The sequence below is a fragment of the Eubalaena glacialis genome, chromosome 8, assembly GCF_028564815.1.
Source record: "Eubalaena glacialis isolate mEubGla1 chromosome 8, mEubGla1.1.hap2.+ XY, whole genome shotgun sequence".
Lineage (NCBI taxonomy): Eukaryota > Metazoa > Chordata > Mammalia > Artiodactyla > Balaenidae > Eubalaena > Eubalaena glacialis.
In genome coordinates, this window is record NC_083723.1 from 122,560,193 (window position 1) to 122,668,293 (window position 108,101).

Consider the following 108,101-nt stretch of genomic DNA (forward strand, 5'->3'; position numbering starts at 1 on the left):
AATCTCCCTGCAGTGAGAGGTGGGATTTAGACTCTTAATGTTCTGGTATCTTAGAGATCCTGAAGCTAATGCACTCAGACCTAACTGCCCCTCAGGGTAATGTGGGCGGCTGTCCTGCACCCACTCCCGGGACGCTCCAGCACCATCACTGAGCCGGTTTCTGGCCCTGGGTTTGCGAGGTTGGACCCCTCATCTCCTCGGGCCCCGTTGCTCGTTCATCCTCACACAGGAGGCCAACGCACCACCTCACCTGGTCTCCGAGGTGGACAGACTAGCCTGACTACAGGCTTATCACATGACATGCGCTTGATGAAAAGCAGGTCTGCTGTGGGAATGAGACTTCATGCTATCAGCGCTATGAGAGAGGGGTGGAGGGGGGAGAGAGAGAGAGAGATGGAGAGATGCCTACACCAAGAGGGACATCGCAGTGTCAGAGTACTTAGACGGTACATGCACTTGGACCTTGGACTGTGTGACCTACAGTCAGTGCCCCTCACGTGAGCTGCATCCCCAAAACCTACACATATTTCTAACAGGCAACTTTTCTCCTAAAATCCATCCCATTCTCTTTACTCTCTCATTACCACGGTTCTTCACTTGCGACCTTGCCACTTTTGCTGTGACTTCTGTTTATAGAGCCGTCCCGGTACATGGAAGGGAATATTCTGGAACACTCATGCAGGAGGCTTTCCCTCTGCTCTGCTGAGCAATCACGAAGGTGACGCCTGTGAGCTAGTGTTTAAGGCAAACAAAAACGACCTGATGCTGAAGTTCATGTACAAAAAACTAAACAAGTAGCCAGTTTTGATCCACCCACCTTCACAGTCTCCGACTAGCTGGTGGATGTGCCCATCTACACACACACACACACACTCATTTTCATACACTCATACACACTCATTCACATACACTCACCTATTCAAACTGACACGTTGTCACACTCACACACATTCACACTCACACACGCTCAGGTGCTGAGGTCCTACTGTAGCTTCTTTCCCAGGCCGCCCCCTGGGAGCGTTTTACCTGGCTCCCGGGTACACAAGAGCACTGATGGGGGGGTGGCCCTTGGCCGGCCCGAGGAAGCCAGCACCGTGCTGGGAAGCCCACATGAACACGGCAACTTGCAGAAGAACTGCAGGCAACCTCTAGCGTCTGGGGTGGCCTGCACCCAACACCCAGCAGGGAGCCGCGGAGCACAGCCCTGCAGCCACAGGACAAGATTCTGCCAGCCCCAGTGAGTTCAGAGCGGATCCGTGCCAGCTGAGCCTCGGATGGGAACGCAGCTGGGCTGACACCCTGACTGAAGAACTGGGGCCCCTGAGCAGGAGGCCCAGACTCCAGACTCCCAGAGACTGTCAGAAAACTGCCTTGTTTTAAACCGTTTGGTGTACGGTTATCCATCACGTAGCAGAAGATAACGAATGCACCTGCATAGCCAGCTTCGTCTTCTTTTAGTATATTTACTCTCATTCTGATAATTTTTAAAAGTCATAGAAAATATGCGAAAGGCAAAGGTGTAAAGAAGAAAATAAAAACACCCTACAATAGCTCACATTATTAAGTGCTAGTAAATGTGCCCGGCACCACAGCAAACTTTACCTAATTTAATCCTCCAACCAACCCCCGCTGAGGGAACTGAGGCTCAGAGAGAGTGAAAGCCTTGCCTGCAGTCACACAGCTAGTAGAAGTGGTGGATTCAGAACAAAAACCAACCTCTGCCGGGTTTCCAGCCAGAACGTCTCACCTGCTATACCAGGGCTCTCGGCTTTTTTATGTTTGAGGCACACTTTCAGACAGAATTTGGGCACCCAGTTGAAGGGATTTTAAGATCTGAAACAACGTTACACAAGTCTGGGGGAAAACCCATAATCCCAATGACATTTTACCAAAGTCTCCAAGAGTCCATAAAAGCATTCAGCTGTAACGCGACTTACTTGGTGACCTTGTCTTTCTGTGTTGCTGTTGAAATATAATGATTCCTAGCTGAGCCCACATTCTAATTCAGACCCTGTATTCTCTAGGAGTGTGTCTTTGGCGCTGGCCTGACCTTCGTCCGCAGCATTTACTTGTCACTCGCCCCAGCTCTTTTCCATCACCAACCCAGTGCCCCGCTCCCTTTCCCCTACTGACCAGTTGATCCAACTTTCCACACAGAAGGTTGCTGCCTATTGCGGTGCCTTCTCTCAGGTTAGGAGCTCTCAGCCATCCCTAACCTCCCCCTCGCTGCTCTGCGAATTGCTCCCCCTCAAGATGCTCTCTCCCTTCCCCAAAGAAGGAGCCACAGAATCCTAAGATGAATGTGCCCTAAGCCACTCCCACTTGCCCAGGCCTTGGGCATCCGCTGACTGACTCAGCCCTCCCACCCCCTCCGGGCTCCTGGGGGCCCTTCCTACCTCCATCAGCATCAATAAAAGCTCCTGTCTCCGGTGGGGGAAAAAAAAGAACAACGCTGGTTACCACTCGCTGAGCACTTACTATGTGCTGCTCACAATCACGACGCTCTGTAAGGACGGAGGTTGGAAAGATCAGAGAATAGTCCTGCCCTGGATGAGTTTTATAAAATAAGATTCAATGTGTTTTTCAGTAACGTTAGCTAATTTTAGACCCAGAATTCGCCAGGCCCTGTGCTCCATCATGTCATTATTATGCACCATTTCATTTCGTCCGGTGAAGTGTCACTCCATCCTCATCGTGCTGAGAGGAAATGGACGCTTAGAACGGTGAGTCACCTGCTCAGCCGTGTGAGCGAAAGGGCCGCGCTGGTGCCAGACAAGCTCCCCCCAGGGTCCTCTCTTCCCAGTCATACCGGAGGTACATTGAATCACATCCATGTAGGAGTGCAGAGTCCTCTTGTCACAGCCCTGCCAGGGGTCTCCTCTTCCTTCACAGGCCCCCCTCCAGGGAATGTGTTCCTTCTCTTCCTTTTCTTGCTCGATGCTGCTGGAGCCCAGTGCATCAGAACTCATCTTTCCAAGTCTAGAGGGAAGGCTGCCTCACCAGCATGGGTCTCCCATGTTTGCCTGGAAATGGCTCCATGTGGTCCAGGAAGAGTTGCATCCCTAGCTGCAGGCGTTGGCCCCGGGGCCTCAGTTATCACTTCTGCCCTTGTGGCATCATGGCTGGTTTGGTCTGGAGGATGGTTCTGGAAAGCAGGCTGATGAAGATGACCTTGAAGGGCCACTGCTGCCACCTTCTTTGCCTTTAGCAGTCAGGAGTGCAATGATGCTCGGCATAGTGGCATCACCGGGGATGGTTACCACCTGGATGTTGGGCAAGGTGGGGTGTTAATAACCTTGACCCCAGCTGGAAACTTGCAAGTGTCAGACTCTGACACCCCCTTGGAGACCTGCACTGAACTGGGCTCCCTTTGAGCAGGGGTCTTAGGCCCTTCCACTGCTGATTCACCTGGAGGGATGGGGAGGGGCAAGTCTCCGTCTTCTGAGAATCCGTGGTTAAGAAGAGAAGGAGTGGATGTTTTCATGGATCTGTGCGTTTATCTTCTGCTGAACACCACGAGAATGGGCTCTCCGGACCACAGCTCCTGCTCCCACTGCTGACGGAGCAAGCTCTGGGCTCCAGCCTCCTTCAGCCTGTGCGGAAAAGCCAGGGGCCAGGAGAGCCATTCTTTCAATGGGAAACCAGGTCAGCTGGGTCCTCTGGTGGTGGGAGAAGAATAAGGGATTCCAGGAAGGGAAGGAGCTCTGGGCAAGGGGCTGGAGGACCTACTTCATGTTTTTAATACTGTTTTTTTTGTTTTGTTTTGTTTTTATAAATTTATTTATTTTATTTATTTATTTTTGGCTGTGTTGGGTCTTCGTTGATGTGTGTGGGCTTCCTCTAGATGCGGTGAGCAGAGACTACTCTTGTTGCAATGGGCGGGCTTCTCATCGCGGTAGCTTCTCTTATTGTGGAGCACGGGCTCTAGGCGCACAGGCTTCAGTAGTTGTGGCATGCAGGCTCAGTAGTTGTGGTGCACGGGCTTAGTTGCTCCGCGGCATGTGAGATCTTCCCGGATCAGGGCTCAGACCCGTGTCCCCTGCATTGGCAGGCGGATTCTCAACCACTGCACCACCAGGGAAGTCCCTTTAATACTGTTTTTGTAAGCCAAGGGTAGAATGTCAGGAATCTTTTGATTGCAAGGTTGGAAGCCCAACTCAACTAACCAAGATGTAAAGGGAAATGTACTGGGTCATTGAATTCCCGGGAAAGGGGATTCAGATGGGTCCTTCTGGAAGCAGGTAGAGGTAGGGGGTAAGAGATACATTAGGAGGTAATTCCTGTGAAAGATTAAAAAAGGGAGAAAACAGTCTTAGGCACAATGTGGATCTGACACCTCGGAAAGGAAAGTTGGGAGAAAGCAGAATCGTGCAGGTGGGACTTCAAACCGCGAGGCATAGAGTCTCGGCCGACCCACAGGGCGCTGGGAGCAGAGATCCTCAGTGGGCAGGAATAGCCAGGCCTGAGTTCCCAGCCACACTCCAGGTTGGCTGGAGACTTCTTGGGGAGGGCTTGGTCTCGGCTCACAAGCTGAGGTGGACTCTGCAGGCCGACCGGGCCACACTCACCCACAGCGCAATGGAGTGGGTTTGGAAGGGAAACCCAAGCGGCGCATCTCCGTGGCTGCCACAGAAAGCCAGGAATGCCATTCGGCCTCGGGAATGTCAAGAATCTATGGTTCATCTGATGCCAAGATTCTCTCCATCTCTCATCCCTGCTTTTCTCTGTGGTCAGCTCCATTCGCCTTCCCTGAAGACTAGCCTCGTCCGCATGATAAGAAATACGGCCTACAAAAGCTCCCCAGGAGGGTCTGACTCAGACAGTCTCTGATGCAAAGCTCAGTGCCCTGCAAAGGGCCCCAACGGGCCCAGCCGACATTGGGTTCTCACCTGGACAATTGGCCAGTACGGAGGGCAGGACCACGCGAGCACGTGGCAGCTTCACCCGGCCACGTCGGTGAAGCAGGAAGAATAAGGCGGAAGCTTTTTCCCGGAAGGGCAGCTGTGCTGGATGAATAAGGACCAGACGTCTATTCCGAGCAGCCTGTACATCTGGCCTCCACTTCCTCCCTCCAACTTACCTTCGTACTCTCTCAATCTACTTTCCGCCCCACCACTCTGCCGAAGCAGCTTTCTAAGTAACCCGCCCCACCAACGATTTCAGAGTTAACCAGCCTGATGGTCCTGTAGGAACCGTCAGTATAAGAGGTGGCACGGGGCTCGTTCTGGTCTCAGTGTCCCCGCAGACGACGCCTCTCGGGCTTGTCTGTCCAGCCTGGGGGCTCACGGCCACCCCCCTCCCTGGGAATTTCCATCTCTCCCATAAACAGGGCAGAACATGGCACTTGTACTACAACCAAGTGATCTCATCCTCCTGGGCACGGCTGACCAAACCTGGCTAAACTTGCCTTGAGCTTAGCCCGTCCGATGTTCTCCTCTAGGAATTTGGAACTGAGAAAGTCAGTCAGTCATTTGACTGACGGTGACAGTGGGAACTTGGAGATGCAGAGGCTGAGGAGAGGCCGCTTTCACAGGCCACGTGAACAAAGCAGCAGGAAAGCTGGAGCAGGAGAGGAGGGGCCCGGCCGACAGCCGGCACCAACCGCCAGACTTGTGAACGGGGCCGGCTGGGACCGTCCAGGCCCTGTTGAGCCCCAAAGCCACAAGACGACAGTGGCATGAAGGACCCCAGGTGGGGCGGGCCAAAAACCTGTTCTCAGGGCCCAGCCCAAGTTGCTAAGCCACAGAACCGTGGGCACGTGAGTGGTGGTGGTTTTCAGTCACCCAGTATCAGGGTGAAGGTCGCACGGGAGTGAAATCTGGTCCAGTGGAGAAGGCGGGTCCGACAGAACGGGTTTGAATGGGACGATGGAAGAAAAAATAAAGTTGCTTCTTGCCTGCCCCCCACCCAGTGCAGCTCATTTAATGAACCAGTTACACTTGCAAAAGGCCGTCCCCACAGTGACACTGGATAGGTCCTCGATTTTTCCCAGGAATTCTCAAGTACCTACCTGACTTCAGATAGTCAATTCGAGTTTTGGGGCATCTCCCCTGTCCCGCTCAGCAATGGTTCCCCAAACAACCACTTTCACAGAGCTGTTGAAAGCTCGGAAGATTGTTCTCTACACCCTGCCGGGTAGTGACTAGCACTGGCCCCAAGAGGAGAGGAGGAACCTGTGACCTTGACTGAGAATAGAAGTGGGGTGAGGGGTGAGGACCGCTGCTTTGTTTCCTTCCTGAAACAAAGCACAACAAAGCCAGACGAGACAGGGCTGTGCCGGCAGCTGCAGCTGCGAAATGAAAAGCCCCGGTCAGAGTGTTCACGGGGAGGGGGTACCCCGTGGGCAGGGAGGCACTGGGCTTCCTGGTTCCCGCCCAGCTAGGCCCTCCCAGGGGTGTACTCCAGCCCCCAGGCCCAACCAGGCTGGAGGTGGGGGGGGCTTCGGTCTGGGCCCAGAGGTGAAGGTGTGTGGGTCCTTTGGCTAATTATGCTTCCTGATCTGGCCCCAGCCCTTCAGCTCACTTAGCTGTGGGTTTGACTACCTGACCTTCCCGAGCCTGCTGAACAGGAAGGGGGTTGCAGAGCCGGGGTGTTTCCTCTGGCCCCATCGCAGTTTCCAAATTGCCTTTAGGCTCCTCCTAAGAGCTGCTTCCTCTCGAAGATTTATGTGTTGGTAGCCAAGGTGAAGGCACCAGCTTGATCAGCTTAGAGGAAAGGAAAGAATGATAGGTGGGAGGAGACTTCACAATGAGGCACGTTCACCTTCTTCCACGGATCCGCGTCCCTGCCTGTGGAAGACCAGCGGCAGCCTAGGCGGAGGATCACAAGGAGAACGGACACCTGCCAGCAGGGCCTGCCCTGGCCAAACCAAGGATTCTAGCTTTCCTTCTCTCCCACCCTCAGTCCCGGGCTGGGGGCCTCTCTCCCATTCCAGGCCTCTGTTCTTTCACGTGCAGGATGAGGGGTTAAAATTTCAGAGCTTCAGAGACTCTGAAGGCCATGGGTGGGCTTGGGGTCGGGGTGGAGTGGTCCACGTGCCCTCTGAAATTATATGCAAACTGTTGTTTCTCTGCACGTTTTTCTGGGGAGCATTTCAAACGTCTTACCAACCTGCTTGGTGGTCCACAGAAGTTTAGGGACCGCTGGTCTAGAAAATTCCCAGGCCCCTCCAACACCAATGTTCTTGCTTTCCCTTCGGGTCCGCTCTCCCAAGTGAGGCTCTTGCCTCTTCTGGGTCTGTGTGTTTGTCTTCTAATCTGGTAACGTAGGTATAGGTATATCTGGAGGAAACACAAATAAAGGCCATATGTTACATCTGGCTGTTAAAACGGGGGAGACGTAAAGTATGTGAGATATACCTGACATCTAACTCTGAGAGTTGCACCTGAGCAGTCAATTTAGCCTTAAGCATTCTGGCAGCCAGGGAAAAATGGATCGCTGAATTTTATTCTGTCTCCAGGATTTATGCTTCGGCGGTTACCGTGACTTAGCCCGAAGCTATGACTCTGAAAAGGTGGATTCTAGGCACCAAGGCTCTCAGGAAGGGAAAGATGGGTGGGCTCCACTTCCAGCTACACAGTTCAACTAGCACCCAGTGAACCGGGTCCTAGGAGTCCACACGGTAAACAAGACGCCCCACCTGGAGCTGCCCCCAGTCTGCCTGGGGAGATGAGGCCCTCACATCCCTGAGAGCTCAACTGTTCTAAACCTCAGTTTCCTTACCTGAGAAATGAGGATAACCCAAGGGCACTTTGGAGAATTAACTAAGAGCCTAGGTCACGCTAAGCGCTCAGTAAGTTTTAGGTATTTGGAAACACAATGCTGCAGTTAGCCTCAGATGTGGCCTTGAGTACCTAAAGGAAGAGATCCCTGAGGCCGGGCCCTCGGGAAAGACCACCGCCCCACCTGAGGAGGGGGCCTCCATCTGGGCTTGAAGAAGAGGTAGGATTTAAAAGGGAAGTGGAACCTACATGGGAAAAGAATCTAAAAAGTTGGATATACGTATGTGTAACACTGATTCACTTTGCTGTACAGCAGAAGGTAACACAACATTGTAAATCAACTATACTCCAATAAAAATAAAAAATAAAATAAAATTGAAGTATAGTTGATTTACAATGTTGTGTTAATTTCTGCTGTACAAATAAATAAGTCAATAACTTTTAAAAAGATAAATAAATAAAAGGGAAGTTGAGCTGGGTGGGCACTTCATGATGGGGAAACCAAGGGAGGCGAAGAGGGGGGAGGTGGGGAAGACTCGGCAGGATGAGGGGGAAAGAGCAAGATGAGCTGGGGTTGGGGAGGGTTTTTACCCGGGAGGTTTGGGAAATAAGTTAAAAAAAGGTTTGTTAGGGCCAACGGCACAGGGCTTTGAATTGAAACCCCAAATATTTATTGAGTGCTGGCCGGGGGACGGGAGCCAGGCTGGATGCCAGGGAAGCTCGCAACCCACAGAGGAAGACAGACGCATCCACAGCTGACCTAAGACAACGCACCAACTGCTGCGAATTTGGATATGCCTAGTGAAGAAGCTGCGTTTAAACTGTAGGAAATGAATGAAAGTTTTAGGCTGGGGCATCACAAGCTAAAAGCAAGACCCCCCTACCAGTTGGAGGATACATTGGAAAGTGGGAGGAGCTGGAGGCCAGACCTGATGGGAGGAGGTAGCAGTAGTCCAGGCGGTCGGCAAGCCTGTGCTTGGGCAGCTGCGCAGCGAGGACCTGACCAGCGCGGGGAGCATAAGCGCGCCGCGGATGCGCGGACCCGCGTCCCGGAGGAGACGATCCGAGGACCAGCTACTTGGAGAGAGTTTGCCTCATCCACCAAAACACAGCCCTTCTGGGGGGAAGCTGGGCCACAGGGCCGAGTCTCAGGGGTCCTGAAAGCCCTCCAGGGAAACCTTGAGCGGAGAAACTCAGTGAGGGAAAGGAGCTGCCTGGCCGGGCTATAGGGGAGCCCAGGTCCGGCATCTGGAGAGCCTAAAGCAGAATCCACTTGAAATGCCCCTAATGACCTTATGTAATGATGTTACGTAAGCCTATGGTGTAAATCCGGGTCCTGGTATCGACCAAGAACGTCCCTGCCACGAGGCTGACCTGCTCCTCGCCCGGAGCTCTGTTCTCTGTCGGGTAGTTGGGAAAGTGTCCCCTAAAAGTCTCCTCTCAAGCTCCGTGTGACGGCAATGCCCTGTCGTGAGGACCCCCAGCTTCTCCACCACCTGAGGCCACAGCACAGCGCTCTGCAGCCTTTCCCCAAATTACTGCTCCCAGGAAAGGATAGGATGTCACCCACCTGCAACAGGGGAGTCACCCCTGATTGTGAAATACCGGCTTGTCTCTGGTTAACAAAATACCAATAAGGTGAAGTAGTTTGTTTCTCCCACCCTAAGGTGGGGTGAAGCTCTCCACCAGGTCCTTGGAATTACTTTCCTTCCGAAGGGCATCTGCCACGCTGTGACCACACTATGCCAGGTCCCACCACAACTCCGAGGAGGGTTTTTGAGTCTCCTGGGGCAGAAGAAATGTTCACTATTGCAGACCAATTCATCCCGCTTCAGTCTGCCCATCCTCTCTCCCTCCAGATGCTGTGCAAAAGCCCCCCCCCCCCCGCAGTGCAGCCCATTTCTCTGAACTGCAGCCCCCTGCCCTTCAAACCCACTTACCCCTCAAGGCACAATTAGCCCCATGCCGTTCCTCCATCTTAGGTCTCCCCGCAAATAAACCCTAGAATAGGCACGTGCGCGCGCGCGCAAACACACGCACGCAGTTTTCAGAGACAACAAAACGGTCACGTTTGAATGAAGATAGCTCAGTTCTCAGTTGCTCCTACAGTCTCCTGGAAGTCAACTGTGCTTTTTCTTTGTTTACAGTCATGTCAAAGCTATTTTACTGTTTTAGAAGTAAGAAAATATCAATTTAAAACAGTACTGTAGAAGAAAGGAACACGAAGAGACATTTCTGTCATTATCGCTGAGCTTTCTTGAACACTCTGATGTATCTCCAGAGCTAGTTTCCCAGCCTGCCACGTGGCAGCAAGAGCTCTGGGGAGCGCAAGTCGAGTCTGATCAGAGCTGTGCTGCTCGAGCCCCCTTCCCTCCGAGGTGGAGCCAGCCCATCCCCTCCCAACACCGGGAGCCTGCATTTCAGCCTCTCCTCCTCCAGTGTTGACACAGTATCTCCGTGAAGTTCCCCGCGATGGGTTGAAATGTGTCCCCTAAACTGATAGGCTGAAGTCCTCACCCTGGGACCTGGGACTGTGACCTTATCTGGAAATTGGATCTCTACAGATCCAGTCAAGTTAAGATGAGGTCACTGGGGTGGCCCTAATCCAATATGACTGGGTCCTTATAAGAAGAGAAGAGACACAGAGACAGACACACACACACAGGAAAGGCCATGTGAGCACAGGAGGCAGTGGTTGGACGGACGAGGCTACAAGTCAAGAATAGCAAGCGTTGGGGCTTCCCTGGTGGTGCAGTGGTTGAGAATCTGCCTGCCAATGCAGGGAACACGGGTTCGAGCCCTGGTCTGGGAAGATCCCACATGCCGCGGAGCAACTAAGCCCGTGTGCCACAACTACTGAGCCTGCGCATCTGGAGCTTGTGCTCTGCAACAAGAGAGGCCGCGATAGTGAGAGGCCCGCGCACCGCGATGAAGAATGGCCCCCACTTGCCGCAACTAGAGAAAGCCTTCGCACGGAAACGAAGACCCAACACAGTCAAAAATAAATAATAAATAAATTTAAAAAAAAAAAAAAAAAAGGAATAGCAAGTGTTGCCAGCAACACCAGAAGCTGGGAGGGAGGCCTGGAACAGACCCACCCCAGAACCTTCGGAGGGAACGTGGCCCTGCCCACACCTTGATTTTGGACTTTTGGCCTCCAGAACTGAGAGGATAAATGTCTGCTGTTTTCCATCCTCCTTGTGTGGTGCTTTGTTCCAGGGCCCCTAGGAAACAAACACAGCGCCTTTGGTGAAGGAGTCCCGTAGCACAGACCCGGCTTTTCAGCCCCCTACCCCGCTGCCCCCCGTGTGTGCAGGGGAGAGGCCTGCGGGGCAGGGAAGGCAGGCAGGCAACAGACAGGCGATTCTCAGATACTGGGGCCCGGAGACGGGCTGCGCTGGGTGGTGTCACTAAAGCCTGTGATACAGGCTCTTGTCCCAATTACAAGCCGGTTACAGCTGACAGCCACCCTTTCCTACCGACTCCCATATCCCCGCCTCAGGGTGACGCCATAATTCACCATCACTTCTGGAAAGGGAACATTCTGCAACCGATACGCGAGCTTGCTTTCAGTTGCTTCCTGCTTTTTCTCAGGGGTCTGCCCCCTGGAAGCGTGGCTTGCTGCCTTGGGCCCAGGGGCAGGAACCCGTTTCCCTCTCCCAGGATACAGACACTCCTTAACACGGTGAGTGGATATGACCACAGTACCCGGCTGGCCGAGAGCCCAGTCCAAGGAGGTGAGATCTCAGCAAGTCACCCCACCTTCCAGAGACCCCTCCTGACCCTCCACGTGTACGTCATCACTCTTCACCCTTCACCCCATGGCCCTTCGCATGCTTGCCTTCCACACTGATCACTAGATCCATCCACTGAGCACCCTGAGGACCAGGAACGTTGAGGGTCCTCTCTGCAAAGACACCGAGCTTGGTGTTTAACTATACAGGCTCTAGGGAAATGCAAGTCAAAACCACAAAGAGAGATCACCGCACACCTGTTAGAATGGCTACTATCAAAAGAACAGAAAACAACCAGGGTTGGCGAGGAAAAATGGAACCCTTGTGCACTGTTGGTGGGAACATAAAATGTGCTTTTTTAAAGTACAGGCTCTAGGATCAGACCACTGGGTTGCTTTCATCACATATGCTGTGTGACTTGTGCAAGTAACTTAGACTCTCTGAGCTTCTTTTACCTAATCAGAAAAACTTGACCAAGGACAATGATGCCCACTCATAGGGTGGCGGAAAGAAAAACAGAGCAACACTTGTAAAGCCCTTAATTTGTAGTGTACTTAGCACAGAGTAAGTATTGGACACATTTTAGTTTATAACTATTATTACTATTCCCAGCATCGAACAGTGTCAGACACACAAGCAGGTACTCTATACATGTTTGTTGAATGAATGAAGGAAGGAAGGAAAGACCTCGTTCAAATGGCCTAATTGCTCTGTGCTCAGTTTCCACATCTATAAAATGGGGATAATAATGGTAGTTATTGTGAGTTTTGGCTACGTTAATACATATGTAAAGAACTCAGGTCAGGCCCCGGCACACAGCAAGTATTAGGTAAATATTAGCTACCATTATGATTAGCAGTAATAACAACAACCCCTTTTCATACTGCCTGCCCTGTCCCTCGTCCCTCGATAGTTTCTTTTGGGGTGGCTGACACAGGGAGGTGTAGTGCTGGGACCAGCTCGGTGAAGGGCTATGGGAGAAGGGCGTCCTGATTGTTCGATGCCTCGCTGGCAGAGGACCTGGAACAGGGCGCCCTGGAGATGTGAGTTCCCTCTGCACTGGCCCTGAGCTGGATGACCTGTTCTCATCTCAAACTGTGTGCAAATACCTGATCCCCTGCAGCCCGGCGCCTCAACATAAGGTTTAGCACTTAATGGTTCCCAGTTCCTCCTGGTTCCTCCCACCTCCTCTTGGTCTCTTCCAGTTGTAGGCACCTTCCAGACTCACCAGGACCCTCCTCCTGGCAAAGCCATCCCTGACTGTTCCAGCTCAGGCCCTCCCCTTTCTCTGAACTCCTCCAATACCTGTAACCTGAAGAATAGAATAGAACACCTGGGCCCAGACCACCACATATGATGGTCCAGGTGTTTTATGAAACTCAAGCCTCTCTCCCATCTAAGGTTTAGGTTTGTGAGTCAGGGATCTTGGCTTTTTCTTCTTCGGAGTGTTCCAGAGCACCCAGCGTTCTGGGCCCCAAAGCAGCCAGCTGCTTGTCTTATATCTGAACTGTAAATGCCACAAGGACAAGATCTTCTGTTCAATTCCCTACAACGTTTACGCAAGGCTGGGTAGACTCCAAAGCTCACCAGCCCTTCTGGGTGGAGGATTGCAATGCCTGTCTCCCTGCCTCCTGAGTCAGCCGGCCGAGCCAGGGGAACATCTGGAATCTTTCTGACTCAGGATTCGCAGGGATGCCCGGCAGGTCACTCTAACTGGCCGTTCTCGTCCAACCCTGCAGATGGAGAGGAAGGAGATACAGGAGGAGGCCACACGGAAAGTTCTTTGTCTTACTAATTATGTGATAGGCAGACTTCACTAAAGCCTGGATTAAGGCTCTGAGTCTACCTACTTCATTTTGTTCTGATTCCATCTCTGCCAAACAGCCTCTTTATCACTAACTTAGTTTCCCAGGCATAGTGTTACCTAGATGGAAAATAGGAACATTTGGAGCATCTGAGTATTTTCTGATACAAAGCGCACCGGCTGTGGGGTTTACAGGGATCTCCTGCTTTTTGAAAGTTCGAATTAACGCCACTTCACTTTTATGAAAGACCTACATTAGTACCTGCTTTCGCTAACTGCAAGGAACCTGAAGAGAATTTTTGCTTTTATGAAAAGTGAAAATAGCATCCAGCATTTGTTTTGCCCTTATAGAGGCAGCGTACCCCAAGCAGCGAGAGAGACCCTGCAAAGCTCCTTCCTGGGAACCACACTCGGCATGCCAGCAGCAAGCCACCAAAGCTTTGAACTGTGTCTGTGAGCATCTGTGCTTCTCCTCTATCTGTTCTGTGCATCCATTAGCAAGATGTGTCCTGAAGTGATTGCTTCTCCACTTTACGATGTTTCAGCTTATGGAAGGTTTCATAGGGACGTTCTACTTTAGGATAGCTGGGGGAACCTGTATTTAAAACACACCAGGCTGGCTCCTTCGCTGACCATTTCCCCTCCTTCTCAAAGTGGAAAGGCAACAACTTAGGAGTGGAGCACGTGTGCGCTTTGGGTGCCAGTTCATTGGTGTGGGTGCTTGAAGGAGCCAGCTAAGCCGTGGGGACGGTCTTGAAGCCCCAAGCAGGCAAGAGGCACTGTCCTCTGTTCACTACTGTGCTCTGACTCAGAAGGGCAGCCTGGCTCTTCGTCTTTCTCCGCCTCCCCCAGCACAATGGTCATCACCAGAATGGCTGGGGGGCTGGGTGCCACCTAAGATTTCCCAGGTCTTGCATATTCAGACCAGTTGGACTTATAAGACTAGGATAGGAAGGCGGTGGGAACCCAGGAAAAGGACCAGGAGGAGGGGCTACCCACTTGTTATTTGCTCCCATCCTTCAGGGCTCACTTTACAGGTGTCCTCATCCTGGGAACCTCCTTTGACTTTTCCTGAATTTGGGACGCCACTCCCAAAGCCCTCTGTGCTGGCCCTAACCCCGCACTCCTCACGTTTCCTGCAAGCTCTGTGAGGGCAGGGTCCTGTCTGTCTTGCTTACTATTGTTTCCCAGTGCCTAGTGCAGGGCTTGGCACATAGTAGGCACCCAATAAATATTTGCTAGGGTTATTTTTGGTGATAGTGCCACTAGAATTAGAAAAAAAGCCTCAGCCCTCATCAACGTCAGCAATCTTATTTTAATGAGAAAGCAGAGGCCCAGGAAAATGAGGACTCTGCCACAAGTCCTACAAGAGGCTGAGGAAAGGTCAAAGGTAAGACTTCTCCCTCCAAGTCCAACACGTTCCCCCATCATCCTACCCCTCCCTGTCACTGCCAGCCAGCCCAGCTCTCCTGCCAGTCTAGGCTGGGGAAGCACGGCTACAGAAACGTCTGCACCCATCATAAAGAGAGAACCTACGGGAAAGTGTGATGCGAAAGCAACCTTCATCTGTCACTAACGTCCTTCCTCCTGCTGCCAGGCAGAGTGGCAGGTGGGGCTGCTGTTCTGAGATCCCCTTGGGAGAGCTGCAAACAGAGGCAGAGCCCTGGAGCTCCAGAGCCCTTGGTGGCACGCCGTCCCCATAGGAGTGGCCAGGGGCACCCTGTTCCCTCTCTTTGCATTCCCTACCATTCTAGCCTTTGACACCTGGCATGAGAAATGTACACTGATGTTTCTTCCTTGTCAATTTGAGCTAAAGGCAGGGAGCAAGATGGTGATTTAGCAATTAGCTGGATCATATTTTGATTTGATAAAGCCCATTACCAGCAGCTGGCTAAACTTAACTCACGCAGGATAGGAAGGGAAGGAGTGTCTGTGTGTGGATTAACGTGTGTGAGTGGATGAGAAAAGTCTGGGGTTCCATCCCCCCAACTCATTTCACAGCCCCAGAACCTTCAGATTGCAATTTTAATGAAACTTTCAGTACACAGGTCACCACTCTTTCCCTCCCTCGTAGAGGTTCCTGACTCAGTCTTTGGTCAGGAGTGGTCCGGGAAATGTCTGCTTTCTGATGGGGTCTCTGGGTGGGAGATTTCCAGGAACTCAGGCCTGAACTGTTCCTAGCAAGGATTCACTCTCAGCACTGTTTTTGTCCCAGAATGTCAAAGCCGGTTATCCTTTCCAGACTTCTCCCCAGCAAGACAGAGAGGAAAGGAAAATGGCCAGAGGCTGTCCAGGCCGTCGTGCTCCTCCGCCCAGGAGATGTCGTCGGGCATGGGTCTCCGGAACCAGGGAACAAAAGAAGACACAGGCAGGGTCCGGCCTAGAACGAGGCTCAGAAAAAGAGCGGGGATGCCGCCCCCTCGGTGGGAGTGGGCCAGGCGGGAGCCAAGAGGTCAGATTCGGAGGTCGGGTGGGCGGCGGCGCCGCCGTGGATGCGCTGGTGTCGCGCCAGGTGGGTCTTGCGGCTGAAGCTCTTGCCGCACTGAGGGCAGGAGAAGGGGCGGGAACCCGTGTGGACGGCCTGGTGGCGGACCAGGTTGGTTTTGGAGCTGAAGCTGCGGGCGCACACGGCACAGGCGTGGGGCCGACTGCCTGTGTGCACCGCCTGGTGGCGGCCCAGGTGCGACTTGCGGCTGAAGCGGCGGCCGCACTGCGCGCAGGCGAAGGGCCTGGCGCCGCTGTGGGCCCTGGAGTGGGCCACCAGGTTGGGCCGCGAGCCGAAGCGGCGGCCGCACTGCGCGCAGGCGAAGGGCCGTTCGCCCGTGTGCACCCGCCGGTGCCGCGCCAGGTGCTGCCCGTGGGCGAAGGCGCGCCCGCAGTCCGGGCAGAGGAAGGACCGCTGGCTCGCGGGAGCGCCCGGGGGCGCGCAGGCCAAGGGCTCGGTGGCAGCGGCGGGGTCCACGGTGGCGCCCAGTGCGCACTCGTCGCACCCGAAAGGGCGCCCCTCGCCGCGGTGCAGACGCTGGTGCATGGCGAGGTGGTTCTTCCAGCCGAAGCTCAGGCCGCAGTCGGAGCAGGAGAAAGGCTTGGGCCCGGGAGGGGACGGAGTGGGGGACGGGGCAGGGGACGTGGGCGAGAAGGGCGCGTCGGGGGAGGACGGGGCGCGGCCGGCCGCCTCGTGGACCCTCTGGTGCCGCACCAGGTGTTGCTTGTGCGTGAAGCTGCGCGCACACTGCGCGCACTGGTACGGCCTCTCGCCCGTGTGGATGCGCTGGTGGCGGATCAGGTGCGTCTTCTTGCGAAAGCGCTTCTCGCACTCGGGGCAGGGGAAGGGCCGCTCGCCCGTGTGCGTCTTCTGGTGCGAGCCCAGGTGTATCTTCTGGCTGAAGCGCTTGCCGCACTCTGCGCACGGGTAGGGCCGCTCGCCCGTGTGCGTGCGCAGGTGGCGGGTCAGGTGGGCCTTCTTGCTGAAGCGCTTGCCGCACTCGGAGCACGGGAAGGGCCGCTCGCCGCGGTGGCTGCGCTCGTGCAGCAGCATGTGCGCGCGCTGCGTGAAGCTGCGGCCGCAGTCCGGGCAGGCGCAAGGGCCCTCGCCGCGGTGCAGCCGCTGGTGCAGCCGCAGGGTCAGCTGGTCCCGGAAGCGGCGCTCACACTCCCCGCAGCCATAGGGCTTCTCCGAGGTCGGGACCCACCCCGCCAGCGCGAGCCCACCCAGTGGCCCTGGGGCCCCCGGCTCCAGCTTGTAGGCGGCGGCCAGAGGCCCCAGGTCAGGTGCGGGGAAGGGGCTGGGGAGTAATGACAGACGCTGGGGCCATTCCACCTCCTCTTCCGCCTGCCGAGCCTCCTCCTCCACCTTCACCTTCCGAAGCATCCACTCCTCCCCTGAAAGATCAAAACAAGGCGAGTCTGTTACGCCCCACGTTTATTTATGCGCCGTTTATTTGCCAATACGACCGCCACTTCCTGGAGCCCTGAAGTCTAGCTTCTGCTCTTTCCACTGGGAAATTCCTGGGAATGACCAAACCCAAAGATCACTGCAAGCCCTCCTCCTGGGCTCTCTGCTGCGGGGACGCTTTCGCCCCGGTTTGCCTGCCTCCCTGCCTCTGGAGTAGCCTCCCCTTACTCTCCCTCAAGCTTCAGTCCTCAGGTTCCTGTCCTGGCTCATGTGTCCACGTGCCTCCCCCCCCCCCCCACCGAGATCTTTCTGTTCTGGAACCTCAACCTCTCCTCTCCAGTTGAGCAACTCCCCTGCGTGTCCTGCGAATTGGCTACAGCTCAGCAGGCTTACCGCCAAACACCCCCCCTTCCCAGATCTACCCCGCTGATGCCAACAGGAGGTCTACAGCCTCCTTCTCCCAGCCGGCTGGACTTGGAACCTTGACTTTCACCTTGGACGCCCCCCTTGCTCTCTAGCTCCTCCCCAGTGGCCACTGAGTACCTTTGCCTTCCTTCCTGTGGTTTCTCAAAGGCTTCCCCTGCTCCCACTCCCTTCATCGCTGCATTCACAGGGCCAGGTGGGAAATCCCAATTTAAGAAGAGGATTGAGTTTACAGGACTTGGGGGACCAATGGATGGTGCCACCGCTGGAGAAACAGGGAGGGCCCTCTTAGGGAGCAGGTTGGAAATGGGTTCCCCTGGAGCTTTGCCCCTCTTGGGCACTGCAATGGCCCAGCCAAGAGGAAGGCGCTCAGGACCCAGACCGGGAGTGTCCCCTTGGGTTCTCCTCTGCCACTAAGCAGCAGTGTGACCATGGTTGAGTCACTTAATCTCTTTCAACTAAGTTTGTTAGCTTGCTTAGGCATAAAGGTTGGACCAGTTCATGGTTCCTAAATCTGGGGCCATGTCATAATCTCCTGGGCAGCTTTCACAAAATGCACCTATGGGAGCTGGGCCCGTGAATCTGTTCTCTTTCTTTCAAGCTCCCGAAGTAATTCTTGTTTGAGAACCTTTGTACCAGCTGATCGGAGGTCCTGTCTGGCTCTAAAAGTCTGTAATAGCCTGAGCCTTGGTTACATTACACATGGAGTATCACAATTAGATTTACTCCTAGTTTCTTTTACCCATCCATCAGTTCCAAACAACTATTTATCATACTGTGATATCGCTTTCATTTTCATTGTGCCCCTCTTCTACTGAAGAACCATCAATAGCTCCCTGTTATTTAGAGGATAAAGTAAGTTCTAGCTGCATCTGAGGCTCACGCCAACCTAGTCCAACTCTCTTAATACTCCCAGGCATAAACCCCTCACTTCAGGCAAGCTGGTCTTCTGTAACCCCAGTCACGTGTCAACTTCCCTAGTTCGAGGTCTCTTCTCAGCCTAGAATGTTTTCCCATCCTCCACCCTCACCCTCATCCAAGCTGAAGTCTACACCTCTCTCAATATGGAGCACAAATCAACAAAATCTTGGACAAATCCAACGCACGAGGATCTCATATAAACACTTAACTGTTGACACTTTTACACTTCCTTGTGACATGCCTTTATTGTTATTTGTGCTTTTAATTCTTTATTCTAGCTCATATTGGTATCAGATTTCAGTTTCTGGAGGGCAGACATCTTGTGTTCTGTTTCTTTACGCATCTAATAAAAATGAGGATTGCCTCATGTACTGAGTGCCAACTGCAGATGAAGCACTGTATATACACTCTCACAAACCTTCACAAAAACCCCTGTGCAGAAGTTACTCTTATTTCTCGTGAACAAACTGAGGCTCCTCTAGCCTAATCCAAGATCACTCAGCCAAAAAATGTGGAGCAAGGATTCAAACCAGGACTGTGTCACTCTAGAGCCCCTCTCTTCCCGCTCTACCTAACACAGCCTGGACCTAGTGGGCACTAAATAAGCCCTTGTGGAATAAGTGACATCACTCAGGCAGAAGGTGATAAAGCTGCTGGTAGTGGAAGGAAGTGATGGGTAGGACTGTGGAGAGAGAACGAACTGTTTGATCGCCTTGCGTATGGGGGAGATGCGTCAAATACAACAGATTTGGAGCATTTGCGTAGCACCGAGATCGGTGGAGATTTGGGGGAAGGAGCATGTCTGGGGAGAGACAATGAAAAGGTTGATCAACGCCATATGTCTTCCTGGGAATCATAATTCAAGTTGTCAACAGGAATGAACTTTGACTGGGGGAGACAGGCTGGGAAGTTAAGACTTCTGGAGGAAGTTGAGGTGAGAGTGTGTTTCTCTTTGGGGGCCAGCCTCTCCGATTCCTGTTGTCTGTGGATGTAGAATTCCCTCTGCGTGCTGAAGCTCTACAGCAGAAATGTGCCAGGGCCTGATTCATCTTGGGCTGGTAGGGCCTGGGGTGGCTCCCTCCTCAGATAGCAGCTCAGGAGCTGGCAGGCCCCTGCTCCCTCCGCCTGGCCCCCTGGTGGGATGGAGAGCTGGGAAGACTCACCTGGGCAGGAGCCCATGGGCTCAGCCTTCCGTGGTGCACATGCCCGGCCTCCTCTGCAGGGAGCTTCAGCTTGTTCAGTGGGGGCACCTTCCTCTGGTCTGGGGGCCTCACGCCCTGGCAGAGAACAGGCTACCTCAAGGACGCCGCAGACATCAGAGATGGACAGAGCTCCCCACTGGCGCTAGGAAGCAGGGGCTTTTGAGACCCCGGTCCCAGCCCCACCGGCAGGATTGCATCCCACATCATACCTGCAGGGGCTGAATTCCCAGCTGCCCCAGGGCAGCCTCAGGCTCCTTCAAGCAGGGCAGCTGCTAGGGCCGTGCAGGTTGCAAGAGCCACAGCTGTGAGGAGTTTCTGGAATATGTGTGTGTAAGATAGTGGAAGCAAGGAAGGGTCCCTGCCCTGAGGCTTACATGAGGCTCCTAGGAGGGGAGATGGGGAACCTCCCAGCCACCAGATGGACTCCAGTTCCAAGGCAAATCATTAGAGAAGATTGGGGTGTCAGAAAGCCAGGTCCATGCCAGCCTTAGGCATCTTCTCGCCGTATCTGCCTAGCTGCCTCCCTCACCTCTTTCCAATCTTACTTTCCCAATGAGGCCTACTTTCACCCCACTATTTAATCCTCCAGCCTGCCCCACCCCTACCTGCAGTGGTCTCAGGCTCCCTCACCCTGCTTTACGCCCCCAAAGCACATAGCCTCTTCTAACACGGGTTATAAGTACACTTATTTCTACATTTGTTGTCTGTTGACCCTCTGCCCTCACTAGGATTAAGCTCCTGGAAGGTAGGGATCTTTGTCTCCTTGGTCACTGAGGTATCCTGAATATCTAGAATAGCACGGGGCACTTAGTAGGTGCTCAATAAATACCTGACGAACAAAGGAAGGAAGACTCCACCCTGAGCCACCTTCCGTGGTCCCCACTTACTTACCTGAGCATTTGCCCAGCGCTCTCTCTTCCCGGGGAGGGGACATCTGTTCCTGGGCATTATGGGACTCTTCCCCAGGCTCACTTTGGGGGGCCATCTCCGGCTGTCCCACAGAGAGTCCTGTTACAGGCAAAAGGATGGGTCCAAGTAAAGCACAAAGTACAGAAGAGGTGATCAAAGATGGGGGGGTCTTCCTCTTCCCAGCCCACCCAATGGGTTTTCCCCATGTGCTCAGGAAGGAAGGGTCTCTAACTAGCATGGACAAGGGACAGCCAGGCCCTGCAGTGGCTTGGCCAGGTATCGACCTCAGCCCCCTTGCACTGCGTCAAGGACAGGCGACAGAAGGAAGAGAGAGAAGAGATTTAAATATCCTGGTGTTCTGTGAGTACTAGCACCACCTCCAACATGAACCAGGCCTTCTTCCTGATGAAACCGAAAAGGATGCTGCCCTAAAGAAAGGCTCCCAGGGTCTCTGGGGTATCAGGGTTGCGGCCTCCTGAGGATGCTCTGCTGTCTGAATTAGGGAAGCAGCAGGCATAGTATGTTCTCGAATCTTCCTACTCCCCTGCCCCCCATCCAAGTTCCTTCAGTTCTGCTGGCTCACCCAGGGACCTGAGGGCCTCGAAGGTCTCTCTCATGGCAACCCAGGATAACTCCTCCTGGGGATCCGGCCACAGACCCTAAGGAGAAAGACAACCTTGTTCAGATTCTTCTCAGACAGCTTCCACCTGGGTCCTGGCTCTGCCCAACCTCTCCCCATCAGCTATCTCCAGGAGCTCCAGAGGTGATGTCCTCAGGTACAGGTGAGAGAAATGAGGGAACGTGGATTTCAGAAAGCAGACACCTTTGAAGGTGGACCAAGGCGAAGGCCTTGAAGCCATTTCTGCAAGCTAAGCTCAGGTCAGCTCCGGAAATCAGCCTGCCACCCTCACCTGCAGGTCTCTCAGAGCCAGCAGCAGCCCTTCAGCGCTCCCCACCCCCCAGGGCCCTTGCCTGGGGGTGTCAGGAATCAACCGATTCTCTGGGGAGGGGGTGGAGGGTGGGAGACCAGAGGGGAGAGCGGGGAACTTCGTCTCCTAGGCCCTCCAGCGGTCATTGCAGGAGCCGGTGAAATAGGAGCCAGCCTAGGGGCGGAGGTGAGGATCACCACTGGGCAACTGGTGGGGAGGCCCTCGGCGGAGGGTCCTCACCGGAGGCAGGAATAACTCTGGCTTCACCTCCCCAAAACCCTACCTCACAACCATCGCCCCTCCCCCGCGGGGCTTTCCCAGGCTCGGACACCCGGCCCTCGAGCCGCCTTCGCGGCTCCTCCTCCAGCGGGTCCCCTGCCCCTCCCCCAGCAGACTCCCCTCCCCCCCAGTCTCTCTGGCAGCCTTCCCTCCACCCCTCCCCTCTCCCGCTCCCTCCGCCTTCCGCTCTCTCTCCCCACGGAAGCTGGCTGGCTCTCCAGCCCCGCCCCCTGCCCCGCCCCTCCGGCTCCTCCCCCTGCCCACAGCCTGCCTGCCAACCCCTCTCGGCCCCCTCGGGTCTGCCCTCCGCAGCCACCGCCCCCCGACCCTCCGCTGGGGCAGCCTCCGCGGCAGCGCTCCCCTCCCCCTCCCCAGGCTCAGGGCCGCCTTTCCCTCCCCTCCCGGTTCTCCCCCGGCTCCTTCCCCCTCCCCGGCCGCACACCCTCTCCCTTCCTTTCCCCCTCCTCTTTTCCTTCCTCCCCAACACCGCCCTCCTCCTCCCGGCTCTCCCCTCCCCTCTCCCTCTCCTCCCCCACTCTGGTTTCCTTTCCTCTCTTCACCTCAGTTCCCTCCCCCCCCCCCCGCTCCCCAGCCCTCCTCCTCCTCTCCCCACACCACCGTCTCCCTCCCTCCCTCCCTCCCTCCCTCCTGCAGCTCTCCTTCCCCTCCGAGGCCCCGTCTCCCTTCCCCCTCTGCCTCCCCAGCAGGCTCTCGCTTCCCTTCCTTCCTGGTCCCCACTCCCCAGAACTGCTCTTCCCCTGCCCCTTCCAGTCCGCCCCCCCCCCCCCGCCCCGAGCTCCCGCCTAGTCGCCCGGCCCCCACCAAGCCTCGGGTCTGAGGCTCCGCGCTCACTCCGACTGCCTCACCGGCCCTGCCCCTCCCCGCCCCTGCCTCCCAACCCACCTCCGCGTCCCCTCCCCTCCCTCTCCGGGGCTCCGTTCCCCATTTCTGCTCCCCACTGACTTCTCACCCCTCCCAAGTTTTCCTCTCGCCCAGACCCCTCCCACCCCCCCTCCCCGCCTCCGTCTGTCCCCCGGAGCCCCTCCGCCTGGAGCTCACTCCACGTCCCGACCCCCTCCCGGCTCCCGGGCTCACCTGTCAGCGCCCTTCTCGCGCCCCTCCCAAACGCCCGATCCCCGCGCCTCGACTCCCTCCCCGGCCCCTCGGCCCCCTCCCACACTCCCTCCCCCCTCTCCTGAGACGCCCCACTCCCTGCCCTCGGGGGCCTCCCACCCCTTCCCACCTGACTCCCACCCGGCCCCCTCTCCCCAGCCCCCGCCCATCCCTCCGGATGCCGGCTCTCCGCTCTCATGGAAGCCCTGACCCCCCAGCCGGCCCTCCTCCCCGGTCCCACCCCTCCCTTCTCCGGCCCTCGCCGCTCCTCTGCCCTCGCTCCCCCTCCAGCCCCACCCCACCCCTCCTGCGCTCGGGGCGCCCGCACCCCCGGGGCTGTCACCTGCGCCGCACGGGCGGTGGCTGCGAGTGCGGGTGTGGCGGGGAAGCGGCGGAGCGCCCGCCCTGGGCGCCTCCACGGTCTCCCCGCTGCCGCCCGGACCCCGGCGCCCCGGCCTCCTGCCCCCGCGGGCTCGGCTCGCGATGGCGCCCGCCGCCTGCAGTCCGGGTGCGGACTGCCCGGAGACTGACAGACTGACAGCCCCGAAACTTCGCGGGGAGGGGAGAGGAAAAGACGCGGAGGGAGCGGGAGCGGGGAAGCGGCGCCCGGGAGGGGGAGGGGAGCGAGGAGGCGGGAGGGGGCAGCGGGGCAGCCAGTGGGGGAGGTCGGGGACAGGGTGCCCAGGAGTGGAGAGGGTGCCCAGCGGGTTAGGCGGGCAGGTGAGGCTCTGGAGGAACGACGGCCCGCAGTAGGTGATGGAAAGTGGGAGCTAAGGACAGGGGAGGGGAAGGGGTGGGGGGGAGAGGAGTGCGGGGGAAGGGGTGGAGGAGGGAGAGGAGGCAGGGAGGAAGGGCACTCGGGCTGCGAGGGAGGGTGCCGGCAGGCGCGGAGGGAGGAGCCAGGGGAAAGGTGGAGCGCGGGGCGTCGGGGGGCGGTGTGGAGTTGGGGGGAAAAGGAGGGGGCCTGTTAAGGGGAAGGGAGCTAGTGTCTGCGCTGCTGTCTTTGAATCGCAAGTGCCCGCCGGAATGTGTCTGCGCCGCGCTCCCGCGGTGGGATCGAGTCCCCGACTGTCGGTCGGTGGGGTCGGTCTGGGAAACTGCGGCCCTGCCCCCGCTCTCCACCCTGATCCCAGTCGGATCCACCCAGACCCGTACCCCCCCCCCGCCCCCACCGATCTTAGACCCACTGCGGGAGCCGGATCCCTTGGGGGCGGTGAGGAGAGCCCGAAGGAGACCAGGCTGGGCCCCAGTGCCTGCTAAGAACGTGACCTTCGAAGTAGAAATTGGGGTGGGGGCTTTGAACCAGGTCACCTGGGAAAAGGCAGGGCTGGCGAGGAGGCGTCCGGGGTGAGGCCGGAGTCGGATGGGGTGAAGACTCCCCACGGCGGCGGCATCCTGGGGAGCCGCTGCTGACGAGAGGGGAGAGTCCCCTGGGCGTGGTGGGGAGCGGATCCTCCCACCCGGCTGGAAACCTCTGCCAGTCGGGTGTGGAGGGGTGCCCTCAGACATCCCTGCCACTGGTTGTGATGTTTCTCTTCAGCTTTGCCACTTGGGCACCCCCACCCCTGAAAGCTCCCCATATCCCGTCCTCCTCCATCTAAAATGTGGGCTGGTTATTCCGGGCCTCCCTTTCTAATCTCTTTCTCCCATCTCCTCTGGGTTCCAGCTTCCTCCCTCCTGCCCTCTTTAGAGAGAAGGATGCGACTTGTATTTCTCCCCAATCCACGTGTGGCTTTTCGGGGAGGGGTGGGGATGACTCGGTGCGAAGAGCAGCCTCCCCTGGCTTCCACACCCCACCACCTGGAGGGGATACCAGGGCACAGAGAAGCACGGCATGCAGCAGGGGCACATCAGCATTTGTTGATGCTTAGGATGAGGGAGACAGGAACAGGTGGTACCCAGAAGAGCACAGGGTGCCTCGGAATCAGCTGTGGAAGGCTCTTCTACCTTCTGTATGGGCTGCTTCAGCCACTCAGTGTCTGGCCTGCTCACCAGGCTGCAAGACGGCCCTGGGAGCAGAACACATCACTGTGTGCCAGCATGGGGCATGAGCACCTCGGTCTGTCCTTGTAAGACCTGCAGTGCGAGTGTGTGTTAGGTGCCAGAGGGAGAGTGTCCGGGTGTGCATGTGTGAGAGGCTGGGAACAGCTGGGTGTCCACGGCCTGACCCTGGACCTTTCCGAGGACCCCATCCGAGAGCTCCCTGAGGGATTCACTGCACCTTCTCCTGGCCCAGGACCAAGGGTCGGCCCAGAAGAAAGCCTGGCAGGGCTCTGGTTCCCGGCAGCCTCCCCCCGACCCTGCCCACCACAGGTGGGGTGACTGTGTGGGATGCTTGGAGGCACATCAGGTTTAGGGGTTGGAGGGTTACTCGATCTGAGGCCCAGGCCACATTCCAGCCTGGGTGTCCTCGGAGCTGGTAACCGGTAACCAGGATGTAACCAGGATTCCCCTGGGGAGCGAGCTGCTGCCCAACCCTCTTCCAACCGGATGGTCTGCTTGGATTATCCCATCCGGTTGCCTTGCCTGCAGGGCTGGGGGAGCTGGCTGCGGACCCCTCTGCCTCCTGCCCCCCACACTTGCTAGCCCAGGCACTCCTCCCTGAGGCTGGCTCTCATTCCCCTGTCTGGGCTTCCTGGTTCTGGATCCCAGGGACCCTAGGAGAGCAGGGTGGACCCAGCCAGGCACACATGATCACCCTCAGTAAGAAGTCAGACCGCACAGAGGGAAGGACGCACGGCATCCCTCTGTCCGCACACAGTCCAATCGCCCTGGAAACCCCATTCCCTTCTGCTCACTGACCCTCGTTTCTGGAGTGCTTGGTAGGAGAGGGGGCAGGAGAAGCAGGAAAGGGACAGGGGAGAGGATCGTACACTCAGGATTTGAGGGCTGGAAAGCCGTGGCCCTGTGACTCTTAACACTATTGTGGGGTCATGGCCCCCCTTGAGAATCTAATAAAAGTTATGGAACTGTCATCAGAAAAACATGCACACACACAATTTCAAAGTATTCGTGGAGCCCCTGTCCCACCTGTGATTCCCTGGGAGGCCCCTGAGGTTTTTACTGGTAAGGAAATTGAGTCCCAGAAAGAGAGTGTGGCTTGCCCCGTCCACGTTCATTGGTGGTAGGGCCTGAGAGTGTGCACTCTCAGAGGCCCAGTATGTCTGGCTGTGACCTGGGACACACGGACCCCCCCATCACTGACACACACACACACACCCCAGGAAGGGGTTTGTTTCCAGGGAGAGCTGGCCTCTGAGGCGACTGCGTGATGTGTAGGCAGGTCCAATCTGGTTCTGGGCAGCTGGTGCTCCAGGGCATGGGGCTGAGATAAAGCCTCCCCAGTGCCACGGGCCTCACGCTCGCTGTCTCAGGCTGCCTTGGACACGCTGACCCCAGGCTGCAGTAGCAGCAGTGTGGAGCCGGGGAGGCCAGCCCCGGCCTCTGCTCACCTGCCACAGCATTGGCTCGCCAAAGCCTCACAGCCCCCAAAGGTGACCTGGGGGTCGCCATGCTGCTCCCTGCCCTCCTCTCTGGGACGGCATGGGCACTGGCTAATGGGTAAGCAGCCCACCCTGGGGCCCCTCGGACTAAGATCCTTCTCCTCCTGCCCCAGGCCGAGGACCCTCTGGGGCAGCCAGACTCCTTCCCGCGCCCCCCTTCTCTCAGGCTGCTTAACTTAGCCTGCTCCTCAGTTAACTAACTCTCCACTGGGAGTGGGGTCACAGGATAGGGCCTCTCGGACAGATGGGGATGGTGGCCGCAGCTGTCGGTCCCCATCTATGGACAGGCGGTGGTGTGAGCGGACAGAGACCATCCTGGTGGAGGAGGAAGTAACCCCCCGTCAGGAGGACCTGGTGCCCTGCACCAGCCTCCATCATTACCAGCGCCGGGGCTGGCGGCTGGACTTGACCTGGAGTGGCCGTGCGGGGCTCTGTCCCATCTACAAGTGAGTGACGTGGAGCCTGGGCTGGCTGCCGAGCAGGAGAGAGCCGTGGGGTGACATCCTTAGAGTAGGGGAGGACTGAGTGGTGACCTGGAGAAGCGGGCATTTGGGAAGCAGGTCGTGGGTGGGCTCCAGAGGGGCGGGGGGTAGGGGTGGGGTTGGTGGATGAGTGGGCACTTCCGTGGGCAGCGCAGGGAGAGTCATGATGCCTGCTCCCCGTGCCTACCCTTCAGTCCGCCTTCCCGAGATCATTCTCGCTTTGGAAATTGAGACCAAGAAGGGAAAATTACATGATAAAGCCTCTCAGAGAGTAGGTGACCAGATTGAATGACCCAGGCCATTCCCAGGGATGGGGCTGAAAACTAACATCTTCTCCCCTCCCCCTACCTGGTGGACCCAGGTCCCCGGAAACCAGGCCTGCTGCATGGAACCAGACGGTGAGGGCTTGCTGCCCAGGCTGGGGTGGGGGGACACCCACTGCACCCTGGGTAAGCGCCTGAGATTAGCCCAGATCCGGGGTTTCTGGAGGTGGCAGGCTGCCTGGGGAGGGAAGTCCGATCCAGGCTGACCATCTGGCTCTGCCCCATTCTCTTTTTCTACCCACCACAGCTCTTGCCGAAGCCAGCCTTGAGGGCCACTGCTTTGCCACATGGCTGTGCCAGCTGAGGGCAGGCTCAGCTAACGCTTCCGTGGGAAGCCTGGAGGAGTGCTGTGCCCGGCCTTGGGGACACAGCTGGCGGGATGGCCGCTCCCAGCCCTGCCACAGCTGCTCCAGCCGCAAACTCCCAGGTGGGTCCACAGACCCCAGCCTGCGGGAAAGGCACAGCCCCGGCCGTCACCTGCTCCCCCGACGGGCAGTTAGAATTCTTTTTTTTTAAAATTAATTAATTTATTTATTTATTTATTTTTGGCTGTGTTGGGTCTTCGTTGCTGTGCACGGGCTTTCTCTAGTTGTGGTGAGTGGGGGCTACTCTTCGTTGCGGTGCGCAGGCCTCTCATTAAGGTGGCTTCTCTTGTTGCAGAGCACGGGCTCTAGGCGCGCGGGCTTCAGTAGTTGTGGCACGTGGGCTCAGTAGTTGTGGCTCACGGGCTCTAGAGCGCAGGCTCAGTAGTTGTGGCGCACGGGCTTAGTTGCTCCGCGGCATGTGGGATCTTCCCGGACCAGGGCTCGAACCTGTGTCCCCTGCATTGGCAGGCAGATTCTTAACCACTGCGCCACCAGGCTGCAGCCCAGGATGTGTGCCATCAGCTGCTGGACGGTGCATGCAGGGAATGCCATGCCCAGGTACAGGTGGGGGTGGAGGTGGCATCAGGCACTGGAGGGGTGGGAAGGGGGAGTGCCGGGGAGGTGCCAAACGGGGCACCTGGTCCAGCCACCAAATTGCTTTGGGCCGTCGGTCAGGGCGCCCCCTCTGGGAGGCTCCTATATATTATCTCTAAGGTCCCTTGCAGTGTTCACCTGTTTGGTTATAAACCAGGGCGTTCTGGAAGCAAGAGGAGGGAGGCGCTGGTGAGTACTGGAGAAGGCTGGTTGGCTGAGGGGCTGTCCCGTTTCGGCAGGTGCCCCCTGCTGAGTACCACGAGGCCTGCCCCTTTGCCTACCGTGCTGCGGCCCCAGCGGGCAGTGGGCGGGAGGAGCGGCTGGAGGCCGCGTGCCCCACCGTGGCCAGCTACGCCCAGGAGTGTGCGCGCGGCGCATCCACGTGCGCTGGAGGAAGCCCGGCTTCTGCGGTAGGGCTCCCGCCCGTCCCTCTGTGCGCAGCCTCTGGCCTCCCCACCCAGTGGAACTGGAAACTGACCGAGGGCCCTCACGTGGCTTCTGTTTCCTGAGGGGTCCGCCACCCCCTGCGCGCCCCTCTCGGGGGGCTGCCAAGGCCTTCCGGCTCTTCAGCGGCAGCGGGATCTGGCGGGAGGAGGGGAGCTCCTTGGGCCTCACAACCCACTCCTGTGCCCGCAGAGCGCCTGTGCCTGGGGGGCCGGCTGTGCTCGGACTGCGCCTCGGCCTGCCCGCCCAGCTGCTCGGCAGTGGGCGAGGGGGGCGAGGGGTCCTGCGGGGAAGAGTGCGTGAGCGGCTGCGAGTGCCCGCCCGGCCTCTTCTGGGACGGCGCCCTCTGTGTGCCTGCTGCCCGCTGCCCCTGCTACCACCGACGCCGGCGCTACGACCCCGGTGACATCGTGCGCCGGCTGTGCAGCCTGCGGTGGGTCCGCGGGCCTTGCTGGCCTTTTCGCTGGGGCTGGAGGCTCCCTGGTCCCCTCTGATCCCTCCCTTATGCTGTTTCCTCAACCTGCCTCCCTTCTGGGGCCTCCCTCACAAGAGACCTGTGACCTCTCAAGGCATAAGTGACGGCCTTGCTTAAAAACCTAGCCAGTGACCTCCATCAGCTGACCTCTAGTGCTAACGGGGAGAAGGGGGTGCCGGGGGAGGGAGGGACCAGGGTTTTGGGGGGGTGGGAGGGCGTCTCCAGCTCGGTCCCTCCCCCTCCACCCCCTCCACTCCACCCCCCACCCCCGCCCTCCGCCGTGGGGCCGATCCGGAGCGCGCCCTCCCGTCTCTCGCGCCCACAGCGTAGGCCAGGACGGCCGCTGGCTCTGCGCGCAGGCGCCGTGCCCAGCCGAGAGCGCGGTGGGCGGGGACGGGCATTACCTCACCTTCGATGGGCGGAGCTTCTCCTTCCGGGGCCGCGCGGGTCGTCGCTTCAGCCAGGTGCAGGTGTGCAGAGGACCAACTCCGGGAGCGGGATGTCGTGCCAGAGCGGGGGCCCTCGTAGGGGTGCTATGGGGGAGAAGGGACTGTAAGCAAACCACTAAATAAACAAAACACACAGTCGTCCAGGGAAAAGCTGAGAGAGAAACGATTCTGGAGGGAAGATGGCAGCCGCAGACCCCCAAGCCTGCCCTTTGGGTTCTCGCCTCCTCCTTAGGTTCCTGTGAAAGTCCCGCTGTCATCGCCACCCCAGCCCAGGGGCACAAAACAAAACCCAACCTCACGGTCCTTTCTCACACACGGGACAGCTGGGCTTGTCACCCGCTACTTCCTGTAAAACAACCCCAGGGGAAATAAGGGTCCTCCTTCCTCCCAGCCCTCTCCCAATAAAGTTAGGTGACTTCCCAGCTTCAGGCCCAGGCCACCTTCTTACACACATGGACACAAACAGGAGCTCGCACATGACATGCTCACACGTGTGCACGTAGATTTAGCGTGTGTGTGTGCGTGGCACACATAAGAGATGAGCATACATACCCACAGGGAGGAGGGAGAGGAGACATGTTGCCCAAACATGCACACACACACCTCCACATGTGGGTGCACGCGTGCACGCACACACACACACGTCTCACATGCCAGCCCTTGGTGAGGGTTAAGCCCCTTACCTCACAGAGTCTGGCTGGCTGGCAGGCGGTCAGCATACGTGCTGCATGGAAGCTGCCCCCAGTGTGTGCCGTAGGTGACCAGTAGAACAGGAGCTGCTCTCAGAGTCTGCCCCACCGCCACCATGTCCCTCACCGTCGGCCCCAGGACTTCGTAAAGAGGCAGCTACTGACTGTACTGGAGCACGGGGACTGCAACGCTGGGAGCTGCCTCCACGCCACCTCGGTCTCCCTGGGGGACACCCACGTCCAGCTCAGGGACTCAGGTAGCCGCAGCTCTCAGGGTACCTACCTACCAGGCATTCTGCCCCCAGCAGCCCTCTGGAGTGTGGCTCGGGCCCCAGGGGCCTCCTGTCATCTCTCCTCTCCCTGTGGACTTGGGGTCTGTCCAGCACCTTCCATCCACACCGCCCTGTGGTTCCTGAGCCCAGCTCTCCCGCCAGCCTCCCTCAACCAAAATCACTGCCTCAACTTCCCCCTCACTCTGCCATCTCTGAAGCAGACATAAAGTCCTGTGGAGATTTTCCAAGGCGTCTTCTGCCCCATCCTGAGGGGAAAATACAATTCATATAGTTCTGAGGGATCTGAAAGGCCTCTTGGGGTAACCAAGCCAGGCAGGCCCCTCCCAGCTCTGGACAGCCAGGGCCCAGTCCCAGCTCCTCCTGCACACTGACTCCAAGGGCAAAGGCAGAGTGGGTGCTAAGGGTCACGTGGGGGTTGTAGGTGGGATGCGTGACCTCCCAGGGGTCACTCCAGTTCCCCTTGCTCAGGGTGGGCAGCCCACCATGACACAGGCCCTCCCCCCTCCTACCCCAGGTCCTTCCCCTTCTCACAGCCCCATCCTGCAATGTGCCCTCCCCCCACCGTCATCAGCCCAGCCCAGCCCTTTGGGGGTGGCCCCCTCACAGACCCCCTATTGCAGGAGCAGTACTGGTGGACGGGCAGGATGTGGTCTTGCCCTGGAGCGGCACTGGGGCCTCAGCATCTCCCACGCCTCTTCCACTTTCCTGCTGCTGTGCTGGCCTGGGGCCCGCGTCCTCTAGGGAGTGTCTGACCCTGCAGCCTACATCACCCTGGACCCCCGCCATGCCCTCCAGGTGTGCCGGAGGGCGGGTGAGTGGCTGGGCGAAGCCACAGAGGGCCTGGAACCAGCAGGATGACTTCCTGACTCCTGCTGGCGACGTGGAGACCAGCATTGCCGCCTTTGCTAGCAAGTTCCAAGTGACAGGCGAGGGAAGGTGCCCCTCGGAGGACAGCGCCCCACTTTCCCGCTGCAGCACCCACACTCAGCGTCACATTTTCGTGGAGGCAGCCTGTGCCATCTTGCATGGCCCAGTCTTCCAGGTAGCCAGGTTGGGGGCGCTCCTCCTGTGTGCACCTGTAAAATGGGGTCAATACCTGCCCTGCCCTCCTCCTGGGCTACTGGGAGGGCCCTGGTGCCCTGCCAGGGCTGCTGAGCACTGGGAGGTGGCAGTGGGGACCAGAGGAGACAGGGAAATCCGTGGGGGAGGAGCCGACCCCCTTCCTCATCTCCCTCCAAGGAGTGCCACAGGCTGGTGGGCAGGGAGCCGTTCCACCTGCGCTGCTTGACAGCTGTGTGTGGCTGCCCCCCTGGCAGGGACTGCCTGTGCCCCGTGCTCGCTGCCTATGCTCGGCGCTGCGCCCAGGAGGGTGCCCTGCTTTCCTGGAGAGACCAGACCCTCTGCCGTGAGTCTGCTCAGCCGGCCAGCCCCATCCCCAGGCTCTTTCCTCCAGCACCTTCTAGGAATGGCTCAGTGGGATCCAACGGCTTTGCAGCAGGGGAGGGTCCCCAGAAGGACCTCTGACCTCGGCAGTTTGCTGGGTTTGCCTTCTTTCAGAGACGTAGGGACTGTCGGGTCCAGAGGGGTGGGCAGAGCAGCAGTGGCAATGCCCCTGACCTGCATGCATCTCTGTGCCCAGCTGTCCTGTGTCCTGGTGGCCAGGAGTACCAGGAGTGTGCCCCAGTGTGCGGTCGGAACTGTGGGGAGACTGAAGGCTGTGGGGAGCTGGGCAGCTGTGTGGCCGGTTGTAATTGCCCCCTGGGGCTGCTTTGGGACCCTGAGGGCCAGTGTGTGCCCCCCGGCTCATGCCCCTGCCAGCTTGGGGCCCATCGCTATGCCCCTGGCAGTGCTACCATGAAGGACTGCAACCGCTGGTAAGAGCACACACCTGTGGGGGGAGGCAAAAAGCTTGGGGGTGAAGAGGTGGAGCTTAGAGAAAAGGGGCCGGGGATGTAGCTCTGTGGATTCCGGGCCGATGGCATGCACGTCAGAATGACAAAATGCTGATAACTTCCCCTCAGTTGTGGAGCACTTTAGGGCCTATAAAGCACTTTCACGTATATTACCTTATTTAATCTTACTTAATTCTTACAATAACCTAGTAAAGTAGGAAGAGGAAAAATTGTTCCCATTTTGCAGATGAGGAAACTGAGGCTTGGATAGGCTAAATAGCTTGCAGAGTCACATAGCTTGTTAATGATGAAGGACTAGAACCCAGATCTCTGAATTCCAGTTGAGTGTGGTCCAGAGGCTCTTCAAAGGGTTAGGAAGTAAAGGCAAGTTACAGATCTACAGAGCCTGTGCCAGATCCAGGCTTTGGTGGGTGAGAGTGCAACTTCAGTGAAATCCTTTTCCTACCTGTGCTGGGAGTAGGTTTGTTCAATATTTCTGCCCCTCCCCAGAGCCCAGAGAATGGCCTCTATTGGAGTTGGGGCAGGAAAGGGTGACAGTGTCTATCCCAGGTATGGCCAGATGCTGGAAACAGTCCCACTTCCTGTGCTTGTGACAACTGGGGTTGGGGGTGAGACGCTCAGGTCTCCAGTGTCAGAGCTGGATTTTCCCTCAACGTTAGGGGCTCCAGACCCCTGGGATCCTGAGGCTCTCCCAGGGCAGGTCAGGGGCCTGGAAGTGAGTCTGGGTTTCGGCCTGGCCCTTACCTGCCTCCCCACCTCTGGCAGCATCTGCCAGGAGAGGGGCCTATGGAATTGCACTGCTCAACGCTGCGCCCCACCATAGGCATTCTGCCCCCGTGGGCTCGTCTACGTCCCTGGTGCCTGCCTCCTCACCTGTGACAGCCCCAGTGCCAACGGCTCCTGCCCCCCAGGCAGTATGGGGGGCTGTGTCTGTCCCCCAGGAACTGTGCTGCTGGTAAGTCCTGGAGGGGGCTACCCTAACCAGAGCCCTGCCCTGACCCCTGCCTGTGTGTAACTCGGGGGGGGGGGTGCATCAGGCAGTCCTCCAAGGAGCCCTTTGTTCCCGGCTTCTGCTCAGGATGAGGGCTGCATACCTTCCGAGCTCTGTCCCTGCCGTCACGGTGGGCAGTGGTACCCGCCCAACGCTGCAATCCAGGAGGACTACAACATTTGGTATGCCCAGCCCGTGACCTGTAACCCTGTGACCTAGTGACCCCTGGCTAGGGGCTGGGGTGATGGTGGGTGGGATATCCAGACTGGCCTGGACAACGGGAGTCCTCAGCATCCCTCCAAACCGAGGGTCTGTCTGGAGTTGCTTGGACTCTGGACCGGCTGCCTCCCCTGGATACAGTTCCAGGTCCCTGTCTTCGTGAATCTGTCTCCCCTCTCCCCGTTGCCCACAGGGTGTGCCAGGGTCGGCAGTGGCGCTGCACGGGCCAGCGGTGTGATGGACGGTGCCAGGCATCAGGTGCCCCCCACTATGTGACATTTGATGGGCTGGCCCTCACCTTCCCCGGGGCCTGCGAGTATCTGCTGGTGCGAGAGGCCAGCGGCCGTTTCACAGTCTCTGCCCAGGACCTGCCCTGCGGGGCCAGCGGCCTCACCTGCACCAAGCGCTGACCGTGCGGCTGCAGAGCACCGCTGTGCACATGCTGAGAGGTGGCTGCGACATGGAAGGGTGACGTTGCCAGGGAGGAGCACCCCAGGTGGCATCACAGCTCTGCATGGGTAGCCGAGGTCTGGGGTTCCCCGTGTCTCCCCACTGCTAGCCGTCGGTGCAGTGGGGCTGGCACCTCTTCTCTTGGCTGGGAATCATAATTCTGGAAGGCTCCATGAAATTAAAGCCCAGAGAGGTCTAATGACTAGCCCCAGGTCACACAGCTAGAGAAGCAAAGGAAAGGTTGGAGGGGAGGCTAGGAGGGCCTCGTGGGGATCTTAGAGCCCCTTTATCCCAAGGCTGAGCCTGAATGTCTCTCTCCCTCCACAGACCAGGCAGTGACAGTGAATGGGGTGAGTGTAACGCCCCCCAAGGTCTACACGGGCTCCGGCCTGAGCCTGCGCCGTGCAGGCCTCTTCCTGCTTCTCACCACCTGCCTGGGTCTCACCCTGCTCTGGGATGGAGGTCAGCCCCCGCCCCCAGCCATCTGACCCACACCCCGAAACTCCCCACAAACTCTTCCTCCTTCTCAGGTGTGGTCAGAGTCTCCAAATTATGTTTTCATAATTATATTTTTCTTCATTATGAAAGCAATACCTCCTCACCAAAGAAACAGTTTAAAAATACCAAGTTTTAGAGAGAAGAAATAAAAATAAATTTCCTAACATCCCACCACCCAAACCCAAGCAGTTGGCGATTTAGAAATAACCGTTACTGAGAAATCAAAGGAAATCAAAATAACCCCCATTGTGGGAAAAAGTCGCCTGCACTGAGGCCTCTGGGGCTGGTGGGTGTCACAGGCCGTCCTGGAGTCTGGAATCCTGCCCTTTGGAGAACTTCCCTACCCCCCCCACAACCTGGGTTTAGTTAGGAAAGTAGGCTCTCACTTCTTGCCCTTAGCCGCCCAAATGTAGGTCTCTTCTATCCCCACCAATCATCACCCCCGAAAGAGGGAGCCAGCGCCCCCTGGTGGGTGGTGGTACTTACCTGGGAAGGTCAAGCAGGCCCACATAATAGGCGCCTAGGTCTTCTCCCCGCCCCCTGCTCTAAAGAAGGCCTCCGGCATCCTGTCTCCACAGTCCTTCCCCCTGCTGCCCTCTCCGTCCAGGCACCCGGGTCCTGGTGCAGCTGTCCCCCGAGTTCCGCGGCCGGGTGGCTGGGCTGTGTGGAGACTTTGATGGAGACGCCAGCAATGACCTTTGGAACCGCCGGGGAACCCTGCCTGGAGCCCACGGCTGAACTGGCCGCCCACTCCTGGTGCCTCAATCCTCTCTGCCCCGAGCCACGGGACCTGCCGCCCCCCTGCGCCGTGAGGCTGGGCAGGAAAGGGGGAAGGGAGGAGGGGCAGCTGCGGAAACCCGGGGTGGGGGGCTTCGAGAGGCTGGGTGCTGCGGAGGAGTCTGGCTGGTCCACCGGGGTGTGCCCGCAGGTGAACGCCCACTGGGCCGGCTGGGCCCGCGCCCGCTGCGGGGTGATGCTGCAGCCGCTCTTCGCCCGGTGCCATGCGGAGGTGCCCCCAGAGCAGCACTGCGAGTGGTGTGTGCATGACATCCGCGGGTGAGAGGAGCAGGCCTGGGGAAGGGCAGGGCGTGGAGGTGGCGGGCGCTGGGCCCGAGCGCTCCCTCCCTCAGATGTGATTCAGGGGGCGACTGTGAGTGTCTCTGTCCGGCCATCGCCACTTACGCAGACGAATGTTCCCGGGCCGGGACCCACATGCACTGGCGCAGCCAGGAGCTCTGCCGTGAGTGTGCCCCGCCCTTGGTCCCCGATGCCCAATCCCACCACACGTTCAGCTCCTTCAAGGATACTTCTCCTAGCCTGAGAGCCAGCCATTCATTCATTCAAGGGCAAATACGTGTGGAGTGCTTACTGTGCGCTAGACACTTTCCTAGATGAACCAGACATGATGAAATTGCGGCTCTGTGGAGCGTGCACGTTGCAAATAGCCTTGGGAGGGGCTCGGCAAGAGTCTACGCCACGCACCCCCGTGCCCTCCCTGAGTGTCGCCTCAGGCTGGCTCGCCTGCTGCTGTTGCATCCTGGTGCCCTTGCACCTCAGGGACCCAAGCCTCTCTCCTCTCCACCCAGCTCTGCAGTGTGAAGGGGGCCAGGGGTATGAGGCCTGTGGCCCCATGCGTCCCCCCCCACCTGCCATGACCACGGTCCTGAGCCTGGGTGGCACTGCCAGGCTGTTGCCCGTGTGGAGGGCTGCTTCTGTCCTGAGGGGACTCTGCTGCACTGCGTGTAGGGTCAGAGTGGGCAGAGGGGAGGGGCCCACAAGGCCATGGTGACAGGGCTGGCACAGAGGGCTGCCGCGCCCCTTTTGCCAGAGCCCTGCCCTCTGTGATCTCAGGAGTCTGCCTCGAGCCGGCTCCCTGCCCCTGCGAGTGGCGAGGCAGCTTCTTCCCCCCGGGCACCGTACTGCAGAGAGACTGTGGCAACTGGTGAGTGGCGGGCCTCGGGGGGAGCCCTGTGCCCTGGGCTGGCTGAGCCCAGTGCTGCAGCTGATCCCAGGACACTGTGTCCTCAGCACGTGCCAGGAAAGTCAGTGGCTTTGTGGGGATGACGGTAGCCGCGGTGAGGGGCCGGTGCCTGGTGGTGCGGAGGGAGAGGCCCCATGCCAGGAGAGCGGGCACTGTGTGCCCCACGGGTGGCTTTGTGACTACCAGGATGACCGTGGCGATGGCTCAGACAAGGAGGGTGAGTGTCCCGGGTGGCAGTGGCCGAGTGGTGGATTAGTCCTTGAAAGTGTAACGGAAGCATGCGTCCTAGGGCGGCTTCCTAAGCTGCTGCTCTTGTTAGCAGCAGCTGCGACTTGTGGGCAGGGCTGTTCTGGTTTCTGGCTTTGGGGGCTTCTCTGGGACCCTTGGTCGGTGTCCTCAGCCTGCCTGCCCTCCCCACACCAGGCTGTGCCACCCCAGGCCGTGGGGAGGGGCAGATGTCTTGCAGCTCCGGCCACTGCCTGCCCCTGGCCCTGATCTGTGATGGGCAGGATGACTGTGGAGACGGGACGGATGAGCAGGGCTGCCCGTGCCCCCAGGACTCACTGGCCTGCGCTGACGGGCGCTGCCTGCCCCCCGCCCTGCTCTGCAATGGGCACCCTGACTTTCCGGACGCTGCTGACGAGGAGTCCTGTCGGGGTTAGCGGTCCCTACCCAGGACTCCAGCCCACCAGGCGTCCCCTTCCGAGAGACCCATCTTGTGGGTCCCCACCTGCCTGCCTCCCCTCCTTCACCAATCCAGCTTCCGGCTGAGCAGTGGGCACCTGTGGGTGTGTGAATGAGGGCACCCCAAACAGTGAGGAGAAGGGGCAGTGCCCCGGGACCAGCGCCTTTCTCTGGCTACAGGGCAAGTGAACTGCGCCCCTGGGGAGGTGTCGTGCGTCGATGGTGCCTGCGTGGGGACCATCCACCTGTGTGATGGAATCTGAGACTGCCCAGATGGAGCCGACGAGGGGCCTGGGCACTGCCCCCTCCCCTCTCTGCCCACTCCCCCGGCTGGTACCTTGCCTGGCCCCGCCGCTGTCTCCAGGGAGACTGCACCTACTCCCCAGGTGAGCGTCAGCCCCGGTGAGTCTCCTGGAGGGAAGGGGGTGAGAAAATGGGGTCTGGAGGCCTGGAAGGGAGGGGACAGTGCCTCAGAGGGAGGCCTTGGGGCAGATGCTGGGGGTGGGAAGGAGCAGGGCCCAGACTCAGCCTCCTGGAGACACCGGAATGAAGGAAGTGAAGGGCGTTTGAGGGGGACTGAAAGAGTCCAAACTTTATTCCCAGAAGTTCAAGGCCCCCCTCTAAACCGACTGGCGTCTAACGGGAATTCTTGGATGCTGCGGGAGAGCTTTTGGAAAACCAATAGGGCAGCAAAAAGCGGGAGCGGCTGGACTTGGGGAGGGCCGGGCGCAGGTAGGGGGGCCGGAAGGGCCTGGAGGGGGAACGGAGCCGGAGGCGGTGGAAGGGCCCGGCGGCCTGCAGGCCTCCCCGGGCGCCCCGCCGGGGTGGAGCGCGGAAGCCCCCGCAGCGCCGCCCTGCGGCCCCTTCGACTTCGCGAGCGGCGGCGAGGAGGACTGCGCCGACGGCGGCGACGAGAGCGGCTGCGACCGGCCCTGCGCGCCGCACCTCCCGCCCTGCGCCCGCGGCCCGCTCTGTGTGGCCCCCGCGCAGCTGTGCGACGGCTCGGACGGGGACCCCGGCGCCTGCGGTGAGAGCCCCGCCGGCGCGGCTACGCGCCTAGCGGGCGGGGCGCCCTCTCCTCCCGCCCCCACCCGACGGACCTCCGCCCCCTGCGGTTCGGGGTGGCGCTCGCTAGAGAGCGACTTAGGTCTGGGGGCCGCCGAGTCTGAGCGAGTTTTGTCCTCCTTGAATCTTTTCCTGGAAACTCTCTTTGAAAACTTTTGCCCGCCCGCCCAGCCCGGGGGAGAGAAGAAAGGGCTTTTGTCTTTGCCCACATTTGGGCTGGATGCATTAGAGGGTGGGCAGTGAGTGGCTCTGCCGCAGGGGGGGGGGGTCAGTTTGGGGGGGGCTCCCCCCAGCTTCTCCCTACCAGGCCTGGGGGTCCCCTCTGTGTCCCCTCAAGTCAGACCTTCACGGCCTGGCCACCTGGTGGCAGCTGGGCGCTGTCCACAGGCCCCATCTCCTCCCCTATGGCCTGCCTCTCCTGGACCCCTCACAAAGGTGTCTGAGCCAGGCTGTGTCCCCTGAGGGTTTTGCCTCATACCCCCAGCCCATGCCTTCGGCTCCCCGCCCTCCTCTGCAGGCTCCTGCCCCCCTGCGGCAGCCTCTTCCCCTGTGGTTTGGCTCCCCAGCTGTGCCTGAACCCTGAGCGGCTCTGCGATGGGCTCCCCGACTGTCGCCAGGGCGAGGATGAGCTGGGCTGTGGTAGGCACACTGTTCCCCTGAAGGAGGCCAAGGCTGGCGGGGGCCTGGGAGGTGGCTCTCACCCCCACCTAACTGTTTTCTCTCCTCTTCCCCTCAGAGGGGCAGCCAGTCCCAGGAGGCCCCAACAGAACAGGGCTTCCCTGCCCAGGATACTCCTACCCGGATGGCCTCTGCCTCGGTTTCCAGCTGGTGAGGGTGGGGAGCAGGTGGTGCCCCCAAAGCGGAAGTCGCCCTGACCCCATTCCCTCCCCAGGTGTGCGATGGGCAGCCTGACTGAATTGGCGGGGGAGGCAGGGCCCTCCCGGGAAGGGCAGGGCTGTGAGGCCTGGGGCCCCTGGAGCCCATGGGCGCTGTGCAGCCAGACGTGTGGGCCCGGGGTGCAGGGCTGCAGTCGCCGCTGCTCCCCGCCCAGTCTCCCGGTGCTGCGGCACTGCCCGGGCCTCGAGCCCCAGACTCAGGCCTGCTTCACGGCCGCCTGCCCAGGGGAGGGGTCCTGGGCACCAGGAGGCCAGTGGGGTGGGCGGGGCCTACAGAGAGCCGGAGGGAGGAAGGCACTGGTCCCCGGCCCAACCTCACGGCCCGCCTCCCCACTGGTCGGCCCTTCCTCCTCACCGTGGACGGTGAATGGACCTCCTGGTGTCCCTGGTCCCCGTGCTCTGAGCCATGCAGGGGCACCAGGACCCGGCAGCGGCAGTGCCGCCCACCCCGGAACGGCGGCCAGACCTGTGCCGTGCTGCCTGGGGACCCTCCCAGCACCCGCCAGACCAGTGAGTGGGCGGGAGGAGGGCACGGTGGGTGAAGTGTGGAGGGGCTGCTGGCGGGCGGCTTGTCCCTGAAGGGGACCCACCCTCGATGACCTCTGGTTCGGCTTCGTCTCAAGACCCTGCCCTCAGGACGGCTGCCCCAATGTCACCTGCTCCGGGGAGCTGGTGTTCCATCCCTGTGCCCCTTGCCCTTTGACCTGTGATGACATCTCTGGTCAGGCCGAGTGCCCCCCTGACCGGCCCTGCAGCAGCCCAGGCAAGGGGGCTCTGGGCCTGGGGTACGGCGGGCATGTCTGCCGGGACCGAGCTCTCCGCAGAGAAGCCTCACCCTGGGCCTTCCCTAGGCTGCTGGTGCCCCACAGGGCAGGTGCTGGGTGACGAGGGGCGCTGTGTGGCCGTGGCAGCGCCCCTGCCTGGTGGACGGCACCCACTGCTGGTGCGGGCAGCGCATCGAGGCCGACTGCCGGCTCTGCATCTGCCAAGATGGACGGCCCCGGCGCTGCCGGGCCAACCCAGACTGTGCTGGTGAGGCCCCCCCGGCCCTTCCTGAGGGGTCTCTGGTCTCCTCCCAGACCAGCCGGCGGGGCACCCAGCCCTGCTGCGGCCTTGCCTCTTGGCCCTCCCTCAGTGAACTGTGGCTGGTCATCCTGGTCCCCCTGGGCCGAGTGCCTGGGCCCCTGTGGGAGCCGGAGCATTCAGTGGTCCTTCCAGAGCGCCAACAATGCCCGCCTCGCTGGCCAAGGTCGCCAGTGCCGGGGCATCCACCGCAAGGCCCGCAGCTACTGCACCCGCCAGGGACCTGTGGGGACCTTGACCTCACCTCCAGCTCCCACTTGGGAAGCCGCCTGTGCTCAGGGTGCTTCCACGGGCCCCATGGACCCCAGATAAGGACCCCCGCACTCTGTGCCCCTATTAGTCTAAACACCAGGACTCCCAGTGCATCTTTGGGGATCCCTGGCCTTCTCCTGCATCAGTTTTATGCCCTGGAGGTCCAAAAAGGGGATGTAGGGGGCCCACAAGTCCAGGGATGGGTATGGGCCCTCTGGTTTGCACCTCGTGCCTCTGGAGGTACCTGGAGTGAGGCTTGTAGGGGGAGTAGCCATATCTGCCTGTCCAGCCCCCTCTGGGACCGCTCCGCTGGCACAGCTTGCTTCCATACCCCTCTCTTGGGCCAGCTGCAGTGTCTCGGGTTCGGGGTGGGGTCGGGGTGATGGGGTGACCAAGTGTCCCCGTTGTCCCAGGACTTTCCAGGTTCTATCACTGAAAGTCCTGAGTCCTGGGAAACCCCTCACTCCGGGCAAACCAGAATGGGGTGGCCCTCACCAGGTGTGGGGCGGCCCTCCCTCGCCAGGTGCCAGACGAGGCCCCGTGAGGGCTGTGAGCAGCACGCCGGGTCCGCCGAGTGGGGGATCGCTGGCGAGAGGGCCCCTGCAGGGTCTGCTGGTGTCTGCACGACAGCACGTCACGCTGCTCCCTCTACTGCCCGCTGGGCAGCTGCCCCCAGGTGAGGGGGAACAGGGGCCCTGGGGCCAGGGCAGCGGGGGCGGGGTGAGCTGTGTAGAGGCCAGGGTTGCGGGTCGGGCCAGGCAGGTGGCCAGTTCAGCACGTCTAGCCTGACTCTTGTGCCCGCAGGGTTCTGGTGGAGGGAGTGGGAGAGTCATGTTGCCACTGTGTCCTGCCTGGTGAGTGGGTCTGCGGGGTGGCAGAGGAGCCCCAAGGGGAGGAGGATGGCGAGGACTCAGAGAGAGCCACAGGTCGCAGCACCGAGTCAGGGGGGCACCGGCTACCCCAGCCTCAGGGTGGTGGGAGCCTGGGTCCTGGATGCTGGGGAAGGAAGGGGCCCTCTGGGGTGGGGCTGGTGGGGAAGAGCGCTTGTCTCTGCTCTCCTAAGCCCGGGCCTCAATCTCTGCCCGCCTCCTCTGACCTTTTTGGGGTTTTGCCTCCCCTGTGAGGTCAACCCTTGAGGGCGCTTTCTTTTCTCTGGTTCTGCTGGGCCAGATCTGGTTCCTTCCCTGTTCCCCCTAAGAGCAACCATGACAAAATTGGACTTTTCAAGAGCATCTTTACTTGGGAAATGAATTATAAATAAAACAGGAAGATACAAAGGCTCAGAAACTGATGTGCCTTTGGGTCCAGATTCCATATCTTAAAAGTGCACCCGTAGGCTGCTGAGGTTAGGAGAGAGCCCGCATGCACAGTTGTACAGGTGGTTCACTGCACAAGTTACGTGGCGAGTGGGGGCTAGGCTCTAGCCTGGAGGACCGCTTCCATCCAGAGATGCCCCTTTGTGGGATGCAAAGTCTTTGTCCCTGAGGGGCTTCTAGTATCCAGAAGGACATTTCCTGTTTTAGAGGCTTGTCCAACACCTGTTAGTAGCAGGGACAGTGTTCCATGGAGCAGAGGGCTTGGGGACCACTGTCGAAGGGGCGTCAGAAACAAGCGAAGTGGCTCAGACGCGGGGCAGGTGGGGGAAGCTCTACCGTGGAGGGAGGGGGTTGGGGTGACATCAAGTTCATTGAAGGCCTCACGGCCCGTGGAGAGCAGCCTGGGCACGGCCCTGGCCTCGTGGGGTTTGCTTCCTCCCCAGGGAGACAGTATGTTCGCTCTTAAACGCTTGAGGAGCACCTGCCGTGTCTGGGCACTGGCGTGGCCCTCAGGAAACCAGGACCAGAGCCCCTCAACCTTGAGGGACCTGGATGGCTTATGCCAGGAGAGCATGAGCTCTGGGAAGGCTGGGTCCATGCCATGAAGGTTGGGGGATGGGCAAGGGGGGCACTGGGAAGGGTCACGGTGGCAGCCTGAGCGGAAGGCCAGCTCGAGCCTCGGTGAACAGGGACCCCTGTGCCCACAGCTTTTTCCTGGGAACTGGGATGACGTGGCCCCCGCAATGTGGACGTTTGGCTGGATGGTGCAGGCGTGGTACATCTGGGTGTGGCCCCTCGATGTGCACCTCAGCGCCGCCCCCCACGGGGAGGCCAACCATGGCATCCCCGTGCCGGAGCTGCTGGGCTGTGAGCCAGGTACAGGCTGGGCTGGGGGCGGGAGCGGGCAGGAGGGACGGGCAGGACCCCTCAGCCATCCCCCTGCACCCGTGTCCCCACCGGCAGCGCCCCCATGCCCGGGGGTTGGGCACCGCTGTGCCAGTGGCGAGTGTGCCCTGAGGGGGGCCCCGTGCGCTGGTGTGGAAGGCTGTGAGGCCGGCTCCGATGAGGAGGGCTGTCTGCCCCCGCCCGCAGGCACTGGCAGGCGTGGGGCACCCGGCTGCCCCGCTTAGCCTCGTAGGGTCAGCCTTGTGGGAGGTACCTGCGTCGCCTTCACCGGCAAAGTGCCCGTGGGCCCGTTGTGCTGACCTGCTGCAGACGGGTGCCTTCGGAGGGCCCTTCCCGCTGTGGGGTTCTCGGCATCTATGCCCCTGTCCTAGAGTCTGGAGGTCAGTGGTTCTCAAAGTGTGGCCCCTGAAGCCGCAGCATCAGCATCACCTGGAAGGTGGTAGCAGTGCAGAGTCTCAGGTCCCAGCCTGAACCTCCTGAGGCAGACACTGTGGGGTGGGCCCCAGCCATCTGGTTAACAAGCCTTCCAGGGGATTCTCACCTTTAGGACCACTGTGGAGAGCATCCCCTTGCCTAGGCTTAGCGCGCAGTGCCCGCCCAGGTTCCCCGCCCCAGACCCACCCAGAGATGACCCCCTGCCCGGATGGGGCTCTGAAGCTGGGAGAGCCCCTGGAGTCCCCTTGGTTATTTTTCCTCTCAGAGTCCCGTCCACAGCCTGGACCCCGGCCCTCTCCTCCACCCAGCCTGGGCAGCTGCCCGCCCCCCCCCCAGCCCAGGGAGGTGAGTGCGGAGACTCTGGCCCAGCGGGGGGGGTGCAGGGCCTGGGGAGCTGGCCTCGGCGTCCCAGCAGCCCTGCATCTCCCTCTCTTCACGGTCAGCCAGTGTTGCCTCCCTGTGCGTCCCTGCTGCTACTTTCTGGGTCAGGCCTTCGGCGCTGAGCCTCCTGGGGCCAGCCTGTTGCTGGGCTGGGGGCCAAAGGGATGGCCAGAGGGGCAGGAGCACAGGGCAGATGCCTGGCCTGGAGGAGTTTGGGAGACAGGAGAGGCCCGCGCCCGGTAGTGAGGTTATGCCCACAGGGCAGGCACCAGGGCATCAGGTGCTCAGAGCCACCCTGAGCCCAGAGTCCCCAGAGGCTTCCTGGACGAGGCTTGAAGGATGGGGGGTGAGGGGGCGTCTGTAACAAAGAGACGAGGGTGGGCACTCTCCCACTGGAGAACAGCCCGGTTGGGACCCTAGAGGGGAGGGTGACCACCGCACTCAGGGCTTGCGTGGGTGCTGGAGGGGGGAGTGACGGGGGTTTGGGGGAGAGAGCCGAGTGGATCCCCTCAGGGGGCAGTGAGAACAGCTCCTGAACTCCTGGCGCCTGGGGGTGCGGAGCCTTGAGGTGTTACAGAGGAATGAGGCTCCACACCCGGCTCTGCCCTGCGGGGCGGGGGGCGGGGCTGTGGGACCCAGTGCATCCCCATGGGAATGAGAGGCTGATGCCGGGACACCGGGCTGGGCAGCCCTGGGGGCTATTGCTGTGCAGGCAAGCTGAGCCCTCTCCCTCCGCAGGGGCTGGCAGAGGCAGAGGCTGAACGCTGGCGTTCCAGCAGGGATCACCCGTGCCCCCCACAGGTATGTGCCCAAACTCCAGGCCCCCTTCCCAGCCCCCCAGCCCGCCTGTTCTTTCAGAGCAAGGGGCTGTTACTCTTCAGAGTTCAGTCTTCTGACCTCTCTCGTCCCCTGACTGAGCAGGGTGGGCTTGGGAAGGGAGACGTGGTCACCGTGGATGCCTTGGCCGGGTCCTGTCCCTGCCCACCATCCTGGACTCGACGGTACGAGGCCCCTGGCTGGTCCCCAGGGCTGAGCCTGTGCCCTGCAGGGTGGCTGCTTCCCCCAGAGCCCTGGCCGGGCTGTGGGATGCCGCCTGGCACTCCCTCCGCTCGCCCATTTGCCTGGTCAGGCACCCCTTTCTGGAGTGTTTGCACAGGGAAGCCAGGGTCACCAAGTTAGCACGGTCCTGAATAGGACAAGGAAGGGGCTCCCTGTGGCTGTGTGCCAGCCCCCCCGCTCATGGCCACCTGGTCCTTCACCTGCACGGGAGCCCAGGACAGCCATCTTCAGAGAGAGGTGGGTTGGTGGAGCTGTCAGGGCAGCTGGGTGTGTCCTGGCCTGACCTTCTCTCTTGGGACATGTTCGGCCTGTCTCACCACCTGCCTGGGCCTCAGTTTCCCCCTCTGTGAGACCAGGAGCACTTATAGACGACCCGTATGGTCCCTTCCCGAAAGTTCTGAGGAGAGCTATCCTGGAGCCTGGCCAGCCCGTGTTTCTGTGTCTTTTGTGAAAAGCAGATGAAGCAACTTGTACCATCACTCGGGTCTGCAACATGCAGACTCACGTGACGAAGTCTAATCTCATTCTAAGCCTGGTTCTAGAAAAAAGGCTGTCTTTTGAACATGAATCTCTTGTCAGCAAATGAGAGGCTCAACCCCCTTTTCACTGTAGCTGCCAGGAGGCTCACAACCGATTTCTCAGCACCACTGTAGCCACGGGCAGATCCTGAGTCTCTGGTAGCGTTTTCTCCTCCTGCTGCCATTTGTGTCCTCTGTTCTTTTTCTCCTTAAACGTTTCAGTTTATTATAGTGAGTTTGACTCGGAAGCTGCCACATGTGTCTTCTTGAGAGTACAAATCTCATTCAAAACTAAGCGTTTTGGGCTTCCCTGGTGGCGCAGTGGTTAAGAATCTGCCTGCCAATGCAGGGGACACGGGTTCGAGCCCTGGTCTGGGAAGATCCCACATGCCGCGGAGCGGCTAGGCCTGTGAGCCACAACTACTGAGCCTGCGCGTCTGGAGCCTGTGCTCCGCAACGGGAGAGGCCGCGACAGTGAGAGGCCCGCGCACCACGATGAAGAGTGGCCCCCGCTTGCCACAACTAGAGAAAGCCCTCGCACAGAAACAAAGACCCAACACAGCCAAAAATAAATAAATAAATAAAAATTAAAAAAAAAAACAACTAAGCGTTTCTTCTACTTTCGGTTAAAGCCCTTCTTGTGCTCCTAGGACTACTGAGGCCCATTTCCTTTTTGATCTGAAGCCCCTCGGAAGGTGGGGTGTGGGCTGTCCTCACCCTGCACCACCTCGAAGCCTGGGAGACACTCTGGAGGGCCCACGTCAGCCTCATCTCAGGGAAGGGGGGCTGACGGGCCTCACCCGTCTCCCTCCTGCACCCCCAGGCAAGGGGCCAGTGAGTCTTGCGTCCACATCTCACCCAAGCCTTGGGGAAACTGTGCAGACCGAGACCACTACCCCTACCTCCCAGCCTGAGGCCAAGGCCCTGAGACCAGAAATGGCAGCCATGACGGTGCTCCCTCCACACCCGATGACGCCTGTGGCTCCTGCTGGTAAGATGCCTTCTACCTGTAGAGACAACTTTCTGGGTGGAGGGGTAGACAGAGGCCCTGGGAGCTTGACTGCTTTGCTCCAGGTCACCCAGCTCGAGGTCAGGGATCTGGTAGGACCAGGCCTAGGACCCAAGTCTCCTGATGCAGTTCCCTACTTTTCCATTATCTCAAGAGAGGCAGGAAGTGAGGGCCCACCAGATGTCAGGAGGGAGGTTGGGGGCTGCTGGGAGGTGACTGAAGGAGGGAGGATGGGGCGGGGGGGTGCGATGCCCGATCAGCTGGCTGTGGTGATACCCACAGGACAGAGCATTACCCCGGGGCCCTTCCCGCCCGTGCGGTGCAGCCCAGGCCAGGCGCCCTGTGAGCTGCTGGGCTGTGTGAAGCAGGAGCAGCTGTGTGATGCGGAAGAGGACTGTCTGGACGGCTCCGATGAGAGGTCCTGTGGTGAGCCTTTGGCCCTGCAGGGCTCTCCGGAGGGTCTGGTGTCATGTGGGTGGTAATGGCAAGACCGCTTTAGGTTTGAGGAAGTCCCTGCCCCCATTTCTAACAGATATGAGAAGGTCCTGAGAGAGGCTAGAGGCAGCAGGGAGTGGAAGGAAACTGAGTAGGTAAAAATAGCCAGGAATGTGTGTGTCTTTGGGGATAGTGAAGAGGGAGCATGGGATAGGTGTTTCATAAAACCTCTCTGACCTTTGAGGATACTCATTTACCTATCCATCACCCATCCATTATCCGTCCATCCATCATCCACCCATTCATCATCTATCCATCCATTCATCTATCCATCCATTCATCCATCCATCTATCATCCACCCAACCATCATCTATCCATCCATTCATCCATCCATATATCCATCCATCCGTCATCCACCCAACCATCATCTATCCATCCATTCAACCATCCATATATCCATCCATCCATCATCCACCCAACTATCATCTATCCATTCATTCATCTATCCATCCATTCATCCATCCATCCATCATCTACCCAACCATCATCTATCCATATATCCATCCATCCATCATCCACCCAACCATCATCTATCCATCCATTCATCCATCCATATATCCATTCGTCCGTCATCCACCCAACTATCATCTATCCATTCATCTATCCATCCATTCATCCATCCATCCATCCATCCATCCATCAAAAGTAGATCACTGTGCTCAAAGCCTAGTCTTCCGATCAAGAGAAGAGAGATCAAGCATTAACCAGTCATAGGAAGGGGCACTCCAGAGGGTACCCATCAGGAAGGGATACCTGGGGGAGTGAAATGTTCTTCTAGACACTCTGGCTTCTCTCTGGACCCTCCAAGAGCTGTTGTCAAAGAGAGAGACTGTGTGAGATCGTGTGTGGACCAAAGACCCCATGATCTCACCTGCATATAGTAGAGAGAAGCCTGCACTGGGTGCAGGAGGCATCAGGAGGAAGGAGAGGCCAGAGCCTCGGTCAGCAAGTTCTGTTCTGTGCTTGGCTTGGGGTTGAAGGGGCTCGGTTTATCATCCTCGGTTTATCAGCCAGAATCACTTGTGTGGCTCTCTTCCCCTCCCCCACCCCTGGCACGGGCAGCGAGCACTGTGCCCTTCCCGGTGCCCACCACGGCCCTGCCTGGGCTGCCGGCCTCGAGAGGCCTCTGCTCGCAGAGTCAGCTGAGCTGCGGCAGCAGGGAGTGTCTGCCAGCCGAGCGGCGCTGTGACCTGCAGCCCGACTGCCAGGACGGCTCGGACGAGGACGGCTGTGGTATGTGCCGGGCTGGGGGGGCACCCTCTGAACCCGGCCCACCCGTCCTTGCAGTGGACTGTGGGCTGGCGCCCGGGTCTGGCTGGAGCAGCTGCAGTCAAGCTGTGGCCTGGGCCTCGCCTTCCAGCGCCGGGAGCTGTGGCGGCCTCCCCTGCCTGGGGGCAGCTGCCTGCCCAGGTAACGGGCATCCCCTCCCAAGCCTCCCCAGCCCCCCAGGTGAGACACCCACTCCGGGGAAGTGCCCCTGCTCTGCTCTGAGACCCGTGTCCAGGCTCCAGGACTCTAGGAGGACAGCCCCACCTGACGTCCCAGCCTCGCACCTCTCGAAGGCCTTGTCTGAAGCCCCAGCCCTGCCCTCTTCCTGCCTGAGTGTGGGAACTGGAGCAGCGGCCGGCCCTCCTCAGAGCGAGGGTGTAAACAGGCTGCGCCCCTGGTCCTGGGCTCTGAGCCGGAGGCCCTGCAGCGCTTTCGTTCTGTGGATCTGAGGTGGGGGCCCCCACCCTGCCTCTCTTTCCATCCAGGGTTTCCCACCCGGGGTCTCTTCCGCCCCACAGCTGGCCTTCTATCTGCTGCTGCCGCGGGCGCCCTGCCCCAGGATTCCCGCCATCCTAGACCCTTTCCAGGGACCAGAGCCTTTGCCCCTAGAGATCTTTCCACAGGTCACTGCCACCTAGGGGAGGTTTCCTGGGACAGGAAGGGAAGCTGTGGAGTCCCCGGGTGTGCCCTAAGCCACCCCGCTGGCCACTGCCCAGGCTCCTCTCTGCCCCTTGGCCCTGCTCCCTCTAGCACGGTCGCACCTCCTTGGGCTCACGTGGTCCACCTCCGTTCTTCTGTCCCCCACAGTGGCCGGGGCGTGGGCCGTGTGGGAGGCCTGGGGGCCCTGCAGCGTCTCTGGTGGGGGAGGCCATCGGAGTCACCGGAGGAGCTGTGTGAACCCCCCGCCCGAGGATGGTGGTGCCCCCTGCCGCGGGGCCTCCCAAGAGAGGGCACCCTGCGGCTTGCAGCCCTGCACAGGTGGCACAGGTAAGGAGAGCTGGGCTGGGGCGGGGCCATCCAAGAGGGGAGCCCCTTAGGGGTGGGGCCGGCCTCCCGCTGCCCACCCTACCGGGTGCCCATCCCCCCCAGACTGCAGGCTGGGCCGTGTGCGTGCGAATGCTGAGCTGTGCCAGACGGGGCTGGTGCCCCCGTGCCCACCTTCCTGCCTGGATCCTGAGGCCAACAGAAGCTGCGGCGGACACTGTCTGGAAGGTGAGGCGGGCCCAGCAAGCAGGGGTGTTGTGGGCAGAGTCCTCGGGGGAGTGTGGGGCGTCTGCCTCCCCTTCCTACCCGGGGCTGAGTGCCCTCCTCCCCGACCCCGGATGCCGCTGCCCCCCGGGCTCCTCCTCCAGGACTCTCGTTGCCTGCTGGGCGAAGCAGCCAGGGTGCCCTTCCTCCTGGACGACTGCAGCCGATGGTCAGGGCCTCCGCCCAGTGGGGAGGGCCTGGGTCAGGGGACGCTCCCCTCCCCCCTCCCCCTCCCTCCTCCAGACCCCCGCCCTGAGAAGGGTGGGGTCGAGCCTGCTGGTCACTCTGCCTGGGCGGTCAGCAAAGCCTCCCCATCCGGGAGGCGGCCCTGGAACTGGCCTCGATGTGTGGAGCTTTTTGGGGGGAGGAGATGAGGGCCTGGACCCAGGCTGGCCTGGGGGGCGCAGGGTGTCTGAGAGCAAGGTGTGGGCATGAGGCTATGGTGGGGGGGGCTGGAGGGGGCCGGTCAGAAGCTCTTAGGGGCCAGGACTGCTGTCCTCTTTCCGCTGCTGGGGCCCCTCAGGCAGAGCCGTCCCAGCAGAGGTCTCTGCGTCTCACTGGTGCGCAGGGCGACGGGGCAGCGGGCAGAGCAGGGGAGTTGGGGTGCAGGCGTGGGTCCACGGGGGGTCCGGGCCAGGCTCTTGCAGCAGGAGAAGGAAGGAGGGGCCGGTGGAGAAGGGCGGCTGGGTGTCTGAGGGGACTCTTGGGTTTCCACATTGAGGCTGAATGAAGGCCAGTTGTTTAGAAGGCTCTGGAAGTTTTGATCTGGGAGAAAATGTGAGGATGGGTAGTGGACATGTCGAGGTGCCAGCCAGGTCCACAGACAGAGGTGGGGCCCCAGTGAACCAGATTCAGCGGAAGACTCTGCTCCGAGAGGGAGATCTGGGCTGACGGTGGAGGTCCCCGAGGGGCAGAGGCCACACTCATCCTCCTGAGCCCTTCCGTCGCCCCCACAGCTTCTCGGAGCTCAGTGAGGTCCCCCGAGCCGCGTCCTGCCCTTTTCCCTGCAGAGGCGCTGGGCTGGACACCCTGGGGTCCCCGGTCCGCCTGCTCTCGGAGCTCCCTCGTCCCTGGAGGGGGCCCAGGCTGGCGCAGCCATTCCTGGCTCTGCCCCAACCCTGGGGACACGTCCTGCCCAGGAGAGGCCACCCAGGAGAAGCCCTGCAGCCCGGCTGTGTGCCCAGGTGTGGCCCCCTCTGTCCCTGGTGTGTCTGGGGCCCTCGGGTGGGGTGAGGAGCAGCTGAAGAGAATGACCCTTCGGGAGGGGCGGGGGCAAGCCTAGCTATTGTCCAGAAGCTTCTCCCGGCCCCCAGTCACAGCCCCAGGAAGCCCAGCAGGAGATGAACAGGGTGGGCCTGGCCTGAGGGAGTGCTGGGGGCCTCGCTGGAGGAGTGGATGTTGGTGGGGCCGAAGCTGCAGTTAGGACCCTGCACGGCGCCAGCCCGCACAGCTCCAGACCCTCGCACGGCCATGCTCGGCCCCTCTTTCCTGCGTCCCTCACGGTGGACTCCACTCTTCCTGACGGTACCCGGCGGCTGGGCTCTGTGGGCCGCCTTGTCCACCTGCTCTGCGCCCTGCGATGGAGGCGTCCAGACACGCGGGCACAGCTGCTCTGCCTCAGCTCCTGGGGACCCCGGGTGCCAGGGACCCCACAGCCAGACCAGGGACTGCAACACGCAGCCCTGCACAGGTGCCGAGTCCCCTCCCATCCTCCCACCAGGCACGTCCCGCCGGCCCCTGGGGGTTTGACCTTTCGCCACCTACCTTTACCTGGCACCGAGCTCTGCCTCCAGGACAGGCCATGCCTTGAGCTAAGAGAGACTTTGCCCGATTTCCTGGGTCTCCTCCTGCCCCCAGCCACCGGGGACCAGGCAGGGCTATGCCCTGAGGGAGGGGGCTTCATCCGACTCTCAGTCCCTCTGACCGACTGCCACCTGTCACCTGCGTGCAGGTTCCCCCCGCCCCTCCACCTCCCTGCCCTTCCCGCCTGCCCCTGCTGAGACCCGCTCTGTCTTCCCGTCCAGCCCAGTGCCCAGGCGACATGGTGTTCCGCTCAGCTGAGCAGGGCCACCCGGAGGGGGGCCCACGCCCTCGGCTGTGCCTGGCGCAGGGCCCTGGGGTGGAGTGCACCAGCGTCTGCACCCCTGGCTGCGCCTGTCCCCCTGCCCTCTTCCTGCACGACGCCAGCTGCCTGCCCCTGAGTCAGTGCCCCTGCCAGCTGCGCGGGCAGCTCTATGCACCTGGAGCAGTGGCCCGGCTGGACTCCTGCCATAACTGGTGGGTACCAGCGTCGGGATGGGGCTGGGGCTTGGTGGCTCCAGAGGTGGACAGATGTGGACTCCCACATACCGGGGGGCTCAGCATGCCTCTGTGCTGCCAGGCCTGGGCCCTGGGAATGCTGAAGTGAACTGGATGCTGCCAGGCCTGGAGGGGCAGGCGTCTGTTAGGGACCTTCGTGCTCATTTGACTGATGGGGAGACTGAGGCTCAGCTGGGAGAGGCGATTTATGATGGAACTAGAGCCTGGAGTGGGGGCGTTCTACGTTCTCCTTCCAGTTACCTCTGTTTCTCTTTCCTGAGTGTAATTCACTTCCTGGGGTGCACTTGCTTTCTGCTCAGAAGCCTTGAAACACCCAACCCTCAAAACTGATACTAGGATCTGCCAGCAGAGGGCGCGCTAACCCCGTTCCCTCTGTTTTTTTCAATTTTCCGTTCTTTTTTCTTTCCTTTCAGTTCATTTTCTTCTTCCTTTTTATTTTCTGTCCCCTGGTCCTCCCCCAATTTCCTCCTTCATTCTTCCTCTCCCCCTGCCCCTTTCTCTTTTGCCTTTTCTCTCTTAGATTTTTTTTTCTGGAATGTCCACATATTTGACAAGTGGGCTTTAAAACATTTTTATTGGAGAAAAGTTAAAAGGGAGGAAATACTCAAGAGAAAGATCCAGGAGACTCAAGCTAGTGTCTACTCCTTCTGAACAGCCCCTAACGGGCCCCGAAGTGTCGCTCAAAGTCATTTCTACACAGTGTTTAATAAATACAAATGGAATAAAAAGTATAAAAAGACGACTTCTTGATAAAATCGTGGGACAAAGGGCAGCACAGTACCTGGGCCGTCAGGGAGCTCACGGAGGGTGGAATTGCGGGGGGGGGGGGCTGGGTGAGAATCCTTGGTCACTCATGCACTTCACGTGGGACACAGGGCAACTTGCTTTACTTCCCAGACCCTCGGGTTCCTCTTCTGTGCGGTGGACACCGTGGTTCCGGCCACTTCTCCCTGGGGGCAGGTGCGCAGGGCTCCAAGGGGCAGGGGCTGATTGTGGCCTCACTGGGCCCTCTCTCTGCAGCACCTGTATCTCTGGTGAGATGGTGTGCACCTCGGAGCCCTGCCCAGGTACCCCCATGCTCGGGGTCCAGGAATGGGCAGTGGTGGGGTCTCAGGGACCACAGGGGATACTGGCCCCTTCAGTAATCAACCTGGTGGTGTCAGGGGTGTCCCGGGAAGTTGGGGTCCAGGGATGACTTGACCTGGTTTCACACATTCTGTGCCTCTCCCCCGGCACCCGCCCTGGCAGTCGCCTGTGGCTGGAGCCCCTGGACCCCGTGGAGTCTCTGCAGCCGCAGCTGCAATGTGGATGTTCGGCGGTGCTTCCGGGCAGGCACTGCGCCCCCAGCTGCCTTCGGGGGGACTGCGTGCCAGGGTCCCAACATGGAGGCTGAATTCTGCAGCCTGTGGCCATGTGGATGTGAGAGCTGGGACCCGTGTCCTCAACCCTCGTCACTCCCCACGCCGGACCCCAAGACACGTGCAAGGGCCTTCCCTAGGAGATGCCATGAAGGTGTGGTTCCCAGAGAGCCCTAAGAGGGGTCCTCCCTGGAGGCCAGCCCTGCAGGGAGGACCTCCAGGTGGAATCCTGCAACCCCCCCCGAAAAGGGGGGAGGTCTCCTGGGCTGGGTGCGAGGCTGCAGGTGCCTGGGATCCAGAGGGTGGAGTGACCGGGTGTCTGGGCGTGTGAGACAGGGCCTGCAGTGACCTGGGTGTCACCCCATGTCCCAGTGGGGAGTGGGGCCCCTGGTCTCTGTGCTCCGTGCCCTGCGGGGGTGGCTACCGGAATTGCACCGGAGGGAGTGGCGGGCCCAGCCCTGTGGACTTCTCCACCTGTAGCCTGCAGCCCTGTGCAGGTGAGGGCACCCACCTTTTCCTCCACGCCCTGCCCTCACTTATCCCCACACCACCCACGGCCCTGTCAACCCCTCCCTGTCACCCCAGGGACCCTGCTCCCTGAGCTCCCATGCAGCCCCACGACCTTCCCGGTCGCGCCCGGAGCTGATGCCTCTCCCAGGTGGGACCCTGGGGGAGAAGTGAATGTGCCTAGGCTGAGCTGTCAACCTCTGTGTCCCCAGGGCCAGTGCCTGATGTGTGTCCCCCGGGCAAGCAGCGGCTGGACTGTGCACAGGGCCCTGCTTCCTGTGCAGAGCTCAGTGCCCCGAGAGGGACTGACCAGCCCTGCCACCTGGCTGCTGCTGCCCATCCGGGACGTTCCTTCTGGTGAGTGTTCCCTGCCTGACCTCCTTGGGGCCTGGGTAGGGGTAGAGCCAAGGGTGTGGGTCTGGAGACAGGGAAAGCCTCGCAGAGTTGAGGACAGAGCACAGAACTCAGGGCGCGTGGCTCTGCTCTGCCAGCCCCGTGACCAGCACGTGACCCCGGGCGAGTGGCATTCAGGTATGGGCCTTTGTTTTCCCGTTTGTAAAATGGTGATTGGTCTGGAAATTCTTTATGATTCGTGCCTGCTTGAGTGCTCTGTCCTCTTACGTTATCACCAGTTATTCATCGAGCACTTACTGTAAGCTCAGTCCTGGGCTGGGCTACGCTGTGGGGAAGATCAGGCTCTGCCCCCAAGGAGACTCCAGTCTGGGGAAAGCAGACCCAGAGCCCCTACAATGAAGACAGACCCACGTGATACACAGGAAGTGAGCTCTGCATGTTGCAGAGCACGTGATGCAGACTGGTGGGGATGGGGTCCAGGATGGTGGGCTTCCTGGAGGAGGTGGTCCAACTTGACCGTCAGAGATTAGAGGATGTGGAGAGCAGGGAGGCAGCCACTCCAGTTGGAGGGTGGTGGGAACCAGGGCTGGCAAATGCAGCGGGGGATGGTGGAGTTTGGACAAAAGCTCACGGGACAGTGGGGAGGGCTTCCAGAGATGCTGCTGAAGCATGGGGCTTGGTAGGGACAGACTGCAGTGAGGGCTCAGGCTGTTCCCACTAGCAGCTCTGTGACCTCGGGCTGAGTATTCTCATGCCTCAGTTTCTCCACTTGTAAAACTGGGGTAGTCATGTCCCTGGTCATGGGAGTCAGTGAGACGGTAAACTGCTTCCCAGGGCTGCTACTTTCAGGACATCTGACTTCGAATCATGTGCTGGCGGATGGCTGTGTTTTTAAATTTGAGACCCTAGCAACTTCTGTCCAAACCCCATGTGCATGTAGTTTCATCTGATTTTGTTTTGTTTCTTTTTACGTCGTTTTGTATGAATTGCACCTTTCATACTTTGTTAGTTGATTTCGTGGATTTGACAGCTCAGTCTTGTGTCCTGCAAGCGGAGATGGTCTTTTCTCCCAGAAATTGGGGGTCTGTGCCCTTCCCCACGGCCCCTGCGCACCTCATGGTGTGTGTTTCCCCGATGCTGGGAAGTGGGAAGAGACTGATATTTGGAAGGAGGGTCCATGGTGTTTGAGGGAGGATGCCTGCCAAGTGGGTGCTGAGCTCTGATGGTGGGGGGCGGGTGGGGAGAGAGCAGGCCAGGCCGGAAACCGGAAGGTGATGGAGGGTTATTGGTTTCAGAACAACGTGTGTGTGCCTACCCAGGACTGCCCCTCCACCCACGGGGGACACCTCCACCCCCCAGGCAGTGCTGTGATTCGTCCATGTGAGAACTGGTGAGACCACCTCCCCCTGCAACGGCCCCAAGACCCCAAGGACCCCTCTGTCTCTCCTGAGCGGCAGGGGGTGTTGGCCTCCATGGGCCTCGGAGACACCCCTTCCTGCAGGCACAGCGACCAGCTCTCCGGGGCCAAGCCTGCTTGTGTCCCTCACCCGTGCCCTCCCCTCCAGTCTCCCTCTTCCCTCCCATCTCTGTCTGCTGAGGCTGCCTCAGCTACACCGAAGACGGGGTGGCTTGAACACAGAGTTTGTCCTATCACAGTTCTGGAGTCTAGAAATCTAAGATCCCGGAGTCGGCAGGGCTGCTTCCTCTTCAGGGCTGTGAGCGAGCGTCTCTTCCAGGCCCCTCTCCTCTTCTGGAGTTTGTGGGCAATTCCTGGTGTTCCTCGGCTTGTAGCTGCATCCCTCCAATCTGCCTTCATGTGGCCGTCTCCTCCTTGTGTTTTCATATCATCTCTTCTGTGTGCACCTATGTCCAAATTTCCCCTTTGTATAAGGACACCAGTCATATTGGATTAGGGTCACCCTAATGGCCCCATTTTAACTTGATCACCTCTGTAAAGACCCTCTCTCCAAGTCAGGTCACATTCTGCAGTCACATTCACATATTAGGCCTCCGACATATGAATCTGAGGGGACACATTCAGCCTCTAACAGCGCCCTGACCCTCTGCTTCTCCTCCTCCAGCTCCTGTGACTCTGGGCTCATCACCAACTGCACCTCCTGGCCTTGTGAGGAGGGTGAGAAGGGGGTCTCTCCTGACTTCGCCCCTGCAAGCTCCCTCTGCACCCCCTGCTTGCCGCAGTGAGTCTGCATGGGGCCGGGGCTGGGGGCTGGGGAGGAAAGCCCTGGGGGGAGGTGGGCGCAGGGAGGAGGGATGCTCTTGTCCTGTGCATCACACTCTGCCCCCAGCCCTTTGGGTCCCTCCAGCCTCCGCTTGCTCTGTTCTCTCTCTGCCTCTCCCTGCTGTGCACCCCCAGGTCAGCCCACGTGGTCACCCTGGACCCCATGGAGCGAGTGCTCGGCCTCCTGTGGCCCTGCCCGACGCCACCGGCACCGCTTCTGCACCAGGTCCCCCGGCGTTACACCATCCAGCTTGGCACTGCTGCCCCCACTGGCTTCAGCCCCACCCCTTTGCCCACGCCCTGAGGCAGAGGAGGAGCCCTGCCTCCTGCTGGGGTGTGACCGTGAGTCCCGTGGAGCCCAGATGTGGCCTCTGCGCCCTGTGGATGTCTGCCGCCTTGCACCAGCCAAGCCCTCGCCACTCCTGTGTGGGCGGCCTCCGGAGCCGGACCCCACCCCGGGGCCTGGGGGATTACTGCGAGGGGCCTCGGGCGCAGGGGGCCGCCTGCCAGGCTCTGCCAAGCCCAGGTACCTGCCGGCGATGGGGGTGGGTCAAGGAGCAGAGGCCGGAAAGCCGCAGGGAGCATGACGGGGAGACGGGCTGGGGCGGGCGACCCAGGGCGGGCGACCCACCCAGCTCTCTGCCTATCCTGTCCCCTCCCCCCAGTGACCAACTGCACCGCCATCCAAGGGGCCGAGTACAGCCCCTGTGGCCCTCCCTGTCCTCGCTCCTGTGACGACCTCGTGGTGAGTCTGGGTTCCTGAGGGTCACTTTGCGGGTTGGCAGGGTGTGGCTTTGGGGTGTGGCCCCTCTGACCTGGGGTTGCCCCGCAGTGGTGGGAAGGGGCGGGGTCAGCGCCCATCAGGGTCCCACTTGTTCCGGAGAGAAGTGGGAGCGAGCCTCACCCAACAGCCCTTGCCTTCCTTACCGCAGACGTTTCTCAATTTAAACGTTTTATGACAGAAGCAGCATAAACACATAGGAAGGGGCAATCATCCCGTTATATCATCGTAAACCCCAGGGGCGTATCGGCGCCCAGACCTCGCCTCCGTGCGCGCGCGCGTGCGCATGCGCCTGCGGGGGTGCGGGGCCCTCCTCTGAGCTCCGCCCAGGACCATGGAGAGGGACACAGGCTGGCCGCCGGGGTCTCTGTCCAGCGGCGCCTGCGCGGTGGTGAGGAAGCCGACCCGAATCAAAAATAATGAGAGAAGTGCTGGGGAGAAGGGACGCGCTTGGAGGCGCCGCTCGGACCTGTCCAGGGAGGTCGGGAGGCTCCCACACGGAGGCAGGGCGAGGAGGCGGTGCCTGGTCCCGGCCTCCCCCAGGGAGGCCCAGCGCCTTCCCAAACGCTCCCTCTCCCCCCAGCTTTCCAGCCGCCTGCTCCCTACGTTCTAGGAGGTCTGGGAGATGCCTCGGTCCCCACTCAGCCCTCCATGGGGTTCACGTTTGGAGGCCACTCCGCCCAGGGAAGCTCCTCTCAGGCTCTCCTCTCCCTCCCCCTCCTCCCGTGGAGGAGATACTCCGGTGGACACGCGGCCTAAACTGAATGTAAAACGTTACGGTTCTGAACCGGAGCCTCGCACCTTCTCCCCTCTGCCCCCCTCCCCCTCCACTTCATCTTCCCTCCCGGGCGCCCCTTCCCGGTCCCCTCGGCCCTGCTTTCCGCTGACCGGGGCCTGCCCTTGCTGTCCCCCAGCCCTGCGTTTGGCACTGCCAGCCAGGCGGTTACTGCCCGCCGGGCCAGGTGCTGAGTGCCGACGGCGCTGTCTGCGTGCAGCCCAGCCACTGCAGCTGCCTGGACCTGCTGACCGGGGAGCGGCACCGTCCCGGCGCTCAACTGGCGAGGCCCGATGGCTGCAACTACTGGTGAGGCGGGCGTGTGGGCAGGATGCAGGGGTGAGGGCACCAGGTGGGCAGGATGCAGAGGCAGGGGTGAAGGCACCGTGTGGGTAGGATGCGGGATGTAGGGGTGAGGACAGGACTAGTCCACTTTGTGTCTCGTGCCCCTGAGCTCTCCCGGTCTCAGCAGATGCACGCTAGGCTCCCACAAGCCCTGAGGAGATGTGGCAGGTCCCCTAACCCCTTGTCTGACAGGTGGGGAAACCGAGGCAGCTAGCTCCGCAGTTCTGGGAGACTTTGGAGGGCTGGGCGTGTGCTGTGAGGCGGAAGGGGGCGGCGGTGTGGTGTTTCCTCCCGCTGTCTGGCCCCTGTCAGCAGCAGCGACCTGTGATCATTTCCCCATGGGACAGAGTCCGCAGGACACCTGAGAGGGCCCTGAGTGGGACAGGGAACAGGGGCTGGAGGCGCTAGAGAACGGGGAGGGTGGCTGAGACCCCAGAGGGAAATGCGGCCGGGGGGAGGCAAGGGAAGGCCGATTAGGAGGGGTGTGTGCGGAGGACCCGGCGGGACTGAGCTGCCCTCTCCCTCATGTGCCTGCGTGCCCCGCCCAGCACCTGCTCGGAGGGCAGGCTGACCTGCACAGACCTGCCTTGCCCAGGTATGCACCCCGCTCCGGGGGAGGTGAGGAGAAGCAGCCCAGGGGCACAGAGAGGGTTGGGGCCGGGGGAGAGATGGCTGCACCCCAATGCCCGTCATTCGCCTCCACAGTGCCTGGAGGCTGGTGCCCATGGTTGGAGAGGACGGCGTGCTACCAGCCCTGCCAGGGCCAGACGAGGACCCGCTCCAGGGCCTGCACCTGTCCGGCTTCTCAGCATGGAGGGGTCCCATGCCTCAGGGAGGCGGGGGAGGCAGGGGCCCAGTATCAGGGGGAGACCTGCGCCAGCCCCCCTGAGTGCCCAGGTGAGATGCCCCACTAGGTTGCTCCAATCCCAATAGGCTGGGACCTCTTGGGCCTCCTAAGGCAGCTGGATGATTTTGTCTTCCTGGAACAGTGGATGGAGCCTGGGGCCCATGGGGACTGTGGTCTCCCTGTGACGTTTGCCTGGGGCAGTCCCATCGGAGCCGAGCATGTAGCTGGCCCCCCACTTCTGAGGGAGGCCGGCCCTGCCCTGGGGGCCACAGCAGAGTCGCCCCTGCCAGGACAATTCTACTCAATGCACAGGTGAGGGCTTCTGTGGAGCTCTGGGGGGGGGGGGTCCCTTGTAAGGCTAGGAGATGCTGCCTCTGACCTTTGACCCCACACACATACACACTTGCATGTCACTTTCTTTGAGGGACAGCCCTTAGGTCACTCACCCCGTGGAACTGAGGCAGGGTGAAGGTCCGAGCGGGTGGTGGGCATAGCAGGAGGGCTTATCACGCGACAGTCGGGATCCCCCAGGATGGACCTCCTCAGCACCCACCCTCTCTGCTTCCCTCCTGCTGTAGACTGTGCAGGTGGCTAGGGTCTTCTCCCCTGTGGGCGGCCCTGCCCCCGCTCCTGCCAGGACCTGTCCCCCAGGGTCATGTGCCAGCCAGGCTCAACAGGCTGCCAGCCCCGCTGTGGGTGCCCCCCTGGCCAGCTGTCCCAGCACGGCCTTTGTGTGTCCCCAGCCCAATGCCGCTGCCAGTACCAGCCTGGAGCCATGGGTCAGTGCCTCCCCTCCCCCTCCCAACGGCCCCCTGAGCATGGCAGCACCCGCCTGCCTGGCCCCTGCCGCTCTGCCCACAGGGGCCAACCTGGGGCTGCGGGACGGGAATGGGCAACTCCTGCATCCTTGGGCTGGTCCAGGCTGGGGCTTCCATCTCCTGCGTCCAGGATCCAGGTCCCCATGGGGTGGAGTCTGGTAGGGAGGGAGGGAGGGAGGGAGGAGGCAGTAGGGTACAGGGAGGGATTGATGGGGCTGAGCCGTCTGAAGTGCCTGCCCCCACTCCTGTGTCCTCAGGGATCCCTGAGAACCAGAGCAGGTCCGCAGGGTCTGGGCTCAGCTCCTGGGAGAGCCTGGAGCCCGGGGAGGTGGCGACTGGACCGCGTGACAACTGGTGAGCCAGGAGGGTGAGCCAGGGAGGGGGTGGGCTGCCAGCCGGGCAGTAGGGCCCTCGGGGAAGTGGGCAGGGCCCTGTCTTCTGAAGCCGCCTTCCTTGTCCCCAGCACCTGTGTGGCGGGCATCCTGCAGTGCTGGGAGGTGCCCGACTGCCCCGGGGTGCGGGGCTCCTGGGGTCCCTGGGAGGACGGCAGTGTTTCGTGTGGAGGAGGGGAGCAGCTGTGCTCCCGGCGCTGCGCCCGGCCGCCCTGCCCCAGGCCTGCCCACCAGAGCCGCATCTGCTGCGCCCAGGTCTGCAGAGGTGAGCCCCAGCCCAGGCTCTGCCCTGGACACTCCGACTGAGCTGATTCCCACTTTGCCCTTTGACCCTGACTCACAGGTGCCTTTTGACCTCTCCCACCCCATCCCCACAGGCTGCCCCTTACCCAGGCCAGTGATGGGCAAGTGAAGGAGGAAGGAGGCAGACTCGGGCTGTGCCGAGGTGTGGGGAGACCGCAGGAGCGGGCGTGGCACGGGCCCTGAGGGGCAGGCCCGGGAGGGTGGTGTTGGCCCGTCTGGGGGTGGGCACCGAGGTGAGTAGAGGCAGGCCGTGGGGTGGGCACAGGAGACAGCGAGGGCAGCGGGGCCGGAGCTGGGCACTGACTCAGGTGCTGCCTCAGAGGCAGGCTGCCCGGCCGGGCGTCTGTACCAGGAGTGCCAGCCTGGCGAGGGCTGCCCCTTCTCCTGCACCCACATCACTCGGCAGGTGGGCTGCTTCTCCGCTGGCTTCGAGGAGGGCTGTCACTGCCCCGAGGGCACCTTCCTGCACCGTTTGGCCTGTGTCCAGGTTAGAACTCACCCTGCCTGCAACTCAGGCCCCTCCCCTTCCCTGTCAGCTCTCACCTCTGCAGCCTCTAAGCCTCCTGACTTAGAGCTGGTGACACTGAACCCCAGGGAGCGGAAGGGACACACCAAGTCAGGAGACAGTTACTGGCAGAGTTAGACTCAGACTCAGGTGTCCTGGTTCCTGGCTGAGGCCCTTTCCTCCTCCCTCGCTCCCCGCTCCCCACGTCCCATCCTAGAAGGGCCTCTGTTGACCCTGCCGTGTCCTGGCTAAGTGCTCTGTGCAGGAAGGTGCCTGGCCATCTCTGGTCAAGCCCATAGCCTTGCATCGCTCACGTTCATACCCCTGACACAGGTGGACAGTCCCACTTGCTGCCGGAAACGCTCTCCTAGGGCCCGGGGCCTCACCCCTGCCCCCTACCATCCTCCCCTACCCTCTTCCTTCTCCCCACCCGCCTTCCGAGGATGTGCACAGATGCGGAGAGCTGGGCACTGACGCAGGTGCTGCAGGCTCCGGCCTGTGCGACTGCACTTTCTCCTGTGCTCCCCCCAGGAGTGCTCCTGTGTGCTGACTGCCTCACTGCTGCAGGAGCTGGGAGCTGCCGGCACTGACCCGGGGGCTCACCTGTCCATTCTGGGAGAGGGGCGTCAGCCCCTTGGGCCTGGAGATGAGTTGGGCTCAGGTCAGACCCTCCATACAGGCTGCAGCAACTGGTGAGGGGGACGATGAGGGTTGGGGAGATATGGGGGCGAGGGAGGGGGTGAGAGGGTGAGAGGATGTGGGTGGGAGAGCACTGCTCCCCTCCTGGAACCGGGCTCACCCTGGCTCTGTTTCCTTGCCCTCTGGGATCGAAGTATCTGCCCACACTCCTTTCTCCCGGGGTCCATGCCGCCGTCCCCTCATCCCCACAGCCTCTTGCCAGCTCCTGTGTGCACGGGAAGCTGTCCTGCTCCGTGGGTGACTGCTCCACGGCTGGGGTTGGCGTCGGTCCCCGGGGCCCATGGGGCCCCTGCTTCCGCTCCTGTGGCGGGCTGGGCACCCGCACCTGCAACTGCCACTGTGCACGCCCCACATCCACTCCCGGTGGCCAGGACTGCCGTGGGCCCCGCCTGCCCGAGGTGAGCAGAGAGGGGGGCTGCCGGCCCGGGGGAGTCAGGTCGAGCGGCGGTCCGCAGTGGCCTGTGGCTGTGAGCCTAGAACCCAGCCAAAGCCCAGAGGACATGTCCTAGGCGGTGCTACCTCCACTTACCAAGCTGGGCCCCACTAGTATTTGGGAGGGTGGATAAGAGCAGAGAGGTATATTCAGAAACCCCGAAGTCTGGAGGCTGCTGGAGCCGAGTGGGCAGCGCTGGGGACAGAAGGAGGGACCCAAGGGTGCCCGGTATGGGAGGGGGGAGAATCGAGGCTGGACCCAGGGCTGACCCGAGTGGTGGGCTGGGTGGCCTTCCCTGGCAGAGTGTCCCTCCGGAGAAATGTGGCAGCAGGTGGCCCCGGGGAGCTGGGGCCCTGTGAGCAGACGTGCCGGGAGCCCAGCGGCACGGAGACTCAGAGCAACTGCAGTGCGTGGCAGGTCCCGGGCTGTGTGTGCCGGCGCGGGCACTTCCGCAGCCAGGAGGGCCCCTGCGTGCCTGCAGACCGCTGCGAGTGCTGGCACCACGGGTGTCCCCACCCGGTGAGACACCACGGCCCTCCATGCCCCCTAGCCCTTCTTGACCCAGGCCTCTGGTCCACCGATTTGTCCCTTTACCCCCACTGGCTCCTCCCCTATACCCGGGCGCGCGGCAGTGGGCAGCTTGGCCATCAGCCATCACACTGGGACAGTCTCTGGCCCCCGGAGGCCCACCTCCCCTCCTGAAATTCTTGTTGCCGACGCCAGTCTCAGGCCACTGTCTTGGCCAGGCCCCCAGGCTGGGCTTAGGGCTGGGGTGGGATAACAGAAAAGTCTGCAAGGGGAGGGACGGAGAGGAGGCTCTCCCCACTCTCCCCAGCCTGGATCCGAGTGGCAGGAGGCCTGTGAGAGCTGCCACTGCATCAGTAGGAGGAGCGTCTGCACCCAGCATTGACCCCTGCTCACCTGTGCCCAGGTACCCACCTGCAGCCCTGCTGCCCTCTCAGAGGGCTCCCCGGGCTCCTTCCTGGGTCCCTCCCCAGAGGCTGGTCTCAGAGCCTCAAGCAGGTGGTGTGGGGCCTTGGGCCATCCTCCTGAGAAGACTGGGGACCACTCCCTCTGCAGGGCGAGGTGGCCGTGCAGGAGCCAGGGAGCTGCTGTCCCACTTGCCACCAGGAGACTCCGGGTATGCAGGGGACCTCGGGCACCTCCTGCCGCGCCTCTCCCTGCTCTGGGCCCTTCTCCCAAACCACTCCCATGCCTGCCGGGGGAGGCCCGCCTTCTCCAATCCTGCCCACCATGGGGATCCGCAGAGTGAAGACCCCCCAGTGCTGCATCGCAACGCCTGGCCACCCCCTCCCCGACCTGCTCTGCTCAGGTCCACACTGTCGCCCTCGCAGAATCCCCTCATCACGGCCTTCTCCCTGCCCTGCCCTCACCTCCTGCCACTCACCTGCCCCTCCCCACAGAGGAGCAGCCCTCCTGCTGGTACCTCACCGAGCTTCACAACCTCACCAAGGGCCCCTGCTACCTGGACCAGGTGGAAGTGAGCTACTGCGGTGGGCACTGCCCGTCCAGCACCAACGTCCTGCCCGAGGTGAGCAGAGATGGGGGCTGCCAGTCCGGGGGAGTCAGGTCGAGCGGCGGTCCACAGTGGCCTGTGGCTGTGAGCCTAGAACCCAGCCAAGGCCCAGAGGACACAAGGGACAAAGTCCATCTCACCGGCATACAGCTGAGCAGAGCCAGGGGTGAGTTTTCACCAAGGTGGTGGCACACCTGCCATCTGGCCCGATGACCGCAGAGGGGCTTGGGCTCCGGAGCCTGCTGCCTGCCTCCGCCCCTGCCAGGGGACTCTGGTCCTGCTTCTCCCTGCTGTGGCTCCACACAGCTCCTGGTGCCTGCCCCTCGGCCCACTGCGCCCCTCAAGGCAGGCAAGCCAGGACGACAAAGAAAAGCGAGGAAGAGCTAAGTTAACCCACCGTACAGCGAGTGAAGGCTCGAGGGACGGACGTTTTACACATTTTAAACGTAGCCTTGTCCCAGAAGACTGATGGCACTCCCTTCCTCGCTCGCTCTCCTGGTGCGGACCTCCTCGGGGGCCCTGTGCCCACCCTGACTCCCCCAGCCCTGAGCCTGGAGAGCTGTGGCTCCGGCTCCGTTCTGGCCAGGGTCCAGCCAGTGGAGCCTCACTCAGCTCCTGGCCCCGCCTCAGCCCGCCTGGCCAAGGTCATCTATTCCTGGAAGACAGAGGTGCTTTCCTACCTGCTCCTCAACCCTTGGCCACTCTCCTGCTCCCCTGGGCGCTCCTGGAACCTCCTGGGAATGCCTCCCAAATCACTTTTGGATTTTTTTAAAATATAGAGTGAGGAGAGGAGAGTAGTTAAGAAATTTTTGCGGGGGGAGGAAAAATGAGTGATAGGATAGAATCAGAGGGAGGTTGTTTTTTTCTTTTATTGTTTTTTAACTTGGTATTGTGTGAATGTATTACCTATTTAAAACTAAAGTTAAAATAGAATTGTACATAAAATTAAATCAGACGTCCAGTGGGACTTATAGAGTTACTATATAATCATGGAGCAAGGCTGTCTGCTTTGGAATGAGAACTCACTTTGCACTTAGGATCAGCCTGTGCAGTTTAGGACTTAATCATTTGTAGTTTCAGAAATTACTAGTCTGTCTCTTCAACTAGACCCAAAAGCAGACCCTGTGTCTCTTCTCTCTGCTGCCAGGATGCAGTGAGGAGTGCGTTAAAAAGCGTTCGTTTGACCTGCAGGTTTTTGGATGCTCCGTCGGGCTGGGGCTGGAATGAAGGAGGTGGGCTTCTCCGAGAATGCGGGCTTGGTGGTGGCACGTCCCTCTCGGGCCGGCTGCCCTCCCTGCTTGGCGAGGAGATCTGGGACCTGAGATCGTGGGATCTGGCCCTCCCACCGCCCGGCTCTTCTCGGATAGGAACGGCCAAGAGAGGAAAGGCAGGTGGTTTGAGGAAACTACGCGTGCCCCCTCCCCAGCTCAGCCACCCCCTCTCGCCCGGGAGCCGTACCTGCAAAGGCAGCGTGACTGCTGTAGCCACCGCCTGGACCCCGAGAACCCGGTGCGGATCTAGAACCTGCGCTGTCCCGGCGGCCACACAGAGCCGGTGGTGCTGCCCGTCATCCGCAGCTGCCAGGGCAGCACCTGCCCGGGTGGGTGTTGGCAGGGCTCTGGGGGGGGGGCGGGGTCTGGGATGGGGCGGGTCCAGGTCGGGGGAGGGGCCGGGTCTGGGGTTGGGGGAAGAGTGCTGGGGTCCCCTAGGGCCTGGCGTGGGCTGGGGCAGGCGTGACCCAACAGCCCCTCGCCGGATTCTTCTTCCTTGCGTCCTTCCACTCCACTCCATTCCCCTTCTTAGCATTCTTGTTGATATCTTCTCCAATCATGCCTAAGCCTGGGTGTTTGGAGTCAGGCATACCTGGTTCAAATCCCAGCTCATCTGTTTCCTTCCTTGCTGAGTCTCCATGACCTCATCGTTACAACCGGGCTGACAATCTGCACAGGCTTGTTAGGAGGACATGGTGAGAGCCTGCGCGTGAAGTGCCTTATTCTTGTTAAATACCTGGTCTATGATAACCCGAGGCCACACTGTGTGGCAGGTGAGAGAGAAAGAGACGGAAGGACGCTGCCGCTGCCCAGGGATTGCTGGGTCATATGGTAGTTCTAATTTTAGTTTTTTAAGGAACCTCCATACTGTTTCCATGGTGGCTGTATCAATTTACATTCCCACCAACAGTGCAAAAGGGTTCCCTTTTCTCCACACCCTCTCCAGCATTTATTGTTTGTAGATTTTTTGATGATGGCCATTCTGACCTGTGTGAGGTGAAACCTCATTGTAGTTTTGATTTGCATTTCTCTAATGATTAGTGATGTTGAGCATCCTTTCATGTGTTTGTTGGCAATCTGTATATCTTCTTTGGAGAAATGTCTATTTAGGTCTTCTGCCCATTTTTGGATTGGGTTGTTTGTTTTTTTGATATTGAGCTGCATGAGCTTCTTGTATATTTTGGAGATTAATCCTTTGTCAGTTGCTTCATTTGCAAATATTTTCTCCCATTCTGAGGGTTGTCTTTTCATCTTGTTTATGGTTTCCTTTGCTGTGCAAAAGTGGGACAACACTTTTATGATAGTCATTTCCTTACTTTCTGTAGTTTTACCCCTATGTATACATAATGGGAGGGCCACAAGGAAACTTTCTGGAGTACTGGAAAATTTTTTTTTTTAATAGATTTTTTAAAAAATTAATTAATTAATTTTTGGCTGTGTTGGGTCTTCGTTTCTGTGTGAGGGCTTTCTCTAGTTGCGGCAAGCGGGGGCCACTCTTCATCGTGGTGCGCGGGCCTCTCACTGTTGCGGCCTCTCTTGTTGCGGAGCGCAGGCTCCAGATGCGCAGGCTCAGTAGTTGTGGCTCACGGGCCCAGTTGCCCCACGGCATGTGGGATCTTCCTGGACCAGGGCTCGAACCCGTGTCCCCTGCATTGGCAGGCGGATTCTCAACCACTGCGCCACCAGGGAAGCCCTGGAAATTTTTTATATTTGATCTGGGTGTTGACTACATGGTACACATGTAAAAATACATTGAGCTGTACACTTAAGATTTCTGCACTTTACTGTCCATTATTTGTATTATTATTATACATATTACATCCATATATATTACAAGCGAAACAACACATTGTTACTATTACTTTATATAATTTTACAACTTTTAAAGAAGATGAGAGAAGAATGGAGAGTAAATATATGTATTTAGAGTTTGGTTTTCTCTCTTCTATCTTTTCCCCTTTATATTCACCTTCTACTCTGCAATAACTAAAGTGCAATTTGCCCACACCAGTCACCAGCTAAAAACTTACTTCCAGCCCTTAAAGGCAGCACACAATGCCTTCCACATCCATCCCTCGTGTCTCTCCAGCGTCATTTCCCACCACTTCCTGTCTTACACACCTTCCCTACACACAGTTTGCTTACCTCCCTGGCTTCGCTGAGGCTGTTTCTCATGCCCAATTGCTCTTCCTAGCAACACTCCTCTTCTCCTCCCGTTTTAGTTGGCTCAGGTTGCCATAACAAAATACCATAGACCAGGTGACTTAAACAACAGAAATTTATTTTCTCACTGTTCTGGAGGCCGGAAGTCCAAGATCAAGGTGCCAGTATGGTCGGGTTCTGGTGAGAAATTTCTTCCTGGCTTACAGACAGCTGCCTTCTCTCTGTGTCCTTACATGGCAGAGAGAGAGGGCAAGCTCTCTGGTGTCTCGTCTTACAAGGACACTGATCCCATCATGAGAGCCCCACCCTCATGATCTCATCTAAACCTAATTACCTCCCAAAGCCCCCACATCTAAACACCATCACATAGGGGTTAACACATGAATTTGGAGGGGACACCATAGCACCTTCTTTACGTGGCTAACTCCTACCTCTTGTTTTAATTCAACTCAGGCAGCACTTCCTCAGGAAATCCTTGACTAACTACCCCATATCGTCCCACCACCGCACTCTAAGGTGACAAAGTGTGCTTTAATAGAGTCTTGTGTTTACCTCTTTCGTTGCACTGTCTCATTTTGTAGTTATGTTTATGGTCTGTTTCCCCAATAGACTATGAATTCCTTGGAGGCAAAGTTTCTGTTTGACTCAACTGCGCATTCCCAAACCTTTGCACAGTGCCTGGCAACATGACAGGCAACCAATGATGTTTTTGAATGAATGTTACAAAAAGTATTTACCTCCTTGATTAGATACAGTCTGGAATCTTCAAGGTTGACATTGGCCCTAAAAATGCGAGGGAATAGACGCAAGCACGAGCAATCTTATAGCCCAATCAGAATACTTTGCCCTTCCTATAGGACCTGGGAGAGCGTCGTGGGTACGCTACCTAGTAACCATCGCCGGGGGAGGGAGGCGGGAAGGGCGGAGAGCTAGCTGCTTCGTCCAATCGGGACCCCGTATTCCCGGAGCAATAGCAGCTTTGGGAGCCGCTTACCGAGCCTGGACCGCGCTTCCCATGATGCCCCGCCGCCTCGGCCTAGGCTGCTGCCGTAAAGCGGCTCGCTCGGCGCGACGCAAGTACCAGCTGCGCGCCCCTCCTGGCTCCGCGAGCGCCACCGCCCTCTCTGACCAGGGACAGCCGGTTCCGGGCCGCGCTCCCTCCCCGCCGGGGCGCCCTCCCTTCCGGGGGTCCCGGTCCCCAAGGTGGTCACAGCTACGGCATCCTCAGGCCAGGCCGCGGGGGGAGGGGGCGGCCTGGAGGCCGTGGCGGGGTCAGCACGGGCCACCGAAAGCAGGGCCATGGAGCCCAGGGAGTCGGGGAAGGTAGGCCTGGAAGGGCTCTGGGGCCGCGCACTCCCCTCCCGTGGATCCCTGATCTGGGCGAGGCGGGCGGTACGGGCGGAGTCCTCGCAGATGAGCCAGCCTTGCAGGGAAGGACTCGCCCGCTCGCCCGCTTCTTCCTCTGCACTTGGGCGGCCGACTCCGGGCGAGTCCCGCGCAGCCTTCCTCTCCCTCCCCACGCGGCTGGCCTTAGCAGCCCCCCGCCGAGCCGCCGCTCGGTTGACGCCGGGTGGGTGACCCGCTCAGTGTAGTAGTGCGGAAGTGCTTCCTATTTTCCCACACCACCACTGGCGTTTGGAAGAGGCCCAGCGTGTTTTAAGACTTTGAGGCTGGATCGGACCCCACTGGGAGCCAGGCATAGGGATCACCGAGAGGCAGGATGAGGGCTTGGCCCTGCCTGGATCCCCCTTCTCAAGAAAGGGCTGAGAAGAAAAAGACAAGGCATCTGGCATATTTCTTGCCGATTTCTGTTTCTAGCTTATCTACTTCGTGGAGTTTCTGAGTATTGCTTAGAAACAAATTTCATAAACTTGCTTCAGGCTTTGGGCAAGAGGCTGTGAATTGGAAGAAAAGGTGGGGGAAAGTGCTTGAAGGTAGAGTTAAGTGGGTTTGGCAGGATTGCTAGAGCTCGGAGTCAGTGTCAGCAAAGATGAGCGTGGTCGCAGGCACTTGATTCGGAGACATTGGCAGCCTTTGGGGACCGAGATCTTTCTGGATATTCTTTGATACCAGTTCTTGAGGATTGTTTCTTTTTTGGCACAAAAGGAATCTCCTCAACAAACGTTTTCGAGTGCGTACTGAGTCCTTTAAAAAAAATTGCTCATTTAATAAACATTTGTGATCGGTGATTTAAGTTGATGGAGATGCTGGAAGTACAAGAATAAATATGAAATGACTACTTTCCTCCAGGAGCTTTCCTGCAGTTTTCACTTTAATAACATGGACAAGCCTGGAAGGGTTGTCCAACAGACAAAAGACAGAAAGGATAGTGAGATTATTTTGATGCTGTACTTTTTCCTGGAAAGACTGGGAAGAACTGTGAATTACAAAAGAAGTTACTCCTTGCTTAATCGTCTCTTCCGTATTCCATCCTCTCCACAAGCTACAGTGATGCATTTTCCAGATGAAACAACCTATGAACAGTCCAAGACAATACAGCTCAACAGAACCTAACCAGAGACAGATTGAAGGTGAACAGCATGCCAGCCTCATGCTAAGCACTTTAGGGGATACCAAAAAAGTAAAGGAAATGGCTCACACCCTCAGGTAATATCCTGAGGTTTAGTTTAGACTGAACCTGAATTTGGACAGAGGGGGAGCAAAATGCAGTAGAAGAAGGGCTATAAACAATTGGCACTGAAAATTGGAATTAGTGATTTGAGGTTGATTTCAAGGTATTCTGTTCAGTTGTAGGCTTTCTTAGCCTTTGGTGTGAGAAGAATGAAATACAAATAGTTTGGGAGGTGGAGGAGAAATTTTATGTCCTTTTCAGGCCCAACCACTAATTGAAAACACTGGGGACTGGAAATTTCACCCTTGATTCTAATCGTGATTGTAGGGTGTCTCAAAAGGACACCCTTCCCAGGTACATCAGTTTTTTAACCTAGGGAATGAGAATGTTATCCAAAGATGAAATAAAGTAATTGCAAAACAAACTAGCAGCGTAAGAGGTATTGCAGATGAGTGACAATAACTAAGGCCTGGGTGGAATAGCTGTGCTATTCTAAAGTTCCATTCTGAATATCACTTTTTTCTCTCAAAGCTGGAAGACTGGGGGTCCACCTGAGGTAGTAGCTTGGGGTATTATTAGAATCTTCCTTTGATACTATTTTGTGATATTTATTAACTAAAAGCAGTCTTAGCCTATTGGATTAAGTGTGGGGTATCTTGCTTGCCATTGGCAGAATAATGGATAGAGGACAAAGACCTTTCCCCATCACTCTAACCCATTATCCTGTTTTATTTTCTTCCCAGCCCTGTCACTATATAAAATTCTCACATTTATTTGTTTGCTGACTTCACTCTCTGCTCTATCCCCAGCTAGACTAGTGGAGCAGTATCTGGCATGTAATAGGTTCTCAGTATTTTCTGAATGAATGACTCAAAATAGCATCTCTACAGGAGCCCTTTTGCTATAGGTGTGGATGCTGTGAAGAACACTGCAGTCTGACACCTCATGTGCCCTCTGGGAGACTATTGTTGTTGCTGCCAAATAGGAGTATTTACTGTGTATGTATTTATTGCCTCAACATCTCTGGTTCCTAGCCACCACTGGCACCCCACCCCCCTTAGAAGTGATCGTTCCCTTCTCGTTTGCCTCTTGACCCAGTTTTATTATTGCACCTATATCACAGTTGTCTGTCACCTCCTGATGGGTTTTTCTCCTTGACAAATAGAGATAGTGTCTTTTATAACTTAGGATCTCCAAGCACACAGAAACAAATAGAATATGTTGAATGAAAAAATGAATTAAATGCCTATGAAGTATTTTCTGTATAATGTGGTGGTGGGGAAAGGGGTGGTGATGGTGAAGGCGGTTATAAAATAAGATGATCAGCATAGGCTTCCTGTGGACCAGGCACCATGAGGGGTATAAAGCCTTCCTTGCTCAGGGGAAGTAGAAGTGCTTGGGCTAGGTGGGCAGGAAGTCCCTTGCGAGAAAGAGATGGAATGTGAGTAGAAACTTGATGAGTGAGTGGGAGGAAGTGGGCAGAGTCAGGGAATGTAAAGATTGGGTATGAAGAGGGAGGAAAGGTACAAGATGTGTTGAGTGGCTGCAATTTAATTTTTTATTTTTTTAATTTTATTTTTGGCTGCGTCGGGTGTTAGTTGCAGCACACGGGGGATCTTCATCGAGGCATGCAGGATCTTTCGTTGCGGTGCACCGGCTTCTCTCTAGTTGTGGCGTGAGGGTTTTCTCTCTCTGGTTTTCGCGTGGGCTCTGGTTTTCGGCACACGGGCTCTCTGGTTGAGTCGCGCCAGCTCAGTAGTTGTGGCACGCTATCTTAGTTGCCCCTTCGCATGTGGAATCTTAATGTGCCCACCAGGGTTCGAACCCGCGTCCCCTGCATTGGAAGGCAGATTCTTTACCACTGGACCACCAGGGAAGTCCCCGAGTGATTGCCATTATACTAATCTGGCTGTAGTAGAGATTCCAGGTGGGGCAATACCTAGAGCTGAGGTTGGGAAGGTAAGTTAGGTTCAGATCCAGGGGACTTGGTGCTGGGCTGAGAACTCGGAGCTCTACCTTATCGACAGTGGGAATCAGTAAAATAGAACATCCAGAGATATTCCTTGCTTTCTATGTAGGTAAGAAATTCCTCTTATTCAAGCAGATTTGTGTTTTCTTTACATTGCAGTCATCTGAAGGCTCTTGCCATAATACTGGTTAAAGGAGATGTGCAAGGGTTAGTGTAGTTACTCGTTGGGAAGACAGTTCTTTATTATCTAAACATTCAGCCCTGGCCGTACTCTTCATCCTTGTGGCACTCATAAAGTGATGGGTCTGTTGGCTTTCATTATGCCCACCTGTTCCCTCAGGAAGACAGGGTGGGTGGGAATGAATAGGGAACCCTGCTTGCCCTTGGTCACAAACTCTAACTGCCCTGATTGGAACAGCTTGCCCTGTAGTCCTGGAGTGCTGTCATCCTCCTAGGATCTGCCTTCAATATAATCTCAAGGGTTTTCTCCCCCTCCCCACACTGGCTCTCCTTAGGCCATATGCTGCGTGTACCTCTTCCCTGTCCACCCGCCTGCTTTTTTTTTTTTTTTTAAAGGTTAGCTATTGAAATTTATTTATTTATTTATTTATGTTTGGCTGTGTTGGGTCTTCGTTTCTGTGTGAGGTCTTTCTCTAGTTGTGGCGAGCGGGGGCCACTCTTCATCGCGGTGCACGGGCCTCTCACCGTCGTGGCCTCTCTCGTTGCGGAGCACAGGCTCCAGATGCGCAGGCTCAGTAGTTGTGGCCCACGGGCCCAGCCGCTCCACGGCATGTGGGATCCTCCGAGACCAGGGCTCGAACCCGTGTCCCCTGCATTGGCAGGCAGATTCTCAACCACTGCGCCACCAGGGAAGCCCCCTACCCGCCTGTTTTTAGTGGAGCCCATCCTGCAGCAGGTTTTTGGGATTATAATCACATTTTGCTTTGAAAGACACTCTGAGAGCAAATAGTTATTTAAAAGACACATTGGCATACAGTTGGCACATACACATTGGCAGTACAATTCCATGTTTGTTTTTAAGACTGTTCATTCGTACATATTCATAGACAAAAGACTGGAAGGTTACATACCACATGTCAATAGTAGTTGTTTTTCAGTAAGGAGATTGTGGGTGATCTTAAAACATCTTTTCTGCTTATTGTCTAAATTTTCTGCAGTAAACATATATTGACTCATAAGAAAAATACTCAACGTATTTTAAAATATACAAATCAATAGTGACTGATAAGAATTATCTGTATTGTTTTTCTCAAGAAGTTTCTATGTTGAAGTTAAAGTAGATATTTCATGTGCTTTAAGTTTGAGTATAGAGTTACAGGCGATTTTAAACAAATGTACTAGAACTTGTTACAAATGGAAATGACTGTGTCCCCTTCAGAGTTGTCACTTTGGAAGGACTTATACTTACTCCAAGAATGCTATTTCCCAAGGTGTTTTTCTTTGGGGTTCGGGGATTTCCTTTTTGTTGATAGTTTTATTTATTTTTTTATTTCTTTGACTAGCTGATAAATGTTGATGGTATGAAATTTAAAAGGGTAAACAGCAACAGATTCTGACTGTTTTCTGATTATTTCTTTTATAACTGCTTTTTTCATGGCTGCAATATCTTACCTCTCTGAGGCTATTGTTGATAGTTTTGTTTTTTAAAGGTTTTTTTCTCCATGCCCCACATCCATTTCCTCAGTTCCTCCTCCCCCTCGCTCACCTCCTATCTGTTTTGATCTCTATCAGACCTGTTAGAGCCTTTCCTCAGATGTCTGGTAGTCCAGTTGTTTGCTGACGCTTAACGGTGGAAAACCAGAATTCTAACTGGAAGCTCTGAGCACGTGGAAGGGAGGGACTTGCCATCTTGGAGCCTGTGTAGGGGATCTGGGCAGGCATTTGTTCCGAACAGCTTCCCTCAAATTCTTATTATTTTAACCTCACTGCATTCACTCCCAGGCCAGAGGTTCCTGGGGCTGCCAGATCCTGAGTCTTTTGAGGATTTAGCAATGTAAATTGGGTTGTTTCTCCATTTGTCCACTGCTGGGTGAGGGTACGATTTTCTTGGATCTGCTCAGTTATTACTTTTTCATCTGCTTTTCAGTTAACAAAATTGTATTGCTATTGTCCCCTTGTTGTGTTGTCCATCCTAGAGGGTGTTTTTTTTTTAACAATTTTTAAAAACATTTATTTATTTATTTATTTATTGGCTGCGTCGGGTCTTAGTTGCGGCACGCAGGATCCTTTGCTGTGGTGTGTGGGCTCTTCGTTGCGGTGCACGGTTGTGGTGTGCGGGCTCAGTAGTTGCAGCGCACGGGCTTAGTTGCTGCGCGGCATATGGGATCTTAGCTCCCCGACCAGGGATTGAACCGGCGTCCCCTGCATCGCAAGACGGGTTCTCAACCAGTGGACCACCAGGGAAGTCCTTAGAGGGTGTTTTGTTTGGAGTTTTTTAAAAAAAAAAACTGCCATCTTAATCCAGAACTCCCCAAAACATTTTCTGAATTTCCTCGCCCTTTTTTGGTGGACCAGAGCTCCTTTATAAGCCCCCATGGAATATAGTTCTCAGCTCTAAAGCTTTGCCTGTCTTGATAATTGACCACATTCACAGACATAGTTCTCAGTGACGGTTGACTATTTCCAGAAATCAGATACATCTTCCTAAGTGAAGATTTACCACGTTGAAGATTTTGCAAAAGAAGTGCTGTTGGTTGTTGCTGACGCACTGGCTGAGAAGTAATGGATCCCGTGGGCAGGCTGGTGAGGAGCGTGCAGGGAGAGGAGTGTGAGAGTCCGGAGCTGGCCTTCGTTATGACACTTTGGTTCCAGTGTGGGGCTGTTCCTAGAAGAACGGGTCTTATTCCCACTGTGACTTGCACCCAGGGGTAAGCGTGATGCGGTGTAGGTCTTGTATGTAGATGGATAATGCCCCCTCCCCCAGTCTGATCTGTTCCCGGAGTAGGGGTGTCCTCAGGTGGTTGTGAGCTCAGGTGTGGAAGACTAAGGAAGAAGTTGGCGCTTAGCTGGTGTCATTTTTCCTTGCAGGCTCCTGTGACGTTTGATGACATCACGGTGTATTTGCTTCAGGAGGAGTGGATGCTGCTGAGTCAGCAACAGAAGGAGATCTGTGGTTCTGACAAGCTGGTGGCACCACTGGGTATGGGCTCCTGTTCACTTCCCCACTGCCTGCATCTAGGTCACCATTCCCAACCATGTCTGACTATGACATACTTGAGAATTTTCTGGAATCCGACCACTTTTTTCCAGGCATCTTTATACTGTTTATCCACTCAGTCCCATATCTGACTTAACTGCACACGGATTCACACATCACCCTTTCTCTTTTCCACTTAAATTAGCCAAGAGAAGTGGGGAAATTGGGCGTGTCAAGGCTGGACCTGGATGCTTCAGAGTATCCCAGCGTGCCAGAAGGGAAGCCCCACCTGTGGACTGTGGCACTGCAGGGTGGATTTTGTTTCATTGCCCGGAGGACATTGGAGGTGGTGGGCGGTGGTGGAACGAGCATCAGATCTGCAGCCTGGAAATCTGGTCTCAGTCCCAGCTCTGCCACATGGTACTGACCAAGCCCATTAGCCTTTTCAAGCGTTGGTTTCTTTCTTCACAGGCTTGTCATAGAGGTTCAATGAAATAAAACAGCTTGAAACTTTGTGCCCATGTAGGTAGTTTTCATCTTTTCTATTTTCTGAATGTCCTTTCTCTGCTTCTATGGGTAGACTTCCTAGACCATGGACAGACAGGATTGTATTCCATCGTGTGTACATGCATGTGTACTCTTTTCTGATTTCAATTTGATGACCATCCGCCATGCCTTTCTTTGCTTCTTTTCATCTTGACCCCTAAGGGTTCTGGAGGTAACAGTCTCAGCTCTCTGTGGATGGAGGGGTTGTGCTCTTACTGTCTACTAAAAATGGTTTGAAAACCAATCATTCTTTTAAACCAGACGTGCAAAGTAGCAGCTGTGGGCCAGATTTGGCCTACACCTTTTTTTTTTTCTTTCTTTCATCTCTTTTCTTTGGCTTCTTTAAAATATTTAAATAAGTTGTCAATATTTCGCCATGGGGGGGTTTTCACATAGAAATATGATTTCTGGCTTCTGTTGGAAACTGGGATGGTCTGGCCATGCTGACCCTGTATTCAGCTGGCGGCCCCTCCTGGAGTTGAGTAGCTACCCCACACCCGGGTTCAAATCCACAGCCTCCCACCCCTGCCTGGTTTCCTCAGATCATTGTCTGGTCCCGCTCAGCATTTGAGTTTGAGCCTCTGTTCTGAACCAATAGTTTTCATACCTTTTTAGCCTGTGTGACCTGGATCTGACCTCATAGTGCTTCTCTCTGTTCCTGACTCAGGACCAACTATTGCCAACCCAGAGCTGTTCTACAAATTTGAGCGAGGGCCAGAGCCGTGGCTAGCCGATGTCCAGGGCCAGAGGAATCTCTTGAGCCTCCACCGAGGTGAGTGCAGACCTGCCCCCCGGGAGGAGGGGTCCTTAGCTGGAGGGAGGGAGCAGGAAGCTGGGTCCCAAGGCTCCAGTCTCATCCTCTGCCTCTCCCTGTTCCCCACCAATTACACACGAATGCTGTTCTTCCCCCAGCTGTCACCCCGTCTAAGATATACGCACCTGCCCCAATGTCGTTCTCCAAACTCTCATCTCCCTTTATTTTATTTCTACCTGAGAGTAGATGTTTATGTATAATTATATATTCTAAGTTCCATGAAGGCATGACTTGGTCTTACTTACTACTGTAGTCCCGGTACCAAGAACAATGCCTGGCACGTAGTTGCGTAGTAGACCATCATGGAATGAATGGGTGAATAAACAGATGGCTGCTAAATCCTAGGGATTGATGTTTGCTTTCCTCCTTTGATAAGCATGTCCTGTTCAGGGATTGGCTTGCCCAGAGCCAGGCCAGATGGCCTCTGTCGATGTGTAAGATGACCGCGTTAACCCAGCCCCTTCTATAGGAGAAAAGGGAGGTGGAACAAGTTCCCCCATGAATCGAATTGCGGAAGTTTGCTCTCCCTTGTGATTTGTCTCAGATGGACCACAAGGAGCCCTAGACTTCACAGATACTAATTTGTTTGTGTTTGTTTTTCCTGTGCTTGGCTCTTAACTTTGAGCCTATTGACTCTTTACTAGTAGCTTTGTGCTTCCGGGATTGGCTACAGTCTCGTAGACTGACTGGTCCATTGGCCTGGAGCAAATACTGTTGAGTCCTTGCCCGCTGGGCATCTGAACTTGTTGGTGCATAATAAATGGCTCCAGAGGAGTTAAGAGTTGTCTAAGCTGCATTTCAACCAAGGAGTGAATAAAGAAACTGCTGGTTTAGCTTAAAGAAGAAAAGTCTTAGTGACGTCATGGGATTTTTCACTTCTTGGAAGGGTTGTGGTGTGAGAGAGGGCTGAAGTAGCACTCCTTAGGGGAAGGTACTCAAAGATGGATTGCAGCTCAAGGAAAACTCTGGGGACCAAACTGTCTCCCTGGAAGGTAGGTTGCTCTCTTGCTCTAAAGGTACGTGAGCAAAGTGCAGATGCCTGTCTGGCAGAGGTACCAAAGAGGGGGATTCCTGCCAAGTGTGGAGTTGCAGTGTTTGCTTTAATTACCTTTTTAACCCTACCTTCTCTTAGTTCAGTGTTCCTATCCATAAATAAGTCTGCTCTCCTGAAGATTGTGCCACTGTTTTAGGTTGCAGAGATCAAATTACAGAGATCTCTTTTTGGCCAGGTATATCTGTCCTTTATATTTAAAAAAAAACTGTTTTCTTAAAGCCCATTTGGTTTCTTCTGGGTTAGGCAAGGTGGGCCTGGGGGTTGGGGGCTGGAGAGGAGAGAACACGGGTGCAGGCTGTCACTTTGTGGGTGTGGTTCCAGCTTTCATAGTCCATGGATCTAAGCACCTCTGTGAGTTGCAGTGACTCGACCTATAGGATTTCAGAGAAAATTCCATTTGTTTCTTTTTTCTAAAGGAAAAAACAAGATGGGCTTCATGGAAGAAATGGACATGCAAAGTCCCGCCAGAGAAGCTGGACTCTACCTGCCTCCTCAGAGGAAAGCCTGTCCTTCCCATTTCAGCTCAGAGAGTGGCAGCATCCAGGGAGACTGCACAGGAAGAAGCAGAAAACCGCTGAGACCCCGGTCCATCCAGAAGTCGTGGTTTGCGCAGTTCCCGTGGTTGGTCATGAATGAGGAGCGGACGACTCTCTTTTGCTCTGCTTGCCGGGAGTACCCATCCGTCAGAGACAAACGGTCAAGATTAATAGAAGGTTACACAGGACCGTTCAAGGTGGAGACTCTCAAATACCACGCCAAGAGCAAGGCCCATGTGCTCTGTGTCAAGGCCTTGGCAGCTCGGGACCCCAGCTGGGCAGCCCGTTTCCGGAGCATCCACGATGTGTCTAGAGAGGTACTGGCCAGTCCGGGGCACCTCTTCACTGCAGATTATCCCATATTTTACCCCCCAGGGCCTCTGGGGGTCTATGATAACATGGCCCAGCTCCTGCCCAGCTCAAGAGCTGCCCTGGAGGACCCTGGAGGGAGTGGAGCAATTCCTGCATTGTACCTAGACTGCGTTCCTGATTTCAGGCAAAATGAAATTGCTGATGACATCCGCGGCTCCTCAGACGTTAGCATTTTGTGTAATGACTCTGCTGAGCCCCGTGGCCAGGTAATATGTTTAGAATGATTGCTCAAAGGGAAGGATTCTGTACAATGTTACCATAAGCTGACATGCTTATAATGTGCTAGGTGTTGTTTTAAGTGCTTTACATGTATTATCTCCTTTATTTATGACAACAGCCCTACTATCATCATCTCCTTTTGGCAGATAACAAAACATAATTAGTGGACCAGAATATTCTAACTTCTGATATAAAGAGAACACCTAAATTCAGAACAGTAATCTTCATCCAGAATCCAGAATGACCACAGAACTCAAGAAATAATCCACAGCCACAAAACAGCCACAGAGCTCTTAAATATTCAATGGAAAAAGTTTTTTTCAATGTTAACTTGGAAATCATGTAGCACTTTTAAACATTGCAAAGTTTCTTCAGACGTGTTCTTTTATGTAATGTTTTTAATGCTGCTATGCGGTGGGTGGAGCAAACCTAGTTAAACTCATCTTGTTGGGGAACAACTAAGACTTAGGGGGGAGTGACGTCGCCAGAGAACAAGGGCTCTCGTGGCAGTGACCTCCCCCCAGAGCCCTTGACCGCCAGCCCAGTGCTTTCCTTCTACCCCCTGCAGCACTGGTGGACCCTCAAAGACTCTACTTCTCACCTCAGGTTTATTTTGTAAAATAAAATAGGTTTATTTTCTAATTCTTTGGAAAATTGGCCTGCAAGGAAACTGTATTAATTGGAATCTTTGAGTAACCAGATCTGGCCCCTTTTCTCAACTCTTCCATGTAAGCGGGATTTTGCTACAAATCATTCTGAGTAACCCCTCTAGTATTCCGATGAGAAGAGCTCAGACATTCCTCGTGCCTAACATCGTACGTAAAGTGAGTAAGCTTGAATTTTTATGGAATCCAGAAAAGTGACAAAGCTTATTTCCCTTCATGTTCATGTTCCTTCTAGTTTTTAGTATTAGAAGCTAATAAACAGGTCTAACCTTTTATAATCTGAATTCCTTTAGCAGTAAAGTGTGTGTTAACCTAGTCACTGAATATGAGCATCTTTAGTTCTTTTTTACTGCTTCTTCCTTCCCATCCTGGTGGGGAGCCTTAGCAGGGGCTTCTAGAGGCAGCTGGCTACCTTTGCAGTCGTGGATGAGTAGAAGGCACCCCTTGGGGCTGTAAAGGACAGGGTGCAGCCATGAGGCTCTGCAAGACCCCTGTTCCTCAGTGCATTTTCCTTTCCTTCCAGGAAAGAAGAGGAAGGATCATTCCTTCCTTCTAGAATAACACTGAGGTTCATTTGGTTTTTACCTGCTAATTCTGGGCCACACACATTTGCTTCTTTGACTTTTGGTGGATAAATGAATTCCTCAGAGTGCATCGGGGCCTCTCGGCAGGCTTCCCAGGAGAAACAGGCCTTGAGCAGGACCCCGGAGGTATCACGCTGGGTGTCTGACGTGAGAGGAGCATTGAGTGACTGCTACTCTTTGTTGCAGGATCCTTCTGAAGAGGGGCTGTTTGAGGAGGTTCCCGTGGTGTTTGAGGATGTGGCGGTGTATTTCACCCGGGAGGAGTGGGGCGTGCTAGACAAGCGGCAGAAGGAGCTGTACAGAGACGTGATGCGGACGAATTATGAGCTGTTGGCATCCCTGGGTAAAGATCCGTGTAGACCTTTGTTTGCCACCGTCACTTGACATGGGAACCCACGAGGGCAGCTGTGGCTTGTAGCCGTCTTCCCATTTCTGCCCTCTCACTGTGCGTAGGCAGAGAGTGATTATATCTTTGCATCTCAGAACTCTCCCTGCTTTGGGATACTGTACTTTATCTCCTCTTCATCCACCCGTCCATCATCCATCTTCCACCAGACATTATTGAGTGCCTACTACGTGCTGGATGGATGTGAACGAGTCACGGGCTCTGCTTTCAAGGGGCTGGCAGGTTTGTGGGAGAGACAGACACTTTAATAAGAAACTATGAAATAACACCAGCTCCATTAGAGATTCAGGAAAAGTGTCCTGGGGCTGCTGAAAAGAGTGACTTAATTTGGCCAGGCATCCGAGGGAGGGATAAGGACAGTCTTTACAGAGTATGAAATATTTTAACTGAGTTGAAAACCAGGTGCACAGGGACAGGCATCTAGACGTGTCAGAGGTGGGGACAGCGTGAGCAAAGGCAGGGAGGCGAGAAGGGGCCTCCGGGAGGATTCCTGGATTCCGCCCTCTACTTTGTGCCAGGGCTGCTTCATCAGGGGCCAGCACGGTGGGCGGTCTCGGCCTGGGTGTCACTAGGTTATAGGCACTGGAGAATGAAGAACAGCATGTGCTGTTCATTACCTTCCCAGAAGAGGCTCCTCTCCTGCATCTGCTTCTCTTCTTGTCTTTGCCTCCTTTTTCCATCAGACACCCAGGATTTTCATGTGGTACCAAAAAGACAACTTTTCATCTTATACAGCTGTTATTTATTATTTTTTTACTAGCATATATTGTAACAGAAACCTTGCAGAACAGGCTGCTGTACATAACTTAGGAATTCCGACAGCGACCTGTATGGTGACTTCTACAGAATAAGAAATTGGGGTATTTGTGGCTTACCTGATGTCATATCCCCAGCTTACACACTGCCCTTTCATGTGCAGCTGAGATATGGATATATGTTTTTATCACTGTTCACAATTTTTAAACGGCTCCCCAGACATTCAGAAAGGCTGTGAAAAATTGTTTCTTTTATGAGGAGAGGTGCTGTAATCGTGTTCTGGGCCAGGGCACTTGTACCAAGTGCACCTTCAAAGAGCATCACTACCACCGACAGTGTTTAAAAGAGAGGGAGGGCTTCCCTGGCGGTCCAGTGGTTAAGAGGCCACACTTCCCATACAGGGGGCCCAGCTTTGCTCCCCGGCTGGGGAACTAGGATAACACATGCCATGTGGCACGGCCAAAAATAAATAAATAAATAAAAATAAAAAGAGAGAGAGAGCGAAAGGGAAATTCATTTTTAAGAAATACATACCCGCTTACAAGAAGCTGGTTTTCCTTTGAAGGAGTGAACAGCAGTGATGCCCTTTGCCCTTTGGACCCCTGTGGAAAGTCATGGGGAAAGTGGTGGGTGACCAATGGTGTAACAGTGTGTCTCCCACAACCTGGGCCTGACTTGGGTTGTTCAGCCAGACAGCAGCATTTTCGTTTTAACTTCTGTATGTTAGGAAGTGGGGAAATCTTAACTAACTGGGGAAATTAAGGGACAGTTCAGCCTCAGTTAAGCGTTGTTTGGATGAACAATAAGTATAATCACGGGAAGGGTAATTAATTTTGCTTGAGGGTTGAGGGCAGGAATTAGGGACGGCTTTATAGAGGATGGGGCTGTCCTCTTCAGTTGTCTGTGGAATTAAAATGGGTACAGGGGTCTAGAAACGGAATTGCATGTGTGTGAGTCCTTCTCGCTACTTTAATTAGGTCTCCAGCTTTTATCCTTTAACTGTCCTCCAGTTGAGATGATTTTTCATGCTTGAGATATAAAAGCATTTTAAGGAGCCTTGAGGATGTAACTGGGGCCAAACGTAAATGATTTGTACGTTTAAAAATAACCTTTTAAAGGGCCTCAAGCTGATAATTGGGATGTAAAACAGTGTTGAAATATAGTGGACCTGTCTAATTATTATTTTTGCTTTGACAAGGTTTTTTTCCTCCAATACTTTATCTTCCTGTGACAAGTATTTTAAAAATTGAAAACCTAATATTATTTGGCATTATCTTTTAATTATTTTTTGTAAATAGAACTTCTCCTTGGAGTGAACTCAATTTTTGAAAAAGAAAACCTCATCATAATTCTTGCAGCCAAGAAAAGTTCTATTAGCCTTTAAAAAAAAATCTCCCATCCATTTTTTTATATCTTTTTTTGTTTGGTTTTTTTTTTTAATTTCCTTCCTATTTATTTATTTATTTATTTTGGCTGCGTTGGGTCTTAGTTGCGGCACGTGGGTCTTTCGTTGTGGCAGGCGAGCTCTTCGTTGCAGCACACAGGCTTCTCTCTAATTGTGGCGGTGCAAGCTCAGTAGTTGCAGTGCACAGGCTCTCTAGTTGTGGCGCAGGGACTCCAGAGCATGCGGGCTCAGTAGTTGCAGTGTGTGGGCTATCTAGTCGTGGCTGCGGGCTCCAAAGTGCATGGGCTCTGTAGTTGCGGCACGTGGGCTTTCTAGTTGTGGCGCATGGGCTCAGTAGTTGCAGCTCACAGGCTCTCTAGTTGTGGTGCACAGGCTCCAGAGTGCGTGGGTTCAGTAGTTGCGGTGTGTGGGCTCTCTAGTTGTGGCCGCAGGCTCCAGAGCACGTGGGCTCTGTAGTTGTGGCACGTGGGCTCTCTAGTTGTGGCGCGTGGGCTCAGTAGTTGAGGTGCACGGGCTTAGTTGCCCCGCAGTACATGGGATCTTAGTTCCCCGACCAGGGATCGAACCCACATCCCCTGCATTGGAAGGCGGATTCTTAACCATTGGAACACCAGGGAAGTCCACTCCCATCCATTTTTAATGTTTATTATCTTCTAATTGAAGTACTGTGATCTGCTTATATTGGGTGTTACAGGAAGCCTTTATGTTTTCTTTTATTCTTATGTCTGGAAATAATAATAGGCGCCTTTGCTGTTGACTGAACACCTACCAAAGGCTATGTTGAGTGTCTTGCATATCTGCTCTCTAATCCTTAAATCAAACCTGTACAGCAGGTAGTAGTAGTATTTTCAGGTGAGAAAACAGCCCAACGGCTTTGAGAATCCAACCCATTTAGCTGGAAAATGGCTAAACTGAAATTCTTACTATTCCACCCATTGCATGTGCATTAGACTCGGCTAAAATTCCTGCTTCGTATATGTTTATTACCAATTGGACTCCAGTTCTTTTAGTTTCAAGATTTGTGCTAATCATGTTGTTAATATTAAAATAACAATAGCACCAAGGATAATATAAGATTATTTAAAAATTCAAGCAGTATTAGAATTTTTTAGAAGTCTCCACTCCTATCCCCCATCCCCCTAGCAAGAGGGTTAGTAGTTTGGTCTGGCTGTCTCAGACCTTCTCTGTAGGTCACTGTTAGTGCTCTTGCCTCCGCCTCCATGAGAACTGAGGTGCAGAAAGGGGCTGATGCCCTGGGGTGAGAGGCTGTGGTTGCTTCAGCCCAGCTCAGGTCAGGTCATGGGTCTTTGTGGTCTGGTGGTCATCACGCTACATTGCAGCACATTCATGCCGTTGATTTCCTTTTGCTCTTATCATTTGAGGAAACCCAGCTAATTCTTCCGTTGCTCTTATTAGGATTTACAACTAGTAGATTTGTTCTTTTAGGTTTTATAATCATTGTACTTGTTTTTAAAAAGACAGTCTCAATTTGATGCAGTCAAATTTAATATTAATTTGTCGGTTGTGTGGCAGTTAAATTGCGTCGACTAAAGCTTTTCAACTGATGGTAGTGTCCAGGTTAGGTCCACTCACCTGTCAACAGCCTCCTTGGCCTCACCAGCTCTCTTCTCAATAGGACTGAACTTGCAGAGGACAGTCATTTTGATTATGGAGAAAAGAAGAGGTTTATGTTGTTTTTAATGCTTTCCTGTGTCAACCTCTACTTTTGTGGACTTGCTTTTGCTTAGAACTATTTATCACTCTGTAGAGTTCCAACTGTTCTTTTATTTCTGTACTTTAAATTCTGGTTTCAAACTTTGCCCGTATTTGGTGATGTCTCTTGCTTCCCCTGCAAAAAAAGAAAACTCATTTACATTCCACTGTTAAGAAACTAATATTTGTCAGTAACAGAAACAGAAAAGCCAATATAGGGACTATTTGGTAACCCTCGTTTTTACTAGGAAAGGTGTCATCATATGCTGAGTGGCAGGTCGCTCACTTCAGGTGGGCAGTGTCTTTTCTCCATGTGAGGTCATCAACTACAGCTAGACCTCACGTAGCTGGGGGAAGAAGTCATGTCACTAAGTGGAAAGCAAAACTAAGTGGGAGAGCCCTCAATGAGATGAGCAGGAGTTAGAATGGCTCATATGATGTCTAGGAGGCCAGCTGCTATATGGTGGGCCATATACGGCCTCCAAGTGGGGGCCGTGCTGAGCTAGAGAGAGAAGAACCAAGGCAAGGTGCCAGAGTGGCCGTCTCCAAACTGATTCGTTGGCAGGCCTGCCAACCTTGGGCTGGAATTAGCCTGGAAGGATCAGAATCTGTCTTTGTAGGCCAAGCCATTTTTATGGGCTTTTGTGGAGTGTGTGTGTGTGTATGCCCGTGCTATAGTTATGTCTCCTTAGTCACTTTTCCATTACTAAGACATAGGAAAATCTGTTTGAAAATTCCCTTCTGTTTCACTTGTTCTGAAGAGAACAAAAAGAAAAGGTTTCTGGCAACATTCCAGCCATAGCTTCAGAGAGGTGTGATTGGGGTACAGCACTTCTGGGGCCAGTGTGGTGGTGCTAGGGGCAATCAAAGGTGGCCAATCCCCAGGGTAGTATAACTTAGGCAAACACATTCAGGGATACTCAGTATCATGTATGTTTTCAGTAAATCTTTAAAAATATTTCTTCGTAATTATGTTTCTTTAATCAAAGTAGTTCTCATAAGACATATAACAAAAAATGACGGTTCCCTGTCCCACCATTCTCTGTTGCCAAGTCCTCCTCCCCAAAATTTTTTAGCTGTTTCTTCCAGTAACTTGTTTCATTATTTCTGAGTAACACATGTAGACATTATTTTTAAAAGCATGAACTCCAGTAGGATGCACTCATAAAACAGCTTCATTCTTTTCCATCACCACTTGTTTGGATCAGCTCTTTGGGGATTTTCTTTCTCACCCTTTGGGTTGCCAAAAGAAAATTCAAAGAGCTTTACTTGATATGAATATTTTATTGAGCAAAAAACAAACTGTTCATGAACTGGGAGACTTCAAACCCAAAGTGGTTAAAAACTTGGCTCTCAGCAGTTAAAGCTCAATTTGTAAAGCATGAATGAAGATGTACATTGTTTTTTAATTGTGATTATATTCTTTTTAGGGTAGTAGCACTGTGTACCTTTTCTTGTGTGTAGCTGATTGGCTTGGAAGCTGTAAGGTCACACTGACATGAAGGAAACTTAAATTTTGTTTAAGACCAGAGTCAGCATTTTGAGGAAATCAGGACAGCTTAAGATTTGGTTATGTGATTATGAGTGTTTGGTCCAGGGGTCTGTTCAAATTGTGGCCTCCATTTTGGTTTCTCTTTACAGGGTGAAACCTGGGGCAGGGCGCATGACTTGTCACACTCAGGTAAACAGAAAGTCCTCCAGTCACTTTTTAGTCACATTAATGATCTAATTTTAATTAATAAAATGTCCAGTACAGTACCCTTCAAAAATGTCCTGATTAGGAGGAGGACTCTGGGAAGATGGTGGAACACCAGGAATCTGTCTCCTCACATAGACAGCAATTGCACTGGTAGAATCTGTCTGATGTAACTATTTTGGAACTCTGAAATCTGTCAAAGGCTTGCAACTTACAGGAGAAGAGTTGGAAAGTAAATTGTGGTTAAGTTTGGTCAATTTCAGCTCGTAGCACATTAGCAGCCGCCCATCTCCCACCCCTACCACGGTACAGGCAGCTGTGCCATGTTCCTGGAGCGGCTTGCACACAGATTGCAGGAATTAGGGTGGGCAAAAAGGATGCTGTCCTCTAAGTATCAGGGATCGGTGCCCTGATCACCGATCGCTGCTTCTCATCACAGAGGTGCAGACAAAGAAGTAAGCAGCCAGTGTTGATGCACCTCCCCCATTTTTGCAAGTTCCTCCTCCTCCTCTTAATTTTTCTCTTTTCCCTCTTTTGAAAACCAGACATTAAAGACTAGGACATTCAAAAACATATAGGAGGAAAATTAGAAAGTGATTTTGCATACCCAGGGAAAGACTCCAAAAGACCTGAGAAGACTGTAAGTTTACACCTCAGGCTGATCCTTGGCACAGAGATAGCCTCTAATGATTAAAAATTTTAAAATAATAACAATAATCAAAAACAATAAAAACAGCAAACCTTGGGGATCTGGGAGAATCTGATTTCCAGAGTTACCACATTATTAGATTCAAATATCCAGTGTTCAACAAAAAATCACAAGGCACACAAAGAAATAGGAGAGTATGACCCATTCAAAGGAAGAAACTAAATCAATAAAAACTGTCCCTGAAGAAGACCTGATGGCAGGTATACTAGATAAATACTTTAAAACAACTGTCTTAAAAATGATCAAAGAAATTTAGGAAGATGTGGATAAAGTCAAGACAGCAATGTATGAATAAAATGGAAATATAAATAAAGAGAGAAAACCTAAGAAGGATCTAGAAAGAAGACTGAGAGCTGAAAACTACAATAACTGAAATGAAAAATTAACTAGAGGAATACAAAAACATTTGAGCAGGCAGAATAAAGAATCAGCAGGCTTGAAGATAGGACAATGGAAATTATGGAGCCTGTGAAACAGAAACAAAAAAGGTCAAAGAAAAGTGAACAGAGCCCAAGGGACATGCGGGAAACCATCAAGTGGACCAGCATACACATTGTGGGAGTCCCAGAGGGAAAAGAGAGAGAGAAAGGGAAAGACATAATGGCTAAAATCTCTACAAATTTGTTCAAAGACATGAATATAAACATCCAAGAAGCTCAACAAACTCCAGGTAAGATGAATTCAGCCACCCACACTGAGACACACTATAATCAGAATTTCAAAAACAAAGACAGAATCTTGGAAGCAGCAAGAGAGAAGTGAATCAACTAGAGAAAGCCCGCATGCAGCAATGAAGACCCAACGCAGCCAAAAATAATAAATAAATAAAAATAAATAAACTTACTGAAAAAAAAAACAAGGAAGATCTCAAATCAACAACTTAACTTTACAACTTAAGGAACTAGAAAAAGAAGAATAAACTAAACCCAAAGCTAGCAGAAGGAAGGAAATGATAAAGATGAGAGCAGAGATAAATAGAGAATAGAAAAACTAGAGAAAAATCAATGGAACCAAAAGTTGGTTCTTTGAAAAGATCAACAAAATTGACAAACCTTTAGCTAGATGGACTAAGAGGCACAGGCAAGAAAGGAAAAAATAGACAAGTTGGGCTTCATGAAAATTGTAAAATTTTGTGCATCAAAAAACATACGTATAAATATAATAAAAAGGCAACATACAGAATGGGAGAAAGTATTTGCAAATCATATATCAGATAAGGGATTACTATCCAGAATATATAAAGAACTCCTAAAACTCAGCAACAACAAAAAACCTGATTAAAGGGCTTCCCTGGTGGTGCAGTGGTTGAGAATCTGCCTGCCAATGCAGGGGAAACGGGTTCGAGCCCTGGTATGGGAAGATCCCACATGCTGCAGAGCAACTAGGCCTGTGAGCCACAACTACTGAGCCTGCGCGTCTGGAGCCTGTGCTCTGCAACAAGAGAGGCCGCGACAGTGAAAGGCCCGCGCACCGTGATGAAGAGTGGCCCCTGCTCGCCACAACTAGAGAAAGCCCTCACACAGAAACGAAGACCCAACACAGCCAAAAATAAATAAATAAATAAATAAATAAATTTATTAAAAAAAAAAAAAAACCTGATTAAAAAATGTACAAAGGACTTGAATAGGCATTTCTTCAAAGAAGATCTACAAATGGCCAATAAGCATATGAAAAGATACTCAATATCACAATCATTAGGGAAACGTAAATCAATACTACAATAAGATACCACCTCACACCCATAAGGATGCCTACTATCAAAAAAATAGAAAACAACAACTATTGCTGAGGATAGAACCTTTATGCCCTGTTGGTGGGAATATAGAATGGTAAGTCACTGTGGAAAACAGTATGGTGGATTAAATTATAGTGTTATATCAATGTTAAATTTTCTGATTTTGATCATTATACTTTCACTATATAAGACATATTAGTTTTCAGTTGCCACATAACAAATTATCACAAATTTAGTGGCTAAAAAACACCCATTTATTATCTCACAGTTCTGGAGTTCAGAAGTCCAGGTGGGCTTAGCTGGGTTCTTTGCTTAGGGTCTAACATGGCTGAAATTAAGTGTGCCAGACTGGCCTCTTATCAGGAGGCTCTGGGAAGAATCACTGGGTTGTTGAGTTGTTGGCAGAATCAAGTTCCTTGTGGTTGTAGGACTGAGGTCCCCGTTTTCTTTCTGGCTGCCGACCATTCTCAGCTCCTCGGGCCTGCTCCCAGGTCCTTTCCACATGGCCTTCTCCATCCAATTTTTTTGGTGTTTTGATTCTCTGACTTCCTCTGCTTTTAAGCGGCTAGTGTGATTACATTAAGTCACCCAGACAACATATCTTTTGCTATTTAATGTAATTACGGGTGTGATATCAGTTCACACATTTCAGTCACACTCCAAGGGGCAGGGATTAGGCAAGGGTTGGGGTCATGGAGCTCGTGTTAGAATTTTGCAAACCCGATAAGAGAATGTCTTTTTCTTGAGTAATACACACAGAAGTATTTAGGGATAAAGGGAGGAATGAAAACAATTTAGCCTCAAATGGTCCAGAAAAATATTATATATATATATTATATATTTTAAAGCTTCCCAGGTAACTCCAGTGTGCAGCCTGCACATATACATATATATGTATTTATATATTATACGTATATAGAGAGGAAAAGGAGGGAGGGAGAGACGGCACATGGGCATGATAAAGCAAATGGAACAAAATGCAAATGATTGGAGTTCCTTGTTTTATTATGAAAACTTTTCTATAGGTTTTAAATGATATCAAAAATTGACCAAAAAAAAAAAAAAATTAGGAAACAAAAGTCCAGTCCTTGTGTAGTCCAGTCCTGGACTTCATTTAAAGCTGAAGTTTCTTGCCTCTCCCACCTCAACCTGCTTTAGGTCTAGAATCCGGAATCTTGTGATAGGAAGAAAGAAGTTCTCCTCCTACCCTCCAGCTTGTTCCAGGACTTCTGCTGCATCCTGGCTGGGCATGGTGGTGTGTAGGTGGGGAGGAGAGGTACAAGAACTACATCCATGTAATCTGATACCAGTTACGTGTAGCTGGGATAATTGAAAGCTGATTCTCCAAGTGTGTTTGTGGGTTCTGCACTCCCCCAAACCCCCGTTACTGGAGATCTCTCACTACAGTGGGTAAAGGCTGCTTTGGCAGTCTGCCCCATATGGGCTCCTTAGGGGAGCATCACCAATAGGCAGACAGGGGCAGTCCCTTTAAGTGGCTCTGGGCCTCTTCTCTTTCCCTCCGAGGCCCACATCTGGACCATGGAAAACACTTATATATCCTTTGCTCTGACAAGCCCTGTGAATGTAGGCTCTTCCCAACATGGCCACCACCAAGGAACCATCAGTCAGTTTATGCCTTTAGTCTTTTCCAGGCCTGGATTCCTGAGCAGCCCCACAGCTCCAGGAAATACAGGTCAGGATGTCATTCCCATTAGGCTTGAGGTCAGAGGAAAGTAGCCCAGTCCACCCCACCCCTCCCCGTGGTAGTGTGGAGGGCTCACAGTACACTTGACAGCTCTTCCAAAGCATCTCTAATATCCAACTTCCTGACCTCCTCACTCCCAGTGCTTTGACTCGCTCTTAGTGGCAAGTGCTTGGGTTACAGCCCAGTGTTTCAGCCACTCTTTCCAAGTCGGCTTCGGTGGTCTAGCTTTGGAATGGGGGAGAGTTGGCTCCTATTTTCGGGGGGCCTTCAACCAAAACAGGCAGACAGAATCACACTTTAATATCCTGTTGCATATGTTTATTGCTATTCCTGATTTATTGATTTTAGATATTATCTATTGATTCCTACTGTGGAGGATGAAGATATGGCCCTCTTACATCACCCCAGGCCCCCACTTCTCTTCCCTCCATCCTCTCAGAACAGGTATATCATACTTTTTTGGTTAATTCAATGTAAATTATTTGCCTAATTATGATTATGTATTATTTACTTCTAATCAAAGTGACATATTATGATGATGTTTCCTTTGTTGTAGGATTTTTTCCCCCCAGGAATTGAAATTTTTTATTTTTTTACTTTGCTAGTTTTCTGTACTATCACCAATTCTTCTCAAACTCTCCATGGAATTATATAACTCCTTTGAAGAGTCTTTTCCACATGATCAAACATCCTGTGACCTATCGGTTTCACTTTTTTTTCTGGAAACTGTCACTGGGTCTTCCATTCCTCTGCTTTATCTAAACTAGTTATACTTTAGGCCTGCTGCACAGCTGTGGGCTTAGACGTTCCTTCATCTCTCTCCTATTTCCTGGATCTATTGCTTCTTTTCGGTTTGTGTCTTCATTTTGTTGGAGCACATCCTTCAGTAACTTCCTAAGAAAGGGTTCATGGGAGGAAAATTTTTAAAAACTCTGTATATCTGAAAATGCCCTTATTCTGCTCTCACAGTTGATAATTTGGTTTGGGTATAGAATTCCAGGTTGGAAATGATTTTCCTCAGCATTTTGAAAGCATTGCTTTTAGGTTTTACAGGTGGTGTTGAGAAGTCTAAATACCTTTTCATTCCTAAATCTTTGAACACAGCCTGTTTTTCCACTCTGAAAAGTTTTAAGACCTATTCCAGTGTTTTGAAGTATTTAGTGCTTAATGATATGGATGTTTTTTCATCTTTTGTTCTGGATATCTGGTGCTTCCCTTCCATGTGGAAACTCACAGTTTCCATTTTGGGGAAACATTCTTGTATTATTTCATCCTTTGTATTTTCTCTTTTCTTTCTTCCAAAAAGTCCGTTAGTTAGATATTAGACTTCTTAAATTGAGCCTCTGGTTTTGTTTTATTTTTTTTCTTTTTCTTCTATTTCCTGCTTCTGTCTTTTTTGTTCTACTTTTCTGGAGATTTCCTCCATTTTATTTTCTAACAATTCTATTTAATTTAAAACATTTTTTTCTATCATATTTTAAACTAAAAGCCCTTATTGCTCTTTTCATGGATAACTATCATGACTTTTCTCTGTGGGAATGTTCTAGTTTTGAGGGGAGGGGGTTGAAATTTTGTTTTGCTTCCTGCAGTATCTCTAGTTCCTTCAATCCTTTTTCCTACTTGTTAGCAGTTTGTCTTAAATAAATATCTTTAGGTTCATTCACATTTAAGAGTAAAGCCTTAAAAACTGGCTGGAAGCTCTGTGTGCATGGCTGGGACTTAAGGGGTAGGTTACATTGTAGGGTGACCAGCTGTGAACCTGGATGTTTCATTGAAGAGCCCGGCGAAGTCTGGATCCGTAGGTCTTTTGGGGAGGAGGGTTGGGGAGGGGCAATTCCATTTCTCCAAAGAAAACTTCCGGTCTCCTGCTTGGCTGTACACCAAGCTGGTGTTCTCGGAGCCGAGTAACACAGCTTCTGGTCTGTAGACTGTCTTCATCTGTTTGCATCGCAGCTCTTCTCCTTCATCTTTCACTCACCCCACCATTCCAGGGTCCGGAACCTTTCTGGTTAAGTTTGTCTGTAGACCAACCTCTCTCTCCTCCTTGGGGGAGGGTGGTGGTATTTTCTGGCTTCCTGGAATAGGTGAGCGGACCTGGCCTTGAACCGGTTTCTCCTTACCCACCACCTTCTGCTGCACCTGGTGCCTCCAGGTCCTGGCTCTTTTGGGGATTCTGGGGTCAAGTTCACTTCTTTCTCCTTATTACCTGCTCTGCTGGCATTTGGTGTTCAGCTCTGTTAGTTCTTCTCTCCTATCTCCTTTCCTTCTTCTAAAAATGTATTAACATTTCTAGTACAATGTTTCTCTTGGGCTTATGCTTCTTTTTATTATTATCCCTTTGCCCTCATTTTAGAGACGTTTGAAGAAGAATAAGTGTTCAATCTACCACAGATTAATAATGTATTATTTTTATTAGTAGTAAATATGTGGATACATACACACACATGAACATATAAATATATTTGAACGACCCAAAGATGAATAGTGAAAATAATCTCCCTTTTACCTTGTCCTTCAGTCCCTCCACAGAAGTGCCCGCAGTTACCAGTGGCTTGTATATGTCTTTCCAAAGAAAGGTTATACACCCATTCACATAGATACATAAAAAGCATGTAAGTAGAGATTAATGGATTTTACTTTAAATCAAGAAAGCAATTTCTTCGCATAGCCCTGAAGAATATTCATATTTTCAGTAAAGGGCAGTGCTTAACCCAAAGACACGAATCTCTTCTAGTCGGATTTCAGGTTCCACTGCAGGTGGTAGACAGCGTTAAGGGGCTTTTCAGGTGCCCCGTGTAGTTAGCCACCTGCACCAAGGCCAGCTGTGGGTGTTGCTGAGGGGCACATGCATGGGACAGTTGTTGGTGGCCCTCTCCCACTTCTCGTGTGGCTTTCTTTATCATCCCTGTCCTCTCTCCTTCTATTTTGTCCTCTGTATTTCTTCCTGTTTTCGCCCTTTCCCCTCTAGATTCGTTTAGCTGGCTCATGCTCCCATGGATGAGCCATGGAGCTAAGGGATGCACCCTAATTTGGTGCCTCTTTGGGTTTTAAGAATAAATTGGCACCCTAGATGGGTATGCTTTCATCGCGCCCCTGGTTAGAAAGATTTTATTAGGAAATGCACCCAGAGGCCTCCCTGGATCTTTCAGATGGGCCGCTTGACTTGACATTCCAGACCTGTGATGTCACTGTGACTCTTCGTCCCTGCCACAGGGCCTGCTGCTGCCAAACCAGACTTGATCTCAAAACTGGAGCGGAGAGCTGCACCCTGGATCAAGGACCCAAACGGGCCAAAGTGGGGGAAAGGCCGTCCTCCAGGTGGGTCTTGACCTGCTGGGTTCTGCAGGGTACGTCCGGGGGCCCAGGCGGCTATGGCGAGTCACGCAGTGTTAGTTCCGCCATCCTCGTGCTGAACCTGTCGTGCACCAGGCCCTGTATTGGTAGAAAAACGTGAATAAGAAACTAACTGTGCCTTCACAGTGTGGAAGAATCTGAGAAACTGGGACAGTTTGGGAAAAATAAGGAGCTTTGATGAGCAGAAGTGAAACGGGGAGACTGTGGTAGAGCTGATGGGGGAGGTGCGTGGTGGGCACTGGTCATGAGGAGCCACGCGACCCACGGCTGTGAGCCTCTGCTGCCTCCTCCCATGGTGTTTAGTGACAACACTGTTGGTCTGTGAGAGTTAGCAGTTTCGTGTTATCTCTGTCAGTAACTTATTGGCGAATAGCTACTGTGTATACTCCTATGCCTCCCTTGTTTCCAAGGCTCATAAGAAGACTTTTGGATGTTTAACCTCATTTCTTTGTGGTGCCTCGAAAGAGGATTAAAACCATCCAATAGCATCTGTGGCCAAGGTGCTAATTAAGCTTATTAGCATCTGATGTCACATGATCTCAGGGTGGATATGTGGATAGGGAGGGGGAGGCTGGCTAAAGAACCCACAAGGATTAGCAGACAACTCTTGGGGAGACAGACTGGCTTTCAGAGAAAATAATGGGAAAGGGTTTAAATAGAGGCCGCTACTGATTTCTAGAAAGGTGGATCACATTCATCTTCTCTGCTTTGCATAAGGGGTACTTATTGAATTGGGGTGTCTTAGCTGATAGGAGGCTGCAGAGTTCTGGGCAGCAAAACCGAGCACAGTTTGATTTGCTCCAAAGGGAAGAAGACGACGGTGGCCATTAGAGAGGCACACACACAGGCCTCGGCTCTAGAATCTGCACTGCTTCCAGCTCCTTCCATGGAGACGTGCACCTCCTACTGCAGTCCCAGCCTTTGTGAAGTAGAAGCAGATGGACGGAGGAAAATCAAGAGGACTTACAGACCCCGCTCAATTCAGAGGTCGTGGTTTGGGCAGTTCCCATGGTTAGTAATCGACCCAAAAGAGACCAAGCTTTTCTGCTCAGCTTGCAGAGAAAGACCTAGTCTGCACGACAAATCATCCCGGTTAGTCCGAGGTTACACGGGTCCTTTTAAAGTGGAGACTTTAAAGTACCATGAAGTCAGCAAAGCACACAAGCTCTGTGTCAACACCCTGGAAGTCAAGGAAGACACCCCGCAGGCCGCCCTCGTCCCTGAGATCTCCAGTGACCTGATGGCCAACATGGAGCACTTTTTCAATGCCGCCTATTCCATCGCGTACCACTCGAGGCCCCTGAACGACTTTGAGAAGATCCTGCAGCTCCTCCAAAGCACTGGGACCGTGATTTTGGGCAAGTACCGAAATCGCACCGCCTGCACTCAGTTCATCAAATACATCTCCGAGACTCTGAAGAAGGAGATCCTTGAGGATGTCCGGAACTCCCCGTGTGTGAGCGTGTTGCTGGACAGCGCCACAGACACCTCCGACCAGTCCTGTGTGGGCATTTACATCCGCTACTTTAAGGGGATGGAGGTGAAGGAGTCTTACATCACTCTCGCCCCACTCTACAGCGAGACAGTGGATGGATACTTTGAGACCATCATCTCTGCCCTGGACGAACTGGACATCCCCTTCCGGAAGCCTGGCTGGGTGGTGGGCCTGGGAACTGATGGCTCAACCATGCTGAGCTGCAGAGGAGGTGTGGTGGAGAAGCTCCAGGAGACCATCCCCCAGCTGCTGCCGGTGCATTGCGTGGCCCACCGGCTACACCTGGCCGTGGTTGACGCCTGTGGAGGCATCGACCTGGTCAAGAAGTGTGACCGGCACATCCGAACCGTCTTCAAGTTCTATCAGTCCTCGAACAAAAGGCTGAATGAGCTGCAGGAAGGCGCGGCCCCACTGGAGCAGGAAATCATCCGCCTGAAGGACCTGAACGCTGTCAGGTGGGTGGCCAGCAAGAGGCGCACGCTGAATGCGCTCATCGTGAGCTGGCCCGCCCTGGCCAGGCACCTCCAGAGCGTGGCGGAAGCAGGTGGCCAGATCGGGCACAGGGCCAAAGGCATGCTGAAGCTGATGAAGGGCTTCCATTTCGTCAAGTTCTGCCACTTCCTCTTGGACTTCCTGAGCATCTACAGGCCTTTGTCCGAAGTGTGCCAGAAGGAGATTGTGCTGATTACGGAGGTGAACTCCACGCTGGGACGGGCCTATGTAGCACTGGAGACCCTCCGTCACCAGGCAGGGCCCAAAGAGGAAGAGTTCAATGCCGGCTTCAGGGATGGGCGGCTCCACGGCATCTTCTTGGACAGAATGGAGGCGGCGGAACAGCGGTTCCAGGCGGACAGGGAGAGAATGATCCTGACTGGGATTGAGTACCTCCAGCAGAGGTTTGACGCGGACCGTCCCCCGCAGCTCAAGAACATGGAGGTGTTTGACGCCATGGCCTGGCCAAGTGGGATGGAACTGGCCGGTTTTGGGAATGATGATATTCTTGCCCTGGCCAGATATTTTGAACTCTCACTGCCCCCAGGATACAGCGAGGAAGCACTGCTGGAGGAGTGGCTGGGCCTGAAAGCCATCGCCAAGAACTTGCCATTCTCCATGCTGTGCAGGAACGCCCTGGCCCAGGACTGCCGCTTCCCCTTGCTCAGCAGGCTCGTGGCAGTGGTGGTCTGTGTGCCCGTCTCCACCTCCTGCTGTGAGCGTGGATTCAGTGCCATGAACCGGATCAGGACCGATGAGAGGACCAAGCTCTCCAACGAGGTGATCAACATGCTCATGATGACAGCGGTGAATGGTGTGGCGGTCACAGAGTACAACCCCCAGCCCGCCATCCAGCACTGGTACCTGACCTCCTCAGGTCGGCGTTTCAGTCACGTCTACACCTGTGCCCAAGTGCCACCCCGCTCCCACACAAGTAAGTATGCGTGGCAGAGTTCCTGGACATGGGGAAGCAAAGGAAGAGGATCTTAGCTTCCCAACCCCATGCTGAGCTCACAGCCTGGTAGAGTCTGCTCAAGTCAGCTGTCACAGTAGGCTTGCTCTAAGGTGTCACGTGCCCAACCATTTGCTAGACCAGTGGGTGCTCAAGACGGGGCACCTACCCTCCAGGAGATTAGGATCCAGCTAGAAGGCAGGACGCCCACACTGCAGGGTACAGGGCATAGAGCTAAGAGCAGGAATTTCCAGAGCAAGGCTGCCCAGGTTCAAATTCTCGTCCTGCCGCTGACTAGCACGTGACCTCGGGCAACTTAATCTCTTTGTGCTATGGTTTTTCATCTGTAAAGCGAATTAATAGACGTGAAGGGCTTAGAACAGCGTCTGGCGAGTCATGCCCATGGCACTCTTTAAAGGTTCAGACTGCTACCAGAAATCACTCGGGGACTGGACCAGCGAGGGCAGAGACACCACATTCCCGTGGGGCTGTGCGGACCCTGTTTGCAGAGGGAAGAGGTCGGTGCAGGTCACAGGGGCTGTGAGGACGGTGCTGTGTGGAGGAGAAGGTTGGGGGTTTCAGGCAGGGGAGGGGTCCGTGAGGAGAGCCTCCCAACTAGCCTGGAAGGCCAGGTGGGGACTGGGCTTGAGGGGGAAGTGACATTATCCTGGAGGCCAAGTTACCGGAAATCTTAAGTAAGAAATTTTCCTCTTTTCAAGTAGTCACTGAACACCAAAGAAAACTGCTCCAGGCTGCTCCTGTGTCACTGAACAGTGACAGAGCCATGGTTTTTCTCTCTTGGCGTCTTCCTATAGTGGGTCTCCGTCCTCTTGCTTCTGCTTTCATCTTACCTCAGGGTCTGTGATCATCAGCAGTGGACCGGCTTCAGGGTTGACAGACGCTCTGTAGGAAGCCTGGTGGCCCTGGACCTGCAGCTGGGGGGTGGGTGCAGGGAGGGGGCAGTAGAAGTGGAGAGAAGGAAAGAGGGTGATTCCAACACGGGAGTCCTTCACCCACGCATTTGGTGAGTGAGTTGCTCTCACTGCCCGACCTGTGAGGGTGAAGGAGAAGAAGACGCCATCAGCTGTGCACTTTTGCAAGTTGTAATCATAGGGCGATGGGACTAGTACGTCTGAAGCAAACAGAGAACACGGCCAGATTGTATATGGTAAAGCCTTCTTTCCCAGGCAGTTTCTCAACCTCAGCACTGCTGACGTTTGGGGCCAGGTAGTTCTTCGCTGTGGGTGCCTGTCCTGTGCCTGGCCACCCCTGGCCTTTCCCACTACACACACACTGGGTACCAGTAGCACCCTCCCCGTTGTAGCAATCAAAAAGGTCTCCGGACTCTGCCAAATGTCCCCTGGGAGCAAAATTGCCCCCACCCCCACCCCCCCCCACCCCCCCCCCCCGCCCATGAGCTGCACTGCCCCAGGGGGAAAGTCAGCAGAGCGGGGCTCCATCAGGCCCACAGAGAGCAGTCCTTGTCTGTCTCCAGTCTGTTCTGCCAGGGCTTCTTCACCGAACATACCTTGGGGCGCAGTTGGTTGTGGGGAGGGGATTATCATCTGATCTGTTTTCTCTGTCTGACTGTACCCTCCCTTTCCTCCCGCACGAGGGGCGGGGCTCAGGAAGGAGAAGATGGGAGCGCTCCGCGTGGAGGAGGCCGTGACCCAGAAGCCGCCCATCCCGTCCTACAGGGAACCCGTGGAGGTCCTGACGGACTGCGTCCTAGAGTCTCGCCACGGACTCCTGTGTCCCCATCCCAGCCAAGGGGCCCTGGGCTGTCCTGACGAAGCGCTCCTGTAAGAGCAGGACCCTGAGGGGTTGCCTTGGACACCCCCTGCTGCCCTGGCCCTCGTGATCATGGTGACAGGCCCTGGGATTCTAGGCTGCCCTAGAGTCTTCGCTTGGTGGGGACTCTCTGAGCACTGGGAAGTGGCAGTGACAAGGTAATGAAGCCCACATCCCAGGGAGGCAGGGGGATCAGGAGCCTTACAGCCTGCTTACCAAGGCCCTCCTCTAAGCCGAGCGGCGACCTCACAGCACTTCAATATGCAGAAGGGTTCGTATCTCCAGCTCATTTTAAGGTGCTTCAGGAAATAATTCCATCATGAAAGATTTCACCCCATGTTTTGGTGGCAGGAGGACTTTTCTGAAGTGGGAGAGACGGTTGGGGGTAGGGGGCTTAAAGGAGCACTCCAGCCCCTGGGTAGCTGGGGAGCATCCCAGCGGGCTGCCCACGGCCTGAGTGGCGTGGGGTAGACACGTGGTGAGGGGCATGGGATGAGCAGGTCTAGGGACAGCTGGCCTGGCTCTGGGATCTATCCCCCTGGCTCCATGGCAGAAGCAGGGAAGCCTCAACTTCAAATGGGAGACTCGCATCAGAGACTTCCTCTATCTCCTCCCAGGGCCTGCCTTTAGGATGAGGCAAGCAGAACCCCTTTGCACAGAGCAATCAAGAAAGGTTATCCTCCTGCAGCTCCCAGACAGGGGAGGAGTGTTTCCCTGGAGGGAGCCTGGCGCTTTCCACCAGTCGCAGCCCTTGTGTTGTGCTGAGCCCGGGTTTTCTACGGAGCAGAGCGGACAGGGCAAGTTTGCACTTGCGGGGCTTGGGATCCTGTCCCAACTCTGCTGCAGGCAGTGGTTCAACCATGATTAATCCCTTCCTCTTTTCTGTGCCTTGGTGTCCCTCTCCATGAACTGGCAGTAGAGAATCCAAGTGCCTGCTGGTGCCCCAGCTGCCACAGGACTGATGGATGACAGCGCCTCCGGTTCTGAAAGACGGCCCTCAGGCTGCAGAGTGGACTTGGCTGCCTTCAGCCCTTGTCCTTGTCCCTTGCCACCAACGTCCTTATTATGGGAAGAGGTGCTCTCTCAACATGCCCTCAGCATAATGGTCTAGTCCACTCTTCCCAAAGTTGCTCTGGGGACCAGCTTGGGAATCACTAGGGGTGTCTGTTTAAATCTGTTTCACCCCAGACCCACCTGATTCAGATCCCCGGGACTGTTTCCAGCAAGGCCCCCCAGGAACTTCGTGGGCTCACTCAAGCATGAGAACCAGCACCCTGGCGGCACAGAAAGGTGTCCCACACTATTTGGTTCCCGTTGCCCTCTCCCCATCACCCCATCTCCTCTTCCACCCTGAAGTAAAGCACTTTTCCTTCCAGGGCAGCTGCTTTGGGCAGGCTCCTAGGCTGCTCATCTGGCTGAGGATGATGTAGTGTCTGGGTCCCGCCTTCCTAACCACAGGTGGGAAACGAGGGGAGGTTAGAGGGAAGGGCTTCTTTGCCGCTGCCTTTCTCTTGTTTTAGACGGGCAGGAAGTAGTGCTCTGTCCTGGCCGTGCTGCCTGGCTCTAGGTGGGGTCCCTGCTCTGTGATGCAGGTCCAAGTGGCCTGGCCCTCAAGCAGCCATCTGTCCACTTCCCACTCCTAGAAGGTGCCGAGAGCCCCTGAGATGCTGGTACCGAGTGTCTCACTGTCTGGCAGAACCCCTGGTTCCCAGTGTCTCTGACTCTCCCTTCCCAGCACCCCACCCTTAGCACTTAGCCTTAGCGCCATCGCTTTCCTGTTTTCTTCAGCTTCAAGCCAGGAATTCCGTTTCCGCTTTCTGCCTTTCCACCTGTGGCACTGTCTCCCTGACAGCCCCGTGTTCTGGGGGCTGAGGTGTACCACGGGCCCTTGGAGCTTGAACCCTGGCGGTGTTACTGTCCACGTGGCCAAGATGGAGCCCAGGCCTCCCTCCCCCATTCGCATAGGTCACTATGGGGAGTTCAGGAATCTGCACTAGGCCAGGCGCTGCGGGTATGAGTTGGTGGGATGGAAGAGAGGGGGGCCCTTTAAAGTGGGGGTTATAGCCCCCACCCTATCCATAGCGATTCAAATTGAGGTGACTTTCTCGCAGGCATCCTCCCCATGGCACCTTCCATCCTTTAAGAATCCTCAGAGCAAGAGGCTAGTCCCGCGAGCCGTGCGTGAGTGCCACATGCACGATTCCCTGTGCGAGTCTAGGCGTGGAGGTGGAGGCCAGCTACGGACGCCCCTGCCTCTCCACATCTGTGCTCTGAGGAAGCCTCCGATGCCAGCTCGTGAGAAACTTGGGCCCCTTGGCGGGGCGGGGGGGAGGCGACTGAAAATGCTATTTGTCACAGGGATTTGCACTACCCACTTTCTCGAGGGGCACAGGCATGCCCTGGGTCCCCTCTGTTCGCTAATGGCAGAGAGGACGCTGACCATTTTGTGCAGGACCCCAGGCTGAAGCGTGGTGAGACCCCTTGCCCAAGCTGACATCTCGTTTTGTTTCAAGAGACTTGCAGCATTTCAGACCCCAGGGCCTGGAGACCCCGTTGTTGGAGAGCCTTCCTATTTTTGCCTCACAAAAAAACAAGCTGAAGGGCATTGGAGATGGAAGGAGCAAGCTCTCTGCCTTTGGCCAGAGTCCTAGCCATGCCTCCACCCTCATTCCCTACCTTTGATCTCCATAGACTGATGCCCACAGGGCTGACATTCTGAGTGACCAGCATTTTAACTGACAGTTTGAGTTCAATAGCCATAGAGACCAGGCGGGAAGGAGGGACCCCGACCACCTGTTCTAGCCAGACACGTTGGAGTGTAATCTACTCCAGACCCTTTGCATCCCTCGAAGCCCAGGTTCAGTTCCTAGGGTGCTAAGTATTTAGCAGGACAGTGTGAAGATGGGCCGTTTCCCTCATCCAAGTGTCTGTCAGCCGAGGTCACCCCAGGTGATTGGCCCAGGGATGTTCTCTCCTCCTCTGGATTCAAAGATGTGCAAAACCATGTGCAAAACACGGTTTAAAAAAACCATGTCTGATTCTCAACCTTTTGCTATTTGAATAAAGCAGAGTTTATTTCGACACATGCCTCTGTCCTGTTAATCCCGTATCCAAATCTAGCAAACTGGAGGAGATGCTCAAAGCTAATTATCTCTGGCTCCGAGGAAAGCCCGCCCACGCCCCCGCCCCCGCCCCGAGCGACGCGCTGGAGCGCCTGCGCGGGTCGGGCTCGCTGAAAGGGCTCTCTTGGGCGGCCGGGTCCTGCTGCGCATGCTCGGCGCCCACTGCCTGGGCGGGACCTGCGCGCACCGGAGCATCTGCAATTCTGACTTGCATCCCGGCCTGGGCATCCCGCTCCGGGCCATGACGGCGCACTCCTTCGCCCTCCCGGTCATCATCTTCACCACGTTCTGGGGCCTCATCGGCATCGCCGGGCCCTGGTTCGTGCCGAAAGGACCCAACCGCGGGTAAGGATCGCGCGCGGCCCAGCCTCCCTGTGGACCTCCGCGGCCGCGCCCACCCCCTCCCCCGGCGGCGGCGGCGGTCCGCTGTGCAGCGGTCACTGTCCAGGCGCGCGCACGGCGCCCCACTCCTCCTCCCAGGCCTGTGCTGGGCCTCGTTCAGCCGGGAACGGGCAGGCGGTCGGGGCCAAAGGGCAGAGACGGTTGTGCTTTAGAAAGGTGGAGACAGTTACGGGTCACCCCCTCCAGCCTGTAAAGGTAAAGGCTATGGCTAGACACTGATGCAGTTTGTCCACACCAGCCCAGCTGTGACCTGGAGCGTCTGTCACGCCTTCAAGCCTCATTTCTTCTTAGGTAATTGGGGGTGATGCTGATACCTGCCTTTTAAGGCTGCTGTGAGGATTACACGAAATAATGTATATAAGACTCTTAGTGCATGGCACATATTGTATTGAATAATTTTTAGCCAGTATCATTATTTTTTGAAGGTCCCCTAGCAGGTTTCTCTACCTCTTGCACCATTTACCAGTTTCTGCTTCATATCATCTTCAGCTGTAAAGTGCTCTCTCCCCTTGATTACAAGTTCCTCGAGGTGGAAGATTGTCTTGTTCACCACTGTAGACCCCAGTGCCCAGTACAGGACTGGCCCACGGTGCTTGGTAATGTTGAAAGAATGGATCAAATGCTAATTGCTCTGGCACCAACTTCAAGTACTTTAGATCCGAGGTCCTAGGGCCTGATTTGGGTTAGATTTAGCTTTGGCTGGAGGCTGCATTTGGGTGTTGCCTCTGTTCTTAAAGATCTGCAGGGCTAGGGACTTCCCTGGTGGTCCAGTGGTTAATACTCCAGGCTTCCATTGCAGGGGGCACAGGTTCGATCCCTGGTTGGGGGACTAAGATCCTGCATGCTGCGCGGAGTGGCAAAAAAAAAAAAAAAAAAAAAAAAGGACCTGCAGGGCTGAGGTCCCATGGCCTCACTTTGTAAACCGTTTTAGTGCCTCGCCTCCCCTGCAAACCTTGGTGAGTTCTTCCTTCTGAAGTTTTCCTGCTGCATTTAAAGCCTCTGTCTCCAGTGTTTGAGTGGATTCAAGGTAGCCAGTTGCTATTCTCATTATAACTGCTCTTTGTGCCTCAGAGATGGCTCACGGTCTCCTTGCTTCTTGCCCTGTCTTCTGGTCTTCTGTCGTCCTTCCCTTTGCCCAATGAACTTTGGATTCCAGAGGCCACTCCATGGTGGGTGGCTGCACATGCAGCTCTGTGCAGTGTCTTTTCCCAACATGTTTGCATTAAGATGGAGAAATAGTGGGTGATGGAGAAGGCAGATAGGTGAAGGGAAAGATTCATAATGTAACTTGGATGAGATCAAGGTTGGCCTCCCCAAGAGGTGACACTTGGCATTTTTATTTTCCATCTAGCAATTCTTACCCTGAGTAGAACTCAGCTTCCCTGTGTTCAGGTGGCATCAGACGGGAAAGGGGCTGGCACCAGCAGCTCTTTCTCTGGCCTCGGCCAGGCCTCCTGAGGGCATGCTTCCATCCGTCCTGACCTGATGTCCTCTTCCATTGCAGAGTGATCATCACCATGCTGGTGGCCACCGCCGTCTGCTGTTACCTCTTGTAAGTACTGCTCTCCCAGTTCAAAGTCAGCTGGGGCCTTTGTACTCCCTTCTTTCCTCCTTTCCCAGCCCTGCTCTCCCCTCTGTCCTGGTACGGTCACATTCAGCTCTTGAAAGGCTGAGGCTGTAAAACACAGAAGAGGAGACAGTTGGAGAGGCAAAGAGAGCGATGGGCTGGAAGTCATGAACTCTGGGTTCTGGTTTTGAATGTAGCACCTGAACAAGCTCTGTCATGTTTATAGGCTACAGCTTTCTCATCTACAAAATGAGTGAGTTGGGCCAGCTCATTGCCTTTTGTACCTGATGGGACATCAGAATCACTTGGAGAGATTGTAAAAACACAGCTTTTAGGGCTCTACCCTGGACCCACTAAATCACAATTCTCATGATCTGCACTTGGGAATCCACATTTTTAATGCATGCCCCTGGGTGATTGTGATGCAGCCAGTTTAGAACCACTGGATGAGCAGTAGTCTTCAAACTTGGAAAAGGTCCCTGGGATATAGAAAACATTCCAAGAGATGCGAGTGCCTGGACAGTGTGAGGGAATCAATTTCCAGGTCCTTCATGTCTAGATGTTCTCTTTCTAAAACTGCCATTCATGGTAGCCCCTCCCCTTTTACAAAAAAGGCACTCTGCCATCCCTCCCCAGTCCTCCTATGTTAGGTTGCTCCATGTTAAATCACCCTGGCTGCCAAACTGAGGAATAAATCCAAGCTCTGATTTTGAGGGAGGCCTCTCTCATGCTCAGTTAAGCCGGTATGGCTTCCCTTTGTGCCCCTGGAGGCCGTCTTACCTCTTCCCTAATCCCAGGGTCCAGCCCCAGCGCAGGGATCTTATAAATCTACAAAACATCAGATCAAACCAAACCTAAACCCAAACCCACACGCCCCAAACTGAGCCCCCGTGCCGGCCGCAGTGTGGATGGCTCCATGAGACCCTTCTCTCCAGAACCCAGACCCTGCTGCTGGGTCGGTCATGTGACCAAAGGCGTGGTGTGAGGTGTGCACGTCATAGTTCCTTGTGTCTGGGCTCACCCTCACTGTGCTGTCCCTGGCAGCTGGCTCATCGCCATCCTGGCTCAGCTGAACCCCCTGTTCGGGCCCCAGCTGAAGAATGAGACGATCTGGTATGTGCACTTCCTGTGGGAGTGACCGCTGCCACCTCCTCTGTCCCAGGTACTGCTGGGCAGCGGGCAGGGGTGGGGAAGGGCCCGGGGCGGGGGCAGGACAAGGTCAGGCAGGGTTGTAAGACTTTGCACGTGGATTCAGGCATTCATTTATTAAGAAAAAAAAAATGCTGAGCACCTGCTCCCTTCCTGCCCAGTGCCGTGCTGGGCGGCAGAGATGGACGGAAGACTCAGGGTCCTGGGGGGAGCATGTGGGCCCAGCCTTGTTTGTGGGTTTGCAGGCCCCAGAGGAGGCGGCCGGCTGCAGAATCTGTTCTGAGTGAGGGGAGGGCGGGGGCAGGGAGCGGTGAGACGCCGACTGGGCAGGGGGCTGTCTGAGGTGAGCTGGGTGACGGGCACAGGCTCTCCAGGGCGGGGCTGGGGGAGAAGGGTCTCCACAGCGAGGCCGTGACTTGTTCTGTGATGTGCTTTTCAGGTGCCCCAGCTCTCTGGATGACCTTGGCTCCACTGTCCCTGATGACCCTTCTGTCACCCCTGCAACTGTGTCCCAGTCCCTGCGTGCTCCCTCCCCCAAGGCCTGCCTGCTTCTGGAAAGTACCGCCCTCCCCAGCCAGTCTGGGCCGCGGGAAGCCCCGAGCTCAGAGCCAGGCTGGAGCAGGAGATGTCCAGCCCTCAAGTTCCCACTGCCCGCTCCCGAGTAGGTCCAGGCCAGTAGCTGACAAGGGTGGGACTGTGCCTTTTACACAATGGGGCAACCAGAGAAGGCCGCGCGTCCTGGGGAGAAGGCCTGGGGAGAAGGCTGTTCAGCCCAGGATGCTCCGAGCCTCGGGTGGGCCAGGCCAGGGAGGAAGCCCTGGGGGAAGAGGCAGGGCCCTGCCGCTGTCCTGCTGTGTGACCCCAGGAAGCGTCTGCCTGTGTGGGCCTCCTCACCTGTGAGATGGAGGGGCTCGGTCAGGTGTGGCAAAGGCCTTTCTTGGAGTTCTCCTTTAATTTTTGACACGTTTCTATGTGAAATTTCTGGAATTGTTGACGAAATGGAAAAACAGTCCCACAAAACATTACGATCCAAAGCATCATAGTAATTTGGATCAGGATTGAAACGTGTATGTTTAGCATCCTTTATAGTCACAAAGTCACTTACGTTGGCTTGCTCAGGAAGTGGTATCTCCTCAGAATATCCTCTTCCCCCTTCCTCCCCACCTGGATCACCTCCCTCCCTTCCCAGAGGCTCAGCCTGAGCACTGCAGGAGCTGAAGAAACTGAAGGCAGCTCTGCCGAGGCCAGGCCTAGACTCTGGCTGCGGTGACGGTGGATTTCAGAGCCCCTCACAGCAGCACGGACGTCATCTCGAGCGAGGGAGGGCAAAGAGGGACAGGTGTGGGCGAGGTGTGGGCTGGGCTCTGCTGAGATGCTGCAGGGCGGGGGAGCCCCTGGCCTGGCGAGGCCTGGAGAGCGTGCGGGCCTCGGAGCGGAGGGAACCTGGGGCCCCAGCCGTGCCTCACTTCTCCTAGGAGAGTTGGGGTGGAGACCTCAGACACCTGCCCGCAGCCCCAGAGCTGATTGGAGTCCCCCCACTCTGCTGTGCCACGTTGTCTCCCTGGGGAAGAAGCCAGTTTCTTGTATTTACTGACTGTTGAGTTGATTGGCATTCTGTTTAGTAGGCATCGTTTTTGGAGTGGTGGTAGAACGTGGTATGTCTCACCTGGATTTCTTGGTTCTGGGCTTGGCCTGTTGCTCAGATTGGGGCCTCCCTTTAACATCCCACCCACCCCCTTTCCAACTCCCTTCCTGTGCTGACCCCTGTGGCCCCCCTGGAGTGGGGCTGTTGAGTCTCGATTGGCGGCTAGAAGCCTGACCCGTGTCTAGTGACTAATGAGTGGTGAGGCAATTCCTGTTTGGTGGCAAAGTCCTGGCCGAGGCCAAGTTTGCTGGCTGCCGCTCCCCTGCCCCCCTGATTCCCATTTCCTTGGCGGGTGGATTTGGGGCACGGGAAAGGGGGCTGGCAGCTGCTTGGAGCTGCAGCTCTGGGATGTGGACACTGAGACTACATTTTCCTGTTTCCTGAGCGAGAATACCGCTGTCCCGGATTTTGCCCAGAACCAGGCCAGGCAGGAGGAGAAAGACGGAGGACTCGTTCAAGTGGAACTTTGCCCACCACCCATCTGCGCCCCAGATTGCAGAGTGCGTGGCCCCCGGGGCTCTGCAATAAAGCCGGTCCCCAACGTTCCAGAGCGTGGCCTGCGTCCTTCCTAAATACCCCTACGTACTCGAGAGCCTGGCTCTGTGCTCGAGAGCCTGGCTCTGTGCTCGGCCTGGGCGGGGATCAGCTTCCTGCCTGGGGCAGGGGGATGGAGTGAGTAGAGGGAGAGCTCCTGGGAGGAGCTGCAGGAAGCTGGGGGTGGAAGGAGACCCCGAGCCCTGAGGAGTGCATCCAGAGAGAATACGGAGCCACAGAAGGGTTGAAGCAGGGGAGTGATGTGACCCAACTTGGTTTCCAGGATGATCTCTGCAGGGTGCATAATGGGCCTCAGATGAGAGTGGTGGTGAGGCTGGGGACGAGTGGGCGAACGGAAGGTCTAGTTAGGAGCTGAAGGGGACCAGCATCTTGGCCGTGGGGGGAGGGAGGAGGCGGGGTGGACCCTGTGGTGAGCAATGGGCAAATGCGGTGCCCAGTACCTGGCGGCTGGAACCTCTCAGTGACAGGCCACAGAGGGCATGTGATGACCTGGGGTTTCCTGTGTGTCCTGGTGAGCTGGATGTGTCCGGGGCATCCCCATGGAGACGCCCAGCTAGTGGTAGGATACGTGGGTTTGGTCTTCAGGAGGAAGATGTGGCCTGAAGACATGGGGTGTATGTCTGTCCCTGAGTTCTCATTGAACCACTCGTGGCGGCCTCTGTTCCCCGGGTCCCGGGGCGCGCCCCCTGCTCTCTGGGCAGCTTCTGCAGCTCAGGGCTGGCAGACCCCCTCCCTTTCTGCCGGTGCAGCCGTTCAGGGAGGGGGAGCTTGGGATGCCCTCCCGGGATCTGTGCCCACCGCTTTGTGTGGGTGGTGCTTCTCTCAAAGCTCTCACCCCACTCCGAGGGGGACTGCAGGGTGAGCAGGTTTTGTCAGAAATGAGCACAGCCAGACATTAGTTACAGAGGGGAAATCAGGTTTCATTCCGAAACGACTGACAGTAGGGACATGTGAACTCCGTGGGGTCCGTGCCCCTGCAGGGTGACTGGGCACTTTAACAGGAGAACGAGGGCGGGGGGGGAGGGGTGAGCGGGGCCAAATAGAGCCAGGAGAGTGAAAAGTCACAAAGGATGGGTTGGCATAAGTGTGAGTAGGCCACAGAGACTGGGGGACAGAGGCCCGAGCCTTCCTGATTTCATCTCAGAGGAAGGGTCCTTGGGAGCCACTCCTGGGCTGCAGGAGATACATCTACATCCCAGAGGGACAGAGGAAAGATTCACAGTCGTAAATGCTCTCAGAAAGGGTGGAGGGGCTAGGCGTCAGAGGCCTATGGTCAGGTATTGGCTAGAACAAACAGTAAATTCTTCTGACAGCCCGGAGCTTGGTCAGACAGGAACTCGATGGGGCCAGGTCGTCCCAGGGTTACGGCCTTAGGTGGCCAGAAGCCAGGCCAGGCTGATCAAGTCTCTTAGTGCCTGGTGTGAACGGACTCATTGTTTGTTTCAGGCAAGAAGTATCTCCCACCCCCTTCCCCTGCCAAGTGGGAGGCACATCAGTAAATGTCAGCCTCTGACATAGATGCTCAGAGCAACTACAAGTAGCAAAAGATCCCTGAAGATGGGCAGTGGCTGGGGGTGGGATACCCCTGCACCACCCCCACTGGCAGAGCGGGAAGCATCCTGGGAGACCGTCCTGGGACTGACCGGACAAGCCTGTGGAGAAGACGAGGCAGGTGAGGTTAGCTCAGCTGCACGTACAGAAGGTGGCCGACAGAGGGCAGTGCTGCCCAAGGGACGGAGACCTCCAGACGAGGTTGTGCCGCCACTGGGAGTGCAACGCACTGCACTGATATTGGAGGTTGTGGCCTTAGAGCGTGGCCGTTATTGGGAACAGGGATGATTTTCCAGGTGGTACCAGAGCCTGGATGAAACCTCCTTGAAGGATGTGTAATGACAACAGCAAGGTGCCCCGTATTGCTCGGGGAATCCAAAGGGCAAAGAACTAAGGGGCCTTGCCAACCGGATGCTGCTCTGAGGCTAGGCTTCGCAACAATCTTCCGTGACTTTTTCCCACCTCAACATCCTGAGATCTGGTACATTCCAGTCTATAATAGGGACACCCATCAGCCCAGATTCTCAATGGAGAGGAAAAGTTACATACAG

General features: G+C 55.7%; 4 protein-coding genes across 22 annotated transcripts; 3 read left to right on the top strand and 1 right to left on the bottom strand.

Moving 5' to 3' along the window:
* Positions 1-15,266: 15,266 nt before the first annotated feature.
* Positions 15,267-24,262, bottom strand: ZNF467 (zinc finger protein 467). Of its 10 annotated transcripts, none has more exons than XM_061198886.1 (6): positions 23,274-23,782; positions 21,521-21,712; positions 21,193-21,268; positions 20,592-20,708; positions 19,662-19,775; positions 15,267-17,141 (listed from the first exon to the last, which is right to left on the bottom strand). In XM_061198886.1, the coding sequence occupies exons 3-6, from the start codon at positions 21,224-21,226 to the stop codon at positions 15,652-15,654; spliced, it is 1,755 nt and encodes a 584-aa protein (XP_061054869.1). In that variant the 5' UTR covers positions 21,227-21,268; positions 21,521-21,712; positions 23,274-23,782; the 3' UTR covers positions 15,267-15,651. The 10 variants fall into 10 exon arrangements, with proteins under 10 accessions (XP_061054869.1, XP_061054870.1, XP_061054879.1 ...); XM_061198887.1 differs by lacking the exon at positions 23,274-23,782 and adding an exon at positions 21,822-21,879; XM_061198896.1 differs by lacking the exons at positions 21,521-21,712; positions 23,274-23,782 and adding an exon at positions 24,242-24,262.
* On the top strand, positions 23,957-67,566 carry LOC133096690 (SCO-spondin-like). The gene is given in 89 exon segments (XM_061198289.1): positions 23,957-26,491; positions 26,721-26,879; positions 27,277-27,343; positions 27,346-27,364; positions 27,486-27,733; positions 28,099-28,161; positions 28,437-28,560; positions 28,563-28,607; positions 28,834-29,074; positions 29,442-29,586; positions 30,394-30,511; positions 31,168-31,215; positions 31,218-31,344; positions 31,385-31,589; positions 31,787-31,952; positions 32,187-32,421; positions 33,226-33,415; positions 33,539-33,633; positions 33,864-34,072; positions 34,075-34,119; positions 34,448-34,582; positions 35,226-35,335; positions 35,337-35,426; positions 35,547-35,674; positions 35,749-35,858; positions 36,205-36,248; positions 36,251-36,365; positions 36,470-36,560; positions 36,647-36,816; positions 37,023-37,256; positions 37,464-37,679; positions 38,131-38,310; positions 39,085-39,248; positions 39,251-39,467; positions 39,599-39,758; positions 39,868-40,007; positions 40,096-40,141; positions 40,143-40,276; positions 40,380-40,527; positions 41,100-41,137; positions 41,140-41,255; positions 41,364-41,609; positions 42,603-42,999; positions 43,504-43,559; positions 44,335-44,389; positions 44,392-44,418; positions 46,018-46,185; positions 46,486-46,629; positions 47,762-47,932; positions 47,987-48,028; positions 48,031-48,109; positions 48,262-48,300; positions 48,771-48,955; positions 49,058-49,180; positions 49,289-49,385; positions 49,740-49,885; positions 50,227-50,404; positions 50,746-50,906; positions 51,241-51,493; positions 52,556-52,602; positions 52,784-52,985; positions 53,266-53,390; positions 53,613-53,720; positions 53,723-53,757; positions 55,050-55,144; positions 55,836-55,888; positions 56,129-56,338; positions 56,341-56,357; positions 56,399-56,519; positions 56,659-56,738; positions 57,689-57,858; positions 58,443-58,489; positions 58,600-58,791; positions 58,884-59,009; positions 59,012-59,053; positions 59,320-59,520; positions 59,817-59,913; positions 60,023-60,216; positions 60,575-60,741; positions 61,291-61,451; positions 61,661-61,905; positions 62,194-62,223; positions 62,226-62,410; positions 62,727-62,822; positions 62,972-63,032; positions 63,316-63,443; positions 64,658-64,660; positions 64,881-65,028; positions 67,538-67,566. Coding segments are annotated over 89 exon segments (11,367 nt in total). The 5' UTR covers positions 23,957-26,441.
* Positions 67,567-67,921: 355 nt separating this feature from the next.
* Positions 67,922-100,735, top strand: ZNF862 (zinc finger protein 862). Of its 10 annotated transcripts, none has more exons than XR_009701916.1 (9): positions 67,922-68,185; positions 74,452-74,563; positions 75,774-75,878; positions 77,391-78,088; positions 79,537-79,693; positions 92,689-92,793; positions 93,636-95,750; positions 97,384-99,854; positions 100,680-100,735. XR_009701916.1 is itself a non-coding variant. In XM_061198866.1 (9 exons), the coding sequence occupies exons 3-9, from the start codon at positions 74,503-74,505 to the stop codon at positions 97,572-97,574; spliced, it is 3,432 nt and encodes a 1,143-aa protein (XP_061054849.1). In that variant the 5' UTR covers positions 67,922-68,185; positions 74,051-74,291; positions 74,452-74,502; the 3' UTR covers positions 97,575-100,648. The 10 variants fall into 10 exon arrangements, 4 of the variants coding, with proteins under 4 accessions (XP_061054849.1, XP_061054848.1, XP_061054851.1 ...); XR_009701915.1 differs by lacking the exon at positions 100,680-100,735 and adding an exon at positions 100,012-100,648; XR_009701913.1 differs by lacking the exon at positions 100,680-100,735 and having other exon boundaries at positions 97,384-99,570; positions 99,671-100,648.
* An 81-nt stretch (positions 100,736-100,816) lies between these two features.
* On the top strand, positions 100,817-105,988 carry ATP6V0E2 (ATPase H+ transporting V0 subunit e2). Its single transcript, XM_061198904.1, has 4 exons — positions 100,817-101,026; positions 102,588-102,635; positions 103,695-103,812; positions 104,239-105,988. The coding sequence occupies exons 1-3, from the start codon at positions 100,830-100,832 to the stop codon at positions 103,786-103,788; spliced, it is 339 nt and encodes a 112-aa protein (XP_061054887.1). The 5' UTR covers positions 100,817-100,829; the 3' UTR covers positions 103,789-103,812; positions 104,239-105,988.
* The last annotated feature ends 2,113 nt before the right edge of the window (positions 105,989-108,101 follow it).

Bases quoted from the DNA above. Each gene is read 5' to 3' on its own strand.
- ZNF467 (XM_061198896.1), bottom strand. From the start codon at position 21,226: ATGAGAGAGACCTTCGAGGCCCTCAGGTCCCTGG. The intron at 19,776-20,591 runs GTAAGTAAGTGG...GTTCTCTGCCAG, and splicing joins AGCGCTGGGCAAATGCTCAG to GGCGTGAGGCCCCCAGACCA. The intron at 17,142-19,661 runs GTGAGTCTTCCC...TTGATCTTTCAG, and splicing joins GCCCATGGGCTCCTGCCCAG to GGGAGGAGTGGATGCTTCGG.
- ZNF862 (XM_061198865.1), top strand. From the start codon at position 68,162: ATGGAGCCCAGGGAGTCGGGGAAG. The intron at 75,879-77,390 runs GTGAGTGCAGAC...TTTTTTCTAAAG, and splicing joins TCTCTTGAGCCTCCACCGAG to GAAAAAACAAGATGGGCTTC. The intron at 78,089-79,536 runs GTAATATGTTTA...TCTTTGTTGCAG, and splicing joins CTGCTGAGCCCCGTGGCCAG to GATCCTTCTGAAGAGGGGCT.
- ATP6V0E2 (XM_061198904.1), top strand. From the start codon at position 100,830: ATGCTCGGCGCCCACTGCCTGGGCGGGACCTGCGCGCACCGGAGCATC. The intron at 101,027-102,587 runs GTAAGGATCGCG...CTTCCATTGCAG, and splicing joins CCGAAAGGACCCAACCGCGG to AGTGATCATCACCATGCTGG. The intron at 102,636-103,694 runs GTAAGTACTGCT...TGTCCCTGGCAG, and splicing joins GCCGTCTGCTGTTACCTCTT to CTGGCTCATCGCCATCCTGG.